The following is a 144,179-nucleotide window of genomic DNA, read 5'->3' as shown; positions in this document are numbered from 1 at the left end:
TACTCAGATGTTTACTGTTGTGACCTGTATGATCTCATGTATGTGCCTAAATAGAAAAACCTATTCAATTTTACTTTTGAGGGTCCTTAAAAGGATATAAATCTTTTCTATTTAACTCATATATCTTATAAAATGTTAGCAAAATAAAACACAGAGCAAATTTTTAATTTTTTTCTGTATACATAATACTTATTATGAAAGTTACAAACCTGAGATAGGGACTATTGCTTTTATAAATAGATGATTTAAATATGACATGCTGCCAAAATCTTAATCACAACACTGGTCACAGTGACTTGTCTCTTGATTACTCCAAGGCATATTGGACTTTTGACCATTCTAGTAATTTTTCATAAGAATCATATTTGATTTTTCAGTTAAATGCCTGTTTAGGCTGTATCTCTTGTGATTTTATCACAGATGGCTGTGATATCCTGGCTGATTGCTTCATGTTCTTGACATAATAGGAGCTGCTTAGATATTTTCTGTATCTGTGGCTTCCTTGTGGGTCCTTGGAGACATGGGCGGTAAAGAAAATTTCTCACCTTGGAGGTCTTTCTCTTCATGGAGAGTGTAATTCTATCTTCTCAAGTAACAGTTTTACTGAAAGTGACAGGCTTCTTCTTTGTTTCTTGTTACTTACTTGTCTTTTCAAATTTCTAGGAAGTGTAATTTCTAAAGCATGGTCACTGACTAGGTCACTATTGTTCTTGAAGTGGAAATTACTTCAGTGAAACGGAAAGTTAGGGTTTTCTTATAGTTCCTACTTCTTAATTAATTTAGTTTCAAAGAACATTTAACAAATGCCAAGTTATGTGCCATATATAGGTCCAGGTCTTCAAATCCTAGAGATGAGCAAGATCATCTCAGTCTCAAAGTCATATCCCTAGTCCAGCAGAAGTCCCAGAAGCTGGAGGCTGATGATTCAACTCTTCATAATTGACTTCACACACTGATCAACATCCTCTTAAAAAATTAAGTGCTGCTGATGTATATTTTGCTTAATAAAGATTCAACTACGTAGAATTAATTATGTAAATTCTTTAGGCAGTTGGTCAAATGAAAGAAAAGGCAAAATCGAAAAGATTTTTTTAAAAGAATAATCTGCTAATAATATACTTAACTTTTATTTGTTACTCAGTTTTGGGGTTTTGAACATAGTTAGGTTTGCAAAATGCATTTCTTTTATTATTCAGTTCATAGGCTTAAAAATCAAAGCCATAAATGGTAGTGACTAAAATATTTTTCTTATTTAAAAAAATAAAATCCTGACAATGGACAGAAAGTGTGGTATAGTTAAAAAAAATATATGGGGTGCCTGGGTGGCTCAGTGGTTGAGTGTCTGCCTTTGGCTCAGGTGGTGATCCCAGCATCCTGGGATCTAGTCCCTCATCCGGCTCCCCATAGGGAATCTGCTTCTCTCTTTGCCTATGTCTCTGCCTCTCTCTCCATGTCTCTCATGAATAAAGAAACAAAATCTTTAAAAAAAAAAAAAATATATATATCCACTGAAAGTGGAATATGGTTATGTAGTATATTGCAAATTATTATTTATGATATACTGAGGCTGCACACCATTTCAAACTAAAGGTCCTGAACTGGTTAATGTTGGAGGTTAAATGTTGAGTCCATACTTCCTTCTCCTTCCTGCTTCATTATTTCCTGTTTGCTATTCTCTGTAGACTTGTGTTTAAATATACTTCACATCTTTCTAAAAAAGAGAATACATTCTATGATGGTTAATTTTATGTATCAGTTTGACTGAACCACAAGGTGCCCAGATATTTGATAAAACATTGTTTTAGGTGTGTCTGTAAGGATAATTCTGGATGGGTAGATTGGATAAAGCAGTCTGGATAAAGCAGATTGCCTACTCCTGAATAGAACAAAAAGGCTGAGTTAGAGTGAATTTACTCTCTCTGCCTGTCTTTCAGCTGGCACCATCAGTCTTCACCTGCCTTTGGATTTAGGATCATACTAGAAATTATACCATTGAATCTCCTGGTTCTTAGGCCTTCAGATTCAGACTGGAATTATATCATTGTTTTTTTGAGTTTCCAGCTTGCCAATTGCAATTTCTGGTATTTCTCGGCTTCCATAACCACATGAGCCAACTCTTTTTAATAATGTATATATTGTTGATATATTAATATATATTTGAAATATATAAAATATATCATGCATGTATATATAAATATATAATGTATAATATTTTATTTGTATTTTTATATATGTGTATAACATATGCACATATATAAAAACATATGTATATGTTTTTCTCCTATTGGCTCTGTTTCTCTTGAGAACCTGGACTAATAAGGTTCCTAAGGAATTAGTCAGAGTACAACTGGGTAAACCCAAATCTAAAGACTTCCTTTTCCCTTCATCCATCCACATATCTTTTATCTCCAGGTTTCTCTCAGTATAAAACAGTCAAAAGTCAATACAAGGTTTAAAGACACACAACATCCTCATGCTGAGTCCTGATCCTTCATCTGTGCTTCAAATGATCACTGAACATTGCTGCTAACTTTTAGAGTGTACACAACTGAATGTATTTTTGCCCTTTTTATACCTCTCTCTAAATTTACTGCTTAACATGGATATAGAAACATCTTTAGAAGATATGAAATGGTAATATACAGGTGATCCTCATTATTTATGGATTTTATATTTGAAAATTGCCTACTTACTAAAATTTGTTTATAACCCAAAATCGATACTTGAGGTACTTTCTCAGTTATTTGCAGAAAATGACAGACTGCAGAGAGTGGCAGCTAATTTGAGTCATGCAATGCACATGTTCCCAGCTGAGGTTGAACAAACTGACCCTCTGCTGTCTTCTTTCTGCTCTTTTATTACAAACAAGTGTTCTTTTATGATCTATTTATTGCCGTATTTTTACATTTTTGTGCTTTTCTTTGATTCAACTTATAAAATGGTCCCCAAGCATAGTTCTGAAGTGCTCTCTAGTGTTTCTAGGTACAAGAAGGCTGTGATAGGCCTTCTAGGGAATATAAGTGTGTTATCTGAGTTTCATTCAAGCAGAGTTATGGCTCATGCTGGCCATGAGCTCAGTGTTACTCAATAATATATATTAAATAAGTGTTTTAAACAGAAATGCATGAAATAATGTTATGTATGGATTGATGAAAATATTGTGACCAGAGACTCATAGCAACCTAACTGTGTATCTTCCCTAAAAGCAATGGTTCAGAGTTCATCAATTCAGTGTTCATGGCAATTGTATGGAACCAATTACCAAGAATAACGAGAAGTCGCTGTATGTGGTCAAGAACAATAAGAAAAAATAGTTAATTTCCCCCCAGATTCTCATTGCAGTCCTTAGGCTTGTTATCTTGGATTTAACTTCTAGGCTACAGTTTCTCTATTTGTTTAATAAAAATGATAATTCCTTGAACTACTGTCTGAAAAGTGTTGCTTTAAAGATTAAATGAAGTAATATGTATAAGATTGCTTTGTACACTGAAATGCTAAATCAGGAGCAGTAAGCACAATTTATTAAAGAAGAGGAAACTAGGCTAGAGATTTCATAATTACTACTGTTTACAAATGTTTAATAAGAAGTTCAATTCTTTCTTGATTTAATAAGACCAGAAATTGCATTGTTCAGCTGTTAAAACAGTTTACATCTGAAATTCAAATTTCATTTTAACTAGAAGGATTGTCTCTTCTCTATGTTTTTCAACTTGTTAAAATATATTACATTGTACAGGAGTAAAACTGAATATTAAAGTAGACTATGGGCTTGCATGTATTTGTATCTTTTGTTTTCTCTGGGCCATCTCTGCTTAATTTACTAACACATAAATCTTTCCTATTCTCAGTGCTGCAAAGCCAATTTAGCAGAGGAAGAATGAAGCTGAATTCTGTTCTGCCTCATGCATCACTAACAAAATTGCTAGGCCAGTTAAGTTTTGATTGCAGAATATTTATTTTTGGTGACAGATGTTGCTGATGTAAGAACCTAGGCGATCACAGCTTGAATTGGTCCTTGGTTGAGTTTGGAAAAAAACTGAAATGGAAAGTTTTAACAGAAGAAAATATGTAACATCAGGATGGCATTTTTAGCATTACATTTCTGATAATATTTGTGGTGACTAGGATGTGACTACATGTACATGTAAACAGTGACTTTTTGGTAGAAGATGGATACAGCCTTTTATGAAATCACATTCTTAAAATTCTTAAAAGTGAGGCTATGACACCTAAAAGAAGTAAATTTGCTACATTCTAAGCACTTATTTGGCTCAAAGCAGGGGCTAGAGTGGAGACTAGTGACTAGAAATCATGTGGTTTCTGAGCAGAAGGGACAGTTTTATGTGCCCCTATGCTTATATCTATCAAAAACACTTATCACATCATATTATAATAATTGTTTTCCTTATCTTTGTGTCCCAGTCATCCACAGGTGACCGTGAGCATGTTTGTATGTAATAGATTTTCAATAAATGTTAGATGAAAAAATCTGCATGAGATATAATTCCCCATATCTGTACTGAATGCCGTCACACGAGAGGAAAAGAGGCATTGGGATTCTTGTCTCCTTGGCAAGATGTTCCACATTTGTTTTCAGAGAGGTTTTTGTGGCCTCCAAATGAATTACTGAGGAAGATATGTCAGAGGGAATCATTGAGAAGACCATGGCATTATTTTTTCTGCTACAATCTCACCTTCTCTCTTTAAAAATAGTGAAATGTAAAGTTGTCCAAACCCATAGAATGCACAACACTGAGAGTAAATGGTGATGTAAACTATAGAGTCTGGGTGATTATGGTGTGTTAACATAGATCCATCAGTTGTAACAAATGTATTACCCTGGTGAGGATATAAATAAAAACAGCTTTGTGGGTGTGTGGGGAGAGGTTTATGGGAACCGTGTGTATTTTCCACTCAGTATTGCTGTGAACCTAAAACTGCTCTAAAAAATAAAGCTTATGAAAAAAATAGCAAAAAGTTGTTGACCAAAATGGATCTCCCATTCTTAGTCTGCAGTCCTTGACATATGAAAAGGTCACTGGAAATCCTGTTTCTGATTCATTCCAAGGGTAAATCAAAGGATGGACTCCTGTGAAGCAAATAAGTGAAGGAGAAAACTCAGTAAGTTAGATTGATTGCTTAATCTGTCCCACAGTACGTTAGCTTTTTATGCACCAAAGGGAAGACTCAGTTTTAATATGAATTGCTCATGTTTAAACATAAATAAAAATTCAATTCTTGGGCAGCCCGGGTGGCTCAGCGGTTTAGCACTGCCTTCAGCTCAGGATGTGATCCTGGAGACCTGGGATAGAGTCCCACGTCAGGCTCCCTGCATGGAGCCTGCTTCTCCCTCTGCCTGTGTCTCTGCCTCTCTCTCTGTGTACATCTCTCATGAATAAATAAATAAAATCTTAAAAAAATCAATTCTTATTTTTTGAGATATATTAGCAGAAAGCATGATATAAAATATTCAGTAAACCATACTTTAATTTTACAAAGTGTACTTTGAATAGTTGTTCATGCTTCTGCATTTCATGACTCTATGGCATGTGGGCTTGCCAACACCTTTTATCTCTTTCTCTTGGTAGAGGGCACTCACCTATTTGTTCCTGGAAATCCAAGTAAATGATTAGTGAATCATGAACAAAAAAGCATGAGTTGTTTCTCTGCCAAAGACAATTTTCTGCTGGGCACAGCATTTTTTCAATAAATATTTTCCCCTTGCTGAGATATGGGACAAATTTCTTGTGAATTTTACTTGGAAGTGAACTTTTAAACATAGGGGAATAAAAATACACACACACACACACACACACACACACACACACACAGACTCCTGAGTGCAGGTAATGGTCACAGTGATGAAACCTGACTTTCAGGTTAAACAGGTAGAGAAGTGATGGCTGTCATGCTTCTTGGTGATTGCTGAGGCTCTAGGTCATTTCAGGCAGGCAAAAATCTCTGATTTGATGTTACACTTCTTACCTAATGAGTGGTGAGTCCCAAATGTCTGACAACGCCACATCTCTCTCATTTCCTTCTGAGGGTGAGAGAGGAATAATGTGTAATTTAGTAATGTGAAAAGCTGACATATAGCTGTCAGATGTTGTGGCTCAGCCTCTTTTCCACAGGAAGCACAATGTTGAGTTGGTTCTAACTTTCCCATGAGATCATTGATTTTATGTTGCTGGAGAGACTGGTGACCTCAGCTCAGGAAGGCAGACTCTTCCTGTGGAGGTAGAATGGCAACTCCTATTATCCAAGTATAATTACTCAGGAACCAAATGTTTTATACACATTTCTTGTTTCTATTGCGGGATGCTACTGATATAAATCCCAAGTCAAGCTTCATTTTCTGGGGCCTGATTAAAAGCTGGCATTTAGATTCACAGTTAATTCCAGGTTCATATGCTGTGGTTCCCTAATAGTTTTTATAATGTCAATAAAGGTCGCTGTGTACTGGAGAACCCAAATCTATTTATGAAAGGTGCAGCTAATAGCAACTATCTAATTGAATTGAACTAATATGGAAGAGTATTGGAAACAGAGCATTGAGACAGTGTACTTTGCATATTTAAATAGATGGACAAGCCAATAACAAATATTGTATTACAATAAAGTGTATAATTTATTTTGTTATTTTCAATTACAAAAAGTCCCCTTTTCACTCACAAAATGCTCCGCCTTTGCTAGCTTTGTGTACACACTCGTGTGTATGCAGCCTATTAGCCTATTCAGCTTCTTTTGTCTATCCATTCACTTGTGAAAGCTGCTAATTCATCAACAGAAAGTGGATACAATCTACGTACCACATGAGTCAGAGACAAGAAAGCAGTGGATGACGTCCAGTAACTTATGAACAATGTTTGACATAGCTTTGTTCTTTAATGGATTGTGTAGGTTCATTCTTTATTGTATTGACACTTGAGAAACTAAGAAGTGAATGATTGTTAAATACTTAGTATAAACAGCAACAGCAAAATGGGGGTGAGTATTCAAAAAGTAACTCGGATCAATGACAGGTAGTTGTGGTGTAAGCACACTTGGTTGCTATCAGGAGAAGAGAAATGTCAAACACTTAGCATTTCTTTTCGGGATTTCCAGTTGATCTTATCTCCCTCTCTCTCTGAGAGAGCGAATTTGACTAGAAGTGCTTTAGTTAACTGACAATTCAAGAAATCCAGAAATAAATATTTTAAAATTGTTGTCCAGATGGAGAAGACATAGAATTGATTATGAACCCCTGTAGGAAAATGTAATTAAAAACAAAACTGTCTCCCAATCCCGAAAAACTACCCACAAAGGTGGAAGAGAACAGAAACATTTTTATTATGGATGAAGTATTAAACCAGACTGTGATATGCATCACAGGAAATCTGCAAAGAGTTTATAGACAGAAAGAAACTTCACCTTTTTATATAGCCAAGCAGATACAAGCCGTTGCATATGTATTATCAAGATACACAATAACTAGTTCTCAAGTAAAAGGACTTGACAGTACCATTTGTCATACGTAGTTCATCCTAGATTCACCTTGCAATTGGGGTGAGCATCTGGGTTAGCTAATTGGCTTTATTCAAATGAAAAATAAATCTCCTATCTTTACAACAAAGGGAAGTTTTGGAGCTTGATCACGTGCCCACTGAGTAAGGCTTCTATACCCAGAGTAACTGGGGGGACTCTCTCTTGATGTTTACATTTCCAGGTCCTTGAGAAATGCAGTCCTGGTTCTTTTTTTTTTTTTTTTTTTTTTTTTTTTTTTTTTTTTAGTTTTTATTTATGATAGTCACAGAGAGAGAGAGAGAGAGAGAGGCAGAGACACAGGCAGAGGGAGAAGCAGGCTCCATGCACCGGGAGCCCGATGTGGGATTCGATCCCGGGTCTCCAGGATCGCGCCCTGGGCCAAAGGCAGGCGCCAAACCGCTGCGCCACCCAGGGATCCCCAGTCCTGGTTCTTAAAGCTGGCAAGAGTCTTATGTAGCCTTTAAAGAGATTGATATATATCTCAAAAAGACACAGAAAGAAAATTACAGATTTTCTAAGGAAAATGCTTTAAGAAAAGTGGGGAGGGGCGAGTCTCCTCCTTTAACCAGGGAGAATTAAGCCTCTTATTTAGTTAGTATTTGCCCTTATAAACATTTATTACTAATAAAAGTAATATTATACTTATCTAATGATCTCCATTACTCTTTCTACCTTTCTCTGGGCAAGTTGCAGCTATCTACATATCCACCAAGTTGATAATAAAACACCACTGGTGGTCATCAAGTAGTATCAAAGTCTCATTATTAAGCACTCAATGAAAGGTAATATAGGGGAGGAAAACTTTTCTCTTCCTTCCTTCTAGGTTCTCTGGCTGGCCTAATACTTTAACTGAAATAGGATAGATTAACAGGAGAAAAAATAAATTTAATCTTATATGTAAAGGAGCCCCCAAAGATATAAAGCTCAAAGAAGTGACCAAAGCAGGCAGATTTTTAATTTTTTTTTTTTTTGACCAGAAAACAATAGATCTGTGGGAAATTAACAGGACAAAGGGATTTGGGCTTGGGATAGTAAGTTAGTGAACAAATAACAAGGTTTGTTTATAAAGGCTTCTCAGCCCTAGATTCCCTGTCTCTGGTTATTAGAATGCCTTCTACTCCCCTGGTATAGGGAAGTGCCTTTCACATGGGAGATTTATTTCCTGCCTTGCCTGGGTGGTATAAAGGAGGGTTAGAGTGTCCTTACTCTGGCTGTTTCCCAGGTTACTTTGATTCATTAAATAATTAAATTGCCAAGTGGCACATTCTGGGGTGGCATATTCTGTTCCCCCTTAGTACAGATCAAACATCCAGTGTTTAATGCGTGTAGCTCTAACTCTTTTAAGTGTTGAGGACAAACTCATCCTTTGGGCATTTCTTTTTGCATTGGATCTAAATCAATAGTTATACTATTGTAATAGTCAATTACCTCTCTATGCAGTCACTTTTATTTATACTGAAATTAGAGAGAGCTTGTCATTCTAAACTTAATAGAGTAATAGACTGTCTTTTGCAGTCACTATTTGTAAATCCAGATTTCTTTTAATTAGATGTTTTTTCTTTTCTAGATTATCTTTCCAAACTAGTTAGCAACATATTTTTGCTTGAAATTTAGGGCTTCGGTACCTGGATGCATATTAATTACTTTTACTTTGTTATTGTCAAAAGTTGCTAATGAATATGGTCTCAGGTTTACTGAGTATATATTATGTGATTGAGTCCAACAATTGTTAATTGTCATTAACAATCAGATTGTTGGACTTTTTAGTCCAGATCCTGTTTATACTGGGTATATGATTTACAGCTGATTAGAAATGAGACTGTGGGGGAACCATTACTGGGTGTACAGAAAGAAAAAGAAATGCAAAAAATAACATGTTTGTTTTCTAGTAAAATGTGATTCTTTAAGTAATTGAAATAACCCTACATAGCTGATGTGTTACCTTGAAGAAACTATTAATCTCTATTAACCCCAGTTTTATTACCTGTAAAATGGGAATCATATTTCCTGTGTTATAAGATTATAATGTTAAATTGAGATAATGTATAGAGGGGCTAAGGACAGATTCTGGCAGATGAATGGTGACTAAATAGGCTACTAGCATAGGGCTATCCCCTCTACTTTGAGCCTTCCCATCAACTCTAGGACCATGCTCCATCAATTTTCCCTCCTTTTGCTCAAATCAACATATTTCCCAGTAGGATCTTGTCTTTAGTCTTCACATGTATTTATATCTCTCCTGTCAAAAATAAATTATACATGTATATATATCTATATATATAGCTATCTATATATATAGCTATATATATATCACCACATTCAAGACTTACCACAAAAATTCTCTCATGCCTATCTACAGTCGATACCCATCTCAACTCCTGCCAGAGGAAATACTAAACATCTCCTTTCTGTATTTGTAGATTAGCCATGCAGTTTTAATATTTCATATATTTATATTTATCATATAAATGGAATCACATAATATATTAGTATAATAGTTTTGAGATGTACCCATGCTGTTTTGTGTTTAGTGTGTATATGGTCCCTTTTATTACTGTCTTCCGTATATTGTTATATCATATTTGTTCAATTGTCATTTGATATTTGGGTGTATTTGGATGTTTTTAGGTTGGGCTTTTATAAACAAAGCTGTTTAAATATTATACAAGTGTTTGTGTGAATTTACGTTTTATTTCTTTTGGGTAAATACTTAGGAATAGATTGTTAGATCATAAGATTATGTACGTTTAACTTATAAGAAACTGTCAAAATGTTTCCCACAGTTGTAACATTTATGTTTCTACCAGTGTATGAAAGTTCCAGTTTCCTCACCATCACTTGGTATTGTCAGTCTTGTAAATTTGAGTCATTCCAAATGATGTGGACTAAAAATACATTGTAGCTTTAATTTGCCCCCTACTTTTTTCCAGTTTTTCTGAGACTTGGAATTTGTTCCTTTTTTTTTTTTCTGGGGAATAAGCCATTCATTTTTCACTTAGTTTGGGTACTTGTTGTCTCCAGAGAATGAGAGGGGGGATCTAGGTGACCGAACTTCTTTTATAGACTTTGAGCTGAGGCTATCCCCATGCGTCCTGCCTCTCTGTGATTTCTGTGCCTCAAATTCTGGACCTCTTAGGGAGATCACTGAAGTCCAGATAGCTGCTTCATCTGGTCATTCTCCTCAACAGGCACATAGGTTGCAGCTTTCCCTGTGCTATGGCAGTTACTCTTCATCCACCTGCTTTCTGTGTCCAAAACTTTGTTGACAACTCTCAGCTGTGGCCATCTTCCCTCTAGTTCTCTTTGTTCTTATGAATTTGTTAATTAAAAAAAAAAAGTATTTTCTTGCTTCACTTTCCATACAGAAGTTGTCAATAACAATGCTAATAATCGCTTTAAGTTTAGTTTTAGTTGACTTAACCTGTCTTGACCAAACTTCTTTTCCTTCACCAAAACTCCTTTTGTCCTTCATATCTGTGTCCCATCTCTATCTGTTTTCCTCAAGCTTTCATTCCATTTTTGTCTTACTGCCAGGTTCCCCTCTCTCCAGCCCTTAAATTATATGAACAGGCCTGTATTGGGGAGACGTCAGCATATTTTTATTTCCAGTGGCTCTATGATGCAAGTTATTTCAGTAAAACTCCATGAGGATTTGGCATCGCTACTCTTCAATAGCAGCCTAATTCTCTAAGGGAAGAGAATTATTGCTCTATATGCGTTGTTGCCTGAGCTCTCTAAGATAAAATGTAGAAGGGAGCTTCATGATAATTCTTTCTAAGGTTCTCTGGTTTCTTTGATTCCAAGAAACTGTCTCATATATATAATGTGTTGACAGTGAGAAAATTGACCATTTCAAGCAAGATCTAAACCTGGGAATAAAAAAAAGGCAAAATGCGTTTTTTTTTTTTTTTCCCCATTTCTTTTCAGAATAGCGCAATTTTAAGACTCTCCTGAGCTAGAAAGAGAAGATTCAGGTCATGAAAATCTCACAAGATTCTGTTTAATTTTGCTGTGAACCTAAAACTGCTCTAAATTGCTCTAAAAACAGTTTATTAAAAAACAAAGAATCTCACAAGAATGGTACTATAACTGGAAAATATGCTTTAGGGAATAATGAAGCAATTAAATTCTCAGTCAACTTTAAAAATGTCTAGTGTGACAGGAAAAATTGTTGATTGTCTTAAAATTCATTTTCTGAATTCTCTTTAGTTAGTACATTGGGAGCTTTAGATGGATATAAGACAAATATAAAGTAATCTCAAATCTTCAGTTTTGTGTCTGGATTGCTTTGCAATGTGTTTGTATGATTTACTAACTTCAGAGAAATTTTTTTTTTACATTTTTAACTAAGACTAGTCCCTTTTTATTGGTGTGCTATTAAGACATGGAATCAGAAGATGCTCATTAGTTTGTATTTATAGTAAGCTTTTCTGACAGATACTAAGTATAAGTGCACTTGATATTTAATACCATAGATATCAAATAACCAAGTCATGTCAAGCTACCCTGTACTCAGGAAGAACAAATTATTCTACAGAGAATGAAGGGAGCTTAGAATGCTTGACAAGCTAGAGAACATATGTGGAAGTTTCACTTTTAGGTTTGATGTAAATCTTAGGTGATGGTGTGTTAAGTTTATTAGAAACCAAGTGATGGCTCTTACTTATGTTCTTTCCAAAAAGAGAGTTTAAAAACTATACTAAAAAAAACTATACTAAGATTATTTTAATAATAATATACCATACTTAGCATGAAAGCTCTGGTTATTGAATTTGCAGTAATGTTGTTTCCTATATGATATAGGAGTACTCCAATTTTTATGTAGCTGCACTTCTATATAAGGCATCCTTTTCTACAAAATATGAAACTTAAAAATTAAAGAGAATAATTTTATGCTTTGTCTAGCAGAACTGATTTTTTTTGATCAGAGATCACTTCCTGTGAGGATTTTTCTTTGTTGTGGGTTTTCCACTGAACACCTGTAGGGAGATTAAGAATAATGTCACGTTTAAAGAAAATGATCTCATCTAGAAAATATTTTCTTGTACTTATGTATATATTTTTTGACATGAATAAAAAATGAAGTGCTTTACATAAATTCATCTTTGAATTAACTTCTCATAAATATACCTGTTTTCCTAAGCATGGCCTACAGCTGCAGTGGCAGTCTGTACTTTATTACTACTATTTGTTTTTATTTAATTATTATTTTTTACAACAAATGAATCTGAGCTCAGTGAATAGTAATGATGAATAAACATTTGTTGGGAGAGAAATCCCCATTGATATAGAATGTGTCTAGAAGTACTGTTAGGTAGATTGAAGATCAATCTTGTTAGAATACCTATTATCGAAGGATAAATCAGGGGTAGAGGTGATGTGGTGTGGGGAAAAGGAGAGGATGTGAAAATCCTGCCCAGACTTCACTTCTCATAACCATCTTGCACCTACTTTGCATCTATCTTGTTTACTAATCTCTATTTCAGTTTCTTATCTCCTTCTCCTTAAGACAAATTGCCTCATCCTTACCTTTGAGTGTCCTCTTGAAAACTCTTCTAATTGGCCCTCCTATCCTAAGATACAGGAGCTGCTAACACCTGTTGCCTTTGTCCTTCATAGCCAACTAAAGCTATTAAATATGCTCTATGTCCCCACTCTGGGCCTTCTTTAGTATTTCCCTCTCTTTTTTTCTGGTTCTTTCAGCTTCTTTCTGTAGTATTTGACAGTTTTACTACTTTACTTTTAATCTGAAATGTCCCACAGTGCTATTCTTTCCTACTTCTCAACTTACTTCATTAAGGACTTCTTTTCGATCAACTGAGGCTTTTCTTTTTCTACACACCCTTTAAATGTAGGTGTTGAAATCGATACTGCTCTTGGTCCTCTTTTTTTCTTTGTTATTTTCTTATCCAATTAAGTAAAAAGTTTCTGAAAGCCTACACTGTATTACATACTGTGTTATAAGAAACAGAAGATACGGTCCTGTCTTCAAAGACTCACAATCCAGTGAGGGAAACAGACAAGACGTTCAAGCATTAAAATATAGTGCAATACTGTGCTATCTAGAAGAGGAATATTTAGGCATGGGAATCCAAGAGGAAACTTTATCCCTTTTGTTTCCAATGGATTTCTGTAAAGGTGACACCTTGTGATCATCCTGTTTCTGGCACAGAGCTCCTAAAATCTTTAGTACTTCTTGTGATGAGAACAAAACAGGTGTTTTGCTATGCTAATGAGGTGACTTTTGGACCACACCTAAGGTTAGAGGCTGGTTGCCTGCAAAGCCAACTATGATTGGTGTGTTGGAGCTTTTAGTCCCACCCCCTGACTTCCCGGAGGAGAGAAAGGCTGGAGCTTAATTAAGTTCAATCACCATTGGTGATGTCAATCTTTGCTATGTAATCAAAGCTTTATATAAACCCGAAAGGAGGGGTTTGGAAGAAATTCTGAGTTGGTGAACTCGTGGAGGTTTTGTGAGAGCCAGTGATGAATGCTCCGTGCTCCTTCTCGCCTACCTTGCGCTTGCACGTGGCCTTTCTTTCTTTCTTTTTTTTTTTTAAAAGATTTTATTAATTTATTCATGAGAGACACACAGAGAGGGGCAGAGACATAGGCAGAGGGAGAAGCAGGCTCCATGCAGGGAGCCTGATGTGGGACTTGGTCCCAGGACTCCAGGATCACACCCTGGGCCAAAGGCAGGCGCTAAGCCACTGCACCACCCAGGGATCCCCTGCACGTGGCCTTTCATTCGGCTATTTCCAAGTTATCTCCTACTAGTAATCTAGTCAGTACAATGTTTCTTGGAGTTCTGTGAGCTGCCCTAGCAAATTAATTGAACCAGAGGAGGGGGTCCTGGGAAACTTGATCTATAGCTCATTGGCACCTGAAGTGCAGGGGGTGGGATAAGGAATAGTCTTACAGAACTAAGCCCTTAACCTATGCATCTGATGACATCTCTGGGTGGATAGCATCAACATTAGTTAAATTATTGGATACCCAGCTGGTATTGGAGAATTGCTTGGTATGGGATACCTCCAACCAGCACAACTAGAATTTGGAGTAGAATCCTAATCGAGTGAGCCTACATTTTAATTGATTACTAGAATTATTTTACACCTGAAACTGGTTTTGAAGGCCCGAGAAGAGTTACCAGGTAGAAACGGGGGGGGGGGGGGGGGGGGGGGTGGAACCAGGTGAATGTTTCAGGCAGAGGAAACAGTTTCTGCACAGGCTCCATGGATTTGTAAAAAAAGTATGCATCTGTTGAACTATATAGTCAGTTAATATGATTGGAACATAGGATAAGTCTGGAGAAGAAAAGAAAAATGAGATTTGAGTTAGAAAGAAGGAAGTTTATCAAAATCCTTGTATGACATCCTAAAATTTATGTGCCAGGTTGCAACTGTTAACCCTTGACCTTGATCTGAAGAACATTCTTTTTTTTTTTTTTTTGGTGAAAACACACTCACCAATTTAATAAGAAAAGTCCCACTAAGTAAGTGGAATTTGCTGAACGTAGTGCTTTTCTGGAGGCCTACTTCATTAAATTGCTGAGCTTTTCTAATAACAACCAAATCATTACTAATTTAAGTCTATTGATCCACCCACCCCCTAACAACACATACATGTTCTGATAAAAAAAAAGTGTCAGTAATATCTCACATACCATTTGAACTACTTTGTGGAATCAGAATTATATGAAGAAAAGTAAAAGGATTTAAGTGTATATACACAGGAATGATAAATGTCCTGTTGAGTGTAGCAGCAAAAAATAGACTGAGAAACCTTATACGTCTATCAATAGCAGAATGCTCAAATGCGATGCATCTTTTTTATGGTCTACTGTACAACTGTTAAAAAAAATCCTATATTAGATCTACTAATTTAAGGGATTACCAGGGTGCTTCATTAAGTGAGAAGAGAATGAGCTGGTGATGGTCTTGTTATTATGATGCCTTCCTTCCTCAAGTTTTGGGGTGACACCCTTATTAAGGAAGGACGTGAACTATATTTCCATTCTTGCTTTGGTTGATATTTTCTTTTTTCCTCATGTTGGATCTCATTTCTTTTTGAATGATAGCCTTCTCCACATCAGTAACTTGTGCTGGTAACTTATTGTTTTTTGCTGATGTTAGGATGCCGAAACTCATTTCAAAAAGAGCATGGTTTCTTCACTTTTAATTTCTCTGCATTCATTTAGTTTGTAAAGTACACTTTTTCCCTTTCGATCTCATCAAATTTCAACCACCACATTCCTATTTCTCTAGATGATATATTATTTGCATCTGCACAGATCCATGTAATGCTAAAACCCTGGAGGTGTGATTATCCTGAAGCACAAATTAACATTTGCATCAGCTGTCTGCAGGAGTGGTGAAAAATGCTTTTTTAGTGTTGCTGCCCTGGAAGAAGTTTAATAAATTTTTCTAAATATAGATAGAGAAGAATAATTTCTGACTTAACTACCACCTGTAAGATTTTCCTATTATTCAGAGGTCTTTCCTTTTTGACTGTCTTCACTTTCTCATGACCATATGTTCCAGAATGAGAAATTAAAATTATTTTACTTTGTGTTTCTTGCTGTTTGTATCTTTAAGTGGGCATCGTTTAATATTTTATGGAAATTGTTCAAATTAAGTAGTAATTAAAAGAGCCTGTTTTCTAAAGTCATGCATAGTATTAATGATCTTTTAGATGTGATTTTCAAAATTCCAGGATTTTTCTTTCCTATAAATTTTTCTACAGAGCATTATATATGTGGCATTAAGCCTGTAAGCATTTAGATGGGAAAATGTCTTTAAGTTACAGTATTTAGACTGTGGCTCTGCCAGACTTCTGGATTTCTTCATCCTGCTTTCTTCTCACACTTTTGGTCATCTTATAGCTCCTGTCACCTAATCATACACTGAATAAGACCACAGGAAAGAGCTTAAACTCAAATGATCTGTTATTTTTTCATGCCTGTAAAAAGTATGTTAATGGTATAAGAAAGGTGGAAATAATGTGCTTAACTATTTTAGATTGTCTGCAATTTTAAATCATTCATGTTACTTTACTCTCTCCTTCCGCTGGCATGATTTACTCTACCAATTGAGTTAATTGTATTTTCTATTTTGTTAATTATTTTCCCCCTCAGAGGCCTAATTTCTTTATAGCCTTGGACCTGTTGATCTGCTGTAATGGGCTTAGTCTTTAGCCATTTCTGAGAAATGTGTAGCTAGAACAATCTTTGTTTATTCTATGCTCTATTTAATGAAGATTATGAAAAGGCTTGCAGTAACACGATCATTTGGGATTTCATTATTGTTTTTAAGTATTTGCCAATTTTTTTCATATGGCCACTGATAATTGGGGGGTTTAGCTATTTTATAATGAGAATAGAAATCTTTGAAAAATAGTCATCTTTGAGTCTAATTACAGAATGATATAACTATTGGTAATGGGTGAATCATTTTTTTTTTCAGTTTAATTTAAAATCTAGAGATTTTCTTTGCTTCCTCAAATAATTTTGTGGTTAAAAGCATAAGAAATTGAACATGGATTAATTGTGGAGAAAACTAAGTTTCATTCTCATCACTCTTTGTATTATTAATACTATAAAAGAGTCAGAGGAAGGAATCGATGTGGCATGGGTGAGGCTGTACATAGCTATTATTTGGTCAAATTTCTTTGTGATTTGTGCATACAGGGGTCCCTCTAAGTATCAAAATGAAATCTGTTAAATAGTATGTTTATGGGATCTGTTAATATGTATTAAGCATTTAATATGAATCAAGGTCTCATCATGGTAGAGGAAACAGATAAAGAGATAATTATTATGCCATGCGATATATGCCATGATAGCGGTGTTGCCTCAGGGTGACAGGGAAGCACAAAACCACATAAATCAGCCTAAGAAAATCAATAAAGGCCTCTTGGAGAAGACAAAGTCTGATTTGTCTTTAAAATAGGTGATGGGGTGCCTGGGTGGCTCAGTTGGTTAAGCGTCTGACTCTAAATTTCAGCTCAAGTCATGATCTCAGAGTTTTGAGATCAAGCCCCATGGGGCTCTGTGCTCAGTGGAGAGTCTGCTGGAGATTCCTCTCCCTTTCTGTGTTTCTTTCTGACCTCCCCCCTGCTTGTGCTCTCTCTCTCTTTCTCTTAAATAAATAAATAAATACATCTAAAAAAAAATTGGTTAGAAATTAGCCAGATGCAAAGTTAGGGGAAGGCAGAGGCAACACCAGCAAGTAATGGAGGCTAACGTAATAAAAAATAAGAAGAATTCCAACATTTATTTAATGTTTCCCATATGTCAGGTAATATTTTAAGTGATGCATTAAACCATTTCATCTTCCCAACAAATATATGAAGCAGCTATTACTATTCTGTGTGTGGGAAAGATGAAGTACTGAACGTTTAAATAATTTACCCAGTGTTACATAGCCAGTAAGTGAAAGAGCCATTTGTTTGACCCCACAGTCCATATTTTAAACACTCTACTATATAGTATCTTGCTATAGTTTACTGATGGTTGTGGTGAACTATAACTAAGTTAAAATTGCTGGATAAAAATCCTAATTTGGGAAATCCAAAGACATACCTGGAGCAACTGATAGATGGTTGATACTGACTTTATACACCTTATTAAGAAGACTAGGGCTTTTCATTATCTTCAGTGAGGGGCCAGTTAAAATTCCCAATATGATGTGAACTGATATGCTTATAAAATATAAAATCACATGCATGGATATCAAGGCAATCTTAAATTACTTTAAAGATTCTATATACTTATTCTCAATTTCTGGACTTCCCTCCTCATGAATTGGTAGCAGGCAATTGGTGGAACACCATTTTGGTTATCATTGGTGTTTACATTTTATTTTATACTTTGTGGTGGAATTAAAGATTTCTCTAACCATTCAGATGGTCAGGTTAGCATTTTAGATATTTGTGCCTCTGTGGAGAATGAATTTGAGGCTGGCAAGACTGATTACAATGAGCTCAATTATGTATCAGTGACAGTAGGCTGGGCAAGAGATCACTAGAACTTAGACTAAGACTGTGGATATAACCATGAAAAGTGAGATGGATGGTTTTGAGAAAAACTTAGGGAATACAACTGACATTGCCCCATGAACATGATTCTCCCATCCAAAGCTCTACTGAAATAGCTCTTTGTGATTGGTTGCTGTTTTCCTCCTAAAATTAATTTTTTAAGATATCCATCTTAGAAGCTACCATCTATGTACTTCTTAAATCAAAAACTTAAAAAAAACACACACAAAAAAACTGCAAAACTTTTTTTTTTCCTTCAAAATACACTAGGCATTTTGTTGAAGTGAGGCCATTTTAGACCCTGGGTTCATATGGGTAGCAAGACTAGCTGGGCTGAAGTAAGCAGGATGACCTGGAGGGCCGAAAGAAAGTATGGTGTCAGTCTCTCATTAAACAAGTATCTTCTACAGAAATGTGGGGGCAATGCTGAGTGATAGTGGCTTGAAGAATCAGCTTTTAGGGGAAAAGTCAGGTCACTCAAGAAGCTAAGGCTAGGATTCTTTAAGAAGTCCAAGAAATAAACAATGTGTCTATCTGAGCAGAGGGCCAAAAACAAGTAGAAACCTGCAGTGGGTATTGGGAAGAGGTTCAGGGTGGTGGATGGTCTATAGCAGGGAGGTAGGGGATGAGTGCTGACCTTTCATTAGATGGTCAGTGTTTCAGGCTTGGGTCTCGAGATTCTAAGCAAGGACTTATTTGTAGTAGAAAAGGCTAGGAACTCATTCTTGAGGACTTGGTTTTGAGGTCAAGGGAATCATCATTTTTGAAATGTGCCTAACACTTCACATATATAATCTCCTTTCATTCTCACAAGTCTGCCATGTGGGTAAATACCCTTATTTTTAGAAAATGGAGAGTAAGACATCTTATGAAATGTGCCTAAATGTGTGCAATTATGAAATGATGAAGCTTGTTATTTTGCACTCCCATGCTTTTTTTCCAGGACACCATGGTCCTTCCAGCTCTAATTGTCCTTACTGTCAAGGTGGTAAGGCATTGAATTTAAAGTTTCCTTATACAATGAAAGAGTACAGAGGTCAGTGTGCGTGACAGGGGAAAACATTCCTTGGACTTCATAAATCTCTAGAACTGGAGGAGGGGCAAGGTGGCGGAAGAGTAGGGTCCCCAAGTCACCTGTCCCCACCAAATTACCTAGAGAACCTTCAAATCATCCTGAAAATCTACGAATTCGGCCTGAGATTTAAAGAGAGAACAGCTGGAATGCTACAGTGAGAAGAGGTCGCGCTTCTATCAAGGTAGGAGGACGGGGAAAAAGAAAGACACAAAAGGCCTCCGAGGGGGAGGAGCCCCGCGAGGAGCCGGGCTGAGGCCGGGGCGAGTGTCCCCAGGACAGGAGAGCCCCGACCCGGAGGAGCAGGAGCTGCACCGACCTTCCTGGGCGGAAAGGGGCTCCAGGGAGGTGGAGCAGGACCCAGGAGGGCGGGGATGCCCTCGAGCTCCCGGGGACACTAACAGACACCTGCGCCCCGGGAGATGCGCCGAGCTCCCTAAGGGCTGCAGCGCGCACGGCGGGGCCCGGAGCAGCTCGTAGGGGCTCGGGGGCGGCTCCGCGGAGGGGGCTGCGGGGCGGGAGCAGCTCGGGGGGGCTCGGGGGCGGCTCCGCGGAGGGGGCTGCGGGGCGGGAGCAGCTCGGGGGGCTCGGGGGCGGCTCCGCGGAGGGGGCTGCGGCCCGGGAGCGCGAATCCAACAGCGCAGGCCGCGGGAGCCCAGGGCGCAGGGACACAGCCCAGGATCCGGCCTCCCCCGGGACAGGCAGAGGCCGGGAGGGCCCAGGACAGCGAGGACGCTCCTGCCCCAGCTGAGCACATCAGCGGCCCCGCCCCGGAGCCTCCAGGCCCTGCAGACGGAGAGCTCCGGAGCTACTGCGGGGGTTGACTCCAGGGCTCCAGAGCTGCCCCGCCACTGGGGTTATTCCTCCTGGGGCCTCACGGGGTAAACAGCCCCCACTGAGCCCTGCACCAGGCAGGGGCAGAGCAGCTCCCGCAACTGCTAACACCTGAAAATCAGCACAACAGGCCCCTCCCCCAGAAGACCAGCTGGACGGACAAGTTCCAGGGGAAGTCAAGGGACTTAAAGTACACAGAATCAGAAGATACTCCCCCGTGTTTTTTTTTTTTTTTTTTTTTTTTTTTTTTTTTTTTTTTTTATCCAGCAAGGCTCTCATTCAACATGGAAGGAGAGATAAAGAGCTTCCAAGACAGGCAGGAACTAAAAGAATATGTGACCTCCAAACCAGCTCTGCAAGAAATTTTAAGGGGGACTCTTAAAATTCCCCTTTAAGAAGAAGTTCAGTGGAACAATCCACAAAAACAAGGACTGAATAGATATCATGATGACACTAAACTCATATCTCTCAATAGTAACTCTGAACGTGAACGGGCTTAATGACCCCATCAAAAGGCGCAGGGTGTTAGACTGGATAAAAAAGCAGGACCCATCTATTTGCTGTCTACAAGAGACTCATTTTAGACAGAAGGACGCCTACAGCCTGAAAATAAAAGGTTGGAGAACCATTTCCCATTCAAATGGTCCTCAAAAGAAAGCAGGGGTAGCCATCCTTATGTCAGATAAACTAAAATTTACCCTGAAGACTGTAGTGAGAGATGAAGAGGGACACTATATCATACTTAAAGGATCTATCCAAAAAGAGGACTTAACAATCCTCAATATATATGCCCCGAATGTGGGAGCTGCCAAATATATAAATCAATTAATAACCAAAGTGAAGAAATACTTAGATAATAATACACTTATACTTGGTGACTTCAATCTAGCTCTTTCTATACTCGATGGGTCTTCTAGGCACAACATCTCCAAAGAAACGAGAGCTTTAAATGATACACTGGACCAGATGGATTTCACAGATATCTACAGAACTTTACATCCAAACTCAACTGAATACACATTCTTCTCAAGTGCACATGGAACTTTCTCCAGAATAGACCACATACTGGGTCACATATCAGGTCTGAACTGATACCAAAGATTGGGATCGTCCCCTGCATATTCTCAGACCATCATGCCTTGAAATTAGAACTAAATCACAACAAGAAGTTTGGAAGGACCTCAAACACATGGAGGTTAAGGACCATCCTGCTAAAAGATGAAAGGGTCAACCAGGAAATTAAGGAAGAATTAAAAAGATTCATGGAAACTAATGAGAATGAAGATACGACTGTTCAAAATCTTTGGGATGCAGCAAAAGCAGTCCTAAGGGGGAAATACATCGCAATACAAGCATCCATTCAAAAACTGGAAAGAACTCAAATACAGAAGCTAACCTTACACATAAAGGAGCTAGAGAAAAAACAGCAAATAGATCCTACACCCAAGAGAAGAAGGGAGTTAATAAAGATTCGAGCAGAACTCAACGAAATCGAGACCAGAAGAACTGTGGAACAGATCAACAAAACCAGGAGTTGGTTCTTTGAAAGAATTAATAAGATAGACCATTAGCCAGCCTTATTAAAAAGAAGAGAGAGAAGACTCAAATTAATAAAATCATGAATGAGAAAGGAGAGATCACTACCAACACCAAGGAAATACAAACGATTTTAAAAACATATTATGAACAGCTATACGCCAATAAATTAGGCAATCTAGAAGAAATGGACGCATTCCTGGAAAGCCACAAACTGCCAAAACTGGAACAGGAAGAAATAGAAAACCTTAACAGGCCAATAACCAGGGAGGAAATTGAAGCAGTCATCAAAAACCTCCCAAGACACAAGAGTCCAGGGCCAGATGGCTTCCCAGGGGAATTCTATCAAACGTTTAAAGAAGAAACCATACTTATTCTACTAAAGCTGTTTGGAAAGATAGAAAGAGATGGAGTACTTCCAAATTCGTTCTATGAGGCCAGCATCACCTTAATTCCAAAACCAGACAAAGACCCCACCAAAAAGGAGAATTACAGACCAATATCCCTGATGAACATGGATTCAAAAATTCTCAACAAGATACTAGCCAATAGGATCCAACAATACATTAAGAAAATTATTCACCATGACCAAGTAGGATTTGTCCCCGGGTCACAAGGCTGGTTCAACACTGGCAAAACAATCAATGTGATTCATCATATCAGCAAGAGACAAACCAAGAACCATATGATCCTCTCATTAGATGCAGAGAAAGCATTTGACAAAACACAGCATCCATTCCTGATCAAAACTCTTCAGAGTGTAGGCATAGAGGGAACATTCCTCCACCTCTAAAAGCCATCTACAAAAAGCCCACAGCAAATATCAATGGGGAAGCACTGGGAGCCTTTCCCCTAAGATCAGGAACAAGACAGGGATGTCCACTCTCACCACTGCTATTCAACATAGTACTGGAAGTCCTAGCCTCAGCAATCAGACAACAAAAAGACATTAAGGGCATTCAAATTGCCAAAGAAAAAGTCAAACTCTCCCTCTTCGCCAATGACATGATACTCTACGTAGAAAACCCAAAAGCCTCCACCCCAAGATTGCTAGAACTCATACAGCAACTTGGTAGCGTGGCAGGATACAAAATCAATGCCCAGAAATCAGTGGCATTTCTATACACTAACAATGAGACTGAAGAAAGAGAAATTAAGGAGTCAATCCCATTTACAATTGCACCCAAAAACCTAAGATACCTAGGAATAAACCTAACCAAAGAGGTAAAGGATCTATACCCTAAAAACTATAGAACACTTCTGAAAGAAATTGAGGGAGACACAAAGAGATGGAAAAATATTCCATGCTCATGGATTGGCAGAATTAATATTGTGAAAATGTCAATGTTACCCAGGCAATTACATGTTTAATGCAATCCCTATCAAAATACCATGGACTTTCTTCAGAGAGTTAGAACAAATTATTTTAAGATTTGTGTGGAATCAGAAAAGACCACGAATAGCCAGGGGAATTTTAAAAAAGAAAACCATATCTGGGGGCATCACAATGCCAGATTTCAGGTTGTACTACAAAGCTGTGGTCATCAAGACAGTGTGGTACTGGCACAAAAACAGACACATAGATCAATGGAACAGAATAGAGATTCCAGAAGTGGACCCACAACTTTATGGTCAACTAATATTCAACAAAGCAGGGAAGACTACCCACTGGAAAAAAGACAGTCTCTTCAATAAATGGTGCTGGGAAAATTGGACATCCTCATGCAGAAGAATGAAACTAGACCACTCTCTTGTACCATACACAAAGATAAACTCAAAATGGATGAAAGATCTAAATGTGAGACAAGATTCCAACAAAATCCTAGAGGAGAACACAGGCAACACCCTTTTTGAACTCGGCCATAGTAACTTCTTGCAAGATACATCCACGAAGGCAAAAGAAACAAAAGCAAAAATGAACTATTGGGACTTCATCAAGATAAGAAGCTTTTGCACAGCAAAGGATACAGTCAACAAAACTCAAAGACAACCTACAGAATGGGAGAAGATATTTGCAAATGACATATCAGATAAAGGGCTAGTTTCCAAGATCTATAAAGAACTTCTTAAACTCAACACCAAAGAAACAAACAATCCAATCATGAAATGGGCAAAAGACATGAAGGGAAATCTCACAGAGGAAGACATAGACATGGCCAACACGCACACGAGAAAATGCTCTGCATCATTTGCCATCAGGGAAATACAAATCAAAACCACAATGAGATACCACCTCACACCAGTGAGAATGGGGAACATTAACAAGGCAGGAAACAACAAATGTTGGAGAGGATGCGGAGAAAAGGGAACCCTCTTCCACTGTTGGTGGGAATGTGAACTGGTGCAGCCACTCTGGAAATTGTCTGGAGGTTCCTCAAAGAGTTAAAAATAGACCTGCCCTAGACCCAGCAATTGCACTGTTGGGGATTTACCCCAAAGATACAGATGCAACGAAACGCCGGGACACCTGCACCCCGATGTTTATAGCAGCAATGTCCACAATAGCTAAAATGTGGAAGGAGCCTCGGTGTCCACCGAAAGATGAATGGATAAAGAAGATGTGGTTTATGTATACAATGGAATATTACTCAGCTATTAGAAATGACAAATACCCACCATTTGCTTCAACGTGGATGGAACTGGAGGGTATTATGCTGAGTGAAGTAAGTCAATCGGAGAAGGACAAACATTATATGTTCTCATTCATTTGGGGAATATAAATAATAGTGAAAGGGAATATAAGGGAAGGGAGAAGAAATGTGTGGGAAATATCAGAAAGGGAGACAGAACATAGAGACTCCTAACTCTGGGAAATGAACTAGGGGTGGTGGAAGGGGAGGAGGGAGGAGGGCGGAGGGTGGGGGTGAATGGGTGATGGGCACTTGAAGGGATGAGCACTGGGTGTTATTCTGTATGTTGGTAAATTGAACACCAATAAAAAATAAATTTATTATAAAAAAATAAATCTCTAGAACTTTTTTCACTACAGTTCGCTTCCTAAAGGAGAAATTCCAAGGGAAATTCTTGGAAACTTAAGTTTTATTCTCTTAACAAATCTGTATTGATCTTGATCAATATTGATTGTCATATATAAAGATACAGTAGTAAACGAAACCCCAAATTTCACAATTCTAGTGGAGAAAAAAGCTGGATAAGAAAGTAATACATACATAGTATAGCATGAGGTAAGAAGATAATGATAAAAATCTGGATATGAAGCATCAGTATTATAATTTTTAAATAGGGGTTTTCACAGTAAGCATCCCTGAGCAACACTGAGTTAAAAAAGGTCATCCCAGTCTTCAAAGACTATCTGCTACCCCGGAAAGCTGTGATCAAAGTCTTATTGCACTTTTTTTAAAGAAGGCCAAATGTTTGGGGGTTTTTCTTTCAGCTGATGCTACCTCTGCCTATTTTAGCCATGTCCAGCATCAACACAAATGACCAGACATGTACAGTCCCAGTCCTGCCGTTGGGGTTGAATTGATGGGACAAGATCGTATAATCTTTTGGGAACTCTTTTCCACTGGTGAGTCAGTTCTGAAAATAACGAGTGCTTAACTGGGCAAAATGGAATTTTAGGAGATGATGTGAAAATTATGCTACATTTTTCCTAATTAAATCCATCCTGCTTGGCCTGGCCACATGATTTGGCTTCCATTCAATGCCCTAAGGGATGGATTTACCTAATTTATATTTTGTCACCCATATGATGTAAAGAACCACACTAGCTGAGAAGCACCTGCCACTATTTATAACCATGGTCTTTTGGTATTTGTTTGATTCCTTTAAGAGTAAACAAACATTTTGTGAGTTTAATGTTGTATACAGACTTGGAAAGATTTTTTTCCCCTTATACCATAATGTTGTCAGCTGTATTTATGAATTCTGATGACCTTGGAGAGTATATTTTTCCCCTTTGGCACCCATCAGGAATGAAAGACTCTAAGAAAATATTGTATTCATGAGGGACGGTTTGAATGTAACCAAACAGACAGATGTTTCAAAAACATGCTTTTCTTAATCAAATATGGTCTGTGATGCACAGAATATCACGGGGTTTGATAAAAGCCCCAACTACAGAAGCCTCATTGAGCTGAAATACAAGTGTGCCATGGCTTGTTAACAGAGCTTAGCAGCTTGTATACTCTTTCACCCTGTTACATGCTTAATAGAGTAATAAAAATGTATGAGGGATGAAAAAATATTCTGATTTGTGAAACACAATCTCCGCTGTGAATTAGAATAGTTTTTGGAGTTACTACATTTTTGTATGTAATTTAAAGTGTAACTAACTAGCAATTTGTAAGGAGCTACTGTACATGCATTCAAGTTTTAAGTATGTGTGTCTATTTACCTTTTACCATCATTAGTACATATGCACACATTTTAAAAATCAAGAATAAGTTTTCATTTCTAAATTAATTTTTTAGTAAAATGACTCTTTTGTTAATAGGTCTCTGCACATTCACATATACCACTCCCCCACGGAAACAACCAAAAACATTTAAAGAGTTTTAAGTAAACGAAATCTTTTATTAACATGCCTCATTATTTCATCACTGCTTGAATGAAGTCATGCGTATTATTAAGGATGAAAACACTTTCCAAATGTTGGCACTATTATCAAACTCTTAAAAATAAATGCAGCTCATAAAAATACGTATCATGGTCTTTGGATAGTTATTGCTTTTCCACAAATGTTTCCTATGCATTAGGTTTGTCAGAGTAATAAAGAACAGAAAATTATTGCTTAATTCTTTTTCCTAAAGTGGGATGAATGGATTTTAGAGGCTGAGTAACTTCCTGCTGTGGAGTGATCCATTATAACTATACAGATCAAAATTGATTTTTATAATCATTGAAGAGTCACAAATAAAAGAGTAGATAAATATCCACAAAATAAAATACCTTTCCCTCCCTTATTTTCATTTTATTTCTAGTATTTACAAACCTAGGAGGAATCTTATAGGTAATTCATATTTGTTCCAAATTACAATTTCATTTCATAATTTATTCAAATAATGTGTGTAATAACCTTTTCTTCTAAATAACAGGGTTTTAGAAATTATTACAGGTTTATGTATTCAGATCTTGACAGAATCAGAGAGATCTATGTTAAAAATATATTTTTTGGTTGAGGTGCCTGCCAGGGTCAGTTGGTGGAACACAGAACTCTTGACCTTGTAATTTCGAGCCCCATGTTTTGGATGTATATACTACTTAAAAATAAAATCTTCCATATATATAAAAATATGTAGATATGTATATACACATACATATATATCTTTTGGTGCCTTTTACTTCCCTGACTACTATCCATCTACAATTTTCTTATAGATACTACTGTAAATTTCATGGTGAACTATGATTATTTCACTACTATATAAATTTAAAATTTTAGAAATGAATATTTTCATGAGCTTCTTGTTTTCCATGGAAAACAGAGGAGGATCCATTACTCAAATAAAACTAAATCCTATCTACTTAGGAATAACAACTGTTAAGGATATTTATATATACATCTAGACTTTTTCTAATATCTCTGTTAGATATATATTATTATCAATATAATTCTATTTATTGATATAGTAAATGACATGTATTTATTATATATGTATTTACATATAAACATATGTACCTCTATAATCCAAAAAGTTTTTATAGCTTAAGATAATTTTATAACCAATCTTTTCTTTGACTATGAATTAGGAATAAGTGCTAGTACTTGAGTATGGGTGGGTAGAGAAGACATTAATTTAAACTTTTACTTTATCCCTTTCCAAAAAGTTCTTTCCCTATATATACAGTAAGACAAAAAAATTATATTTAAATAAATTGTAATAAGTCTGTGCTCCCATTTTTACCCATTCTTCAATTCATACACTATCTCCATATTAAAACCTTTATTTCTTCCTTTTTCTTGAAATATAACAGGGCCATATCTTCTTTTTCATTATATCACGTCAATATTTATGATGGTTGAGGAGATAGTAGATAGGTGCTTAATTGTTTGATACCTTTCTAGGATAGGGCATCTGTATTCATATAAACATGAAGTCTTCTTCAGAAGCAATAACATTTCCTTTATTGTGAATCCCATGAGCATTTAATGAATGAAATCTATATTTCAATCCTTTTATGACCTTGAAGGATATTTCAGAATATCTTCTGAAAGTGTATAGAAGAAAAAAAAATTTTTTTTGGAAAATTCTGCTTTTTAGGGTGTGAAGAGAGGTGAGACCTATAAATCTCTTTAGTCTCTTTAATATTTTTATTTTAACTTATCTTTTTAAATTACAGACATCCAAAAATAATAAATTATGCATACTCTTATGTAAATCAGAAAGAATGCTTTTAAAAATTATTAAACTGTTATTCTACAGAATAACATATATACACTGAAAATTAACTAATTGAAAATATAAAACTAAAAATTTCTATTATATTAATCCAGATGTTTTACATCCATCTGTAGCAAGCATTGAAGTCTTTTCTTTAAAAAAATTTTTATTTTAATAGACTTTATTTTTTAGAATAATTTTGGGTTCACAGAAAAAAATGAATGGAAAGTGCTGAGATTTCTTTTTCTTTTTTTAAAGATTTTATTCAATCATTCATAAGAGAGAGAGAGAGAGAGAGAGAGAGGCAGAGACACAGGCATAGGGAGAAGCAGGCTCCATGCAGGGAGCCCAATGCGGCCCAAATGCTGAGATTTCTTATATTCTCCATACCTCCACATACACACAACCTCCCCTACTATCAAAGTCTCACACCAGAGCGATGCATTTGTTACAATCAATGAACTACATTTATACATCATTATCACTCAGTCTGTAGTTGACATTAGTGTTCACTCTTGGTGGTGTATGGTCTGTGGGTTTAGACAAATGTATAAGTACAAATATCTACCATTATAATATCAGAGTAGTTTTACTGTCTTCAAATTATCTGTGTGCTACCTATTCTTTCCTCTCTTCCCTGTCCCCTGGCAACCACTAATCTTTTTTTACTGTCTCCATAGTTTTGCCTTTTCCAGAAGGTTCTAGAGTTGAAATCATAGAGTTTGTAGCCTTTTCAGCTTGCCTTCTTTTACTTAGTGATGTGCATTTAAGGTTTCTCCATTTCTTTTTATGGCTTGATACCTCATTTCTTTTTGGAAACTAAATAATATTCCTATTCCATTGTCTGGATGTACGAGTTTATCCATTCATTGACTGAGAGACATCTTGGTTGCTTTTAAGTTTTGGCAATTGTGAATAAAGCTGCTGTGGACATCTGTGCACAGGTTTTTGTGTGGACATAACTGTTCAACTTGCTTAGGTAAATACCAAGTAGCATGGCTGCTGGATGACATGACATATTTCATTTTATAAGAAACCACCAAGCTGTCTTCCAAAGTGGCTATTTTTGCAATCCCACCAGCAGTGACTGAGAGTTCCTATTGCTCCACATCTTGGCAGTATATTATTGTCAGTGCTCTGGATTTCAGCTGTTCCAATAGATGTTTACTGGCATGTAGTTTTAATTTGTATTTCCCTAATGATGTATGATGCTGTCATCTTTCAGGAAAGTGATTGCTGAAGGCTGGGAAAGCTGCATTAATTTCTTAAAATAAGAAGACATGAAGTTTGCTTCATCAACTGTGACTCTTCCTTTCACAAATGGTTTCTCTGTTGCATGTGATGCTGTTTGATAGCATTATTTCAAAATAGGAGCCAATCCTCTCAAATCATGCTCTGCTTTATCAAATTAGTTTATGTAATAATCTAAATCCTTTGTTATCATTCAAAAACTTTTCATAATGTCTTCATCAGGAGTAGATTCCATCTCAAGAAACCACTTTCTTTGCTGAGAAGCAACTCTTCATCTGCTCAAGTTTTATCATAATTGCAGAAATTCAGTGTTATCTTCAGACTGTACTTGTAATTCTGGTTCTTTTGCCATATCCACCATACCTGTAATTACTTTCTCCACTATAGTCTTTAGTGCCTTAAAGTCATCCATGAAGGTTGGAAGCAACTTCTTCCAAACTCCCATTCATGTTGATATTTTGACCTCTTCCCATAAACCAGAGATGTTCTCAATGGCAACTAGAATGGTGAATCCTTTGCAAGGCTTTCAATTGACTTTGCCCAGATCCATCAGAGGATTTCTATGTATGGCAGCTATAACCTTACGAAATGTATTTTTTGAATAATAAGATCTGGAAGTCCAAATGACTCCTTGATCCATGGACTACAGAATGGATATTGTATTAGCAGACATGAAAACAACATTCATCTCATTGTACACATCAGTCAGAACCCTTGGGTGACTCAGTGCATTTCATTGTTAAGGGGTATTAATCTTTTGAAAAGAATCTTTTTTTTTTTCCTCCTGAGCAATAGATCTCAACAGTGGGATTAAAATATTTGGTAAACTGGGTTTTTGACAGATGTGCTATCATCCAGCCTTTGTTTTTCCATTGGTAGAGAACAGAGTAAGGTTAGCATAATTCTTAGGGGCCCTAGGATTTTTGGAGCAGTACATGAGCATTAGCTTCAGCTTAAAGTCACAAGCTGCATTAATCCCTCACAAGAGATTCAGTCTGTCTTTGAAGCTAGATGTTGGCTTCTCCGCTCTTGCTATGAAAATTCGAGATGTAATATTCTTCCAATAGAAAGCTGTTTCATCTACATGGAAAATCTGTTGTTCACTATAGCCACTTTCATAAATTATCTTAACTAGTTCAAGATAACTTGCAACATTTTTTACATCAGCCCTTACTTCTTTACCTTGCACTTTGTTATGAACAACCTTTGTTACCTTCCAACTTTTCTTCTGTAGCTTTCTCACCTCTCTCATCTTCTCACAGAATTAAAAAGAGTTAGGGCCTTTCTCTGGGATATGCTTTGTCTTAAGAGAATGCTGTGCTGGTTTGGTCTTCTATCCTGACTGCTAAAACTTTCTCCATATCAGCAACATGTCTGTTTCATTTTCTTATTTGTGTGTCCACTGGAGCAGTCCTTTTAATCTCCTTCAAGAACTTTTCCTTTGCATTCACAACTTGGCTGTTTGGTACCAGGGACCTGATTTCAGTTTATCTCAACATGTCTTCCTCACTAAGCTTAATCATTTCCAGGTTGAGATTTAAAGGGAGACACCTGTGACTCTTTTTTTTCACTTGAACACTTAGAGGCCATTCTAGGGTTATTAATTGGCCTAACTTTAATATCGTTGTGTCTCAGGGAATAGAGAGACCCAAGGAGAGGGAGAGAGACAGAAATGACTGATCAGTGCAGCAATCAGAACACACACAACCTTGATTAAAGTTGCTATTCATATGAATGTGGTTCCTGCTGCCTCAAAACAGTTACAGTAGTAATATCAAAGATTGCTGATCACTGTAACAGATATAATAATAATGAAAAATTTTGAAATATTGTGAAAATTGCCAAATTTGACACCGACATGAAGTGAGCAAATGCTATTGGAAAAGGGGCATCACTAGATTTCCTTAATGCAGAGTTGCCACAAAACTTTCAATTTGTAAAAACAAACCCACAACTTCTATGAAGTGCATTTAATAAGGCATACTTGTATTCACCTCTTTCTTTCTCTAATTTTGGGAGAAGGTGTTCACTCTGGAACCTCACTTTCTGAAGGATCCAAGAAGAGCAGTTGATTTTTCCATTAGTTTGGCTTTTTATTTGTTAGGATAGAGTCATGACTTCTAAGTTCCTTACATGCCAGATTGGACAGTGGAAGTCCCAACCTTACATTTAAAATATTTGATATAAAAATAGATGACCTATTTATGAAACAACAAATTTCTGGTAAGCATGATTTTTAATTCCTAAAATTAAATTTAAAATAAGTAGTTCTAAATGTTGGCTGTCTTGAATTTAAAAACACAACACTGGAAGCCAATATGTCTCGCTTTCCAAGATCTCTAGTTACAGAAAAGAAAATAAGAAAAAAATACTAAAAACACAACAATAAACCTTTGGATGCTTGGTTACCTTTTTAACATTTTTAGAATAAAAGTTTTATTTGCTTGCCTTAGAGAAAAAAATCAACCTCTCGACAGAGTTAGATGACAAGATTTATTTTTATCTTTCTAGATATATAACAAGACAAAATATAATTTATAATTACAAAAAATATAATTTTATTGATCCATGTATATAGGAAACTATTTTGCTAATACCTCTAGGTTATTTATATTTCCTTAAAGCTTCTTATAGACAATGGTCCTTAAGAAGATAATTCTTTTCACATCAATCTAACTTTTTATATGGGCTGTTGTAAATTTCATTTTTCTTTGCAGCCCAGAAGTATCAAAAAGTAGCATACATTAAAGAAAGAAACATTATGATTTTAAGAAAATTTTATTTTGCATAGTAGCTGTGGATCCTTCATTGGGCAAAAACAAGTCATTTCAAGAGCTCTTTGTACTATAGTAATATTTTGGACATATGATTTGCATCTGTTTTTATTTTGTGAATTCTGTTCTCTGATGAAGCAGGATGTGCTTTTTTTAAAAAATCATATTGGGCTGGCCACTTTTTCAGAATATAAGAAGAGAAAGATAAAAAAATCATTGCATTTGCTTAAATTTTCTGTGGCTGAAGGATTTTTATTAATGATATTTTCCACTGATTGTTTCAAGATGCCTGTCAGTAGAGCTCTAAGCAATTCAACAAATATTTCCTGAATGAAGCAAGCTCTCAGCATGAAATTTTTTTTAAATGAGAAAAGAAATCTCTAAATAGTGTTTAATGATATGCTTTTGCAGGCATCATTTCCCCTCCCAAAAAAGAGCCATGTGAAATACAATTTTCCATTTATAGAAAAAAAACAGTGCTGAGACGCTAAGTTCACTAAAACTCTCACTCTTCTGTATTAAAGACCTTTCTAATGAATATTTTTCAATTAATATTGTTAGGGAAAACAGTTCCTCTCTTTGAAGACTAGGCATATTTTTTTCATTTCTGAATCTAGGATTATCTTGTTATCCCTTTCCTATCCCCCTCCACCATGGACTTGATTGCCAGGAAGTTAAGAGTAAAATTTGAAGATTAAGTACTGTCATAGGCAGAATAATAGTTCCTTACATGGATCTATGTTCTAATCACTGAAACCTATGAATATGTTAGGTACACAGTTAAAGGAAAATAAAGCTACTGATGGAATTAAGTTTGCAAATCAGCTGACTTTAGGATGGTTGTATTAATCTGCATTATCCAAGTTGGCCTATATAATCACAAGGGCATTTGAAAATGAAAAAGGGGATAGGAAGAGAAAACCAGAAAGATGGCAGCTTGAGGAGGATTTGGCCTGAATTACTGCCTTGAATGTGGAAGAAAACAAATAGCCTCTAGGAGATAAAAAATGCAAGGAAACAGTTTCTCCAGGAATCTCCATTATAGCAAATTATCAAACTTGAGGAGGTGGTTGTAGAACCCCTGATTTATAGCCAAGTCAGACAGAAATATGGGTAACCTGGAGACCCACTACTTATGGTTGACATCTGAAGTGGAGGGGGCAGTCTTATAATTTGCTATAATGGCTCACAGATATCAGGGAAATCCTTATGTTTACTGGTTTATAATAAAAGCTACAGACGAATAGCCAGATGAAAATATACATAGGGCAAGGTCCAGGAGGGTCCTGAGCACAGGAGCTTCTGTCCCTGTGGAGTTAGAGAGCATACCTTTCTAGAAGGGTGAACCTGGAAGTTCTCAAACCCCGTAGTTTTTTGTAGAGTCTTTATTACAGAGACATGACTGATTACTAACTCAATCCCCAGCCTCTCTCCCCTTCTTGGAGGATGGAATAGGGAGCTGAAAGTTTTAAGCTTCTAATTATGACTTGGTCTTTCTGGTGACTGGCCTCCATCCCAAAACTACTTGGGGCCCCAAGTCAACCCTTTAGCATACACAAATGACACTCTGGAGATCCCAAGAATCTTAGAAGCTCTTTTGCGAGGAACCAAAGTTAAAAACCAAATATTGGAACAAAAGATGCTCCGTACCCCCTAGCATTCAGGCAATTACAAGGATGTTAGGAGCTTTGTGTTAGGAACTGGGGAAAGACATATACATACCTATAGATAGATATGTATGTGTGTGCGTGCACACACACACACACATATATATATAATTATATATATATTTATATAAAATTTCATACACATTTTTCTATTTATGTGATCAGTAGTCTATGGCTAACATCCTATATAAAGGATATTGAGAAATGGCTAGCATTTTACACAAGTTGATTTAAGGGGAAATAATTAAATACCATTACTAAAATGCTCTTATTTTAATGGAAAAATCATTCCAACAAACAGTTTATATATTCTGCCCACAAATATTGGTGAAAACATAATATTGATTTTTTGGTGATATTATTTATAACCATATAAAGTAGCGTATGATTAGGGACTGGAGGATATTGTAAAAAAGATATTTCCATGTTTGTTTAAAGATGTTAAGACTTCAGTCTCAGACCACATTTAATTCACATCACAGAGATTGGAGATGTAGTAAGTAATGAAAGGCTAATTCATCTTGTAATGTCTTGATCTTTGCCATCAAGAACAATATCGACCAGTAGCATCCTTATTTCATATTTTTAAAGAGCAGTAAAAATGATATACTCAAAACTCCTCACTATTTTTTACTAAAACAATGTTTTTGGTTTTTTTTTTATCTGATAGTACTTCAAGATAATATATTTTCTGAGGTTTTGGTTTATATAATGAAAATCTTAATAATCAAAGAGAACATAAAGGGAAGTAACAGGACATGAAGTTAGAGAGATGAGGACTCAATCATTAGAGAATTATGAGAAATTATAAGAACTTTGATGTTTATCCTGAAAGCAACATGAAGTCATTGGGGAGTTTGAGCAGAACAGTGACAGAACCTTATTTAGGTTTCACAAAGATCAATCTGCCTGCTGTGTTGGAACAGGCTGTACGAGGGCAAGATGAAACAGGGTGAGGTGACCGTGGTTTGGGAAGAGATGATAAGAAATTATCTTATTTTAGATGTATTCTTAAGGTAAAACTTGTGTTTTGGGAGCTTAGCTCCCAAGGTATGAGAGAGGAGTCAGGGATGATTCTGAAGTGTCTGGACTAAACAGTTGGGTAGATCAGAAGTGGTCATTGACTAACAGAAGCAGTTTTTTTTTTTTTCCTTCCTCAGGGTAGTAGAGATATAAGGAGGTTAGGTTTAAGATGTCTATAAGACATCCAATGGATATGGAGATAGATGTATGAATTTGGAGTTTAGGAGATCGACCGGAATTAAAAGTATATGTTTTTGAGCCATCACACTATCTATATATTTTAAGCCATGATACTGAATGAAGTCACCAAGGGAGTTGTAAATGCAAGTGCAGAAGGGAGGCAGTTACCAAAGATGGATTTAAGATTAAGATAATTTATTTTTGGTTTGCAGTCTGATTAGTATAATCCAGTAGGAAATGAAAAAAAACCACATTATGATGTAATAGCGGCAACTGCTGGAATAATGGGAAAAAGTGGAATCCAGATTTTAGAAAGAAATATTAACATTATATAGGAGCAAGATATTTTGCTTGTTGTGCATTGTAACAGTTGGTATTTTATGTCCTTTTAAATTATAACCATTCTGATGGTGTACAGAGGCATCTAATTTTGCATGTCTCTGATGTTTAATGAATTGAGAGCACTTTTCCCTATGTTAGTTGTTTGTGTTTTCTTTTTTGTAATGAAAAAATTCATTAAATTCATAAAAACTTGAAGGCAAATGAATAAAGGGATAAACAGAACACCAGGGGGTAAAGGACAACACCAGAGGATCTAATATAGGTGTAATTGAAGTTCAGAAGGAGAAGTGAGAGAGAACCAGACCATTTGACCACATAGTAGTTAAAAGTTTTCTAAAATTTTTAAAAGGTATCAACCTACCTATCCAAGAAACTTAGTGAACCAGAAGAAAGATAAATACAAATTGAACCACACTTAGACATATCATTGTCAAACATGTTGAAGTTGAAATCTAGAGAAAGCAGAGAAGAGAAAATGAGATTCAGCTGAGAAGCAGACCTTACCGTAATCACAAAAGCAGTATGTACATACTTCTCATCAGAAACAACACCAATAGTAGTATACAACACACTCCAGAGGGATTATTACTTGAGGTTTCAGGGGAATCCTCTGTTCACAAGGAAACGTGACAATAGAGCTTTGACCAATGATTTCTATGGGAGCCAGTCTAGAAAGCCAAGCCACAACCTCTGAAACAATTGGCTCAGGACTTGGTCAGTGACTGCCAGCCTCACTATTTTACCCTGGTTCCAATTCAGGACCAACTAGGGCACCAAATAGCTACCTAACCAATCACTGATTATGCCTTGCTTCATGTCATCCTACCTCCATCTTTCCCATGCCAACAGTTTTCAACCAAAGTATAAAGCCTTCCTTTTTGTTCTTTAATACTTCCCAACTCCCCTGCCTGCCTTTGTGTTTGTGCCAAATGCAAGTTATATAGTTTCCTATTGCCACTGTAATAAATTTCCACAAATTTAGCAACTCAACACAAATTTATTATTTTATAGCTCTGGAAGTTAGAAGTGTGAAATGAGACTCATGGGGTTAAAGTAAAGGTGTTGGTAGAGCAGTGGTTCTTCTAGAGGTTCTAGGGGAAAATCTGTTCCCTGTCTTTTCTGGCTGTCTACATTTCTTGACTTGTGGTTACATCATTCTGACTTTTGCTTCTGTTGTCACATTTCTTCTCTCTTGCCTTTCTTTTATAAGAACCCTTGTGATTATATTTGGCCTACCAATATTATCCAAGGTAATTTCCCCATCTCAATATCCTTAAGTTAATCATATCTGCATAGTCCCTTTTATAAGGGACTTTTTTGGTAAAGTAGCATATTTCAAAAGGTAGCATATCCACAGATTCCAGGGATTAAAACATAGACATCTGTGATGAGTAACTGTATATGTCAACTTGACTGGGCCATGGGGTATCCTGACATGTGGCCAAGGCCAAACATTATTGTGTCTGTGAGAAGTTTTGGATGAGATTAACATTTAATCAGCAGATTGAGTACAGCAGATTGTCATTCTCATCATCCAAGCAATTGAAGATCTGAAGAGAACAAAATGGCTGAGTAAAAGGGAATTTCTCAGGCCTGTTTGCTGACTGGAAAATCAGTCTTCTGTCCTCAAACTAGAACTTATACCATCAGCTGTCCTGAGTCTCCAGCTTGCCAACTCCAGATCTTGGAACTTTTTAGCCAATTCCTTATAACAATATTTTGATTACTGAGAAAGCCAATTGCTTATGATTATCTCTTTATGTATACTATGATGAATATTTAAATCTCTAGATATCTATCTCCTATTGGTTTTGTTTCTCTTGGAGAATTTTAACTAATACAAGATCTTTGGGCAGGGGGCATTATTTGGGCGACCACATGAGTGATGGTGGCTGACTCCCTTGCTATGCAAATAAGCTCGGCAAATAACCTCTTCTTGTTACCATTTGGTAGTCTTTATTTCTACACTGCAAATAGAATTTCTATATCATGTTGAGAGTCTCTTGAAAAGGGTGTTAAAACAGGTTTGGCAGCATCAAAAGTGCTTTATACAGATTTAGACATAAAATATAGAAAGTACACTAAGCCAACTTTATAAGTTCTCTCTGAGCAGCTATATCAACACACTTGGAAGGGGCAAGCCTGCCCCATTAGCCATGAACATTCCCCACAGAAGCCAAGGAGACACAAAAGGGGAACAGATTTTGATATCTGGAAAGCTGCATATGACTGCCAGCGCCAAAGAATTACTGATCAAAACAAGAACCACACACAGATGAGTTCCTTTTTGTTTTTCTTTGACATAGTGAATTGCTATAAAATTGTTTATATAGTTTAAATATCCAATTCTATCGGTATGTATTATATAAACACTATGTAATGTATATAGTATCATTGTATGTACTTGTACATGTATAGATATATATCTACACATATACATAATTCTTGTTCTTGGTGGTTATGTTCTATAAAGTTGCAATGAACACTGAGTTCATATGAAACCATTGCTTCTAGGAGAAATAGAGGGTTATGTTCCTGTGAGAATCTGGTCACATTTTCATTAACCAAACAAGATATAACCTTGTTTTACATGTTTTGTGTATATATATATATATATATATATATATATACACACACACATACACATATATGAACATAAGCCTTATTTTATAGGTAAATATATATAAAACACACACACATACACATATATGAACATAAGCCTTATTTTACAGGTAAATATATATAAAACATAAGCCTTGTTTAATGTATATTTCTTATGAATAATTAATTGCATGGGCTTTAAATTATTTGAAACTTAGGTCCTTGTAAAACAAGCCATTCTTATCAGCATTGAAAAATCTGTTGTTCCACATAACTTTTTCTATATAACACTTAGAAAATACTTAAAAAAAATCTTCCAAAGCCTTCTGATCTGCAGAACCGGCCTTGTCTGTAAGTTTAACATTTTTTACACCATATCACCTTTTGAAATGTGTGAGATAGCCCTCACTAGCTGAGGATTTAACATGTTCCTGGATAACATGAGACTCTAATTTTCTTTAGTTTTGAGCCTCACAGCAATACTACCCACTATGTTTTACTATTATTATTTTTATTATTATTCTGTTGTCATATCATGAATCCACAATGTAGCTGCTTTTCCATAGTCCTACCACATACTATAGATGTTACTTTAGTACTTTCTGGAACGTTTTACATATTGATGGGCACATTTTTTCTACCTTGTCCTGAATGTAGCGCATTGTTGCTTCATTAACATTGAACTCATGGTTAACAGTACTATAATTCATCTCATAATAACACTTATTTAACACTGTTCACTGTTAAATAACACTTATTTAACATTTTTTTTTTCTGTAAGGCATCACAATCTTGCTCTTAGGAACACTAAAAAGTACCTCGTCATAATGCTGGTGGACATTTTTAAAAATCACCAAGAAAAAGCACAAAAACCGTAAAAAAAGTAGCAATCAAGAGACCACCAAAAAAAAAAAAAAAAAGACACTTATTTACATGTGATACCTGAAACAATATGATATAGTGTTGTTCGATCTCAGCAGGGAACATGCAGGTCAGGTGAATCAAATTTTTTGCAGCTCTGTATATATCTATGAAAATGCCCTGAATACTGGTTTTACAGATACATTTTATTGAGTAGACAAATGCACAAACAGAATCCATAAGTAATGAGGATTAGCTCTGTATGTGTGTGTATTTCTAAATTACTCTTGATTTGTATGTTAATGTACTTATGATGTCATTGAGTTCAAATCATGATTTCTGAATTCCTAAAAAATAACCACTCTCTTTCCATCCTAGCAAGTAAAATAGATGCAAACTCTTGATTTCATGGAGCTTGCATTTGTGGCATATTAAGGACTGGCATATTATATGGAACTTATGCCTGAATATGATTATATTAATTTTAATAGTACAAATTTCTGTAATATTTTACATCTCATTTTTCATACCTTCCTAAATTTCAACATATGCTTTCTTAACATGCCTCAGTAAAGACTGAATCTCAGACAGAAGACATATAGTTGAAGATCTAATCAGTGTTGGACTTCTTGCTAGGAGAGGATAGGTCCCAATACTTGATATATTGCTGAGAAGTGGCATGCTATTTCTTTTCCTTGGGACACTTCAGCTTTTCTTTAATACTATGCAAAGCCAATTACCTAGAATGAAGAGTTATAAGAATTGATACGAGGCACTGATTGCTACCTTAAAAAATATTTAAAATTAACTGAGGAATGTCGTCTTATCAATAGTCTGGGAGTTAGCTTACATACGTCAGCCAGTGTTCTCAGTTGTGATTTGCTATTTATGTTATTATAGCAACTATTACATATAATTTTTTTTCTTTGGGCAAATACAAAGATTAGAATTATACATGGACATTTGTAGTTTTAAAATTTTTCTTTTATGGTCATAATCTGTACATGGTATATAGGGATGGAAAAAGCAAAACAACTCCAGTGGTCAACCAGGTATTTCTAGTCAAGTAATTGGAACTAGTGAAAATAATATGTTTTATATTGTGTAAAGCAAATTTCATGGTAGAGAGGGTATGTGTACAATATTAGATCTTCAATGAAATATTTGTATGCTTAGTGAATCCACTCAATTGAAATATTTTTTACTTAGATATCTTCCTAGAATGAAACCTAAATCTGATATTTAACAGAAACTAAGGTTTTGTTGTACAGTGACAAGATTTCAAGATTTCAATTTTATAGTTCCTTCAGATACTGGAAAGGGCTGTTGGAAACTTCTGACTATCTAAAGATATTTAGTAATTAGATAACAAGTATTTTCTGCTAAAATGCCTCAGAAAAATACTACATAACACCATTTTATTCTGCTTAATTTATCTATAATCCTATGTTTAAAAATAAAGACTATTTTCTGGTAAATACACTATATTCTTTAAAAAATTTCCTATAACGATTATTGTTTTCAGTATATAAGCTTTTCAAATTAATATTGATGAGTCTTGACAAAATACTTGTATCTATGTCAGTTATAATCTGTTCTTTTATTAATAGATACTAGATTGCTCTGATTTGGAGCAGTAGTGACTCAGAATAATGATGTAATATTTTTCAGAAGTCTTTTGTGGTCTGATAAATTATTAATATTTTTGTTGCCCCAAATAAAAACTAAGCAATCTTAACTTCAGTTGGCAGGAAATCAGCATAGTGTTGAAATATCCTACTATTAAATTCTTAAGTGTCAATATAATAATTTTCGTACCTATCATACTTTGGGATTTCAAAAGGTTTTGCATATATGATTTACCATATTGGAGCTTTCAGAAGAAATAGACTCTGATAAATGTATTCAAAGTATAACTATGATTAATCAATCATGTAAATAGCACAGCATAATCTAATAAGCACATTCAGTTGCATTTACAAGGGAACTGGCATTCTTGGGCAATTTCTTCCATTTCAGTATATGCTGGTGCTATTTCCTGCAGAAAAAGTTTTTTTTCTTTTTCTTTTACCAACATTTAATCATGTGAACACTATGAATTCCAGTCAAAACATTTATGTGAAGTATTTAGATTTCCTTTTATTTTTTTAAAGATTTTATTTATTTATTCATGAGAGACACAGAGAGAGAGGCAGAGACATAGGCAAGAGAGAGAAGCAGTTTCCCCAAGGGAAGCCCGATGCGGGACTTGATCCCAGGATCACGACTTGAGCCAAAGGCAGATGCTCAGCCACTGAGCCACCCAGGTGTCCTTAGATTTCCTTTTATAAAATATATAACCTATGCATTTTAATCAGGGCTAAATATTTTGATATGTCCCCAACTTTGCTAAAAATATGGTTAACTAAAAATATATCTAATTTACAGCAACATCTCAAATCTTGTTGATCTCAGTTCTCCTGCCTATTTGGTTGTCAGCAATTCTATATTTCTTTCAGGATCTCCTCCTTAAATATTTTTTTTCCTCCTAGAATATTTTTAAGCATTCCCATACACATTAAAGTGTTACTGTGATACCTTTTAGGCACTACCAGTCTTGGAGTAGAGGTAAGTCATTTTCCCTGTAAAGTTCCTTGGTGAATGGAGTGGTCTCACATGCAAGTTGTTGTTGCTGTAGTTCTTTATGATCTCAGTATCTGTATTGTGTGCCTCACTGCCCTTTTGCTTTCCCCAATGGATTCCTGATGGTGGGTCCTCTTCCTTCTTGTAGGCTGATGGGGAAATCCCCTCTACTTTTTGTCAGGGGTGTTTCCCATTGCAGAGCTGTTGTGCTAGTAGAACCTAAATGCCTCTAAGATTTGAGGGTGAGTGTACAAACGCGGGTCCACATACCATTGTCTGAATATTTCATTGTTAACATAAACAAATTAAAATTTGTTCTTCTTCCTCAATAGATACACCTTTTGACCAATAAGCAAATGGTGCAAACACTAAACTGTGGTCCTCAGTTTTTAAGTACAATGTTGGAAAGCGCTTGCTAATTTGAAAGTACCTCCAAACTGCAAAAAGGAAGAGATAGAAACAGAGAAATAGAGCCGTGGGACTACCAGGAATTATGCTTCACCATCTAAGAATCTGTTGCAATCATACTTTTTATTGTTATAAAATAATCATTTTTGTTTTTACCTTAAGCTCTTCTGCTGTTCAAAATCCTCCGTGCATTCTGAATTGGTGTTTCTATTGGTGTTGACCCAAGTATGCTCAGCTTTTGGGTATACTTGCTGTTATTTTGAGGTTATAGGATAAGAGGCGCTGGGTAGCAATTCCCTAAGGCCCAAGTGTTACCATTTTGATGACGGATATTTAGGGTTATAGTTGCCGAGTGCCAGCACTGAGTACCACACCCTGAGTAACCCAGGCATCTGTAGCTGTATAATCATTTTGTTGTTGGTAAGGCACAGGTCCCAGGCTGAGGCGTCTCTTGCAGTACTGCCTTCTCATCTTGGTTTCTTCCTTTGTGCCCCGCCCCCCACCTCTGCCAAGGATGTGGAGCACAATTTAGTGCCATGTTGTATATCCAGCAGGTGCTCCCTTTGAAAACAAAGTCTACATAATCTGTCAGGTCTTCTGTCTTCCTCTTTATCCCCTGGATGCTTTATAGGGAGCTTTGCTAACTCCTTTTATTCCAGCTCTCCAGATTTTGCTTTAGATGTCCCTGAAATATTTCATGACTTGTAGGCATTTCTCAAAACACTGTCAGCTGGTTGGGTGGTTGATCTGCCTAGGACCCAGCAAAGGCTTTTAGCACATTGTATTGCTTCCACTTGCATCCTGAGTGTTTTTGTTATCTAAGCCTACAAAAATGGTCTCATATTGTATGTGAGTTTCCATCAAATATGTAAAAATAATGTGCTCTACCATAAAATCATAGACTGTAGTCATTTCCTGAATCCAATGTTACTCCCCTCTCCACCTGGGCAATTCTGTATAGGTAAATATTTAGAGAGTGCAATGCCAATGTTAATAAGACCTACTTCATGGGTACCAAACATTTGGAGAAAACCTTCAGGTGTAGTTTGGCTTTAGGTCAATGGCCTTGATCTGAGTATACTGTGTTTGGTCTCAGACTCACTGCAACTCAATCAGTACATTTCTGGATGAAATTGCTTAAATTTTAGTACCTGTATTTTTCTTCAGCCACCTATTGGTATACATTCTTGAAAACAGAAATGCATATAATACGAGGGAAAGGAAAAAATGATATCAACTATGCTAAGAGCTACAGGGAGGCGATTTTAACAATTTATCATGATATTTTTCTATTTTAAATGACACTGAGTTAGAAAGCATTATATAGGAATTATATAGGAATTAACCTACAGAAACACACCTCATAAACCCAGTGGTTTCTTTATGAAACCACTCAGAAAAAGTGCTACAATCTTATCTGCTAATTGTCATCTTAAAAGTCAAAATAATCTGTTGGGTCTTAGAAATAGTAGGTACACTATCATTATTTTTTTAGTCATTTAATTTCTTGACCTCCTACCCACATTATAGAGGATGTTTCGGAATGGGGTGACGATTCAGAAGAGTAAAACAGAAAGTACTAAATCTACAGTCATTTCACTTTTTGGAGGACACAGGTAATTACAGCTGAACCCTCTCTGTTTCTTATTTTTAATAATTGGTAGGATGTTATGACTTTCTGCTCAGTATTTCTCAGAGCCAATAAGAAGCATATGATGAGGACATAACAGACAATACCAAGTAATTGCATGTTCTTTAAATAAATGACACAGCTTTGTGTGTCAGGTAAGGATGGGATATTTGGCTGCTAAGACATTTTTTCTATTTCTATTGCTAGATAATTCTTCCAAAAATGGCTCAGGTGATGGAATGACTATCTTTTACAGGCTGGTCATTATCTTCCCCCTTGGGATGCAAATAAGCTTGGGCAATATGATTAGAATTATGGTAATTTTCAACTTGAGTGACTTGTGACCAAAAATTGCAATTATAGAGCTCTTTCTTGAGAATTTGAATGTTTCCTTGTAAAACTTTGCTTTAGGCTGAATCTTGATTGGGAAAGTTTTATTTACTAAGTTTATTATTCATTCTTAGGACAAAATCTTTCCAGTTAGTCAGAATGTAGAAGGTATACTCCAATTAAAAACAAAAACTTTTCATTTCAAACATAGAGAAAGATTATACTACTTAAAATTATATTTTCCATAGTATGGAAATCTAGAATATAATTTTGATACTTAGTATTTTAAAGTTTTTGATGGCTTTATTGAGTAATGATCACTATGCACTAAGCTTCCCATAAAGCATACAACTTTAAATATTTGGAAATATATGTACACCTGTGTATAGATATTTCACGTAAAACAACTGAACATACCATTATCCCCAAATGTTTTCTTCTTTTCCTATGTAATCACTCTATCTCATCCTAGCCCTTCTCTTGTCACTATAGAGTTGTTCACATTTTCTAGAAATTTATATAAATAAAATTGTACAACATATACTTTTTTTTGTCTAGCTGCTTTCATTCAGCCTGGTTATTTTGAAATTCATCCATCCTGTTGAGTTTTATCTTCTTCCTCTTATTGTATGAATATGCAAAAAATTTGTATCTATTCATCATCTTATTTATGAGCATTCAAGTTGTTTCCAGTTTTTGATTGTTACTAATAAAACTTTAAACATGAAACTTTAAGCAGAAATATATCAGCAATAACATTAAAAATGGATTAAGTGTTTCAATTAGAAGATGAAAATTATCAGACAATATTAAAGAAATAACTTGAACTATATATAAAGACACATCTTAAATATAAAAGAACATAAAATTGACATGTTTTCATTTCTTTTGAGGAAATATCTAGGAATGGAATGGCTAGGTCATGTGGTAAGTAGTTGCGTACGTGAATTCTTAAGACACTGATGAATTATTCAACAATATGATTGTACCATTTTGCATTCCCATCACCAGTGTATGAGAGTCGCAGTTGATACACATCCTTGCCAATGTTTGGTGTGATCAGTCTTTTTAATTTCAGCTATTTTAATAGATGCATATCGGTACACCATTGTAATTTTAATTTGCATTTATCTAATGAACAATGATGTTGGATATCTTTTTATGTGCTTACTGGGTATCTTGGTATTGTTGCCCATCCCTTTTTTTATTGAGTTGACTGTTTTCTTATTATGGAGTCACTGAGTATTGCTTAAATATTGCCAATATAAGTTCTTTGGTCACTATGTGATTTGTAAATATTTTCTCCAGTCTGTGGCTTATCTTTTCATTCCCTTAACAGTATCTTTCAAAGAACAGAAGTGCTGAATTTTGAAGTATATAACTTTTAGAATATATTTTTGTTTTTCTTCAATAAATGTATAGTGGTAGGTTGCGCATCCAGGTCCATGATCCACTCTGAGTTTATTTTTTTACATGGTATGAGGTATGTATTAAAATTTATTTTATGTTTCTGCACATGGATGTGGTTTCTTTTTTCAGTATATTTGCTGAAAACACTATTCTTCCTCCATTAAATGGTCTCTGCCAGAAAATCAATGGTTCATATGTTTGAGTCAATTTTTAAAATCTCTTTTCTGTTCAAATCTTATTTGTTTAGCACTATTGTATTGGTTACTGTAGCCTTATAATGAGCCTTGAAATATGGTAGTGTGAATCCCCTGAATTTTTTGTTCTTTTCGAATGTTGTGTTCACTGCTCTTTGTCCTTGGCATTTACATATGAAATTTAGAATCAGCTTGTCATTTCTACAAAAAAGCCTGTGGGTATTATGATTGGGATTGCTTTAAATTTACAGTTCAATTTTGAGAAGAGTGACATCTTAACAAAATTTAGTCTTTTGAGTCATGGACATAATATATCGTTCAATTTATTTTGGTTTTTTAATTTCTTTCAGCTAAGTTTTGTAGTTTTCAGTGCACATATACAGCTTTTGTCAGAATTATCTAAGTATTTTGTTAATTTTGATGCTTTGTAAATAATCATTTTAAAATTTCAATTTCTGATTATTATTATATGGATATACAATAGATTTTTATATTGATCTTGTATTTCATTACTTTCTAAATTAACTTTTTTGTTCTAGTAACATTTTTGTAGATTCTATAACATTTTCTATATAGACAGTCATATTATCTGAGAGTAAAAAGCTATTTCTTTCTAAACTATTGGCCTTTTATTTCATTTTCTTGCCTCGTTGCACTGATTAGGATCTCTAGTACAATGCTGAATGGAAGTGGTGATAGTGGAGGCGATGCCTTGTTCCAGATCTTAAGGGGAAAACATTTAGTTTTTCAGCATTAAATATGCTGTTAATTGTAGGCTTTTTATCATTTATCAGGTTGGGAAGTTCCCTTCTATTATTAGAGTCTTTATAAGAAATAGATGTAGGAAAAGCATTTGACAAAAATCTGAGATCAATTGACATGATCACATAATTTTCCTTTTGTAGTGTGTTGATGAATTATATTGCTTGTTTTTTGTGTTAAACCAAACTTGTATTTCTGAAATAAAAGCTTTTATCTTTTAAGGTCTTGCTTTAAGCCTTGTTAGGATAGTCCAGAACAACATTTGGTTTAATTATCCCCCTACTGAGACAAAACCATTCTGAGTGCTCCTCCGTAAGTTCACCATTAAATAATTTACTCAGGCTGGTAAGAACAGGAAATATTTCTAGTTTATTACAATCTTCAAATAATGTTCTTTGTTCCTTCCTTTCCTTTCCAAAGGTTCTTTTCCATGCTATTTTTTTTTTTTTTTTTTTAATGCATGTGCTGAGCAGTACTTAGCTAAAGTCTTGGAGAGGGGCCTCTGCAGATGTCTGGAGTTTCCTCCTCTCTGACACTCTGTCCTAGGAACTCTACCTGCTTTGACTCCCCCAGATATCCATCTTTATCTTTTCCATGGCTGGTTCCTCCTCCTTGTACCATAAGTGTAAATTTTCTCGAGGCAGTAAATTCAATCTTAGCGTTCGCTTCTATTGTTTCCCTTCTCTCAGGGATCTTTGTCCTTATAGCCTGATGTCCATTGCTTGAAGTTTGTTTTTTCATGTATTTTGTCTGTTTTTTTTTTTTAATTGGTTTTAGGTAGGAGAGTAAATCTAGTTCCATCCTGACCCTAAGAAAAAGTCTCTTTTAATATTTTAAAGTATACCTTTTCTCCATCCTCAAAATCTATTACTCAGTGAATTAAAGTCTATATACTTTTTTGGTAAGATTGGTTAATTTTTCATTTAATTTGCCTCAATTTTTAACTTTCAAAGTTCTGGACTTTTTTTTTTTTTTTTTGAAGTTCACAGAGACTGAATTCTCCTTTCCTAACAATTGAGCATTTATATGATTTCAAACCAGCAAATACTGATTTTGAAACCTGTGACTCCATGCATTTCATATGGTTGTTGTCTTCATAGCATTAATTGCTCCATTTCCCTTGAAGAGTTTTATTATGCCCATTTACTCATTCACCAAATATGTGATGAGCTTGAGGAATAAAGTGATAAATCAGTCACCAGATTTTGTCCTATAGTAGAAGGTGGCATGCTATTAACAAGTGACTGTAGTAAAATGCTAATTTTCAAGTAGTTAAACACATCTTCTCTGCTAGTCATTGCAGTGTTTTGATGTTCAAATATAAAATGCAATGACATCCAATGAAACCTAAGCCCTGGTAAGGTCATATTCTATAGGGATGCTGGTCACTCATTTTATCTTCACTGAGCTCCACTATGGTAACTGAAATAACTGCCTATATCTAACATTATTTTGTATATTTTCTCCCTTTTGTTTATGTATAATTCTATAATCAATGAGGGACAAAATCAGGAGATGGATGTAATTATATTCTTATTTATATCAAATAATATATGGGGACTTTTAAAGTATGGAACTTTAAGAAGATAAGATTTTTAAAGAGCAAGCTGAGAATAATTGAATGCATACTCTGAGATATTAAAGATACCCATTTTATGGCAAACTGGTATATTTAATAACTGAGAGGATATTTAGTAGTATTTTGATATCAACTTTCAGTTTACATTAAAAAGGAACTTGTTTTACTCTTAATTAGAATGGTTAATGGAGGGACCCCTGGGTGGCTCAGCAGTTGAGCCTCTGCCTTTGACTCAGGGCCTGCTTTCAGGTCCAGGAATCGAGTCCCACATGGGGCTTCCTTCAAGAAGCCTGCTTCTCCCTCTGCCTTGGTCTCTGCCTCTCTCTTTATGTCTCTCATGAATAAATAAATAAAATCTTTTTAAAAAATGGTTAATGGATTAGTCTCTAATCTGATGTGATCTCTACTTATCCAATTTTTTGTGATTCTCTTTTGTCATCTGTGTCCCATGAATTAGGTTTCTTTAGAATCCTAACTGAAAAATCACAGAAAATCATCAGTCTTTTCTTAAGTACTTATTTTCAAATTAAATATTTAATTGCCCAATGTTTATCAATTGCTCTCTGTGAAAGTTTATTTTTTTATCCTCCTAGGCTCTGCAAACTGATGGCCATCGAATCTTTCTTATATAGCACCTTTATGATGTTTTCACTGTTTTTTTTTTTTTTTTTTTTTTTTTTTACCTTTCAGTTATTTCTTTCACTTGAGCATCTATACCACGCTCCTGGCTAAAATACCTATTCTTTCCAGCACATGGGACCAAAGATAACTTTGTCCCTTTTGTGGGGTAAGAATTACCTATTTGGTATAATAAATGCTAGAAACAGATCCTCCATTTTGCTTTCCTTGATTCATCTTGTTTAATGCAAATTAGTAGAGATGACTTATTAATAATTTCAGGGCCTCCAAAATGTAATCTACATGGCCACTCAGGGCAGAGAAGAAAAGGGTAGGACTGCGTATTGCACAGTTAAAGTCTTGTGCTTTGACTATGCAATATGGGTCTTTGACTCTAGTCTTGTTAGGTCATTTGCTGGGTTATTTTAGAAAGTCAAACTCGATGTTTCCTCATCTGTAAAATAGAGGACATAATAAATTCACTTTAAGATACATTAGGCCTGAGAGCTGGAAAGAAAGGTGGACTGCAATGAAATAACATGTACATTTAAGGTAAACAATTTCATAAAATTCAGTTGTAATTGGGCTGGTCAAAGATTAAAATTTCAGACACCTAAAATGTAAATCATATGAAAACAAAACTTTCTCACTGTTATACATGATCTGTACTTGTGACACATGCTCTATGGATGAAATTGCAATTTTACAAAGAATCTCTAAATTATAATTAACCAAAAGTAAATACTAATGAAAGGCCGCAATAGAATCTTGTGGAGTTCTACTCAAAAGCAAGCACAGTGATGGTTTTCTAATATGTGCAAATGACTTAAATAAAATTATGTATAGACCTTTCTTTATTCTTGCCTTGTCAGAAGCAATCGTTTTTTTTCTATGTGTTCCATTTCTTTGAGAGATGTTCTATTTCAATGTATTAATATCTCCAACAGTTAACACTGTACATTGTACCTAGAAGATGCCTATAAATATCTGTTGGACAGATTCAGAAATTAGCACATTTCTAATGGAGATTTCTCTTCAAAATATTTCTAACTAGTTATTATGTAACAGAATGAAAAATGCTTCTGGAAGAGGGTGCTCTGGACCACAAATTTCCTCAAAGGTGAAGGTATGTGAGGGCCATCTTTCATCAATCATCGAATAATCAGTGAAGTGTTAACTTACCTCCATAAGTGTAATCACCTAAGATTTCCTATATCATTTTCTGTGAAATATATTTAATATTGTTTGGATACCACCTATTACATTTTGACTCACCCTAGGAAAGAAAAGATGGTTCTCTAATTATAGGCCCTAAGTGAATTGTATTATTTGATAGCCACCTTTGAATCAAAAATTAAAGCATCAAGGAGGTTTATTTAGCATTTAATTTTTTTGAGAAAAGCCTAAAATTGTTTTGTTCTACCTATGAGAGGAGGAATGGCAGAAGAAAAGATGGCAGAGGAAAGAGAATTTCAGAAAATGCTTTTTGATTTTTGTCTGTATTTTATAAAGGGGGACAAATAGTCTGGATAATTATTATTAAATATAAGCATAATCGAGAGGAGATTTAGCGTGGGAACTCTGGGGGCAATCAGCTGCTGTTGACATTCTGGTGAGCAAGTTATTCATTTATTTGTTCCTCAGTTTTCTCATATGTAAAGTGGGGGAGATGGAAGTAATAATACCTACCTCATAGGACATTTCTTTTTTTTTTAATTTATTTTTTATTGGTGTTCAATTTACTAACATACAGAATAACCCCCAGTGCCCGTCACCCATTCACTCCCACCCCCCGCCCTTCTCCCCTTCCACCACCTCTAGTTCGTTTCCCAGAGTTAGCAGTCTTTACGTTCTGTCTCCCTTTCTGATATTTCCCACACATTTCTTCTCCCTTCCCTTATATTCCCTTTCACTATTATTTATATTCCCCAAATGAATGAGAACATATAATGTTTGTCCTTCACCGACTGACTTACTTCACTCAGCATAATACCCTCCAGTTCCATCCACGTTGAAGCAAATGGTGGGTATTTGTCATTTCTAATAGCTGAGTAATATTCCATTGTATACATAAACCACATCTTCTTTATCCATTCATCTTTCGTTGGACACCGAGGCTCCTTCCACAGTTTGGCTATCGTGGCCATTGCTGCTATAAACATCGGGGTGCAGGTGTCCCGGCGTTTCATTGCATCTGTATCTTTGGGGTAAATCCCCAACAGTGCAATTGCTGGGTCGTAGGGCAGGTATATTTTTAACTGTTTGAGGAACCTCCACACAGTTTTCCAGAGTGGCTGCACCAGTTCACATTCCCACCAACAGTGTAAGAGGGTTCCCTTTTCTCCGCATCCTCTCCAACATTTGTTGTTTCCTGCCTTGTTAATTTTCCCCATTCTCACTGGTGTGAGGTGGTATCTCATTGTGGTTTTGATTTGTATTTCCCTGATGGCAAATGATGCAGAGCATTTTCTCATATGCATGTTGGCCATGTCTATGTCTTCCTCTGTGAGATTTCTCTTCATGTCTTTTGCCCATTTCATGATTGGATTGTTTGTTTCTTTGGTGTTGAGTTTAATAAGTTCTTTATAGATCTTGGAAACTAGCCCTTTATCTGATATGTCATTTGCAAATATCTTCTCCCATTCTGTAGGTTGTCTTTGAGTTTTGTTGACTGTATCCTTTGCTGTGCAAAAGCTTCTTATCTTGATGAAGTCCCAATAGTTCATTTTTGCTTTTGTTTCTTTTGCCTTCGTGGATGTATCTTGCAAGAAGTTACTATGGCCGAGTTCAAAAAGGGTGTTGCCTGTGTTCTCCTCTAGGATTTTGATGGAATCTTGTCTCACATTTAGATCTTTCATCCATTTTGAGTTTATCTTTGTGTATGGTGAAAGAGAGTGTTCTAGTTTCATTCTTCTGCATGTGGATGTCCAATTTTCCCAGCACCATTTATTGAAGAGACTGTCTTTCTTCCAATGGATAGTCTTTCCTCCTTTATCGAATATTAGTTGACCATAAAGTTGTGGGTCCACTTCTGGGTTCTCTATTCTGTTCCATTGATCTATGTGTCTGTTTTTGTGCCAGTACCACACTGTCTTGATGACCACAGCTTTGTAGTACAACCTGAAATCTGGCATTGTGATGCCCCCAGATATGGTTTTCTTTTTTAAAATTCCCCTGGCTATTCGGAGTCTTTTCTGATTCCACACAAATCTTAAAATAATTTGTTCTAACTCTCTGAAGAAAGTCCATGGTATTTTGATAGGGATTGCATTAAACGTGTATATTGCCCTGGGTAACATTGACATTTTCTTTTTTTTTTTTTTTTAAAGATTTTATTTATTTATTCATGATAGTCGCAGAGAGAGAGAGAGGGGCAGAGACACAGGCAGAGAGAGAAGCAGGCTCCATGCATCGGAAGCCCGACGTGGGATTCGATCCCGGGTCTCCAGGATCGCGCCCTGGGCCAAAGGCAGGTGCCAAACCGCTGCGCCACCCAGGGATCCCAACATTGACATTTTCATAAGATTAATTCTGCCAATCCATGAGCATGGAATATTTTTCCATCTCTTTGTGTCTTCCTCAATTTCTTTCAGAAGTGTTCTATAGTTTTGCCCCGAATATGGGAGCTGCCAAATATATAAATCAATTATTAACCAAAGTGAAGAAATACTTAGATAATAATACACTTATACTTGGTGACTTCAATCTAGCTCTTTCTATACTCGATAGGTCTTCTAAGCACAACATCTCCAAAGAAACGAGAGCTTTAAATGATACACTGGACCAGATGGATTTCACAGATATCTACAGAACTTTACATCCAAACTCAACTGAATACACATTCTTCTCAAGTGCACATGGAACTTTCTCCAGAATAGACCACATATTGGGTCACAAATCGGGTCTGAACCGATACCAAAAGATTGGGATCGTCCCCTGCATATTCTCAGACCATAATGCCTTGAAATTAGGACATTTCTTTACTTAGGAAATGCTTGACACAGACAGGTAGACAGTAAGTCAGATATTAGCTATTATTATTTTCCAAATGAAAATCCATTAGTGTTTAGTTGAATTTCTCTCCAAATTGGATTTGAATATGAAATCTTCACTTTTTGGATTATGGACTTCATATCACTGGTTCTCAGAAACTGGGTTGCTTCCTGGATGGAAATTCCTGGGCAATTGAAAATAATGTATTTATGCCTGGATCCCACCCCTAGGGATTCTGATTTAACTGGAAAGGGGAATGGCCTACACCCTGTGAGTAATCAAAACTCCCCAGGTGATTGTAATGTGCATCAAAGGTGAGAATGGTTCTATAGAATGCCTTTCTTCAGTTACAGGAAACGTATACCAAGCCAGGGACTTAAAAAATAAAAACAAAAAAGCATTGTTATTAGTGTCTGGAATAACACCAGAGAAAAAGCCAACATCAGGATCTCAATTATATCTTGCTTCTATATTGTCTTATTTATATCATCTGCTCCTCAACTGCCAAATTGAAATATCATGTTTGCAGAAGATTTAACTCCTAATAAGCTATTGCTTTTACTCCTGAAGTATAATGCCAGCCTGAGTGGGTTTTCTATTCTTTATGGTTGTTTCTTAATGTCAGCACCGCCACTTTCCCAACGGTATTAGCTTCTATTGCTATGTAAGAAATTATCACAAATGTAGCAGCTTAGAACAACACCCATTTAATGTATTAGCTGTCAGTTCTGTAAGTCAAAAGTCTGGACACAGAGTTGCTGGGTTATCTGCCTATATTCTCACACTGCTAAAGTCAAGTTCTCATACCACAAAGTTTTAATTCTGGGCTCTGGAGATAAATTCGTTTCCAAGCTCACTCTTGCTGTTGGCAGAGTTTGGTTCCTTATGGTTGTAGAACTTCTCATGCTGGCTGTCAGCTGAAGTGCTCTCTTCACTCCTAGAGACTACACTGTGGCTGTTTTCTTTCCTCTAGGCCAGCAGGAATAACATTTTTCTGACTTCCAATCATAATTCTCTGTGACCAGACAAAAAAATCTTTGGATTTAAAAGACTCACTTCAGCTTTTCCAGATGTCTGTTGTCTAAGTCTTGCCTTGTGATTCTCTTAGTTGCCCGAGGGTCATACTCTTGTCTTGGATCCCCACCTCCCAACCTTCAACCCATACTCTATGGTTCCAATTACATTTTCCCAAGGCAACAATGAGATAATTTGATAAAAGAATCTGCTTGGTCCACTGATGGATTGAGAAAGAAGAAAATCTCAATAGACTTTCTTTGTACCCTCTGCATGGGACAAGTTTCCTTATTTCAAATGTCTGCTCACAGCCTACTTTGATGGTTGGACTATAGTGGGCCCTCTGAGAAAATGCTTTATTACCAGAGGAAGACTATTTCTTGTTACAGGAAATATGTTGGGAAAAAAAACTCATTTTTTTAAAAGAGCATTTTGAAAGCATTCCAAGTGAAACAGATCATGGACATTCTGCTCCCCAAGGTAGAAGCTGTAAATAAAGATGAAGATTTCTTATGCTAGAAAATGACACTGATTAAATATGGGATGAGGGCATTTATGTGAGTATTTTGGCCCAGTTATAAGCATTTTTCTTTTCCCTAGCATAGATGCAGCTATTAGTTTTCCCTATGGGCTGATAGTCTTACTGTTGTTGTGTTAACAATACAGGTGAAAAATAGAGTTTGTGAGTGTACTACTGTGGGCCTAGTGGTCACTTATTTCAAACTTGATTTCTGATATGACTTTGCTATTTGGCCCATATATATTTGCAACTAAAGACTATATTAAATGCTTTTGATTCTCTAAAACCTCTAGCTCTTTTGTAGAAATTTGCTATGATACCACATCTTACTGTAAAAAATACATCTCCTATGACATAGATAAGTAGAATAAGTAGTTTTCTTCTTCATACAGACAATACCCATAAGGTGCCAAATGCTGGTGTCTGTTGTGCTATACACCCCTAGATATATATCTTTGGTCTTTGGGATCATTGAATTCTTAGAATCAATTTTAGGTCAGTGAGCCATGATGTCTTACCTTTTATTTTCTTCCTGGGCACTAAAGCAGAATCTTAAGCAATACACACATCTCTAATATCTCCATAAAAAATCAACCAATCATGCTTCTTTGTTTGGTTTGCCACAGGATATACAATCTTTAGAACATCCAAGCTCAGGATGTAGGTACTAAAGGAAGAGCTTGCTCCCCTGCAGGGAGCCTGCTTCTCCCTCTGTCTATGTCTCTGCCCATCTTTCTATCTGTGTCTTTCATGACTAAATAAATCTTAAAAAAAAAAAAAGCAATTGCTTTTTATCTGTCTTTAAATCTTAATAAATATTTTAACTTATAACCCCTTTGGTTTTACTATTTAAATTACTTGGATTAATGATTTCTATGGAAAACTTATTCATAGCAAATAAAAGTAAGAGATTGTTAAGGCCCCCATATCCATTTAATTTTTATCTATTCGTATTTATAATGATTTATACCTTTTCCTAGAAAAGCTCTTCCTATAGAAAGGGAAATGTTCTTATAACCAGAATTACGTGAGATTTGGGGGATCCTTGGGTGGCTCAGCGGTTTAGCGCTTGCCTTTGGGCCTGGGCGTAGTTCTGGAGTCCCGCGATCGAGTGCCACGTCGGGCTTCTGGCATGGAGCCTGCTTGTGTCTCTGCCTCTCTCTCCCTCTCTCTCTGTATCTCTCTCTCTGTCTATCATGAATATATAAATAAAAAAAAAGAAAATTCTTGGTTTATCTTGTTGATTTATTATAACAATTTAAAAAAGAAAGAAAGAAAATTCTTCAAGGCCAGTAATGTAGTACTAGGGTTGTCTGCTTCAATCATTTGAATATTTTCAAGAAGATAATATATAAAACTGGGAGAGAGCTGAGTATGAAGATCTAAATATAGAAACAATGGCTATGACAAGTGGAGGGTCATATTCAGAAGACAAAAATAAAATTCTGTGAGATTTAATAAAAGAAAATCATGATTGCAAGCAATTATAGAACTCTTAACCAAACTACCAGTTATTTTCATTTAAGACACTAACTTGAAGTTTGAAGACCTGAATTAAGTTTCTTAGTTTTAGTTTTCCTTATTTAAGAAAAATGCGAATCATTTGGTTTGTTTTTATGAAATACTATCATGATACTTCTCACTTTAAAAGCATTTGCCTTGTGACCACAGTTGGAATTGTTGGAAACATGGGGCACTGGTCTAGTGAGGAAATGGTGGTATTGGTGGTGGGGAAATGTCTGAGGATTTCCTGGAAATGTAAAAGGATTCACAAACACAGGATCTGTTGAACAAAGCTGATGTTCAAATATTAGAGTGACTGAGTCTAAAGTGTGAAAAGTCAGAGGTCATAGGCAGGAATAGCCATCTGGGAGAATTTGGGCAGGGATGGGGCCAGAATCAGAGCTTACAGCAAAGCAAAAAGGGAGAAAATTTAGACAGAGGGTCTACAGAGGGAGACCTGGAACCCGAATGCCTAGGTTGAAATCCTGGCTATCCTATTTACTGTATCTGTGATATTGGTCAGGTTAATTAAGACTTTTAAGTATTTGATTCCTCATATATAAAATGGGAAATTATAGTAATAATCATCTAGAAAAATAATCTAGAAGTATTGTGAAAATTAAATGAATCAATACATGTACAGTGCATAAAACATTAGTGTGTACCTAATAAATGTTATTATATCATTGTTTTTATTAAAGTAAATGAAATTAAATAGTTAATGTTGTAGGCACTATGCCTCTTTAAATATTTCTAACATTCTTGCGATATGTTTGTTACACTTTTCTGAAAGGAAGAAATTAAATTTTAGACAGGAAAAAATGACCTCTCCAGGGTTTCACAGTTAAGAAAAAAGATACAGAATGAGAACTAAGATACCTCTGACTTCCCAGATGACGTATGCTATTATTTTCACCACTTTACAACTATGTGTAACATGAAAAGTCTCACTAAAGGCTATGTAATTTTAGATGAAAAGTAAAGTGATTCTTCTGAATATAGAGGAAAGAGATAAGCAGGTTTTGCTTTGACAGAATTTGGTGTATTTTAATTGGGTTTTGACTATACATGTGTGTTAGCTAGGACTAGAAGAAAGCTAGGTAAAAAAGAAAGTAACATTTTAAAAGCAAAGAATAGGTTAAAAAATCACATTATGTTTCTTGCATGTAGCCATGGAAGTGTGATGATCACTGAGTTACTTTTTATGACTAGAACATAGAATGAAGGCACCACTTAGAAGAGTATCTAGGTAGATGTTTGGGACTACAGTACAAATGGTCTTGAATTCTATAGTGAGGATTTTCACTTACATACTGTAAATGATAGGGAAATGTGTACAAATTCTTTCAATGGACGATGAAAATAATAAAATATGTACTGAAAGAACTCTGGTAGCAAGGCAAATGGTATTTTTGTTGTGCCGGAAAGTAGGTAGGCAAAGGATATCATCAGACTCTAAAACTAGTCATGATAATGAGTTTTTTCATTAGGATAATGGAAATAGGATGGAATCCTTAGAGAAGTAATTACAAAAATAAGACTCAAAAGCTTTATTTAATATTAGAACCTTAGAGACAGTTGTGAATGGTAGGTCTTTTGGCGGTGGCGACTGAGTAAAAGATGATTCATTATTATATGGGAAGACAGATGGAAAAGCAGGCTCTAGAGGGAAAGTGAGGGACTCAGTTTTGAATAGGTAAGTTGGAGGCACAGTAAGAGAAGTTTGACAAGACAGTCTTTGAAAATGTGTCTCTGATACTCAGAAGATTGTCCAAGACTAATGATGTAGACTTGATTTCTGACTGTGTAATTAATAAATTCTTATGAATCATAAGATTACTCTGCCTATAAATACAGACAGAAGAGAATACGGATAGCAATAGAACCTTGAGAAGAACCAGTATTTAAGTAGCAAAAAAAAAAAAAAAAAAAAAAAAAAAGGGAACTTGCTGTGAAAGAAGATGAAACACAAAGATTTAGGGAAGCTATGAAAACAGATGCAATAGAAGATCAATGATCAGAAAATTTTAAATTTAGGATGGTCAGTTTTAGAAAACCAGGACCTTGGGGGCAAGAAGGATAAGGACTTTTAAAAAATCATTGAATTTGACAACTATGAGACAATATGAGATTTTTAAAATAAGATTTTATTAGAGAGAGAGAGAGAGAGAGAGAGAATGAGTTGGGGGAGGGGCAGGGGAGAGGGAGAAGCAGGCTCTCCACTGGACCGGGAGCTCAGAGTGGGTCTCATAGAGACCTGAGCCAAAGTCAGATGCCTAAAGGACTAAGACACCCAGGCGCCCCAATAGGAGATTTTTTCCCCCCAAGAACATTTTTAGTGAAGTAATGGCAGGAAAGGTAGATTATACTGAATGAAAGAATGAGTGCAAGTGAGAAGGAGAATTGAATAAGCAGATGATAATTGATAGAGAATTAATTACTGGGGAAAAAATCGTGGTTTTCTTTGAGAAAAGAGCAAATAGAATTGATATAAGTGATTTTTTTTTTTTTAGTACATTTTGAGGTGGAGAGGAGGTTGAAAATATTTGCTCCTGATGGTTTCTATTTCCTGATAGTATGAAATAAGGGCATTTGCTGGGCTTCAGAACTTGTTCTTGAAATCTTCTACTAGTGGTTGATTACGGAATTGAGATAATAAGTGGATTAGTGTCAAACATATTTTTAAAAACAGAGAGAAAGTTGCATAGTGATATTGATTTCATTGCAATATATTCTTAGCAGCTTGGGAAAAGAACAAAGGAAATGGGCAGATGGGCTGTCCCACAGTTGGAAATTGGCAAGGCAGATGTATAAAGTCAAAGAGTAAAAGGATATTGATCCAGCAAGATTCAGATAAGGAAAACTGGGTTCAGAGAACAAGCTATATTCAGTATCCTTGCCAACGATCTGATGTTTTCAGAGAGAAAGTAGGACTAAGAATAGGGATAAAAGTTTATCTGTTATCTCTTACCCTTCATATTTTGCATGTATGTTGTGATTAAGAGGGATGAAATTTTAAAATATAATTACCGGGGCAGCCCCGGTGGCTCAGTGGTTTAGCGCCGCCTTCAGCCCAGGGTGTGATCCTGGAGACCCGGGATTGAGTCCCACATTGGGCTCCCTACATGGAGCCTGCTTCTCCCTCTGCCTGTGTCTCTGCCTCTCCCTCTCTCTGTGTGTCTCTCATGAATAAATAAAACCTTTAAATTTATATATATGTGTGTGTGTGTGTGTGTGTATACACACACATATATATATATCCAAGTTGCTGACATATGACTAAATTTTTTTGTGTGTAAACGTGTGATAAAATTGGCATAGTCCAAGTGAATAAAATAGCATCTTAGACTGATATAGGTACTTCCTGAGACCTTGAAAGTGAAATATGTAGATTTTTGCCAAATTGCCTGCCCAGTGACCTTAGGTGAGTCTCACTTTTCTGAGCTTTAGTTTCCTCTTTGTAATATATGTGGCATTCCAACCTCAAAAAGTTCTTTGAATTGTTAAGTTTACTTAAAGCTAGTGTGATTTCCTCTTAAAGTGTACCAGAATTCTTTGGACGTATTTGAGAAATCTTTTATTACATATATTCTCTTTGATTTATTAGGGTCACAAGAACTGTGAGGAAAGCTACATTGGGAAATAGGCCAAAATATTAACCATTTTTGCTCAAGTTTTGAGAGTCTCTAGTACTTAATCTATAAAAGTAAACCATCATATTATACTTGAAACATATTTTGGATTGGGATCAGCCATAATTTTTAAAAATATTATTCATATTTCCCTAGTGGTCCTCAATTTCTCAGGCACAGAAAATTCTCAGTATTAAGTATAAAATTTTAATTCATTTTATATGACTGGCTTGATACTGTATCAAGTTTATGCTGACTCCATAAAATGATATGAGAATTATTTTTTCTGGGAGACTTCGTGTAGGATTTTACTTAAATAGTGACACCTAGGTGGCACAGTGGTTGGGCAGCTGCCTTCAGCTCAGGTTGTGATCTCGAGATCCAAGGTAGAGTTCTGCATTGGGCTTCTCCCTCTGCCTATGTCTCTGCCTCTCATGAATAGATAAATAAATATTGTTTTAAAAATAATTTTACTTAAATATTTGGAAAAATTTACTGCTTAGTTAATTTGGGGCTGGAGATTTCCTAATAAAAAAATGACAAATAAAGATATAACAGGGGCACTTGGGTGGCTCAGTTGATTAAGCGTCTGCCTTCATCTCAGGTCATAATCTTAGGATCCTGAGATGGAGTCTGGTGCTAGCCTCCTTATTCAGTTTCTCTCTCTCTTTCTCTGCCCCTTCCCCCCTCTGTGTGGGCAAATGCATTTGTGTGTTCTCTCTCACTAGTTCTCTCTCAAATAAATAAATAAATATTTTTAAAAATTAAAAAAAATGTAACAGTTATAGAAATACTTTATTTTTAAAATTTTTCTTTTGCAGGTTTTGATAAATTGTTTTTCTAGAAATTTTTCCAGATAATGTAATTTTAAAGATTTATTGGTATATAGTTGTATATATATTTTCTTCTTATATTTTTAAAGACTTTGTAATTATGTCCTCTCTTTTATTCCTAATGTTGGTTAAGTTGTGCCTTCTCTCCATTTTTTTTCCTTGCTCAGTCTTGCTATATGTTTGTCAACATTTTTTTCTTTTTAAAAAATAAATCTGTGATAAGACTTCTATCTATTGTAAATTTACCTTTTATTTTTTCTGCCTTTAAGTATTTTTTCTTTTAGTTTAATTTGCTATTTATTTTCTAATTTCTAGAGATGGATACATACATCATTGATTTTCTTTATTTTATTTTATTTTGTTGTGCAATATAAATTTTTAAGATTATACCTCCCACAGCGGGTTTAGCTGTACTCATCAGGTTTTGACCTGACATATGTTTTTTATTATTATTTAGTTAAAAATATTTTATACTTTTCATTCTTATTTCTTTGTTTTTTTTAGAAGTTAGGGATTTTTTTAATATTTCTGCTTTGGTCAGAGATCCTACTGTGCTTAATTTCAGTCTTTGTTTAGCCTTCCTTTATGATTCAACATATGGTTCATTTTAATAAATGTTTACTTGAAAAGATATATTGTCTTATTGTGGTATGTGGTATTCTATACCAATCAGTTGGGTCAGATTTGTTTATTATTGTTCTTTCATGTGCTCACTGATTTTTTGTATCAGCGTATTTGGTTAGTGAGAAAAACATTAGCTCTCACCATAACTGAGGATTAATCAATTTTTCCTTTTAGTTCTGTTAATCTTTGCTGAATATATTTTGAAGCTGAACCATTAGATAAATAAAGATTTTGAATTTTTATATTTTTCAAGTGGATTTACCAACCTATAAACATTTTGAAGTGCCATTTATTCTCTAATAATATGTATTGCCTTAAAGTCTATTAAGACATCTATAAAACCTTTAGTTTGGATTTTTAGTTTTTCAAATTTTATGTAGCTTTATATTTAAAAATGCCTCTTATAGGTAGTTTATTTTTCTTTAATGTCTTATGTTCTTTCTTTTGGAATATTTAGTCCATTTTTTATTAATATAACTACTGACATCTAGAACTTTAAATAGAAATATAACTGTTTTCCTACTTGTCCCACATGTTATCTATTATTCTTTTACCATCTTTCTTGTTATCTCTGAAGTAACCAAATGCAAGTGTTTTATTATTTAGTCTTGTTCTCCTTTTTCCCTCCCTTTCCAAATTTGCTTAATCATAAATTTATTACTATTCATTTAGTAGTTATTTTAGAGATTACAATAAGCATTCTTGACTTAATTCTATCTACTATAAATTATTATTATCATCTCTTTCCTGATAGTACTAGGACCTTAAAACACTCTAATTTCCCTTCTTGCTTTACTAGTGAGTGCAGTAACAGTACAGAATTGCCTACTTTCTTACTGATTTTCCACCTGTCCTTTACAGTAGATCTGTAATTCTGGACGGGTGCCTGGGTGGCACATTTGGTTAAACTCAGGGTTTTGGCTCAGGTCGTGTTCTCAGGATCATGAGATAGAGCTCTGTGTTGGGCTCTGAGCTCAGTGCAGTGTCTGCTTAAGACTCTCTCTCCCTTTGCCCCTCTCCTTGTGCACGTGCAAGCATTCTCTCTCTCTTTCAAATAAATAATAAATAAATAAATAAATCTTTTTAAAAATCTGTAATTTGAGTCATTTGGATTAGATGAACAGAAACAAAGACAAGTAGAAATTCAATTTGTATACAAGTGTAAACTCTTTAAGCACACATTAATGCTGCTCATATTTTACTGTATTTTTCTATACTTCAGTGAGATTTATTGGAGCATCACATGTTTGTGAAAAGTAGAATATCTGTAGAAAAACACAATGGGAAAATTCAAAAAGTAGACCATTATTTTGCAATAATATTTTGCTGTGTATGCTTAGGCCAAAGAGAGAATGATTATGTTACTTTTATTTTTAAAAATTTTTAAAGATTTTATTTATTTACTCGTGAGAGACACAGAGAAAAAGGCAGAAACATAGGCAGAGGGAGAAACAGGCTCCCTGTGGGAAACCCAATTCGGGACTCCATTCTGGGACCCTGGGACCACGCTCTGGGCTAAAGGCAGACACTAAACCACTGACCCACCCAGGCGTCCTGACTATATTACTTTTAGAAAAGGTTTAAAAAGTTTTGATTTCTCATTCACATAAGGAAAAAGTTTAAACCATGACACCATACTAGTTAGTCCCAGAATGAAAGCTTTGAGAATACATAACAGTTTATATTTTCAAGTGAACTTTAGGAAACCCTAAATTTCACATACCATTATTCACTAAAAGTCGTGAATACATTTGAAAATAAACATTAAGTTTCTAATTGTAAGAATATTTATTTATAATGAAAATTCCCAGTTTTTTTTTTTTTTTTTTTTTTTTTTTTTTATTGTGAATGGGAAGAAAAGTATTGTAAACTTTTCCAAAGACCTTGTGTGTGTTTTTCTCAGTGATAGCAAAAAATATCTGGGTAGTTTGGACAGAATCACAAAAGAAAATACAGGGCTTTTAGAATTTGTATTGCTGTTTGTGTAGCCAGTGTGTACTATCTGCTTTCCCTTATATCTCTACAGACTTCTCACTGATCTGGCTAACTCCATAAAGTGGCCTTTTCTATTCACTTCCCCTACCACACCTGACATTTTTTCCCTTCTGCATAAACCACTTGCCTGGCTCAGTCACATACACATACACACTTGCTGAGACACTGATTGCTTTAATTTCAAGTCATCAGGCTTGACAATTTTAGTTTCTTTTCTAAATATTTTGGGCTTATTATATTTGTTTAATTATATTTCATATTTCAATTTATTTAAAGCACATTCTTTATCATATCACAGTTAACATAACTAATATTATGTTGTGGCTAGGACACATTCCAGGCCTGGCTCTCAAAGGGTGACTGTCAGATGGATAGGATAAAGTCAGTGAGACAAAATGCCTCACTGAGTCCCAGGAGGCTCTTGTGTTTCAGATGTGTTAATGGAACTGTCCAGGTGGAAACCAGAGGTGTCATATCTGGGTCTCCTCCCTCAGGTTCCATAAATTCTCTTTCCTGGGATCCTGAATTGCTTTTTGAAGTTGCCTTTAAAAAATTGAGTGTATTTCAAGTGTTTTCCTTTAAGTTTCTCTTTTTAAAAGTAAACTGTCTCTATGCTTCTGGGCTATATCTAAACTTGTTTTAAATAATCATTTATAGTAATATCTGTTGCTCTACTTGGACGTTACACAAAAGCAATTTAATACAGAAGCAGTTATGTGATTAAAATCCTAAAAATGTTCATTTTGTATCAAATTTCTGACACATTTTTTTCCTAATAATCAAGGCAGTTATATCAGGCAGAAAGACTATTCTTTTGGATTATGGAAAGAATAATTTCTGACCCAAAGAGAGCCTTTTGACTCTGCTTACATTTTACTAAAAATCAAAGACAGCATTTTTTGGTAACTTTTTTTGGTAATCTTTCTGGAGGGACAAAAAATGACCTATTCAAGTCTGAAATGACAATAGGTTATGCGAAATCTCATGTTTTATTTGCATCTAGACAGCTGCAAGGCTGAAGAGAATTATTTTTATATCTCCTATTTAAGATTGCAGTAATATATATTCATTTCACATGGTGACAGAGGTGTCCTTAAATTGTAGATAATTGTCATTAACATATTTATGCATGTCAAATGGGTCACTAGTTTGGCTAAAAATAAGTATAAACAAAGTGAATAGAGTGAGCAAGAGGAGCTCTTTTATATTGTTAGGTTATGTACATACATTGATGATTTTTCCATTTGTTGAGCCTATAATATAATTGAATCCATGGCTATTAAAATATTTAAAATTTGGTGACAGGCGTATGATCAGAGATTTCAAACAAGAAACACCCTTAGTGAAAGGTTTGCTTTGCTTTTTTAAAATACATTTTTAAAATGCCACAGACCCTCTCAAAGTTTCAATATAAAATACACATTTATATCTTATTATTAATTCCATTTTACAATTCACACTCAGAAGGCATCAATAAGTCGACTGCATAGACAAATCTATGCAGTATAATGAATGAACCAGGATTCTTAATTGCCACACAACACCTGCTCAACAATGTAAATGTTATTATTTTTTTTTTTTTTGGAATGAGGAAACATGCTCAGATAGATTAAGATTTGTAGATCAAAAAGCTAATAATGATCAGAAATGGGGTTTTGAATTATTTCTATCTGAATCTAGAGTTTTCCCCCATAACTCTTATCAGTCTTTCAGTATCTTCAATCCATATCTCTATTTCTTATATAAGTAAGAAAATAGAATATAGCAAAATAACAATTGTAGTTATCTCTTAGTTGGCTGGATCAATTAAGAGAATCTGTATTTTCTCCTTAAGCATTTAAATCATTTGTTATAAATATTTTTATTGAAACAAAAATACCAACTCGCGAGTAGTCCTACATTGACAGATGATTGGGATTGATCTAGAAAAATAAATTATTAAACACTGTGCATAAAATATTTATAACTTTTTAAGTAATAATTAAGAATGATCATCAAATAGCACATTATTGTTCTCTCTAATAGTGACAGGACATAGTTTCAGCCTAAATATATTTGATTCCAACTGTGTAGCAATATAGTCAAATTACCAGAGTAGAATTGGCCATTCTTGGATTAGGATGAATGGGCTTCCGAAGTGTGAAATGAGGAAATGGGAAAATAATGAATGTTAACAATACAAGAAGTAGAGTACAAAGTTTGAAGACCTAACAGATATGGTAGATATTACAAAAAGGATATTGAAAGAAAAAAAAATATATGTCTTGTTTCAGTTCTGATTTAAACAAGCCAGTTATTAAAAGCAATTGTGAGACAAATGGGTACATTTGAAACTTGTTAGATACGTATTATATGATATTAAGAAATGATTTTTATTTTCTTTATGTGTGATAATGTTTTGAGGGTACTTAGAGTGGAATGCTATGGTGTCTGGGATTTACTTTAAAAAATTCAGGGGAGAGAGAGAAAGAGGTTGGTGATGGTTGTAGATATGTATCTCTCTATGTTCTTGTGTATTTTGTTTAATAATTCTAATAATAGTTAAGAAAAAAAGAACAAGGGCAAAGATAGTGACTTAACAGGTCATGAACTTGCGTGATGGCGAGGACTTTACATTAATGGTATGAACAGAGATATACTGAAGGTGTGTCCTGGATCATTTGGGTGAATCTTTACTGCTAAGTAACTACTCCTTCATACCGGTACAGTTGAAAGTATTAAATGAGAGGTTGCATTGAATCTTATAGAACAATGCCTGCATATAACAGATTCCAGACTTAATAGCTATTCTTTTTATTTGTATAAAGGTTGGGCTAAAATCAATACTGCCTATAACCAAAAAAAAAAAATACTGCCTATAACCGTATATTATTATATGTATATTTAAGAAATCCTAGGAGTTTGGTACAAATTCTTATTTACCTATGAGTTAGGTTAGGTCGAAAGAATTTGAATTGAACTTTTGCTACATTTTTAAGCCACAGAGAAAACTAAGGAAAATAAGATACAGTGCCAGTGTCCCTTATATCTACAAATTTATGCAAAGGCAGAGCTATGAAGAAGAACACATGACAAGCAAATAAGGAAACAAGGACACAAAGTTTAAGTGAGTCTCCTAAATTATAACTGCTAAATAGTGTCAAGGATGAGAGTCCAAATTTCCTAAATCCAGGTTTCCCATATTTCAGGCCTATACCCTTCTCATAGATTACATCTTTGTTTCAAAAGAATAAGTTGGAATAGACAAACAAAATATAGGTTAACTACTTGCAGAACTTATGTATATTCATCAGGTTGACTCAGATCTGTGGCTATAGTTGTATTTTGTCATTTACTATTAGCGTTTCCAGGTTAGCGCAGGACCAGACTTTAGCTAGGTGTGCAACAAATATTTGTTAAATAAACATGCATCTGTTTTTGATTACCTTTTATATGGTTGATTTATTATTATACATAAAATCCTCTGTGCTTTTATAGTTTCGTTTGCAAGATAAACGTAATAAGCCCTGAGAGGTAAATGATAATAGAAGATGATAAAAATAATGAGTAGTAACTGATAAGTTTTGTTTTCTCTTTTCCTTTCTTTCTTTCTTTCTTTCTTCTTCTTTCTTTCTTTCTTTCTTTCTTTCTTTCTTTCTTTCTTTCTTTCTTTCTTTCTTCTTTCTTTCTCTTTCTTTTTCTTTTCTTTTTCTTTTCTTTTCTTTTCTTTTCTTTTCTTCTTTTCTTTTCTTTTTTCTTTTCTTTTCTTTTTTTCTTTTCCTTTTTTCCTTTTCTTTTCTTTCTTTTCTTTGTAAGCTCCACACCCAATGTGGGGCTTTAACTCAGTCCTGAGATCAAGAGTTGCAGGCTCTACAGACTAAGCCAGCCAGGCACCCCAGTAATAGAGAAGTTTCTAATATTTTTTTGAAACTAGTAAAGTAGTCAAGTCCAAGGAGAGGAATTCAAAACCACCTAGTTTAAAATCAAAATTATGTATAAGTTTTAAATCATGTATATGTATAAGACTTTTTTGCTTCTTTTTTTAAAATAAATTTATTTTTTATTGGTGTTCGATTTACCAACATACAGAATAACACCCAGTGCTCATCTGGTCAAGTGCCCCCCCTCAGTGCCCATCACCCATTCATCCCCACCCCCCGCCCTCCTCCCCTTCACCACCCCTAGTTCCTTTCAGAGAGTTAGGAGTCTTTATGTTCTGTCTCCCTTTCTGATATTTCCCACACATTTCTTCTCCCTTCCCTTATATTCCCTTTCACTATTATTTATATTCCCCAAATGAATGAGAACATATAATGTTTGTCCTTCTCCGATTGACTTACTTCACTCAGCATAATACCCTCCAGTTCCATCCACGTTGAAACAAATGGTGGGTATTTGTCGTTTCTAATGGCTGAGTAATATTCCCTTGTATACATAAACCACATCTTCTTTATCCATTCATCTTTCGATGGACACCGAGGCTCCTTCCACATTTTAGCTATTGTGGACGTTGCTGCTATAAACATCGGGGTGCAGGTGTCCCGGCATTTCATTGCATCTGTATCTTTGGGGTAAATCCCCAACAGTGCAATTGCTGGATCGTAGGTATTTTGCTTCTTTTATTAACAAATATTTTCATTCTTGCCAGAGAGAATGAGGGAAATAATTATAATAGTTATTATTTAAGAATTCAATGCAATGATTTTTTTAATATTAATTCCAAAGGAGGGTTGTCAATTCTTTATAATTACTGAAATCCTTACACAAATATTTTTTAATATTTAATTTTGATTTAAAATTAAATGTGACTCTGTGTTTTTGCATAAGATGGGAAATAATGGGTGCATAGGGTTCTGAAATGGTGGTGTATTAACTTAGATCAGAAATTAACAGTTGTTAATTAGATCCATCCATGATTTTTGAAAGATTTTTGGATTTTACCACTTTATTATTCCTTTTAACTCATACAAATAGTGAACCTTTCTTATACTTATGTATTTTTTATGGTTTTCTCTGAGCCGTGCTTCTAATTGAGCTCCCTCTGAAGGACTATGTCAAACCAATATGATTCTTGCTCACAAGAATGCACAGATTCCTTAGAAAACAAGACTGTAGAACTACAAAGCTTGACATGTGCTTATTGTGAGAAGTGGGAAAGTGACAGATGTGGAACATTGCTGAGGAGTCCAACTGGTCCACAGGCGAGCACAACCGTATCTGATTAGGCCGACAGCTCTGTCTAATTTGTACAAGAGCCTGGAGGACTCATTGTTTTTCAGCTCCCTCAGCAATTAATGATGCCATTGTTTTGGGCCAGGCCATTTGCAGAGATATCTTTGCTGGCAGAATCAAAGCTTAAGAAAATATAATGAGAATAACCCAAGTGACTCTTAATATATAAAACCCATGAGCAATGATTGTGAGCTTCTTCTACAAATAAGTACCACTTATAATTTTTTCAAAAGGCTGTCAAGGAAACCTGAACTATAATTAAAATGAGCTCTTTGAAAAGTCATTTTTCTTCAATTATAATTATTAAATATATTTCTTTGTCTTTTTGTATTCTATTTGTTCAAACTATATTATGAGAATTACTATTTTTGAAACCTTTCACCATTTCCTTCATGCCATCAAAATAATAATATCTTTAAACTTTTCACATAAGCAACATATTTTCCACTTCATTTGAAGTTATAATAGTAAACCACTGAAAATCAGGTAACTCCCCACCTCTAACCCCCTCCATAACTTTGCTCATTCATTGAAAATGTGCTTTGGGTTAGATCTTGATTTTAAATAATGAAATCAGGTTCTAAATTAAGTAAAAAAATTCAATGTCCCTGACTACTTTTAGGTTTTATCAGTGCAAACATGATTTAAAAAAATCTATGGGTGAGGAGCTCCTAGTAGACTTATACCAGAAAAATATTAAAACCAATGGTTTATTAAAATATAGTGGCTTTAGAAAACTTGAATATCAAAAGAAGGGGGGAAAAGTACTTTAAATACTTATATCATTATCCTGTAATAATATTTAAGTTTATAATAATTAAGGTAAGGAATATTATCTATTGCTCCATAAGAAGGCAAGCCCTTTGTATGATTTTTATATGGATCTGGACTGAGCACATGGAAGTGATTCAGCTATGACCCCACCACAAAACAAAACTCCTCAATAGCATCTTCATCATCTAATGTAGACATCCAATTAATTTTTATAAAAATAAAGCCAGTTAACTCTGTTGTCTATACATTTCATATAATTTATTGCAAAGCTAGATTAAGTTTATTAAGTAGAACATAGACAATCATCAATGCAGTTATCTTCTTTATTCTTTTTATACAGCTTATCTTTCACTTTTGATCTTCATTTTCCCAAAATAACTTTTCCATTGGTAGTTAGATACAGAAAAAGTAATAGGCTGTAGAGCCAGATGGACTAAGTCTTGAAAATTTTCCAATGTTACCATGCTATTTCTCTAAAGACATAGTATATGTTGGTGTGCTTTTTTTTTTTTAAATGTCAGTTTGGTTCAGAGATACTTACTAAGCAGTGATATGTTAGAATTTATGTTTAGCACTTGAAATAGCATTATTATGAAATGGAAATATTTTTTAAACTGGTATTTAACCACTTTTAAAATTTGATGATTCACTATATAAGGTAGTAGTATCTCAAAATTATGATATATTCAGTAGAAGCATGTTAGGTATAAGGGACTCTTATCTGAAAATATTACGTTGAAGTAGAGCCCCTTTTTCTTTTTTAGTATTTATATAAAAATTATCCTCAGCTTTCCCTTTTCTTTCTATACTTGCCTTGTAAACCACCAGTGGCTTTACCATCTACTCATTCATGGATAATTTTTAAACATATAATCCTATTTTCAACCTCTCTTTTGTGGTTACTGTGCACCATGCCATCTCCAATTTCCTATGGACATATTTTCACTTAATATGTCCTCATACTTCATAATTGACATTTATAAACTGAATGTGTGGTCTGTCTTCTCCTGACTGATTTGCCTTCTGACTACCCTAAATCTTACTGCATGCAACAACTTCCAGCATATTAATTACCAGGTTTGATTTGGATGTTTTGCCTCTCCAGCCCAGGTGCCATTCCTCCCACTGATGCGTATGCATTCCTTCCAAGGTTATGTGCAAAAACATATATAAGAATAAAGTGTGTTATAGCTGAATAAATTGGTAAAGGATAGCAGGTTTGTTATGCTTCCCTTTTATTTCCTCCCAAAACACTTTTTTTTTTCTTTTGTAATATCACTAAAATTCTTCATACTTTTTTCCCTGGTATGCTTAGTGCCAGGGCCTATGTGACTTGCTACTAGGGACAGAACATAACACCTTACAAGTGACAGGTGTTTAATAAATGCTTGATGATTAATGAAACAATCTGAAAATGCTGTTTAGAAACTAAAACGGTTTTTATTTTTCTTGAAAATTTTTATTTCCCTATACTGGCATGAATGGCTTATTTTAAAAATTGAGCATAAACTGTGTAGCTAAACTCAAGCTCTTTATCTTCTTTGCTAATTGATAATTCCAGTGTTTTTCTTTTAAATGCACCAATGACATTTATGTAGTGTCTTCAATTTTCCCTTTTTTTAGCCAAGACAGTTGTACAGTTTAAAAATATTTTAATTCCAAACAGAATCATGTGATATTTTCACATGATTTTGAGTTTGGGCTTTGTCATTAGCTGCTAAATAATGACTGAGCTTTGGATTCTGGAAGTGTGATACAAGTGTCTGGAACCAGGTCATCAAGGAGCAAATGTCCTTCTGTCATATTTTTCATGTTGGCCAAAGTTCTCAAACTCCTGGTTCTCTTAGGACCTTACTTTCAACAAAAACCATTTAATACTTAGAAAAAGTTGAACTTCTGAGAGGAATGTGACATGAAATGTACAACAGTGCCACATGTTCAATTTAAGGCAATACAGGTTAGTAGCTAATAGGAAATCATGTGACAGTAACAAGATGGTCCAATTTTTCACTTGAATGATTTCTCTACAAAAGTCTAAATAGCAAACTTCATAGGATGTTTGCTTCACACAATGTACTTTAAAAATTTTTAACTTCAAACATCTAAATAGCATAGAGTATAACATAGTAAAGCCTGGTATTTGTAAGAAGAGGTGACTGTGATTTATCAATTTATAACCTTACTCATCTGTTTATTAACTTGGTGAATTTATCAAGACTGCATAAGTTTCCTTGTTGATGTTGACAAAGAGTGATCTAACAAAATGCAGTGAAACATGTGGTTCCAACTCACCTCATTTAGGAAGTCTAATCCTAAATGCCTGAGTTACAGGATAGTGGGAGGAGTATTAGCATCAAGCCAGTAGGAAAATGCAGAAACTTTCTGGTTTCTCAAAACCATTTATAGTTTATGACAAAATACAAATATGTTTTATAATGGTTTCTGTCCTTTAAAGTGTTGTATGAAATACATAAAATTCTTGGAATTATACATGAATATTTTATTGAAATACTAAATTCATAGGAACTTTGAAAAAGATATATATTTAGATTATTTTACAATCTCTGCCTCTTAGCAAAATTTACTCATTTTTATCATCAACTTAAACATTTGACTTGATGTTTAAAAGTTTTGGATTGAATTATGTAGCTATAAAATAATATGTATAGAAGTACATGAAGAACCAAAGTGTACTGATATTTGGCAGTGTCAACATTTTATTTACCTTTCACTGAAAAAAACCCCTCAGGTTTAATAACTAATAAATTTATTAGAACCTCAAACATTAGTCTTTATTGTGTGGAATTTGAATATTTTCTTCTAGCTTAATAAATACACTCAGAAAAAGCAAGATTTTGGTAGACCTAGATTAATGCATTATTAATTCTATCACTCTAAAGCATTAAACACCTACATGCCTAGGGGCCTAACTTTGAACATTTTCAAATCAAATACTATAGAATAAAATATTTATAAATATGGAGCTACTTGCAAAAATTTCAAATAATAATCAAGAATAAAGTGTGTGCCATGGAGGCAACAAAGACCTGTGTAACCTTCATTAAATATTCCAGTTAAGTGACAAACCTGAAGCATTCAGAGAAAAAAATGAAGTACCAAGTGTATGAATGTCATTTTAAGTACAATAGAAATGAAAGTTCTATGTCTTTTATACAAAATGAATTTTATGTACTATTTTATTAATTTTAATCCTGACAGTGATCTTGTAGGATATGAAGATAGCGAGTCTCAGAAACATAAAAAGATTGCCTATAGCCACAGAAATAGTGATTGGCAGGACTAAATTTAACACGTGCCTGCTGTTCTCTAAAGCTAAGGCTATTTCCATTGTATTTGTGTGTGTATGTGTGTAATCATTTATTAGTAAGAATTGAGAGGAAGAAATAATGTAGGATTTGGTAAGCAGCTTAAATTTAATGGAATAAGTAAGCTTTAAGCCTCTTTCTAGAATTGGAATAATTTAGATAGGGGAAGGCCTCTCCAGATAAAGGTAATGGCATAAACTTCAAGATAATCATGTCATTCCTTTCTTCTAAATAATGGTTCTTCAGTTAACTTTTGTTCTAGTCCTCTACTCTATTATAGAGCCTCATTTTAAATGATTGCCAGAGGCTTCAAACTAAATCAGAATCTCCAACAGTGTCATCTTCATCTAATGTAGACATCAGACCAATCTTTATAAAATGTGCATTCATTCATTCCTTCATTATCCATTTATTGAATGCTCACCTACCATGTGACAGGTACTAGGTTAAGTGTTGGAGATATTATAGTAAGCCATGTAGTCTATGCCTTTTTGGATGTCTTCATAACCATTGAGGAAATCATTTGATATATGATTTTAAAGCTTAGGTAGGAAGTCTAGGTTACCAATAAAAATTTAAGGATCATCTTCAAATTGGTGATTGTTGAAATTGTAAGTAATTTCTAGGAGATAGAAGTAGACGGGGAAAAAAAAGAAACCAGGAAGAAGGCCAAAATCTTTTAAGGATGATGAATTTAAGAGAGCTAGTAGGGGATAGAGGAGAAAGTATCAAGGAAGTTAAAGAGAACAGAATAGACAATGGAAGGAGTGCTGTTCAGTTGTCAGCTAGCTTTTGCCTTTACCGACCACACCAATAGCACAATGTAATATACATGACACAGTCTGAGGTGGAGAGTTAACACTTAGCCAACTGGTACAGCATGTCATGCTATACTTATTTTTTCCCTTGGGAAATTGACAAGGTGTTTTGCTGATGTTAACTTACAATGCATCTAAAGACTGACAAAAGGGAGAAGTTGAATCTAACATAGACATTTCATTCCTGCACTTTAGTTTGATCAGACTGATCAGTGACTCATAACTGATGCATAAGTGAGTACATTTTGATATTTAAGAAATGAAGTAGTATACATATTACTAAATATGATAATGCTAGTAATTTTCTCACTCAATTCCTGTTTAAGGATATGTCACAACAGTGGTATTCAACTTCATTTGAAATTCAAAACACTGAAATTAATTTTTAAACATTTTTATTGAGTTGAAGCAAGAGAGCTAAAGAACAATTAAGTTAATTCACATTTGACCATATACACATGTAATGGATACATTTTATACTAATGTGATCTAAGTGCTTAGCTCAGTATTAACCTAGCAAGCCTGTAATTTTAAGTGTTGGTCTAGTTATTTTGAACCTATAGCTTTAAAAATGCATGAAGCTCATTTCACATAATGTGTGTAATTTTAAAATTAGATTAATTGCCCCCTGCACTGTACTCTTTTCTGTCACCTCTTTCAGTTACAGTTATTTGTATATTTCTTGAATCTTATGTCATATGATCATATATATGTATCAGGATACAGATATGTACATACATGTACAATAATAATGGATGTTTAAATTTCTGAAACATTGGATACATTGTATAGTGAGATTCAAATTTCCATATCTTTATTCTATGTGTATTTTATTTTTATTTTACAGATGTGGAAATGGGGGCTCAAATAATTCAATAAACTTGTTGGTTACATAATTATTTAATGGAACTATAGATCTTGAAGTCAGATCTTCTGATTTTCAAAGTTCATATATTCCCAGGTAAATTAAGCTTACATGTTTCTTTTCTTTCCTTTGTTTCTCACATGCCATGCAGTAAGGTATAGATTTATAATCTTTTACATTTTAATAAATATTTAAGGTGTACATGTATCTGTCCTATATCTATGCAACACATCAAACAAATTATCCATTTAAAAAAAGACAATTTACATACCATTAAATAAACTAAATATTTTTACTCCCTGATATAAGCTAGTTTAGTTAAACTATTAAGATTATGTAAGAATACAGCCACATGAAACTTTTAGAAATGTCTGTATACAGTTATGCAATATATTTTAACATTCTACTCAATTTTATTGAAACATTTTGTTCCCTAAGAAGATTAAAAGATGTACAGAATGACCCAAAATGTCATATTTAGGCATCATTTCCAGTACATTTTTAAGGATAGAAAGAGTAAATTAAACGTAGATATGTAAAAAGTAGAGTATGTTGGTGGCCTTAGGAAAGAAATGATTGCAGGGTAAACTAAAATGAAACTCCTCTCTGGGAAAAAAGTAATTTAACTTCATGAACAGCTGTACCTCAGAGGGTCAGGCATATGAGCAATTAAAATGAAACAAGTTGATTTTAATATGCCTTAGTAACTGTGATTGATCTTACAGAGCTGTTGTTGACTATACATCAAGAAACAATTTAGGATCCAGTTTAAAACAAAGTTTATAATCCTTGTTTAATGGATTTTGGTACCTCAGGCTATACAGTGCTGTAAAAATGATTAAAATGTGCCCTGTCTCTGTGTAATCAATAAAACCTCTCTCTAAAATTAGGTTCCAAAGACTCCTCAGCAGGCTTGGCAGTGCCACGTCTGTAGAATTCCAAATGAGCCATCTATCATTATTTCCATACACAAGGTTCATTAGACACCTCATTCTTTATCTTATTAGCACCAAAGTCAGCTAAACAATCAAATCAAAAGGTCACCTTTAACAATACCTAGTTAAACCAAAACATACATCAAGACATTATTAATACATCAAATGCAGTGGTAAGAATTCCTACAAGGCCAATAAAGGGTTATTGTTAAAAGAACTGAAAATATACACATTAGTAAGTTGAAGAAAAAATTCTAAAGTGGCATCTTAAAGAGATGGGTTTATTCTATTACTGAAATCAGTAAACACAAAAAACTCCTTTAGATTATATTATTTTAAACCGTTTTTATTCTGTATATCATGAAATTGAATTTGTTGTTTTTATGAAACATATGGACAAGATCAGTAGCTTTGGAGTTACTTTAAATTATTTTTAAGATTATGCATCAGCCATAAGCACATGTTTACTGAATGTATTTGGTTTTTTAAATTACATTTTCATCACTAATATTTTATGATAGAGTTCTTTATTTTAAAGAAGTTGATGCATTTCAATTTTATAATTTATATAGCTAAAGAAATTTGAAGTTTAACTTTCATATACATTAAAGTTCAGTTCCCCTAGTAGTGAATGTTTTGCTTTTAAGTGAATCTAGTGAGAAATACATATCAACTCTGGAAATGTGTTCAGTTTATCATCCAATGTATCACATGAATAAAATGATACATAAACTTATTGCCTCTTTATAAATTCATCAATTATAATTTAATCAACTTTTATTTTGCTCTAATTTTAGATACTTAGATAAACTTAGTGGTCAATAGGATTAATTTCTACATCCATAGCTCATATATATGTATGTAGATTGCATGCTTTCCTTAATCTAATGTCCTTTGATTCTTTATCCAATTGCAAAATAAATGAATACGTATTTGTGTTTCTATTGGGTCAGCTTGGGTCCATAAGAAAATATTTTAATGATTATTAGCCAGGAATGAAGAAAAATAGCTCTTGCTGAATATTTATAATAACTCACTCAATGTTTTGTCATTGCTATATGTGTGGTGAGTCTGAAATATTTGTTAATGGCACTAGGTGCCAGATTATTTTGTGAATATTTCGGCTCTTTTAATCCCTCCCAAGTCAGCACTGTGCTTTAACTGCCATCATTATGTTTATTTCTGCTTGGTACTTTCAGATACAAAATGTTTCTCCCTGCCCTTCCCAAATACCCAGCCCTCACTGCCACTGGGATATATCACTTAATAAGAAATGTAAATCATTACGTTATCATGTAAACTGTAAAAAAACGGTTTGTTTTTCATTCTTTCATCACCCTAAAACAACACAGTGGAAGATGCAGGAGGGGAAATGTGACTTTCTATGCTGATATAAAGGAGATTTTATTTTATTTTATTTTTAAAGATTGTATTTATTTATTCATGAGAGACACAGAGAGAGAGAGAGGCAGAGACATAGGTAGAGGGAGAAGCAGGCTCCATGCAGGGAGCCTGATGTGGAACTCGATCCTAGGACTCCAAGATCACGCCCTGGGCGGTAGGCAGGCACTAAACCTCTGAGCCACCCAGGGATCCCCAAAAGGAGGTTTTAAAAGAATTTAAGGAATGGTCAGGAAAGATGTTAAAATAAAGAAGAGGCAGGAGGAATTTAAAGAGAAGATATTGACTTGAAAAGTAATGAAGAGCTTAGGAGGAGGATGAGTGGCTTAGTATTTTTCAAATTGATTCAGAACGTCTTAGAGAATCATAGAAGAAGAGCATTATAGACATCAATAAGGTTGATATTCATATTAATCTGAATCAGTTAAAAATATAAAAAGCATGATACACTTCTTTCAGTTTTTGTTTTGTTTCTCTTTTTAGGATTTAAGATTTGCTTTAAAGAACAGACCATGTTAAGATTATAATAGTATGGCACTGGGACTAATAAACTACTGGAAGATACTGGAATATTCCTAGTTAAGTATCTTCGTTGTTCAAGGGTGTAAAATTCAGGAAGTGAAAGGATTTTTGAATTTAGTGCTAATCTTAATGATCAATAAAGTAATTATGACTGATAACACAGAGGATATTATCCTATACAAGGAAATGGCTGGTATTATTAGTAATAAATATGGGAAGTAACTGCATATTGTAAAGAACAGTGTTAGACTCCTTTCAGCTGCTTGCATGGGTTGGGTTTTTTAAGGGACATTACTATGCTGGGTTCCAAGGCTTCTAGCTACTTCCCAGCCCCCCACTTTAGAACAACTCCACTGGTGTAGAAATATTTAACTGGGAATCCATGTCCCTCCATCAGTTCATCTTGTGCATGTCTTAGGATCAAAAGGATGCCATAGTTTCTCTGTATTTGGGCAAACCAGAGTCTCTTTTCCATGATTATTTTTTTATGCCTCCAGCTGCATGTTTAAGTGAATGTATTTTGATGTCAGATAAACCTATTTTGAATGCTATGTGACTGCTTCCTCATCTGTAAAAGGCAATAATGCCTATCTGAAAAAAAATTGCTAGAGGGTTAAGTGTAAACTGCCTAGTAAAATATCTGGCACATATTAAGTGCTCAATAAATGTTAATTATTACTATTATGGTTAGCTCTCAAATTGCTATCTCATGGAGTTTATAGCTTTTCAGGATGTTTATTACTTTTTGAATGCTGCCTCAAGTTCTGTTTGCTTCGCAAACAGTTTTATTGATAGGCAGCAATATTCAACTTCATTTCAAAGTAAACAACTTTCCTTTTTAAGGTAGATGGAAAAGAATAGGAGATAAGGAATATAATGAAAGAAAACTGACAATAACAGAAGAGCAGCTGCACTCAGGGCAGGGTAAAGGGGAGATTTTAGGAAAGAAGTATGTCTACCTCCCATACACACTTCTATTTCCACCTTTTTACATGAGTCCTGCTCACAGGTCCTACCCTGGCTGGCAAAAGAAGAGAAGAGCAGTGTTTGAGGATAGGTCTCAGACATGGTGTGCTCTGCAGCTATCCAAGCTAGGAGCGAATACTAAGCCCTCTAGATGTTTCTATGAGCCATTTGTTTAAGGTATCCACTTGCAGTCATTCATTTCCCCTTATGTATTTAAAATATTTATCATGGATAATATTAATATTGTGGATAGTGTAGATAATGAAAAAACAAGGCTTACTCATCTTTAAGTGACTTATACTCTAACACTGCTGACAAATAACTAAAAAAAACCAAAACAGGGTGTGGTGGAAGCACATAGTGAGGCTATGATGGAGACAAAATAAGGAGGAAGACTTAGATTAGAAGGACTTAAGTTAGTGACACTTTCTACTTCAGAAATGCAAGCCAAGTCATAAAACATACAGTGGTGTAAACTGTAAAGGAGTTGTAGTAATACTTCCTTCCTAGTCTCTTCAATCAGAATCATGGCTTTTGGCAAATGAAGCAAGACAAGTAAAAGCTTAAATATTAAAGGGCATATTTAAGGATTGTGGATATCTGTCAGCAGCTGGCTAAGGGCAGTTATATAGCATGATTTTAGGGCAAGCGAAGCATTCAAACATCCCCTTCTTGGGGCATGGAACCAAAAGAAAAAAAAAACTTCCCATTTTGAAAATTTCAGATGATTTTTCCTTTTAAGTAGTAAGTTTCAAGATATTAAATTTTTCTCAATGTTTAAGTTCTAAGTAGTACACCTGATGTTTACAAAATTAAAGCAAAGTCAAAGGTTTTGCTTAATTTCAGGGTGGAGGTCTGTTGTTTATTTTCTTGACAGATGTGCTTGCCCAATGTTTGGTGTTGATATTTACATTTCCATCAAGGGAATAAAACTCAGAAAGTCCATCTATCTGTGCTTCTAAAATCAGGTGCCTATCATAAAGAAGTGAAGTTACTAATTTTTAAAAAAGAGAACTGCAGAGCAGAATGCTTTTTAACGCTTGGGTAACAGTGGGTGAATAGAAAACATATTCTCAGGGTAGCAAATGCTGTATTCCTAAGGGTGGATATGCTCAATCCCATACCCTTGGTGGAGTAATACCTGCTGGTCTCTAGAGATTCTTGAAAGTGAAAAAATGGTGAAAACTTCTTTTTCAATTGAGTTATTCTCCGTCCACTCTACATTGAAAACAGTTAAACTCTGATTAGATATCAAAGTACACACCTTCTGGGCAGCCTGGGTGGCTCAGCGGTTTAGCACCTGCCTTTGGCCCAGGGTGTGATCCTGGAGTCCCCGGATCGAGTCCCACATCAGGTTCCCTGTGTGGAGTCTGCTTCTCCCTCTGCCTGTGTCTCTGCCTCTCTCTCTCTCTCTCTCTCTGTGTATTCTCATGAATAAATAAAATCTTAAAAAAAAAAAAAGTACGCATCTTCCAGTTGTTTGTTTTCTATTTGAAACCTAAGGAAGGAAAAGTGGGTAACCAGTCATCACTCCTTTGTTTGAAACTGTAGATCTAATCTTACGTAAATATAAGAAAAATTCCAGAGTGAACAAAATTGTTGTATGTGATTTTTTTTTAGCTTCCTAGGTTTTAAATTTTTTAGCATGAATAATGTTGACAAAATTTAATGAAACAAGAATAGTATGGAAATAGATTTAAAGATAATTCAGGTTTTTCCACTCTTGCTTTATCCAGTTGTTATTATTTGCTCATTTTATTATTAAGGTATCTTAAAGGTCTTTGCTTGTGTTCAATGTATCTAGGTAACAACTATTTATCAGTTTATAGAAATATTTTTCATCCTTTTTCTCACTCTAGAATAGGTAGTCTTTCATGTATATATATTGTAATTTATTCATCTTCTATGGTTGGGCAATTTACATGTTTTTAATATTTTGATATCATAATTTAATTTCTATACTTGAAGTATTGTATTTTTGGAGGCAGGTATATATTCTAGGTGAATTTTTAGAAAGATTCCTAGAAGGACCCTAGAAGTTGAATTGCTGGTTCAAATGCAAATGTCATTTATTGAGTATTGCCAAATTCCCCTCTAGTGTTTGAGAAGACTGTTTACCTTGCCAACAAAATGAGTTGCCACTCTGATAGGCAAGCAAGGACACTGCAATGCCATTTTCATTCTTGATATGAGTGAAACATTGCATATATCATGTTTAAGGGTCATTTAGATATTTTTTTCTGAAGGATGGTTAGTCATGTCTTTTTTTGCTATTTTTCTAAATTTTAAGAACATTTTTCTTAGATACAAATTGCAAACATTGTCTCCTAGTTTGTCATTTGTATTTTGACTTTACTAGTGATGTTTCTTGCAATAACTTTATATTTATTATGCTTTATTTTAATTTTTGCATAGATATTTCTTTTTCACTTAATCTCTTATTCATTTGGAATTTATTTTGGTCATAATATGAGTTATGAATCCATTTAAAAAAATTTTTTTATTGGAGTTCAATTTGCCAACATATAGCATAACACCCAGTGCTCATCCTGCCAAGTGCCCCTCTCAGTGCCCATCATCCAGTCACCCCAATCCCCCGCCCACCTCCCTTTCCACTACCCCTTGTTAGTTTCCTAGAGTTAGGTGTCTCTCATGTTTTGTCACCCTCACTGATATTTTCATTCATTTTTCTCTCCTTTCCCTTTATTCTCTTTCAGTAATTTTTATATTCTCCAAATGAATTAGACCATATAATGTTTGTCCTTTTCTGATTAACTTATTTCACTCAGCATAATACCCTCCAGGTCCATCCACATTTTTTAAACAAATGTGACCCATAGGGTTTGTAGATGCCTTTTACCAGATTGAGAAATTTCCTTTTATTTTTAGTTTCCTGAGAGTTATCATGAATGGGTGTAAATTTTATGAAATGTTTTTCTTCATCATTTTATATAATCATGCGGTTGATCTTTATTTTGTTAATATAGTAGACTATATGAATTGATTTTTTAATATATAACCAGCCTCTCATTCCTGGAAGGAAATCCATTTTATTGGTAGATTTTTCTTGATTTTATTTTTTTGAGCAGTTTAATGTCTATGTTTATGAAGGATATTTTTCTGTAGTTTTCTTTTGCTTTCCTGTTTTTTTCTTTATGGTACTGTATTTTGTCTGTTTTGGTACCAGGGAAATACTCATCTCATAGAATAAATTGGAAAGTGTTCCTTTGTCTCTTATTTTTAGGTCAAGATGTTTTAGAATTAGTCACAGTTCTTCTTTAATGTTTGGTGAAATTCTCCACTGAAAGTGTCATAGCCTGGAGATTTCTGGGGGAAGTTTTTAACTATTCTTTAATAGTTTTAGCTGTTCAGGTTATGTATTTCATCTTGGTGAGATCTGGAAGATGATGATTTTAAAGGAATTTCTTTAGTACATTAAATTGTCAAATTTATGTGAATAGAACTTCTTCAAACATTTTTTATAATCAGGCAGCATTATATTAAATATTTCCTAATTTTGGTAACTAATTAATAATCACCCTCACAATTTCAATTGTACTAGTGTGTCGAGGCATTGTAAGAAGGCAAGAAAAAAAAGTCTAGTTGAAATGACAAGGTTGCTTAGCACATCTCAGTGCTAGCATAAATTTATAAAATAATCTATTTCTAAATTCTAAAATAAGTGGAAATTGACAGAAAAAAACTTACAATAGCATCAAAAGTGTGAAATACTTAAACAGCAGATATGCCAGACTTGTATATCCAAACCTGTAAAATCTTGCTAAGATAAATTTAAGAACTAATGAAGGAAGAAATATATAATGTTTATGGACTAGAAGAAACAATATTATTAACTTTTTTTTTTTTTTTGCAAATTTATATGTAGAGTTACAGCAACCCAAGTCAAAATCCCAGCAGACATTTTGTAGGAATTGATAATCTGATTTGACTGATTGATTGATTGGATTCCCCCTTGCCCCCACTTAACCTGCCATGTTTCATTCCATCAAATTCTCCGCCCACATAAGATCATTTAGATAGCACTTCATTAGGAATAGGAAGGCCATTGAGAGAATCCAGGATTCTTTCAAGCAAATTTCCTATCATCTGTCATCTGACTAAATGAGTAGCACTTCCAGTATAAGGTGTCAGAGTGATGTTATTCAATTCAACAAAGGATGATCTCTGGGCAGTGGCTATAGAAATGATCATAAGAAATGACCTAAAACTAAAACCTAGGACTCTAAATTTCCAGAAGAAAATTGAAGGAATTTCTTGGCTTACACAAAATTTTCTTAGGACACAAAAGGAGTGAATCATAAAACAAACTGACAAGTTTTGTTGCATCCGAATTAAAAACTTCTCTTCAAAAGACATTTAATAAAATGAAAAGACTACCTAAAGGCTGGGAGGAAATACTTGTCAATCTATTTATCATAAGGACTTATATTTAGTGTATAGCAAGAATGCCCAAACTCAAAAATTAGAAAACAATCCATTACAAAATGCCAAAGGACTTGTACAGACATTAAACCAAAGAGGAAAAGTGACTGGCAAATAAGCACATGAAAAGATGCTCCTCAAGGAGCTACACATTAAACTCCAATGATATACCCTTCCTACAGTTTAGAATAGTAAAACAAACAAGCAAGCAACAACAGAAAACTCAAGCAACAACAACTAAGAATACCAAAAGCTGAAAAGTTGCAGGACCATGGATCTTTCATGTTGCCTGTGGAAGTGCAACATTGTACAGCCATATATATAAATCATACAATCCAGAGATCTCACTCACTTCCCCAGGCACAGGGAGGGAAATGAACAATATGTCCATACAAAGACTAAGTTTTATAGCAGCTTTTTCATAATCAACAAAATTTGTTGTATTGATTATCTATTGATGTATAATCAACTACTTTAAAAATTGATTTAGAACAAAACTGTTTACCATCTCACTTTTTTGTTGGCCAGGAATTCAGGAGTCACTTACCCAAGTCTTTTTAGTTTAGGATCTCTTTAGTGGTTTCAGCTAGGATATTGGTCAGGATATAATCACTTGAAATATTAACTGGGAATGGTGGAAATACCTCCATTTTGGCTTTCTCACATAACTGTTTAGCTGGTATTGGCTGTTAGCAAAAGGCCTCAGTTCCTTGCCATGAGCCCTTCTCTAAAGAGCTGCTTGAGTATCCTTATGGTGTGTGACCTGGGGAAGATGGACCAGTGTGTGATCAAAAAAGGAAAAACAAAAAGTAGACAATACTTATCTTCCCTGCATCCTAATTCATCTATTACCTCATGTTTTCTTTGATTTAGAAACATGCATGAGGCACCTACCATGTACCACAATCTATGCTAGGTAGTAGAAATGGCAAAATAAATAAGACAAAGCTCTTGCCTTTATTTTTATTTTAAAAAGATTTTATTTATTTACACATGAGAGAGAGAGAGAGAATGAGAGAGAGAGAGAGGCAGACACATAGGCAGAGGGAGAAGCAGGCTTCATACAGGAAGCCTGATGTGGGCTCAGTCCCGGGACTCTGGAATCATACCCTGAGCCAAAGGCAGCCGCTCAATTGCTGAACCACTCAGTCATCCTATTGCCTCTAAATACTTTCTAACGTGTTCATACAAATGGACACAAAGCAGAGTTCTTGAAATATACCTTTGCAAGTTTTCATATATACCTCTTTTTGAAAAGTCATTTTCATTGAAGTAAGCCTATGATGTACTTTTTTAAAGAATACAGATCAAATTTTTTAATTAGCATAAAAAGTTTTTTCTATAGATATTTCAAAATCATTTCAAGTACATTTACATTCTTAGAGGTAAACTGTAGAATCCAATATGAAATACAAATCCATGTTTTAGTATTAGAAATTGCAGTAAAATATCCATCTCCATGAAAACTAGGACTATCTTTAGTTACACTCTCTAAATATAATGAACAATAATCTGAAATTTTGATAGATCCTTTTTATATCCCTGTAATTAAAAAGAAAAACTTTTACTAAACTATAATATGCACATTGAAAAGAGCACTTATTGCAAGTGTGCTGTTTGAGGAATTTTCCCAAACTGAATAATCTGTGTCACCAGCAACAGAAGTCAGAACAGTAGCCCCTTGTGCCCTTTTTTGAGGACTTCCTCTCCCCAGTAGTAACAGTTATCCTGAAATCTGTTGATTTGGATTAGTTTTGCTTGGTTTTGATTTTTATGTAAGTTGAGCTATACTGGGTGTAATCTTGTTTCTAGTCACTGTCTTTAATGTCATGTCTTAAAATTCATCCTGTGCTGCATATGACTTTAGATAATTCTCATTTCTGTGCATTCCTTGTGAACAACCATAATTTATCAGTTCCACTCTTGCAGGCATTTTGAATAGTCTCAAGTTTGGAGATATAGCAAGATATTGCTGTAAACATTTGATTGCTGCATGGTTTTTGGTGCACATATGTATACATTTCTGCTAGGCATACACCCAGGAATGGAATAGCTGGGTTTAGGATAGGCATATGCTCGGATTTAGAAGATCCTGCTAAAGAGTTTTGAAAGTGGTTATATATATTTTATCTTAAAATTTTCTCTTGCTTGTTCCTCACACTAAATCCCAGCATGACAGAACAAATATTAGAACAGACATTGTCCAAAGTAATTTGTAAGAAGAATTTATTTGCAATCTCAAGAATTTACACCAGCTTTATTTTTTATTTTCTCACATGTCTGAGTTTATTTTAACAATCACTTAAATTATTTAATATCCATCCAAAAATGAGTAAAATTGAAGTACCCAGAGGGTCATTGTCACCTGTATATCAGCTAGTATGCCATCCTTCTACTCACAGGGATAACCCAATTTAAGAAGTATGGGGGTAAACTAATACCAAGGTATATCTACTGTATGATACTCACTGTCTGGGATGAGCATGTACATAATAATCTCATTATCCTTCATACTGTAAATCCTCCTGAGGGAGACATTGTTATCCTTACTTATATAAATTAAAAATAAAAGAAGTAGAGGATATGTAGAATGTGTCTAGTCTATTTCATCGAGTTTGTGTTTTATCAGTTTTTAGAAATGTAACTTTTTATTATATTTTGCAAGTTTGTATGGGAAGGATAGAGAATGGGGTAGAGGACAGAAGATGTGCTTGAAAATGCTCTACACTAGATGTAAAAGACCAGGATTTAAATCATGTTCTGCAGCTCCTGGTGATGTTCTGCAAGGCAAGAGTATTAATTCTTCTGAGTTTCAGTTATCCTTACATGTAAATATGATATAATATTCTTCTCTTCCTACTTGCATGGATTTTTGTGAGAATGACACATGAAAAAAAAGATAACAAAATGATAATGCCGTGTTACACAAATTACTTAGTCTCCTCATTGTTTCTGTGCATAATTTTTCCTAATGTTCTTCCCCAATATATGTATGCCTGAAACACAGTGCTCATTCTTTTGGAAGTTTTCATTAAATAACATTTGCATATTTTAAGCACTTTTTAAAGAATTTCACATTATTTTGGGTAAATTTCCTAGAAGTGACAGTGCTTCATCACCGATGATGTGCTATATACATTTATATTTAAACTTCACATTATTAAAGAATAATGTGTAGTATAAATACTAATCTCCAGTAATTTTTTTCCAGTAATTTTTACCCAAGTTGAACATACTTTTACAAATACCAATGTTAAAACAAAATGCAGCCCTTTATTGTGCACCAAAAGGCTATGAATGAAGTTTTCTTTTTGATATGACTGAAGACAGTAGATTTGTTAGGTGATAGCTTGGCAGTTATTACCAATTTCTGGTTCAACTGTTTGATTGTTTTACTTTAACAATTAGCAAGAGCTAATGTGGACTTAACTGAATTGAAGACATTCAGTGTGATCATGAATGTCTTGAAGTTTAATATACAATGTTAGTTTTGTGCTTTAGGAAAGAGAAAAAAGGGAGTGATTATGAAAAATCTATTTTAAAGGGTAAAAAAATATTTAGAAAAATAACTCTTTTCAACCCTTTAATTCTTGATGTAATGTAATCTTACTTAATCTATTCTTGCTCTCAAATAGTTCAACTTATTCACACATACTACTGAAAAAAATCAAATATTTAAGTACAGTACTATCAATATCTGAAAGCATTTGTGGAAGACATGTTTCCAGTTATTAAGAAAGGTGATATTTAAACATTATGTTACAGTTTGATAATGCCTTTGCCAAGGAACCAAAACAATAAACACAGGCTCTATAAATTTTAATACGTATTTATATCAACCTGACCCATTGTTTTCAATACCTATGACAAATTTCTCCAAAGTACTATTTTCAAAGAATTTACATAGGAAATAATAGATGTTCAACGGATCAAAGTTTTATCATGATAAATATTTTTGTATCTCCTGTTCTTGTTTTCCATGCATAATTACAAACTAATCTCCCCCAGAACTCTTTAAGAGACTTTGTAAAATGTTGACATGGAGAAAAGAAAAATATGCATTTTGATATGTTTACAATGTGCTCAGAAACTTGTCTTAGATTCTTAACCAGGGAATATGCTTGTTGATTGAAGCATAACCAGGGAATATGCTTGTGGATTGAAGTTATGTTTGTTAGTTCTGATGAGAATTGAAATTTTAGTCAGCAATTTACAAATTATTTCAGGTTTTAGAAGGAGGCGAGGCTAAGTAAGTTTGAAGAACAGAAAGTACATGTAGGTGCTGAGCATATTCATGATTAAGAGGTTGCTCCTGGAGAAGGGAGAACAGAGAGCAAAATATATATATCCCGTTTTGGAAAGTTAATAACAGGGATTTTTCAATTCCTATTTTAAAATTATTATGTTATACAGACACAGCCCTATCCCTCCTGGGTATAAATCTGATAATTATAATGCAGATAATTATAATGGGAGTAGTGACTGAAGTCTTAGATATAATATTTTAACCTTTAGCAAAGTAAAGAAGTATATGCACATGTAAAGCATCAGATATTTCAGGAAGGCTTATTGTGAAATGAGAAACATCTCTTTCCTCCCTACCTTCATAATAACCTGACTCCCTGGAGGTATCTGCAAGCATTTTTTCCATAATTAATTATTTTATTATTAACCTTTATATCTCTAAGTATTATGTTTAATTAGTGATTTGTTGATCATCTATAAATCATGACAGTTATTGTTGTTTTTATGATTTTTTTCCAGCACTCTCCTGCTTTATTTTTGTCTTTTTGACTTGTTCATTTCTTTGCTTGGAATATCTTTCTCTAAAGCATTCTATGTTTACTTCACTCCGATCTCCTCAAATGTCATCTCCGTTGAACAGCTGTGTGTCTAAATAGCTCTTCTCCCTTCCCCCAATATATTTTTCCTGATTGTATTTACCATTGCCTGATATTATAAATTTGTTGCATAACTTATTTACTTCCTCTCTCCCATATCTGTGTGTAAGTTCTGTAGTGAGAGTATCTTTTTTGCTTATTGGTGTGTGTCTAGTGTCTAGAACAGTGTTAGGCACATTTTATGCATTTTTATCAAATATTTGTTAAATCAATGAATGAAGGGGGATCCCTGGGTGGCGCAGCAGTTTGGCGCCTGCCTTTGGCCCAGGGCGTGATCCTGTAGACCCGGGATCGAGTCCCACGTCGGGCTCCCGGTGTATGGAGCCTGCATCTCCCTCTGTCTGTGTCTCTGCCTCTCTCTCTCTCTGTGACTAAAAAAAAAATCAGTGAATGAAGTGGTTAGCAGATATAAATTTTATTGTTTTAAAATTTAAAAGTCTTACAAACTTGAGGAATATTTATCTTGTTTACAACATTGTTAATGAGAGCTTATCAGTTTCAGTGAAATTTAGGATGGACTTAAGATAACCAAATCTACTATTCCTGTGCACAAATGTTATTTATTTTTGATATTCAATAGATGTGATATGTGTGTTTATGTATGTATTATGTCTTTGTAACCCCCCTAATAGTGTTTATAGAGAAAACAGAATGAAAAATATGTCTTAATCCTTATGAAGCAAGGCAGTATTATCCAGTCCTAAAAGAAATATCCCTGAGAAGACAGTGTTAGTTTATGATAAGAGTAGAATGTCTGTATTTATCGTGTGGTTCCCAGTTTCATGCATTCTACCAACTGGGGACACAGCAACATACAATGTGTGTTGATATAGGGGTCCTGGAGGGTGGGCCCCAAGCTCTAGGGGTGTCTTTTCCAAACTAGTCCCTCATTTGCACCTTCAAAAATATGTCACAAAGAAAGCCACTTAATGTTTGCTGTGCTATATGTATTTCATAAATTATTTTGGAAAAATATTTGACCTTCCTGTAGGAAGTTGGAAGGGTAGTCTGGAGTGTTCCTGTACACACTTCACCTAGCTTTTCCGAATGATGGTATTTTACATACTCATTTGTCAAAACTAAGAAGTTAACATCGCTGCAATGCTGTTAATGTTACAGATTTTTCCAGTTAGGATATTTTTCTGTTCCAAGATCTAATCCAGGATATTACATTGTATTTAATCATAATGTCTCCTCCTTGCCTCCTCCAGTCTAGGATGGTTTTTCAGCCTTCTTTATTTCTCATGACCTTGACAGTTTTGAAGAGTACTGGGTTAGGTATTTTTTGAGAATTTGTGCCTGACATTTTCTCGTGGTTAATCTGGGGTTATAGATTTCTAGGGGTAAAATACTTAATGCAGAACATGTCAAAGAAGTTACTTAGATAGAAGTCCTGGTATAATTGTAAGCTTACTAGAAGACCAATTACATTTTTTAAAATTCTCATTTCTCAAGAGTCTGTGGGCTCTTTTCATGCACACCAGAATTGAGATTGTATTTTTATTTAAAATATGGATTTTTTAGATGTCTGAAATTTAAAAAAAAAAAAAAAGATGTCTGAAATTTTGCTTGTGTCAAGGGATAAGCAATGGGTAATGTTTTCAAATTGGCACTGATACTTGCCAGTGGTCCCTTGAAACAAAAAGTTGCTATTCTTGATGCTGCTGTTCTTTTGCTGTTTCTTTTCTTCTTCCTCTTCATCTTCCTCACTTCCACCTCCTCTTTATATTAAGCAATCGCTGTAATTTTTATAAACTCTATACAGCCTTTAGATTTAGTGAGACATTTTCCTTTATAACCTCCCACATATTTTCTATTTTTGAACAAAGCTTTCACTGTAATAATCAGCATTGATAAAGATAAAGATAATTCTTATGGCAATTTATTTGTTCATTTCCACTCTGGGTGGGTTTTTGAGATTCTATTTTTTAGCATGTCATGTTGTTGAAAATGTGTCTCCTTATTCAAGTTATATATTTAGAGCTTCTCCTATTCTCCAGTAGAGACAGACAACAATAGCTATTTGAACTATGCAATCTATTTCAATATATATATTGTCTTTAACTCCTGATGGTATTGGTATGGCTGATAAGAGTGCTTGTATCTGTGCAACTACAATTGCTTGCCAAATTACCATTGCTAATTCCATAATAAATTATAATTCACAAACAAAATGTGTTTTAGATGGTAAGAGTATTGTTCTGTTGACTGGAATTCTAAAAAAAATCAAGATAAAGTCTTGAAAAATAATTTAGGTGATTTTTAAGAGATTAGGGCTAGAAATTCTTATTTAGAGAGACAAGAAAAATGTTCAAGACAAAGCAGAGGATAAAAATGGACCTTTTGTGAACTGCTTGGTCAGTAACTAAAAGACATACATCTGTATATTCTATTTTTGAACGTTACATGTTATTATGTACATTTTATGATATTATGGGGTTTGGATACAGACCTTTTATTCAAGAGCATTTTCTTGCCTATGATGAAAAACAGCTCATCTGCATTTGTCTTCATACAGTATCAAACAATAACTTACTATTCACATAAAACAAAAATAACAGTGGACACTTACATAGCACATACCATGTATAGGGACTAAAGTTGATGGGAGAAGGACAGATTTCCCCAAGAAGACAATGTGAGTTTATGATAAGAATGAATGTCTGTATCTATCCCATGGTTCCGAGTTCCATGCATTCTACCTGCTGGGGATGCAGCAACATAAAATGTGTGTTGATGTAGGGTCCTGGAGGGTAGGCCCAAGCTCTCAGGGTATCCTTTCCACACTGGACTTTTGTCTGCTCTATCAGGCTGGCAACTCCTGAGCGGTGCAGTCTGTGTGTGATAAGGGCAGTGAATCCAATGGGAACATGCCCACTGTCATAACTCCTTTGCCTTGTTCCTATGTAGACTTCTCTATGGATCAAATACTCCACACTTTTGGAGAGTGGTGCTGGCTGAGGCTGTGCTGGCAGCTATGTGCATAATGTAATCAGATATTGCATCCAAAATTTCTAAAGCAGTAGCTTTTCCAGCATCTAGTACACCATATTACTAGAAATGGGCAGTGTCTGCATCTTTGAAAAAAGGAATAAAATAGATCATCAGTTAGCTTATCCTAAACATGATATGAAGCATAAATTATGTATATTTATATGTAAATTAAGAAAAGATAGTGGGGAAGTATCAAAGAAAACTAAAAATTCATGTCATGATTCCTCTCAGATCCAGTCCCTGGATTTCCTAGTTCTCCAGTGGGAAATATATCTTCCCAGCTCCCAGGCTCTCTGTTATCTGAGAATAGGCTAGGAAAAGCACCAAGGAAAGCCCAGAATATTTTCTGACTCCCACATTTAGATAATGCCTTAGAAGCATCTATATCTTGTCTGTGATTCGAGCTCTCACTAAGCAGTCAGTCCCTTTCATAGTCTCAGGTTCCCCGAGGCCTCAGCTACTGAATTCTTGTTCTCACTTGACAGCCCTGATTTCTGGGCTCTGGTTACAGTACCTGTTTCCTCTGTCCATCTAGGATAGCAGCTTCTTGCTATTGCTCCTTTGGAGTTCCTTACTGTTTTCTGTGTAGCCATTCAGCTTTTCCATCACTTGCATAACCAATTCCCTGCATTAAATGTTCTCTATTTGAATACCTAGAGTGGTTTCTGTTTTCTTGACCAGAGACTATCATGAATAATTTGCTCCTCTCTATTGAAACTTGAAATCTGGATGAAAGAAATAGGTTCAAAGAAATATAACTTAATCAAACTAACTTCAGGAGAGATGAACTCAATATAGCAATCTAGAAATCAGATTCATTAAAGATTTGGCATCACCTCCTGTCTCCAGCAAAACAAATTCAAGAACAAGGCCCAAAGTTCTATTTATGCTGTAGTCTAGATAATTCCAATGTGTTTTAAGCTTATCAACATGTCTCAGAAACAAAATTTGCAAATTACTTTTATGGAAAATGTTTTACGCTGATACCAAACCTGGCAATGAAACCATCAAAAGGAAAAATACAGGCCAGTCCCATTTGTGTCATGAGTAAATATCAATAAAAACACTCTAAATATCAACTAAAAATCACAGCATTGGGCAGCCCGGATGGCTTAGCGGTTTAGTGCCGCCTTCAGTCCAGGGCCTGATCCTGGAGACCTGGGATCGAGTCCCATGTCGGGCTCCCCGCATGGAGCCTGTGTCTCTGCCTCTCTCTCTCTCTCACTCTCTGTGTCTCTCATGAATAAATAAATAAAAAAAAAATCACAGCATTACATTTAAATTAAAATTTATAACTGTGAATGGGAAATGCTCTTACAGACATTTCATTAATGTGAGGAATCCAGCAGAACCTCATTTATTCCCCTTTACACACAGAAGGAAACCAGACAAATAAAATCCTTAAGATTCACTTACAAAAAAAAAAAAAAAAAGCACTCAATATTCATGTCTTCATCAATCAGATTCCAGTTTGAACACTTACATAAGATAACCAATTGACAAGCAAAGCCATTTGATATTAAAGATTATGTTCTACAAGCTCTAAAAATCAGCATTAAATGACAGAGTATTCGGAATATTTATTTATTTTGCAAATAAGTTGCAAATACATTTGTTATGATTACAGAAAATAGACAAAGATGGTTAAAGTTCCCATTTTTATTCTATTCTGTGTCTGGGACCACAAAATAATACATTGATATTTTTATCACTATTTGTAATTTGGTATCTCATCAATGCAGATTCTCTGGCCTCAATATATAATCCCAAGTGGCATTGGCATCCATTGATGTGGATGGAGCTAGAGGGTATTATGCTGAGTAAATAAGTCAGTTGGAGAAAGACAATTATCATATGATTTCATTCATATGTGGAATTAAGAAATAGTGAAAGAGATCATAAGGGAAGGGGGAAAACTGAGTGAGGAAAAATTAGAGAGGAAGATAAACTATGAGAGACTCCTGACTCTGGGAAACAAGCAAAGGGGAGGAGGGTTAGGAGGTGGAAAAACTGGGTGATGGGTACTAAGGAGGGCGCTTGATGGGAGGAGCACTGGGTGTTATACTATATGTTGTCAAATTGAATTTAAATAAAATATTTTTAAAATATAGTGAAAAAATTGTGCCACAAAATCTAAAAAGAAATAAAAAAAGAAAGTAACTTTTCTGAATTTTCAAAAATAAAAACCAAATTTTAATCACCTATGCTAGGATTTTTCTCCACCAAAAAGTTATCACAAAATTGTCATAAAGAAACTAGCAAAAAAGTGTATAGCTAATAGTTATAATCAAAGTATAATAAAATTGATTCAGACAATAAAATATTTTTTTTCTGTTTATTGTGATGTTAGTGGGATTTATCAGCTTTAAAAGTATGCCCTGTTGGTTGTGCCTCCTTCTTTCCCCTCAGGTGAATATGAATATTAATTTTTATTCTTTATTATGTATTTGTACCTTTGCAAATGCATAAAAAGACTTTTTCTTAGAAACTGCTTATAAAATTAAATAAGCTTCAGGACTTTAAAAGTTTTCCTTTCTACAAGCCATCTCAGATCCTTCAGGTTGTTTGCAAAATTCGGTAGTAGGCAAAAGACTCAAAATCCAAAGAATGTGAATTCAAAGTTTGTGGCAATCACCTAGGAACTGAAGGGCAAGAGGGCTCTAGCAGATGTAAGAGTTAAACTAACATATTGGAACAATCACAATCAGTAATGCCCTTCTGGAAACCCATGTTGCTCATTAGCATACCAGTATGTCTGAAGATCCCTATGCCAAAGACATGAGCTTAGTGTGTTCATTCTGGCATTAGTCACAGGTATTTAATCACAAAACCTTTAGTCTTGGCATATATGTAGACATTTTGAAACATGTTTGGTAAATATTAGAATAAAATGGTCGTCAACAACAAATACTGAATACAAGGAAGAGACTTTCTGCAGCTAGATTGCATAAGACTTCCAAATACCAGAACATTTCCATTGATTTATATTTTACTGCATACATAGTCAGTATGATATTTCATGCTATTTTCCTCTAGGAAAAAATGGATCCAGCACATGCCAAGCCTTTTCCACAGGTGGTCTTTAGCTAAATAACTGCCAAAAAGACATTCCTTGGGGGAGTTAGTAGGGGAGATTAAAAATCAGCTTTTGCTGTTGCTTTTTCAAACCCAAAAATACTGAACATTACTTGTAACTTTCTTGGGCTATTGTGGAATCTTATCATTCATGGATAAAGAGTAATTTTAGATTATAAAGAAGAGACAATTGAAAAATCATCTTTCAATTTAGTCGAATGATGCTTTTCTTAATTCCTGCCTACTTTGTTTTATGAGTATTTTACGGGAATGTTTTGATTGCCTGTTCATATGACAATTGAGGAAACTTGTTTTCACAGGCAAGCTAGAGCTCGATTTAACCACATTATTTCTAGTACTTATCTAATATGCACGTGTATCCAAAAGCATGTGGAGAGAAGGGCTTTAAAAATTTAAGGCACGCATTTTGAAAACCAAACATGGCAAGGGAACCAAGATTGTGTGTCTGTGGATAGTTATATTGACTTTCAAACTGCAAATGTTATTGGAAACTACTTTAGAAATCTTCCTTTCCTTTACTAAGGGTGTTGTTCGAGACTCTTGGCTCATGTACTTGGCATGAATACAAACAACATAAGGACAACCAAAAGGAAATTAATCCATCACAGTTCTAATTTCAATTTGTCTATTTTTATCATTCACATTTTTACCATCTGGAAATTTTTCTATCACTAGCTAAAAATATGATAATCCTTTTCAAATACTTTAGAACTTTAAAGATACACACAATGCAATTTTATTCTCATCTTGTATGGCATTATTTAATATCCTTAAAAAATCTGTCATTTCAAAGATTTTATGTATTTATTTGAGAGAGAAAGAGAGCTAAAGTGAGAGGAAAGGCAGAGGGAAAAGCAGATCCCTACTGAGTGGGAAGCCAGACATGGGGCTCAATCCCAGGATCTTGAGCCAAAGGCAGATGCTTAACTGCCTGAGCCACCCAGGCACCCCCCAAAATCTGTTACTTTAATGATGCTTTACATGAATGGATAAAACATGCACATATAGGTATGTGTAAATATTGATATTTGTATTTATGTGATGTCAAAAAAATCAGGAAAATTATATCTAAAATATCAAGATACTGGCTTGAGATATATTCATTTTTCATGACTGTCTGCAAACTTAAGTCAATTTCATATATCATTTTAGTATTATGACAAAAATATAGCTGTGAATATTTATGTAGTTTTAAAACCTGACCTAAGGTAATCAAATAAGTAGATATTTACAAAATAGAAAAATTCTAATACCACAATAAATTTTAACTATGTTAAAATGCTAGAGTTTAATATTTTTATTTGAAACAAATTTAAGCTAATAACCAGAGAATTTGGGCTTTCTCTATGCTCCTATGAACAATGTATATTGTTGTGAGTGCATATTTGTGTTTTTGGTTTGTATGTATATATAAAGTATGTAATTTATACATAATTGCATAGATAATGCATTTTATCGAGATATTAACTTATATTGACTTTAGGACTATTAAAATCTTGGATTTGAGGGAGAATCTCTTTTTTATCACGATATTTCCAATATTACACTGCATAATAAAGAATTTTTTAGGCAATGAGTTGCTTTTATACACCAGAAAATCAAATGGTGTGCATTTTTACTAGCATATCTATGGAGATGTGCCCATGTCATTCATTGATGAGGCTAAGAGTAATTTCTGAAGTTCGAGGGCATTTCCTTCTTTCTCTCTCTCTCTCTCTCTCTCATATCATGTACATGTATTTAAGATATTTGTTTCTCGGTTTCAGTGTATATGCTAAATGCTTTAGGAAAATAAAGAGTTGTCATTTTACAGAATAGTTTTTCTTCACTGCCTTCCTTTCTTTTCTCATTCTTCTTAAACATATTTTCTTTGCTGATATTTGCCTAAATATTTTTGATACCATAGAATCAAACCTCCCTTGTGTGAGCATGATGGGTTATTATCCTGATTCCACAGATTTTTTTTTTCCATTCAATTCCATTACTGCGTCTATCATTTTAATTTCCACATGTTTCTTGGTATTTTGGTGGATTTTTCTTTTTCTTTTTTTTTTTGACTGTATTGATTTGAGAGAGAGAGAACATGAATAGGGAGAGAGACAGAGGCAGAAGGAGAGGGAGAAGCAGAAGCAGTTCCCCTGAGCACAGAGACCCCCTCTACCTTAATCCCAGGACCCCAGGATCATGACCTGAGCCAAAGTCAGCTGCTTAACTGTCTGAGCCACCTAGGTGTCCTTTTGGTGTTTTTTTTCCTTACCGTATGTTCTAACCTGTTGGAAAACATTATGTTTGTTATATATTTATATTTTTATAATAAGCCTTCAATAGATTGAATAAGGATAATTATATAATTCCAATTAAAGTAAAAATCACAAATTTTAATAAGGAACAAAGTATAAACGTTATCTTTGTAAGTAAGTAATGTTTATTTTTGATCAAAATGACACATCATAATTATATACAAACTTGTGGAAAATGAGTATCAACTTCATGATGATAATAAATTAGCTTTGAAAAGCAAGACATTTTTTCTTTATTTGCAAAATGTAACCCATATAAAGTATGTACATATATGTGTACTGATGTATATAAGTAGATATCTTATGTATGGCCTATATATGTGGATATAAATGTTCTAATTGCCTTAAATTTTACTTCTTTCATAAAAGTCAAATCAGTTTTTTAAGAAAACTACTTTTATAAATATTTCACACCATATCTTTTGTTTAATAAGTATATCTCAATCTTGAACACATTAAAATAAATTTATTGGTCCATAAAACTTTCACGTTAAATTTCTAGTAATGTATTTTTTTGGAAGTGCTTTTCTACATCAGAATTCTGTAAACAGGAATGGGCTTACCATGTAGTTCTTTACAATAATTCTTTAAAAGTCCTACAATATATTGTCTGTTTTCATAAAGCTCATAATACGAGTGAAATGCCTGAGGCAAAACATGTCTGCTTTGCCTTCAAAAATGATACATCAAAGAAACACTATTTGCATATAAATATATGAAAATGTTCATAAATAAAATCTTTGTGCATTGAAATAAAGTGAAAAAGCATTCTTAAAGGTTTCTTTCAAAAGTTTCTTGAAATCACAATATAGGAACTATGGATCTAAAATAGTTGACAATGAAATCTTGTGATCTTCTCTCAAAAATCCATGAAGTGTATTTGGTGCCTAGTAGACAAAGACAAAACTTCTGGGAAATGATATTGCATATTTTACATTTTAGGTATGATCAAAGGTAGCACTTTTTTTTTTTTTTGGTTAAAGGTTAAAATTAGAGGCATCAATTTGGTGAATTTACAAAAAATAGTATGCTTTCTATAAAATATATATTACAGGGGATAAAAAATTATAGATGGGATAACATAAACCAAAGAATGTTACTAGAGAGTAGCAAATCAAAAGACTCTGAATGATGACATATCTAGTAACTGCCCTGGGGGATGCAGACTTGTAGAATGAAATAGATCACCTCACCAACCTGCATAACTGTGAGTGGCAAGTATTATTTGAAATCATTGAGTTTTGGGTTAGTTTGGTATGAGGTACTACTGTGGCCAGTTAGCTGAAACAGATACGTTGGGACATAGGAATGAAAAAATGGGTAACACTCTCTACCCAGCATGTTTTAATAAACAATATACCTATGTATAATAAGTAGCTTCATTAGATGGCATCAAAGAGAAAAGCTAAGCAGAAAAGAGGAATGGGAAATGTCGGAGGTATAATTTTAAATAAGGTAGTCAGGAAAGCCTCACTGAGAAGGGAGTGGTAGCAGGTCAGTTTCCCTAAAAAGCAAACTCTGAGAAAAAGATTTGAAGTATCAATTATCCTTCATGATGGCAACAGGGTGGCAGCTGTAGTTTAAAATATAATAATATATTTTCCTGTCATCTGGTAGAAGTATTCTCCCTTTTCTGAGATCTAAGACTTTTAAACCTACAGAATTAAGAGTCACAGCAAGAAGTGCAAATTCACCAAAATGGTAATTTAGGGTGATAAGAGATGAGACCACTCCTACAACCTCCTCTTGGATCCCAGACATTGCACTATACTAATTAGTAACATAGTGTTGGATCAAACATGAACTCTGCTGGGTGAGATCCTGTGAATGGAAAAGGGAAAAATATATGCCAATTCCAATGAATGTTAATTACTGCCCCTTCCAAGGTTGAAGAGGTCTGATCTAGTCATTTTCCACAGAGCTTAGGAAATTTGTAAGGTTTTTGGTGTCATATTGGAGGCTCAGCTTTGATCTTTCTTGCTGGCATTTGGTATCATCAGTAGCTGGATCAGCCTTGGTGACTGAGAGACCATACTGACAGACCCATGCCTACTCAGTTGATGCACCCATTTGCCAGTACTCTGGTGACTGATGACAGTGGTTGACTAAAGTCAATTAGCAAGTTATTCTCTACTTGATTGATGAATTGGGTCTATTCTGTGTTCAAACTTTCCTGGGGGATGTTAACACGTAAGTCAAAGATCTTCCTCATTGGGGTCCACTCCCATATATCCATCCATATGCCTTTTGCCCAGAATTTTTTAGCCTCATTATTCAAATATTCCAGGTCTTTGTCCAACCAGCTGGGTCTTTTGCCATTACTGTGGCTGTATATATTCTAATGTTGGGATTCTTCTCTTTCCACACCAAGTAGATGAGCAGATATAGTGCACATTGAGAAGATTTCTCTTAATATTTTTCAGGACATTAGCAATACGGCTGTAGTGTAGCTGCATTTTCAGTAGGTGCACACAACCCAAGTTGACTTACTTATTCACAGAGCAAACTCTGATTTTTCTGCCTTTGTCAGCTAGTCATAAAGGATCCCAACTCACAAGGCTGTAAGTGTAATATCTGATGGAGCACTGCTGGTACAACTTGCTAGAATAAATGGACCATGAAATAATGAGGTTTACTCCTACGCTTTATCTTGGGCTCAATAATAGATATACCATTTCCAATTTATAATGAGTTACTTCTGGACATGCCCAAATCTCTGAGTTGGTGAGTCTGTCAGATTCCAGCCCATATTGGACACTTCATATGCAGCATTACATGGAACCCATGTTTGAATGTTCTGCAGGTTCCAGTAGCATGTTAGGAGCTGTTTTTTTAAAAGGTACATAATTGTCGCTTGCAGAAGATATAGTATTGCTCCAGAAACCAAGAGCTTGACATATACCTCACACTCTTTTTTTCACCATCGACACCTCCAACAACTTACAGTCCTGGGACAATGAGTCAAGCAGCTGTTCTATTTGTTTTATAGTCTCAATGAGCTGCACATCCTTTCCTACTCTGGGCCTACTCAAAGCTGGCATCATTCTGTGTGATTGATTTAGTCTAAGGGCCAGATCATTATTCCCAAATGTAGAATGCATGGTCTTCAGATCCCAAAGAAGCTGATCACCTATTGGGCCTCCTTTTCTGGATTCTTCTTTGGGATCCAAAACTTTGCCTTTTATTTCATGGTGGAGTTGTGACATGTCTCTGACCACAAGAACCTTAAAAGTTTTACCTAAGTGGCAGCAACTTGAGTCTTCATAGAGTTTATCTTCCATTCTTTAGGTAGCATGTGTTTTACCAAAGCCTCCAATATGTTTGTTGCTCCTTTCTTAATTGGTCCAGTTAATAGGATATTATTAGTATCATGGGCATTGTGATATTTTATGGCATATTTGACTGCCTCAGTCCCCTTTGGACAATATTATGACAGAGGGTGGAAGAGTTAGCATTATCTGGGAGAAAGACTGTCAAAATATACTCTTGTCTATTGTTGCAACTATTTCTGATCTTTTCTGTGAGAAAGCAAAGGAATATTTTCCAGATCAATGGCCACATATCAAGTACCTGAAACAATTATCTTTTCTAGCAAAGAGAACTCATCTGGCACAGTACTACAACTGGGCCACCTGCAGTGAGTTTATAGAAGCCCATCATCATCCTCCAGGATCTGGCAATATGGGACCCGTGCCTTGTGGGTGACACAGATACCACAGAAGGCAATTGCCTGCAACTCGTTTCAATTTTCAGTTGGGAGGTAATGTCTGTATTTTCCTACCTTCCAATGCTCTCTTACTGCTGAAAACCACAGCACAGGCTGTGTGAGCAACAAATAGTTTTTCTTAGATGTCCTTTTACAAGCAGAGGAGACCCAGGGAAAACCGCAGTTCTAAGCAGAGCACCAAGATTTACTTCCCAGTTGGAATGCAGACGGCTTCAATTTCCTCACCCCCATGGCAGCCAAAATTGCAAAGTGTTGCCGTCTTGCTCTAAGCTTGTTACTTCCATGGGCCTTTGTCTTCAGCCTATCGTTGCTTTGGTTTCTCTTGTTTCTTCCTCGAGGAGTTACCTTATTTTTAAGAAGCTATGTTTTGTTTTATTTTTTAAAATCTTCTATCAATGGGAAATATTTGGAGAGGGCGTGTTCAATTGTAAACATATAGGATCATTTGAAGTAGATATCTCCAGATACTATTTTCATGTTCATGCCATTATTCTTACTTTCTAAGATTGACAAATATTAAAGGAGTGACTTTACGTAATTCTTTGCCCCCCTCCCCATAAATATGTTCCCTGGAGTTCTTGTTCACAAGTTGTTTATTTCGCCATCTAAAACCAATATTAGTATCTTGGCTATATGGAGCCAAAACATTTATAATGAATGAATTTATTTGGTATAAAAGTTTTTACGCTATTTTTGTTGATTCTAACCTAATTAAAATCTAAAACTATTTATCTGTATATTCTTTAGATATTATCTACCTTTTTAACTGCTGATAAAGAGAAACATGAAAAATTTTAAGGATCATAATATCTAGAGAAACTGAAATCTGTGTATATATTTGTGTAGCGTGTTTCCCTAATTATGTGTATGAGGATCTCTGTTTTTTTCTTTCCTTTTTTTCCTCTAATTTATGCTCCCTCTTTCAAATTTTCGTCTTTTTTAAAAGATACTCAGTTAAAGTTACTTCTTCAAATGAAAGCTAAGTTGAGCCAAATACATTTTAGTGTTGACCCAACAAGTTAAGTCAGGAGATACTAAAAATAAATTTTTGTATACAAGAACAATAATCATTTATCAAATGTTCTGAGATGTGTGGTTTCTTGTGGGTGCTTAGTGTATACAGCTGAAGATTGCCATTCAAAAATTATTTGAAACCTTTATATTTAGATTGTAGAACACTTGCAAGACCTGTGATGAGGATATCTCCAAAGTGTGCAAGGAGCACCAAGTAGCAGTAGGTTAGGATGCATAATTGTACTGAAATACATGCATTCATTAAAAATACGCAAACAATTTATGCAAACACTCTTATTTTCCCAGAATTTGAAAATGATTTCATCTTCGATTCTGATATAACACTTAAAAAATATTTCCCCCTTAGGAAGATGAACAGCAACATATACATGGACAGTTGATGGGGCTATTTGCTTGTTTCCTTCTTGTGAGCTCTAATGGTTTCCCGAAGGACAATTTTCAGTGTTCCCATCTTTTTGTTTTTTTGCTTTTTTGTTTTTTAAAGACAAATACATTCTCCAAGGATTGTGTTTCTCAGAAAGCAAATTTATAAGGCAATTTATAATCAAGAGAGTACCAATAAATGCCAATTATAAATGTACAATTTATAAATGTACAATTATAAAATGTAACCTTAAATAAAGAGATGACCTTGATGGTTTCTTTGTTGTTGTTTACTTAACAAGGAAGAGTAATCGATCATTTCCTATTATTTTATCTCTTGCCTAGTCTCAACCTCTCAATTTCATGCAATTTACCTCCATGTTTTCTAAAACAGATGGAGATTTTTTTTTATATGGTTTGGAAAGAAACACTCAGCTGAGTGCCTGGCCTCTATTAAAAGTTCAGTGGTCATTCTATGCTTATTTTTCCCTTTTCTTTTACTCAACAGCAACTTTTAGTCATTCCTTCTCTGTGGTTGCAGTGGACTCAGAAATAGGTTTGCAGGAAATATTTGAAGGGAAAAAATTCTTATAGTAATTGAATAGAAGACTATAACAAATTTAAGTCTGAGTTAACTATAAAGGAAGGAGACTAAAACTTTTTTTAAAGCACATTTTTATCATAAGAAATCAAAAGCCTTTTCTTGACATTTTCTTTTCTCTAAGATCATAGTTGATTTCTCCTTATCCATAGTTGAATTATGCTCAGCAGAGAATGTTGAACTGAATTGCCTAAAGTCAGTCTTGCTGACCTTGATAGTAGGAATAGAATAAATTCTGAAGCAATAAGTTGATATAGATTTTTACTCAGATTATAATAGAGTTTATTCTTGAAAAGAAAAAGATAGGAAGATAGTGGTCATAAGTTCCTAAAATTAACTAACGTATTTTTGATGGAAATTAAAGATTTTATGTCTGAACATAAATCTCAAAATGGGAAGTAATTTTTATTATGGGATTTTCATTTCATTCTATTTTTTAATTTAAATAGTAAAAAATAAGTTAGTGGAAAGTAATCATGATAAGTCAATAAAAAGTTATAGTTAAGTCTACCTGGAAGCAAAGCAAATAAGTTGACTGTGACATATTTCTGCCATCCTAAGATATTCATCAAAAATTTTACATAATTTAGATTTACTAACAGTCACTTAAATGACAAATTGTTACCAAAAACAAATCAGTAGGTTAGTATATATCTTGCTTTGATCCTTATTAACTGCTATTAGCTGCTATTATAAACATTCTTAAGGTTCATAATTTTAAAATCTTATCAATATTGTTAGTAATTCCTGCTGTGTCTCTGCGTACATTCCAATATTTTGGCTATAGGAAAATCTTTCAAAAGATATAGATGAGTTATTTGAAGTGACCTATATCCTTCAAATGATTATTTTGGGATTTTCATAGCCATGTCACATGGTTCACCTTTTTTTTGAGGGAGAGAAGGAAAGAGTGATAATTGTATTTTCTATGTTCCTGAGAGTTAGAGACATTTAATGAGTCCTTGTAATAATTTGACTCCTGAAGCTGTTCTTTGAACGGAAGCTGCACTTCAGGTATGAATGTGCCACTACCACCATCATGTTGGTCTGATTGTAGTAGTGAGGATATGCTACATGGATACGTGTGCAAAGCACAGAGGAGTCCTCCTTGTGAAGCATCCTCCTGCCCATCTGCTCTTCCTGACAAACCTTCGGTCAGATCCCTGCCAGACACTGCCTTCCCCAGAGACATGCAGTGGCTTAGCCGGGGGTTTTGCTGTCACTGAAGAAAAATCACTATCTGGACATCTGACGAGTCTCTGAGGATTTGGTTCTTATGGATAGCTTGTTACCAAGTGTTGCTTTTGCGCCTTATACCGTATTTAAATGCTGCAAAATTTTCTTAAAAACCTGAAAAATACATGAAAATGGGCTTAAATGATTGATACATAAGAGATACTATAAGTGCAGCTTTAAAGTGTGAGCTAATAGGTAGATTCTTTCCCACATATAAAGAAAGTCAAGGTTGTAAAATGTCAAATGATAAGCTGAGGATCAGATGGGAAATTGGTTAGAAGTGAAATAATTATGATGAAACTGGCTAGAATCTTCTATCATTATGCCATATATTTTAATGCTTTTGTCTTAATACACATTTCTCACAAGTTCACTGTGACTGATTTAACTCATTCTATTTGTTTCTTTACTGTTTCCTTTCAGTATCCTAATGTAAATATTTAATTTTTACCTAAGTATTGATATCCCATTTTAGAGATGAGGGAAGTGTGGCATAGCAAGATAAAATTACTTGCCTGGGATCATACAGCTGGTAAATGGAGGAGTCAGGATTTTAATCCTAACTGCAACTCCGGATACCATGTTGTTAACCACTGTGATACTCTGTCTTCCCTTGGCCTGATGTTTTATAGAACACGTTATTTGGATTGATTTCTTCATTGATTTCTTCATTAGCTAACAGTAATTGTGTGTTACTCTGTGTAATAGTCTATAGTAGGTGGTAAAGTTGCCAATAAAAAGAAACAGGTCCTTAAGAGACTATTTCCACATATGACTACATAGTAAGTGTTATCTCTTGATGAAGAGATTCTCAATATTGTCTAGAAGCCACAGCCAAAAGAAAGAAATCATTGAGATAAAGAGATCCAGCTGTAACTTATAAAGAGAAGCCTCTGCTAAAGCCTATGAAGAGAGTTTCATACTTCTCCCAGCCCAAACCCCTCAATAGTTATGTTTCCTACTTAAATTGTTCATGCTACATTTTGAGCCCACTTCATTTAGTCTTTTTCTTTGGTAGAGATGGGTATAGTGGTCTAATCTTCCTGTGTTTAGACATTTTGCATATTTGGAAATTATTAAATTATATATTTGAAATGACTAATTTGCTGGTTAATTAAACTCAGTTCCTTTCCCATTTCCCATACATTTTACTTCCCAGTTCCTAAAATACATTTTAACAAAGGATTACTGGTTAATATTTATGTTGAAATATAATTTCAGCCTGCCATAACATTTCTATTGTAAAATCAATTGCTTATATTAGGAGAAATACATAAAATACATTTATTTTCCATCTTAATGTTGGATTTGTTCTATATTAAAAATGTTTAGTATAGAGGAGAATAGAAATATTGGGATTATTTTGTAAACAGTAAAATGAATGAGTAATTAGACAGCTATTGGACTGTGATTTTAAAGCAGCAGAACAATGCTATATGGTACACTGAAGCATCTGTTTTATTCTTGTTCAATGTCAGGGGAAGTCATTGGTGGTTGTAACTGTCAAGGTCTCTGTTGTAGCTCTGATGTCTTGCTAAGATGTTTAAAAAGAAGATCATACTTATTTAAATGCCCAACCCCAGGACCTAGTGTTACCTATCTATTCATATAAAAATGATAGCAAATAAAAATAAAGGATATCTCACAAATAAAATTAATATTCTTTTATAAATTTATCAGAATCCTTTACTTTAGGAACAGAACACATTTTATTCTTTGGCATGAATATGCCAATTATATTATATCCTATATATTCATCAAATAGCTGATTTTAAAGTAACACAAAGCCAAGGTAACAAAAACCAAAGTGTTATCTTAAAATAAATATTATTGACATTCTAAGAATCCACTGGGAAATGAAATAAAGAAATCCTTGCCTTCTAGCTTCCCAGCATCACTGCCCTTATAGTATCTAAAGCGCTCTAAAAGAAAAGAAGTGATTAGAGATTTGATGGATGAGCCCCTCAATTTATTTCTTAAAAAGTTATTTTACAGCTAAAGCCACATGAATTGCTCAAAGTCAGACAGCTAGATGAATTCTTTATTGAGATGACAATGAAAATAATTACATTGTTAGATTGTCAGCTTTTTAAAAAACTCTTTTGGCAATCCAGACACACTGACATTAGTAACAAAGAGAGTGAACATTTTTTAAAACAATGTCCTTTAAAATTTTCCAAATACTATATCATTGAATTGCCACTTTGGTGTGATTACTCAAAATAAAGAATGAATTTTTTGAGACATATCAGGTAGTGGAAGAAAAGACCTTTAGTATTAATGAATTTAAAAGAAACATTTCAATTGTCTAGAGGGCTTTCTCCCTCATTTTCAATATTCCCTATTTATCTAATAAAAAGCATACTCGAATATGGTTAGCTAATTTAATGTGCATACACTAGGAAATAATGAAATTTATCATTATCACCTGTTCTGACATACTTGGCAATAATGAAATTTTAATCAGAATATAAGTAAGATTCTATGGAAAGAATAATTAAGATATGCTAAGAAAGAGACTTAACAAAAGAACACTTATTTTGTACAATCTTCCCCCTTTTTACTCTTTTCACTTTTATTTCAAATATTCAAAAAGAAATGAAAAATAGTATGAAATTACAAACTATTCCTTTTATTTGATACATCTGTCACTCTTTAATGTTTAATACACATTTTCTTTTGTTTAATGTAAGCCTATAGCATATGTTAGCCACAGAATATAAGAGAAACATTTTCTAGTGAAGAAATCTCAGTTTCTTATTGGAAATTCAGATTTCCCATTTGAAATTATGCCTTTTGTTTCTACATCTTGATTTGGTACATATACCTAACACTTAAAATGTAATTCCTTATGACCAAATTCTGGACTGCATTTGCCCTGATGGATTTCTAAAGTTGGAACATAGGTAATTTTAATTTACTTTAAATAGAAAAATCTTATTTTCAGAGAAAAAATGTAAAGGAAATGCTGCTTTTATGGAATGAAAGAAAGTATAAACTAGTTACTCTCATATCGAAAACCTAAGTTTTGCTGCAACTTATACTGTTTTTTATTATTGGTTAAATAGGGCACTTGGGTGGCTCAGTCAGTTGAGCATCTGGCTCTTGGTTTCAGCTTAGGTCATGATCTCATGGGTCATGAAGTCAAGCCCCACATGTGTTCTGCACTCAGCAGGGATTCTGCTTCAATATTCTCTCCTTTTGCCGCTCGCTTCCCCAATAAAGAAATAAATCTTAAAAAAAAAAACCTTAAATATAGAATTTTCCTCTATGTAATCTTCACATCAAAGATAAAAAACTGGATGAAACACTACCTTTATTTAATTTCTCCATGTTACAGAAAGTTAGGGGACTGATATATATATATATATAGATAGATATAGATATAGATATAGATATAGATAGATATATACACACATATAAACATATATATACATATATATTTTTTTTTAGGTTTTTATTTTTTTTTATTTGAGAGAGAAAGAGAGAGAGAGCATGAACAGGGGGAGGGGCAGAGAGAGAGAGAGGAAGCTTCCCCACTAAGCAGGAAGCCCGATATAGGGCTTGATCCCAGGATCCTGAGATCACAACCTAAGACAAGGGCAGATGCTTAACCAAGCCAACCCAGGTGTCCCTAAAGAGAGAATCTTAAGCAAGCTCCATGCTAAATGCAAATCCTGACTCGACAACGTGTCATGATCTGAGCTAAAGTCAGCAGTCTTAACTGCTGCTTAACTGAGCCACCAAGACACCTCTAGATACCCTTTTCTTAATATCTATGTTGATAGTTATAATTTTTATTCATATTTTTCCTTCTTGATCAGTTAGAAGTTATTCTGTATAATATTTTTCAAATCCCTCTGCTTTCTTAAAACGGATTTTTCTTCTTTCTTTCTTTCTTTCTTTCTTTCTTTCTTTCTTTCTTTCTTTTTTTTTTTTTTTTATGAGAGAGTGTGTGTATGAGCAGGGGAGAGGGGCAGCAGGAGGAGAGAGAGAATCTTAAGCAGACTCTGTGCTTAGCACAGAGTTCCACATGGGGCTCAACCTCATGACCAGGAATCATGACCTGAGCCAAAATCAAGAGTCAGATATTTAATTGACTGAACCACCCAGGCACTCCAGGCAGATATTTTTTAAATATACATTTTTATGGGAACTATGTTTCAAACTTTTTATTGACTCATTCTATGAAAACTATGTAACTCATATTGTAATCTAATAAAATTAATGTTGATGAACTATTTGAGTTAATAATATACTTATTGAATAGTTCAGTGGCTGATAGAAACCTCTTGCTACCCTAAAGTGCATCAATACTAGGGCTGGGATTGAACTAAGCAGGGAGTCCCTTCTGCTCTTTCCTCACACATCCCATGTATTATGTGGTTGGGAAGGCTTCTCTGGGCAAAGGTAAGTTTGCTTTTGCTCTTGAAAGTGCTTATTTTTTCTAGCAATGTCTCTGAGCTCCTCTATTTTATTGATACCTAAGAGGAAAGAACAATGGATTGGGAACTGAGCAACCTGGTTTCTTTTATTTGTCACCTCTATTACTAGGACTTTGGGCATATCCTTGATCTCTCTGCTTAAATGTCTGTGTTTATGAAACAGGACTATGAGGCTCCTAAAGTGTTTTCCAGATTGAAAATGCAATGTTTATGACTCTGTCAAAGTCTCATCTGTAACTCTCCTGACCATCTTAAAAATAAGAGTCTGCAAGCTGCTATGAACTTACTCTGACTGGATAAACCTAAAGATTCATCTTTTGGATAATCCAACAATTATAGTGTACTTAGCCTAATTAGGTGGTCAACTTCATTTCTTCCTTCCTTCCCTCCTTTCTCCCTCTCTTTCTCCCTCTTTCCCTTTCTTCCTTCCTATTTTTATAGGAGTATAGTTGGCACAATGTAACATTAGTTTCAAGCATACAAGATAGCAATTCAACATCTCCATCCACTATGCTATGCTCACCACAGTGTAGCTACTATCTGTCACCACAATGCCATCGTATTGTTAACTATATTCCCCATGCTGTGCTCCCCACTCTTGAGACCTACCCATTCCATAACTGGAAGCTGATATCTCCCCCTCCTCTGTATCCATTCTGCCCATTTTCCTACCTATCTTCCTTCCAACAGCCTAGGTAGTCAGCTTCTAAGGTGACAAATTCCAATGTAAACTTCAATGGTAGCGAGTATTTGTGATTTGAAAAATATCATTCTGTTTTCCTTGAAACATCAGAACTTTGTTTTATTAATCCAGTTCTATAACTTCATCTAATAATAGACTCAAACTTGCTTTAAAATAATGCTAATTGAACATTTACTAAAGTGTATTATTGAATTTAATTTCTGTAAAGAAGCAAAACCTATATTCTTACATCTGATTTTCTAAGTGTATTCTTTTTTTTTTTTTTTTTTTTATTCATAGAGACACAGAGAGAGAGAGAGAGGCAGAGACACAGGCAGAGGGAGAAGCAGGCTCCACGCAACAAGCCTGATGTGGGACTTGATCCTGGGTCTCCAGGATCACACCCCGGGCTGCAGGCGGCGCTAAACCGCTGCGCCACCGGGGCTGCCCTGATTTTCTTAAATTATATTTGACATCCTAGTCAGGAATCATTATAGCTCAACTGATAATTTTTGAAATAATACCTTGGTAGCATAATGGAGGATGAAATAGAAGATCATATACCAGATAATCTCTGCTATACAAAAGAGTAGTATTAAGACTGAAAGAGGGCATTGGTGATGGGATTTACAAGATAGCGATATATGGGAAAGTTATGTTGCCTTTTTTTTTAAGTAGGCTCCATGCCCAACATGGGGCTTGAATTCATGACCCTGAAATCAAGAGTGTGTGGTCTACCAACCCAGGCAGGCACTGCAAGAAAGGGATATATGGGGAAGTTAAAGCAGATTGCCCAAAGTGGTTTTAACAGGAGAGAAGCATGACATCTGCAATGACTTTCTGATGTTTGGAAAATTGATGAATTCTTGTGTCCCAAACAGATTTAAAGTAAGAAGTAGATATTTTGACTTAAAAGCTATACTTGGAAGATATAGTATATGCTAATATCCAAGTAAATGTTTCATAAAAGATAAATCAGTTATCACTTTTATCTTTTTTACTAGAAAATAAAATGCAGATGCAGAAAAACACACGAAGCAAATGTATGGTTCAATGAGATATTTTAAGATGGACACTTTTGTAACTACAATTTAAGTCAATATATAGAACTCAGAGACCTCTCCATGATGCCTATACCAGTTCTAATCCCCTCCTTTCTTCCCCAACTGATCATTATCCTGGTTACCACATCCTTGCACTCCTTTATAATGTTATGTCCATGTGAGAATCCCTAGCTAACATAATTTAGTAATTTTGCTATCTTTTAAGTCATCCATAGTCTGTTGAAGAATGCTGGGTATTTGCTCTGTAGAGTATCTGATGATTTAGATTTTGGAGTTAGTATACCTGTGTCTGCATGTGTCTTTTTTGTGATGTCATCAGAAGTTATCCTTAATGTGCAGGTCCATTAATTCATTGGAGGTTGCAAAATAAAGTCATATTCTCAGTCTGTTTATTTATTAATTAAGTGCTTTTAGAAAAAGACACTATTTGGTTATCCTTGGAATATTCAAACTGGAAAGCCATGATAAATGCTTGAGTTCATCCTTTTATTTGCAAGATAGTTGGTTCCCTATAATCCTTCAACATTAACCAATTACTTTTTTTTTCAGTAGTTTAACAAAAGTTATTTTTCATTCTCATGAAGTCCATCCCAGGACTGTGGGACTCTCCAGAAGAGCTGCTGTCTATGTAGGGGGCTCAGCACTGCAAACTACTTTGAGTTTCTGGTCCTTTTTTCTGTATGGGCTTCCACACCTGAGACAGGAAAAACACTGGAGTCTTGTACCAACAAATAAAGGCTTCAGCCCAGAACCAATGACGTTTTTAATATATTATGAATAAATGTATGCTATCATTGCCAATGAGAACCTCTTCAAATTGGCTCTTGAATCATTTTGACATGACTGTAATAGTCTTTGAAGGCTTCCTTGATGTCTGATATGGAGGTATTTTACTTTCATTCTGTTCATTTCCTGCTCCAGGCTTGGAATCAGCTATTTCTCCATGAAACCCTGATTTTGTTCAGTGCTAAAGGGAAATTAAAAACTCCAATCTGGGAATTAGGAATGCTCATTGTAACTGGATTGCATTCCAGAACTATGCAGTCAGCAAAGCACAATAGAAATGAATATCATAATAACAAGAGTTCATATATATATTTCTAATTCAAATGTAGTTCTACAGGATTTTTTTTAACTTAACTCTTCTATATTATGTTTATATCTCCTTTCTTCCAATCAAAAAATATTCATTCAGTATCCAAATGATGATATAGTTTGAATAACTCATAATTACCTATTTGCTTTATACATTAGATATCCAATAATCTGAATATTAATGCTACCACCTCCAATATAATTAATGAGAATAGTTAAAAATTTTTTTTCATAAAAACTCTCCTCATTTATTTCATGATTTTAAGAAATCTGAATATATAATAGCGTTCAAACAATACTCCCTCCATTTCAGAAAATTTTTAAAGAGGTTTTTAATTTATTTGGCAGGGGGAAGGACAAAATGACAGGGAAAGAGAGAATTTCCAGCAGACTTCCTGCTGAACACAGAGCCCAACCTGGGTTTGATCTCACAACCCTGAGAGATAATGACCTGAGCTGAAATCAAGACTCTGACACTTAACCAACTGAGCCACCCAGGTGCCCCCTCCCTCCATTTTAACAATTATTTAGTCTTACCCAGATCTACAGATATCCACAGGCTTACTATTGGCGAAGCCAAGTTTTTCTTGGCATTGTTTACTTTGGGACCATACTCCCATGTATGTGGTAATGTTTCAATATATAATTTTAATGCTTCTTTATGTAAGGAATTTTCCCAAATTGGTATTTTTAGTGTTTTTCCCTCCTCCTCTTCCTCCATTCTTTGTGCTGCTATTAATGTTTGTTGGGCCTTCCTTCTTGGATTTTCTTTGCTTATCTTCAATATTTGTCACTTTCTCTCTCTTCTTAACCTTTCATTTACTTCTGAATTTTTAAAATTTTCACTTCTTTATCTTCTATGTCTCCTTCTAAGTGTAAACTGCTATGTTTATTTTTGCTTATGTTTCTCTAATTCATTCTTTATTTCTGAAAAGATGGTTTCTTCTATTTTTTTTCTTGAATTCTATCAATATATTTGAGATTTTCTTTCATGTTTATTTTGATGTGTTTTTCATGGTTTAGGTAATTTTTAATGTACATTAGCTCATCTTAAACTAGAATATAATAGTTCATCTGCACAAATCTTTTGGCATGCTTTCATATAAGAATTTTGTATGGAATTTTACCTCAATACTTATTTCCTAATGTGATGTGAAATTATTTTTTTCTGAACTTTTAGCAGGAGGTTTGGAAGAGTTCCTAAACTTCTCTCAATCCCTTCTTCCCTATTTTTATCTAACACCAAAACTATAGAAGCTTGTTTTCTAAGATTTCCTGGTTCTGTTTCCTTCTTTACTTTTCTCTGAAAGTTTTCTTTCTTTCATCTCTATTATAATTGTCTTGCTCAATTTTGATTTCACCTCCAGGCAGTTTCTCCTTAGCTTAGGAGACCTAACTGTCACTTTTGAGATTTCCCAGGGGCCAAACTGCTTTTGCCTTTTTAGATGATTTTTACTATGACCCCCTCAACCCATCTCATATTGGTTTTGGTGAGAACATAATTAGTTTCAGCTACCTTTTTAAAATGGCACTACCACTGTCTGGCGGTGTTACATATTTTGGGCTTCTCCTTTTCTTACTTCTGTCTGACATCATGTTGCTTTTCTCTGCTTCCTTGCACAGAAGCTGATATAATATGGGTCTTGTGGTCATTGGTGGTTATCCTCAAGCAACTGTATTTTGAAGTTTACAGGGATACCTTGTCACCTTGCTTTGCTGTAAATATTGCTTATGAATTTTTGGATATACTTAGCTGTTTTATATGTCTTACTATCTATTGCTCCATGTTTATGAGAATCAAAAAAATATTACCATAACCATCCTCTTACAAAATCCCCTTCCTCTGCTCTCTTTTATTTTATTATTTTTTTGACAACATAGCACAGTGTTTAAGAGACTCTGCAACCAGACGTTATGGGTTCAAATCCCTATTTTATCATTTTAATCAGTGTTACCTTGGCACACTGTCTCCTGAACTCTAAAATTATGATAATAACAATGTATCTTAAAAGATTGTTATGGGATGAAGTGAATTAATTTTTAAAGCATTTATAATTATGCCTATACATGATAATTGCAATGTATGTTTGTCAAATAAATTTTAGCCTTAATACAGAATGTATTAGTCATTTAAATATGCAATTAATATATCATTCAAAACAGAAAATACTATCACTGCCATTCCTTTATTATTAAAAACTATAATTCATATTCTGATTCTCCATCTGTCATCCTATTAAAGAATAGGATAGTTATTTTAGGATACACTGAGATGGTTCTTTGATACTGGCCATTAATTGAGAAAATAATGATAATATTAATAACAAAAACAGCAGTATCAGGGGCTATTATCCACTAATATGATGGTGATTATTAATGATTACAATAGTTCAAAAGTTAAATAATTATGAAGAAGTAGGTAGAAACATAGGGATTCCATAAGAGTTCATAGAAGACTATAAAAGTGACATTTGCAAAAGAAAATGTAAAATATCTTTAAAAAGAGACTAGCTCTATAAGCGTATGAATCTAGAAGAAAGCATGCAAGTCAGTTACCTTAACAAGAACCATAAATGCCTTGTTAGAGAAAAGCACGGTGAATCAATCAGAGTTAGTGTACTGGCTAATGTGTTGTCTTTTGATTGGTTTCTCCATTATTGGCCTATCAAGGTTAATTTTGTGTGTGTTTCAACTTACCACAGGTTATTGGTTTGTCTTCTCATCCACAGCAGAATTCAAAATGAGCACAGCTTCCCCACAGAGCAAGTGCTATGAGCAGTGTAGCAGATCATCTGCTTCAAGGTCTTCTTCCTGCTACCAGGTGTGTTGCTCAACATGAGGCCAAGAGTGTGAACTATTTGCACTGAGAAAAAACAGCAGTGAAATCGAAAATAGTAGCATGTGGCATGAATATAAGTCAATTCTCACTGTGGTTGCATCCGGTTCTCTTCTGCATGATATGCTTTCTTCAACCTCAGAAAAAAAGGGGTCATTTCTTTTTTTCTCTCCTTTAAATCCCTCTTGCTTATTAAGTATTCTAAATTCCAAATTTACAACAGTGGCCCAAAATGAGCCTGCTAAACTTATGTGGCTTGGAATTCCAGAACAGGTCCCATGGCATGAATGTGTAAAGAGTAATTAGCATATGTGGTGAAAATTGGCAAGTAATTCTAATTCCCAGAAATTGTTAACTTAAAATATTTGTTTTGAATTTGCCATGAAGTTCTGAAGAATGTGACACTCCAGCACCAGGCTGTGTCTACAAACATTTCACAATAACTTGCTATCAATATATTATGTGATTATGTGCTTTTAAACAGGTAACATCAATGAAATTGTGGCATGAGCCATACACATTTGAGCGAATAATAAAAAATTGAATTGATTATCTGTCAAATTTCAAGATATTTTTGCCAATCAATATTTTGAAACATTCCTTATTTTTAGATGTGTTCAACAATTTATATTTCAAAATTTATGGTTAATTTTGGTCACATTTCACATATAGCTTAATTGTATAAGATGCAGTGGACTCATAGGCATTTCTTATGTCACTGTAAAGCCAGTCTAATTAAATTTTACTTTCCTCGTTATTAGTGTTTGTGACCACTTCTTAGTTTCTTGTTAGAAAATTAAGAACATTTTGATACTAATATTGTGACAAGTGATTTTTTTTGGACTGTTCTAATTCTAGAAAATATGGCACTGTTTTTCTTGTTGTTAAAAATATCCATGATCTGAATTAAAAAGAACCTTTATATATCCTATTGAGCACAAGAAAGTGAATAATACTTAGTCTTCAATTGAAGGTACTTATATAATTGCTTTCCTAGCCTTTTCTTCATATAATGAATTATCAAAAAGCTGTCATATCACTTTTAAAACATGTTTTGGCAAGAAATATATGACAGAAAATTACTTGCTTAGAACATATCTATGTGAGTGTATATATCTTTATATCCTCTCATATGGAATATACCTATTTACACACAAAATAATAATATATTTTATAGAAAGTTATAATTTGCTTCATTGAATAATAATTTGAAAAGTAAATTTAAGCTGTTAGATATTCAATTACATTTCTTTTGTGTAGCAAAATAACTTTAGGAATATTTTGATATAAAGCTAAGATATGATTTTTAGAAAGTTGGTAGATAGGGAGCTGGATTCAGGGGCTCAATGATATTGGTACCACATTTTAATTTTTATTCTATCTTTGTTTGGGTTTCATTTTACAAGGAGTCTCTTTTTACATGTGTAGGAACATGAATGCCTACATCCACAGATTCAGATCATCCCAGTAGCTACATGTAAATAATATAATTATAAATATAAATATGAATGTACAACATACCTTATGATATATCTTAATTCTTTTGATATCCATAGCAATCCTGTGAGATAGTTACTATATTTTAATATCAATTTTAGACATGAGGAAACTATAACACAGAAACGTTTAAGTGACTTACACAAGGTCATACAAGGTCACACAACCCTATTGTGGCAGGTCCAGGTTGCCAACCCAAAGGAGTCTCACCTTAGAATCTAAGTTCTTTACCACTCCACTTGTTTTAATCCACTCCATTAGACATGTGTCTAAATAGATGCACAAAAGTCCATGATTACTTAGCATTATTTATGCACCTACTCTCAAACTGATCTTTTTATGTCTTGAGATGGAGCAATAATTCACCAGAAAACACAGATGATGGATACGAAAAATTAAGAGGTTTTATGACAATATTGTCCAGTGACCTCTGGGTCACATATTTTCACTTTGGGTTGGGGAGGGAATGAAGGGCTTGCTGTTGGCTGATAATCCCAACATATATAGCTAATGAGTAAAGGATAATTTCTTAAAAGCAAAATATGTTTTTGTTTCTTTTACAAAAAAAATACCTTGAATTCTGCATGACTAAAATGATATTCATTACTTTCAGCTGTTTAACCACCCACATATCTGTGGTCTTTAAACTTGTCCATAAATTCTTTGACATTCCTCCTTCAGAAGATTCTCTTCACCTAAAGTGTGGATTTTGTGACTTACATCTAATCACTAGAATGTGCTAAAAGTAAAGGTATATATGACTTTTGGAGGAAGTCGTAAAGGGCATTACAGCTTCCTCTTCTCACTCTCAGCTCACTGTCTCTGAGGGAAACCAGCTGCTATGTCGTGAGGACACTCAAGCAATCGCACAGAGAAATCCATGTGGCAAGGTACCGAGGACTCCCACCAATTACTAATATGACTTGATAGTTCTCTTTAAAAAGAGTAAGACAAGGAAAACTTTTATATTTACCAACATGTTTATCATTTTTAATTCCAATTTCAGTGTAATTAATACACAGTGTTATATTAGTTTCATAGTGATTCAGTAGTTCTATGTATCATTACTTAGTGCTCATCATGATAAGTGTACTTTTAATCCCCTTCACTTATTTCAAACATGCCCCCATCCACCTCCCCTCTGATATGCTGTATTTTAAATGAGTACCCTCAGTTAATTTTCAACAAGAACATTTTTTATATGAAGCATACTTCAGGATACATGGTCCTAAAAGATATACATAAAACATTCCATCTAAGAAAAATAGAATATATTTTTTCTTCAAGTATACACAGAAGAATCCCCTAGTTAAAGCACATAAAAAATGTTACAAACTTAAGAAGACTGTGTCAGGTCTCATTTCATAAACAGACCAGAGCACAACTCCTTAAAACTCACCACATTCAGGCCAAGGAGCAAACACTGCACACAGCAGGCAAGGAGAACCTCTGCAGATGACTGGCTTGAAGGACAGAACAGCCACAACACAATAGCAGAGTACACACAGCACGCTTACCTAAAGTGCCAGGCCCTGGGCACTAAGTGACCTCTTCTTTCTCAGGCCATTGCTTTCAGAAGCAGGAGCCATAACTGGCTTTTCTAACACAGAAAAAGGCAAAAACTCAGACAAAATGCCAAGATGGAGGAATTTATCCCCAAAAGAGAAAAAGATAAGGCCATGTCCAGAAATCTAAGTGAAACAAATATAAGTAACATGCCTGATAGAGGATGTAATGCAACAATCATCAGGATTCTCACTGGGCTTGAGAAAAGAATATAAGACAACAGTAAGACCCTTTATAACAGAGATAAAAGAGCTAAAAAAAGAATCAGAGATGAAGAATGCAATAGATGAAATTAGAAACAGGCTTGATGCAATGAACAGCAGGCTGGAAAAAGAAGAGGAATGAATTAGTCACCTAGGAGACAAAATAATGGAAAATAATGTAGCTGAATAAAAGAGAAAAAGAATTATGCATCATGAGAATAGACTTACATACCTTAGTGACTCCATCAAATATAATAACATTCACATTATAGGAGTCCCAGAAAAGGAAGAGAGAGAAAAGGGGGCAGAAAATGTATTGTAAGAAATAATAGCTGAAAACTATCCTAATGGGGAAGGAAATGGACATCCAGATCCAGGAGGCACAGAACACTCCCATCAAAATCAACAAAAGCAGGCCAACACCAAGACATATTGTAATTAAATTTGCAAAATAGTGTAATAAAGAAAATAATCTTAAAAACAGGAAGACAAAAGAAGTCATTAATTTACAAGGGAAAAACCATAATGCTACCTAGAGATTTCTCAACAGAAACTTGGCAAGCCAAAAAGGAGTAGTATGATATAGTCAAAGTAATGAATGGGATTTGTGCATTTTTAGGAATTATCTGTTTGTTTGTTTGTTTTTTAAGTCATCTGACTTGTTAGCATATAATTGTTTATAATAATCTGTTATCACAATATGTATTTCTGTGGTTATCTGTTGTATTGTTTTCCATTTCTCATTTGGTTTTTAAGTCCTCTCTCTTTTTCTTCTTATTTAATGAGGTTAAAGCATTTCCAACCAATTTTGTTTTATGTGTTTGGAAAAACTGGTCATTATTTTCAATGTTATTGTTTATTCTGGTCTCAATTTTATTTATTTCTGATTTTTTTGTTACTCCCCTACTAAATTTCAGCTAAGTTTCCTCTTTTTCCTCGTTCTTGTAGTAAAATGTTGCTTATTTGAACTTTTTTCCTTAATACAAACTTTTATAGCATAAGTTTCACTCTAACATCTGCTTCTGCTGCAGATGTTGGGTTTTAGAATATTGCATTTTCCTTTTCTTTTGTTTTGAAACTTAATTTGATTTGCCATTTGATTTCTTATTTGGTCTATTGCTTGTGCAGTAGTGCGTTGTTTAATATTTACAATGTCAAATATTAATATTTACATTGTACATTTTCCAGCTTTGTATTATTATTGATTTTTAGTTATGTACCATTGTAGTTGGAAAATATACATATTTATCATTTCTGGTGCTCTTCATTCCTATGTGTAGATCCAAATTTTCATCTGATATCCTTTTCCTTCTGCTCAAGGAATAAAACACAATCTATAAGAGAAAAAAATAATAAACTGGGCTTTATCCAAATTAAAACAATTTTTCTTTGAAAGATATCATTAAAGAAGTAAAAAGGCAAGCCACAGACTGGAGAAAGATGTTCACAACTCATTTAAAATTTTTTTTTAAATTTTTTAAAGATTTTATTTATTTATTTATGAGACACACACACACACAGAGAGAGAGAGAGAGAGAGAGAGAGAGAGGGAGAGGGAGAGGCAGAGGGAGAAGCAGGCTCCATGCAGGGAGCCTGATGTGGGACTCGATCCTGGGACTCCAGTATTATGCCCTGGGCCAAAGGCAGGCACTAAACCACTGAGCCACCCAGGGATTCCTGTTCATAATACTTATATTAGACAAAGAACTTTTGTCTACAATGTATGAAGAGTGTTTACAACTCAATCATAAGAAAATAAACTCAAAGATGAGCAAAGGTTTTGAGAAGATACTTCAAGAAGATTTATGAATGGCCAATATTCTCAAATCCTTAATCATCATGGAAATTCAATATAAACCACAATTAGATACATACCCATTAGATGGTGAAAATTAAAGAGATTGATAATACCCAGAGATGGTAAGGATGTAGAAACATGAAACTTTCATATACTGTGGATTAGGTTGTAAATGGTACAACTATTTTGAAAAACAGGTTGGCAGTTTCTAGTGAAATTAAACATAAACCTACCATAGAACTCATCCATTCTACTACAAAGCATTTATCCGAAAGGGAGAAAAATTATTTATTTATTTACTATCTATTTATTTATTTAATTATATCTATTTAAAGATTTATACACCAATATTTATAGCAGCTTTATTTATAATATCCCAAACTGGGAACAATCCAAATGCTTATCAGCTGGTACATATATAAAGACATGGTAAATCTTTATAACAATGTACTACTCAGATATAAAATGGAACCAACTGCTAATATATACAACAATATGAATGGATCTTAAAATCACATAAGTGAAAGACATCAGGTAAAAAGAGTTTATATAGCATAAACTTTACATAAAATTTTAGAAAATGCTAATTGATCTAGATTTACAAGTTAGATCAGTAGTTGTCTGAGGCCAGGTGGCATGAGAAATGGATAGCAAAGGGGAACAAAAAATTTGGGAGAGAAATTTCTATATCTTGAAATTAGTGGTAATTAAAAAAGTATATCTGTCAGGGCACCTGAATGACATAGTTAGTTAAGCATCCCATTCTTTGTTTCTGCTTAGGTCCTGATCTTGGGATTGCATGCTCAGCATGTGGAGCCTGTTTGGCATAGTTTCTCCTTCTCTCTTTGCCCCTCTTGCTTATTCTCCCTCTCTTTCTCAAAATAAATAAATCTTTAAAAGAAGTATATCTGTCACATTTATCAAAACTTAATATTTAAATGTATGTAGTGTATTGTGTATAAATTATATCTCAGTACATTTGTTAAAAAATATATATATGTATGTAAGAAATCAACAAAGTTACAAGCAGTAGAAAATTGGGAAGAATAATGGTGAGAAAAAACAATAACAAAAAGAAAAAAGGCATTAACCATTAAAAACAAAATAAACAAATAATTGAAAACAATTTGGAAATGGAAAACATTTTGCTCAATACATCATACAGATTTGTAAAATTTATACAGGAATCTTTCACTGTCAATAATTTATAGGCATCTTTTTTCTTCTACATTAGCTTAAATATTAATTCCCTTTTTTTGACAAAATAATAAAACAATTTGAAAAATTTCTTACTTACCATTCAAGGCACCAACATGGTAATGGGTTATTAGAGTTATTCCATAATATATAGCTATACTCCTTTGGTCTAGTGTAATCATTCTTGAGTTCATATTGAAAATAATAAATATGTACCATAGATAAGACCATGAATCCAGCAGAGAACAGAGTGTATCTGGTTTATAAATTTGTACACACAGAAGACAGTATTATAGTTGTAAAATATGTATAGTGGATCCACCTTTTCTCAGATCATGACATATTTACAAATTGTAATTTCCTCCAGAGACGTACTGTGACTAAATTACTGTCTGCTTTTGCTCCAGTGCCTAGAGAGAAAAAAAAAATGCATCTAATTCACCTTGGTTTAGATTGTACTAGTGAAATATATAAACTTAGTTCTTTTCCTGTGAATTTTATTCTCTGAACATCCAAGCAAATGTGGGGAATGCATAATCTGCAAACTTAAAAGTAATATTAAATAAAAAAACTGAATATTTTAGGAGACTCTTTGCAGTGAGGTCACATTATACACACATCAACTAACAAGACATAACAAAAACTCCTGTGAATTGGTGGATATTGAAATTGCCACAACAGGAAATTGTGAATATGTAATTACAGTTGTGAGTATCTTTATTTACTGAGGCCTATGGTAGTTTGGATATTTAGCTACTCAATTAATTGCACATTAGACACAGATTCAATACATATGGAATGGAAGTTTACGGAAAAAGAACATATTTGGTTTGGGAGAGAACTTCCATATGATTGATTCCCTATGTTGCAGTTTTACAAAGGAACTCAGGAGATTGCTTATTCAAATTCCTACTCTTTCCCAATCCCTGCATTTTTAGAATGTCTTCTACAATGTGATAAATACATTAGTTCATTATCTGAATTAACAGTTCTGATATTAGAAAACTAATGCAGTTAACATTTATTGAGTGCTTTTCATGTGCCAGACAATAATAGATTTTTAGCATCATTAACACTGATAAAGCTTTTACAACAAAATACTTCACAGCATACCAACTCATTTATTCCTCCAAATATCCTGTAGGATACACCATTTCACAAATGATGAAACAGCTAGAAATTAGGGTGGCAGGGGTTTAAGTTGAGGCAATCTGAGTCCAATATCTCTGTTTTTATCCACTATACTGTGTCATATTATGCTATGTGCTTTTATGTATCTCATTTAACTCACACAATAGTATCACACTCACTAGAGACTACCATGTCTAATGGTAGAGTACAAGACTTAGAATGAGAATATCAATACTTGAGACATGGCTCTCCCACTTTTGTGTGATCTTGTACAAACCACTTAATCCTTAGCTTGGGTTCCTTACCTACAATATGGGAACAACTTCTGCTTTGTCTCTCTCTTAGGAGAGTTGTGGAAGTTAAAGGTAACAACTGGTGTTAAAACACATTGGATCTTAGAGCTACGCTAATTTAATGTCTTTTAATTAATTAATTAATTGCTTGTTTACAACATAGTCCATGCAAATAACTAATTGTTCAAATATTTATATGAACAGAAACTTTTCCCCAGGGACCATGATGAAGCTCTCTTATTTCTTTTCAAGGATTAAGAGCTCTGGAACCATCAAAGTTTTATTCTGAGGATTTCATCCTCCTCTTTAATATTCTCTGATCTGAAAAGCTGTCCAGTATTAAGTATAATACTCTAGATATGGCATGACCAGTACAGAGCATTATTGATTCATTCATTATTTATGTTGTATCATATTATATACATCTGTCAGTTGTTCTGGATAACATGTTTCTGTTAATAAATAAAGCCTAAGTTCTTAAAATTTTTGGCAGTCTCACCTCAGGGATGATGGACTTTGGACTTGTTGCCAACTGAAAAATAAAGGTTTTTTTTTTCATATGAACTGCTTATTTAAAAGCTAGGCATAGTTTTATCCTCACAGATAATGGTTTGGTTGGTAGAAAAGTGTAATTATGAGAAGGATCTGTGCAGACTCTCAATTTTATTTTGGATACAGGTTTCTCTTTGCTTTCTTTTTTTGTTCCCCCATAAGCTCAAGTTTGGTCTCAGCAATGTGAATTATAGAAATCTAAATAACCCCAAATATTCTTTGCATAAACAGTAAGTAGAATGACTACTTCTTATCTCCCTAAAAGAGGCAGTGATACTTATATACAGGATCTTCTACTGCCTTCCAACCAGTGAACCATAGAAAGCAATAAAACATCCTAATTTTATAGGTTGTCTTTTGTGTATTGTCTTCCATGCATAATGCTTGAACTAGAGTCAAGGGAGGAAGAGAGGAGGCGCATTCATTTCTTACAAGGACAGCGATAAAATTCGCACTATTTTTTAAATGGCTTGGCTACAAAGACTGTGCTTAGTGATAAACCATTTCACTTTCTTTTCCCTCCTTCTGCAATAATAAACTGTTTTCTTTAATATTTTATTCTTTCCAGTCCTAGTGAGAAAATGTTCATTGTGCTATCATGTAACTGTGTTGAGAAAAACATCTCTAGACCCTTCATTTAATTTTTTTGGTGACGTTTACAATAATCACTACTCAATGTACAGAATTGCTCACTAAAGCAACCTGAATTTTTTGTGAGGTCTTAATAATTAACACTAATACCTGATTTCATTCATGCCATTAAAAACATGGCTCATGTGACAAGAAGAGGGTATCTGAACTGGGGGCTAAGTTTGGCATCAAAAGATGAGGAAAAGTCTCAGCTGAACTATTAAAGGCTTATTCTCCTGGGAAGGATAATGGTTCACAAGAAAAAGTTACACTGTTAGAAAAACATAATGAAAATGGTGCACAGAAACAGTTAAGAACATTTTAAAAGTCCTATATCAGTTCAAAATAGCTATTAGCTCCACTATCAGTTGGATGATACTATTCACCTTATATTAACTGAAATGATCAGAAGACAATAGAACTATTTGTGAAAAATATATAGTATCAAAATAGAGCAGAAATTAACTTGAAATATGACAGTATAATTAAAAGGGCTAAGCCTTTTTTTTAAAAAAACTGATGTGCCGGTAAAAATGAAAATACAACTCACTTTTGTGTATGTGGCGAGCAGAATAATGCTTCATGCCCCAGTCCCTGAAATCTGGGTGTATGTTACTTTACATGGCAAAAGCAATTTGTAGATATGATTAGATTAAGCATTTTGAGATGGAGAGATAATTCTGGATTATCTGAGTGGGTCTGATGTAATCACAAGAGTCCTTCTAAGGGAAAGAGGGAGGTGGGAAAGTGAGAGAAGGTCTGAAAACAGGCTGGAGTGATGAAATTGCTGGCTTTGAAGGTGGAAAGTGCTAGGAAGGAGCCAAGGAAGCTGGAAGAGTAAGGAACAGAATCTCCACCAGAGTCTCCAGCAGGAACCAGACTGCTAACACCTCAATGGGAGCCCTGTAAGACTCATTTTGGACATCTGACCTCCAGAAGTGTAAGAGAAAAAATTTGTGTTAAGTCACTATGTTTCTAATAATTTTTATAGCAACGGTAGGAAACACAATGCAACATGTGAATTTTATTTTAACTGTATAATATAAAGTCATTGAATACTAAAATAATCTCAGTATTAATTCTTCTACAAGTCAATAATTTTAAATTTTAAAAGCAAATGATTTTATATTCAGGCATGAGCTATAAGTTTTATGTCTCTTGGAACGTTAGGAACTATTTTATTAAAACTCTTAATTACCGGGATCCCTGGGTGACTCAGCAGTTTAGCGCCTGCCTTCAGTTCAGGGCATGATCTGGAGTCCTGGGATCAAGTCCCACCTCGGGCTTCTTGCATGGAGCCTGCTTCTCCCTCTGCCTGTGTCTCCGCCCCTCTGTGTGTGTGTGTGTCTCTCATGAATAAATAAATAAAATCTTTTAAAAAATTCGTAATTACTAAATTAGATGTTGGCTTTGAATATGACAGCCTCTAACTCCACTTCTTTAGTAGTAATGATGTGAATTAGCCTTTCTAATGATAAACAATTGTATTAGCGATTCTGTAGTCAGGAATTTGGAGTCATAATATAATGTCAGGAATTCTAGATCTGTAAATTGCTTCTCCTTTAAAAAAATTTTTCTTCCCCTGGAAGCTCCTGGGTGGCTCAGTTGGTTAAGCATCAGACTCCAGGTTTCAGCTCAGGTTGTGAACTCGAGTCTCCAGTCTGCCTTTGCACTTAGTGGAATCGGTTTGGGACCCTTTGTCCCTCTCCCTCTGCCCCTTTCCCCTGTTCTCTCTCTCTCTGAAATAAATAAATCTTTAAAAAATTTCTTTACCCATTAAACTATGGTCAGAAGCCAGAAGAAACCAGACATAATAAGTTTAAAGTATTAGAACTTTGAAGAGTCTGTGAGATTTTACTATAATTGCAAGTATTTTACTTTATGTTTTGTAGACCCACCACTTTGAAACATTTTAAAGCTATGTTATAGTCTAGTACTGCCAAGAGGCTTATGAGATATTTAATAAACATCTTGAAACCCATTTACACTAGCACATTTCAATGAAACTGTTGCCAGTAAAATAGAATGTGATAGAATTGATTGCACTGCTGAATGTAAATAGCATTTCAGGTTGGAGTTAAACCTCCCATGAAAGATTAAAAACAAGCACCTTGTCAAACTTTGCTATTAGGAATCATATTTAAAAATGTGTTGTGCATGATTTATTTTACAGGAAAGTGAATGTTAGCGTATTGTAGGACTGTAAACGGTATTTGTTTGTGTACACAGTAAAAAAAAATCCTTGCCTATAAAGCCTCCTGGATTATTAGATATGCATCAAAAACATTTTCTTGTCAATAAATTCTGACATGTAAGATGTTGGTATTAACTTGACGTCTTGTTCATTGATTTATTTTTCAGTTTTTACAGGAATAAGAAATTTGCTACATATAATTTTGTAATTCTTAGTTGACCATGGCTACATTTTTAAACAAAATAATTGCCTTAAATATAATTATGTATAGGTTTTTTTACGAACTAAGCATAGTTACATATATAGAATTTTTAGAAATACAATTATTTAACAGCCCAATTGTCTTCAAAACAATTTTGTTATTTGTTTTGTTTATCCATCATGCTTGGATAGAAACAAGTAAGTAAATGGATGGCACTTGACTTGTTATTACCTGATATTTTAAAATTTATAAAACTAGGCCATCAGAATTTTGAGATTTCGATTTCGGATCAAAGTCTATTTAATTCCCAAGGTATTCAAAAATGTTTTTTTTTTTTTTAAGATTTTATTTATTTATTCATGAGCGACACAGAGAGAGAGGTAGGGACACAAGCAGAGGGAGAAGCAGGCTCCATGCAGGAAGCCTGATATGGGACTCAATCCCATTACTCCAGGATCACTCCCTGAGCCAAAGGTGGACGCTCAGCTGCTGAGCCACCCAGGCATCCCTAAAAATATGTTCTGATGAACTGAAGAAAAAACATTTAAAGCAACATGAAAATCTGCAGGTGATGTGGAGAACACAGGCAAAAGAATTGTAGATAATATTAAATTTCCTTCTAACCTGCAGCCCATTGACAAATACTTGAGGCAAGCAGAGTATAATTTTCCTCCGGGAACTCCCAATCTTAATGTCCCTGTCTTGCTAGAGGTAAAAACAACCTTAGCCTGACAATAGCTAGATCTTCAGGATCTTGTGAGTCTTCTTTAGCATATGAAAATCCTTTCCAAAATTTCCCTGGTCTTTACCTCCCCCAATTCCACATAATCAATGGCTCCTCACCATCTCCTGGCAGCCCTTTCAGTCCATGGGTCCAGTCCCTGTGCTTTAATGAAAAACACCCTTTTTGGGGGGCACCTGGGTGGTTCAGTCGGTTAAGAGTCTTCCTTTTGGCTCAGGTCATGATCCCAGGGTCCTGGCATGGAGCCCCACATCGAGGTCCTTGCTTGGCGTGGAGCCTGCTTCTCCCTTTGCCACTCAGGCTGCTTGTGCTCTCTCTCTTTCTATCAAATAAATAAAATGGTTTTGTTTTGTTTTGTTTTTGTTTTTGTTTTTTAAAACCCACCAAAAACATCTCAAGAATTCTTTCTTGGCCATTGGGTCCAGAACCTCAATATTTCCACATCAATAGGTATGCATAGTGATAAAGTGGCCTTTTCTTGCTATACCTATGAATAATAATACCTGCACAAGTTTAGCTCCATTGCGGGTGTGGAGGCTGACTTCAAACCCTTAGGAAAGATGCACATCGTTTCATCCATCATTTTGTCAGATTCACATTTGGCTTCCCAGGATGTATGAAAGATCCACAATGAGGAGTATTGGTTGTTATGTGACAGATATCTCAATAAATCTGTTGCCATGAGTTTTATTTGTTATTTACTCTTAAAATTTCTAGGGAGCACAACACAAATACTACTTGATGACAAAATGAGGATAAATGCCAGAAGGAGCAATTTGGATTATTAATTTAACTGTGTAAGAAACATTGAATCAGAAGGTAACTAGAGAGATTCTTTACATCCCGTGAGAACTTCTCCCAGGTCATGATCTAGATGTACCTAGAAAGCTCTTTAGATTACCTCAGACGAAAAAAAAAAAAAAAAAAAAAAAAAGATTACCTCAGACATTCTTTTAAATATTCCTTCAACAAATATTTATAAAGCAGGCGCTGCCTGAGAAGCTAGGAATGCCACAGTGAAGAATACAGATGTGAAAACCTGACCTTTAGGATGACCCTCTAAGAAGAGCAGTGATTAGCAACATAAATAGGTCAAGTATTATGTTAAATGTGATAGGTGCTACAGCGGATGATGTTGGCTGACACCAGGCTCCTAACAATGCCTGACTTTAATTGCCTGAGTCAATATTTAAGTTTCTTATGAGGTGACGATTGAGAAGAAGAGGCACAACAATCAGTGTAATCTACTTATTTGTGAAAATAATCCTACAAGTATGTATGAATTTAATAAAACTCAAAATATTTATTTTTACGCAGCAGAGCAAAACTTTTCTAGAGGAAAAGAAACACCTTTATTAAATAGTGTTTACATTTCAAATTAACTGTGTTTTTGTTTTCTCAAAATGTAGGGAAAAAAACTAGTCCTTCGCTTGTAAACACCATGGTCATGTCATATCAAAAGATAATTTACTTAGGAATTGGTAAATATGTACTTGTTTATACATCATTTTATACCAAGCAGTAAACATGCTGTGTAGTGTAAGGCCAAGGGCAGGCCACTCCAAGAGCCACTTTAGCCTGAAGATTATTGTGACCTTCCCCCACCAACTGCCTAAAAGAATTTAGAGGACCAGATAAGTACATTTTAGGGGCCATAGATAAGAAAGAATTTTCAGTCTGTTTGTTAAAATTCCTCTCTAGTCCATTGATTCTGTGCAGCCCCGCAAACATCCACTAAACATTTACTTTTTATCTTCCTGAATTGTGCTCCTTCCCTTTGAAGTCCCAGACCCCAACCCACTTCTCCTTAGTTTTTTTTTTTATTATTATTGGAGTTCAATTTGCCAACAGATAGCATAACACGAATGCTCATCCCGCCAAGTGCCCCCCTCAGTGCCCATCACCAGTTACCCCAACTCCCCACCCACCTCCCTTTCCACTACCCCTTGTTCCTTTCCCAGAGTTAAGTGTCTCTCATGTTTTGTCACCCTCACTGATATTTTCACTCATTTTCTCTCCTTTCCCTTTATTCCCTTTCATTAATTTTTATATTCCCCAAATGAATGAGGCCATATAATGTTTGTCCTTCTCCCACTGACTTATTTCACTCAGCATAACACCCTCCAGTTACATCCATGTCAAAGAAAATGGTGGGTATTTGTCGTTTCTAATGGCTGAGGAATATTCCATTGTATACATAAACGACATCTTCTTTATCCATTCATCTTTCTATGGACATCAAAGCTCCTTCCACAGTTTGGTTATTGTGGACATTGCTGCTAGAAACATCGGGGTGCTAGAAACATCTGGCATTTCACTGCTTCTGTATCTTAGGGGTAAATACCCAGCTGGGGTATTAAGGCAGGTCTATTTTTAACTCTTTGAGGAACCTCCACAGTTTTCCAGAGTGGCTGCACCAGCTCACATTCCCACCAACAGTGTAAGAGGGTTCCCCTTTCTCCGCATCCTCTCCAACATTTGTTGTTTCCTGTCTTGTTAATTTTCACTGCTGTGAGACGGTATCTCATTGTGGTTTTGACTTGTATTTCCCTGATGGCCAGTGATGTGGAGCATTTTCTCATGTGCTTCTTGGCCATGTCTATGTCTTCCTCTGTGAGATTTCTCTTCATGTCTTTTGCCCATTTCATGATTGGATTGTTTGTTTCTTTGGTGTTGAGTTTAAGAAGTTCTTTATAGATTTTGAATACTAGCCCTTTATCTGATACATCATTTGCAAATATCTTCTCCCATTCTGTAGGTTGTCTTTTAGTTTTGCTGACTGTTTCTTTTGCTGTGCAGAAGCTTTTTATCTTGATGAAGTCCCAATAATTCATTTTTGCTTTTCTTTCCATGCCTCCATCGATGTATCTTGAAGAAGTTACTGTGGCCAAGTTCAAAAAGGGTGTTGCCTGTGTTCTCCTCTAGGATTTTGATGGAATCTTGTCTCACATTTAGATCTTTCATCCATTTTGAGTTTATCTTTGTGTCTGGTGTAAGAGAATGGTCCAGTTTCGTTCTTCTGCATGTGGATGTCCAATTTTCCCAGCACCATTTATTTTTTTATTTTTTATTTTTTTTTAATTTTTATTTATTTGTGATAGTCACAGAGAGAGAGAGAGAATGAGGCAGAGACACAGGCAGAGGGAGAAGCAGGCTCCATGCACCGGGAGCCCGACGTGGGATTCGATCCCAGGACTCCAGGATCGCGCCCTGGGCCAAAGGCAGGCGCCAAACCGCTGCGCCACCCAGGGATCCCCAGCACCATTTATTGAAGAGACTGTCTTTCTTCCAGTGGATAGTCTTTCCTCCTTTATCGAATATTAGTTGACCATAAAGTTGAGGGTCCAGTTCTGGATTCTCTATTCTGTTCCATTGATCTGTGTGTCTGTTTTTGTGCCAGTACCACACTGTCTTGATGACCAGAGCTTTGTAGTACAACCTGAAATCTGGCATTGTGATGCCCCCAGCTATGGTTTTCTTTTTTAATATACCCCTGGCTAATCTTTTCTGATTCCACACAAATCTTAAGATGATTTGTTCCAACTCTCTGAAGAAAGTCCATGGTATTTTGATAGGGATTGCATTAAACGTGTAACTGCCCTGGGTAACATTGACATTTTCACAATATTAATTCTGCCAATCCATGAGCATGGAATATTTTTCCATCTCTTTGTGTCTTCCTCAATTTCTTTCAGAAATGTTCTGTAGTTTTTAGGGTATAGATCCTTTACGTCTTTGGTTAGGTTTATTCCTAGGTTTCTTATGCTTTTGGGTGCAATTGTAAATGGGATTGACTCCTTAATTTCTCTTTCATCAGTCTCATTGTTAGTGTATAGAAACACCACTGATTTCTGGGCATTGATTTCGTATCCTGCCACACTGCCAAATTGCTGTATGAGTTCTAGCAATCTTGGGGTGGAGTCTTTTGGGTTTTCTATGTACAGTTTCATGTCATCTGCGAAGAGGGAGAGTTTGACTTCTTTGTCAGTTTGAATGCCTTTTCTTTCTTTTTGTTGCCTGATTGCGGAGGCTAGGACTTCTAGTACTATGTTGAATAGCGGGGGTGAGAGTGGACATCCCTATCTCGTTCCTGGTCTTAGGGGAAAGGCTCCCAGTGTTTCCCCATTGAGAATGATATTTGCTGTGGGCTCTTCATAGGTGGCTTTCAAGATGCTGAGGAATGTTCCCTCTATCCCTACACTCTGAAGAGTTTTGATCACGAACGGATGCTGCATTTTATCAAATCCTTTCTTTGCATCTATTGAGAGGATCATATGGTTCTTGTTTTTTCTCTTATGGATATGATCTATCACATTGATTGCTTTACGAGTGTTGAACTAGCCTTGCATCCCGGGGATAAATCCCACTTGGTCATGGTGAATAATCTTCTTAATGTACTGTTGGATACTATTGGCTAGTAACTTGTTGAGAATTTTTGCATCTGTGTTCATCAGGGATATTGGTCTATAATTCTCCTTTTTGGTGGGGGCTTTGTCTGGTTTTGGAATTAAGGCGATGCTGGCCTCATAGAATGAGTTTGGAAGTATTCCATCTCCTTTTATCTTTCTGAACAGCTTTAGTAGAATAGGTATGGCTTCTTCTTTAAATGTTTGATAGAATTCCCCTGAGAAGCCATCTGGCCCTGGACTTTTGTGTCTTGGGAGGTTTTTGATGACTGCTTTAATTTCCTCGCTGGTTATTGGCCTGTTCAGGTTTTCTATTTCTTCCTGTTCCATTTCTGGTAGTTTGTGGTTTTCCAGAAATGCGTCCATTTCTTCTAGATTGCCTAATTTATTGGTGTATAGCTGCTCATAATATGTTCTTAAAATCATTTGTATTTCCTTGGTATCGGTGGTGATCTCTCCTTTCTCATTCATGATTTTATTAATTTGAGTCTTTTCTCTCTTCTTTTTAATAAGGCTGGCTAATGGTCTATCTTATTAATTCTTTCAAAGAACAAACTCCTGGTTTTGTTGATCTGTTCAACAGTTCTTCTGGTCTTGATTTCATTGAGTTCTGCTCGAATCTTTATTAATTCTCTTCTTCCACTGGGTGAAGGGTTTATTTGCTGTTCCTTCTCCAGCTCGTTTAGGTGCAAGGTTAGCTTTTGTATTTGAGTTCTTTCCAGTTTTTGAATGGATGCTTGTATTGCGATGTATTTCCCCCTCAGGACTGCTTTTGCTGTATCCCAAAGATTTTGAATGGTCATATCTTCATTCTCATTAGTTTTCTTGAATCTTTTTAATTTTTCTCTAGTTTCCTGGTTGATCCTTTCATTTTAAGCAGGATAGTCTTTTAACCTCCACATGTTTGAAATCCTTCCAAACTTCTTCTTGTGGTTTAGTTCGAGTTTCAAAGCATTATGGTCTGAAAATATTCAGGGGACAATCCCAATCTTTTGGCATCAGTTCAGACCTGATATGTGACCCAGTATGTGGTCTATTTTGGAGAAAGTTCCATGTGCACTTGAGAAGAATGTGTATTCAGTTCCATTTGGATGTAAAGTTCTGTAAGTATCTGTGAAATCCATCTGGTCCAGTGTATCATTTAAAGCTCTTGTTTCTTTGGCGATGTTGTGCTTAGAAGATCTATCAACTGTAGAAAGCACCGTGTTCCAGTCTCCAAGTATAAGTGTATTATTATCTAAGTATGTCTTAATTTTGGTTATTAATTGAGTGATATACTTGACAGCTCCTGCATTCGGGGCATAGATATTCATGATTGTTAGGTCCTCTTGTTGGATAGATCCTTTTAGTATGATATAGTGTCCCTCTTCATCTCTTACTACAGTCTTTGGGATAAACTTTAATTTATCTGGTATGAGGGATGGCTACCCCTGCTTTCTTTTGAGGACCATTTGAATGGTAAATTGTTCTCCAACCTTTTGTTTGCAGGCTGTATGTGTCCTTAGTATGAGTCTTTTATAGACAGCAAATAGAGGGGTCTTGCTTTTTTATCCAATCTGAAACCCTGTGCCTTTTGATGTGATCATTAAGCCCATTCATGTTCAGAGTTACCATTGATAGATATGAATTTAGTGTCATCATAATACCTATTCAGTCCCTGTTTTTGTGGATTGTTTCCTTGGACTTCCTCTTTCTTTTACAGAGTCCCCCTTAATATTTCTTGCAGAGCTGGTTTGGAGGTCACATATTCTTTCAGTTCCTGCCTATCTTGGAAGCTATTTATCTCTCCTTCTATTCTAAATGAAAGCCTGGCTGGGTAAAGTATTCTTGGCTGCAGATTCTTCTCACTTAGGACCCTGAATATATCCTGCCAGCCCTTTCTGCCCTGCCAGGTCTCTGTGGAGAGGTCTGCTGTTAACCTAATACTTCTCCCCATAAAGGTTAGGGATCTCTTGTCTCTTGCTGCTTTAAGGATCTTCTCTTTATCTTTGGAATTTGCAAGTTTCCCTATTAAATGTCAGGGTGTTGAATAGTTTTTATTCATTTTAGGGTGGGGGGGAATCTCTCTATCTCCTGGATTTGAATGCTTGTTTCCCTTCCCAAGTTAGGGAAGTTCTCAGCTATGATTTGTTCAAATACACTGTCTGGTCTTCTGTCCTTTCGGTGCCCTCTGGAACCCCAATTAAACGTAGATTTTTTCCTTCTGAGGCTGTCATTTATTTCCCTTAACCTTTCCTCATGATCATTTAATTGTTTTTTCCCTTTTTTCCTCAGCTTCGTTCCTTGCCATCAACTTGTCTTCTATGTCACTCTCTCGTTCTTCTACCTCGTTAACCCTTGTTGTTAGGACTTCCAGTTTGGATTGCATCTCATTTAATTGATTCTTAATTTCGGCCTGATTAGATCTAAACTCTGCAGTCATGAAGTCTCTTTAATCCTTTATGCTTTTTTCTAGAGCCACCGGTTGCTTTATAATTGTGCTTCTGAATTGACTTTCTGACATTGAATTGTAATCCAAACTCTGTAACTCTGTGGGAGAGAGGACTGTTTTATTTTTCTTTTGTGGTGAGTTATTCCTTCTAGTCATTTTGCTCAGTCCAGCGTGGCTAAAAACAAGTTGCACTGGAAAAAGGAGAAAAAGAGAAAAAAATGGGGAGAACAAACAAAAAACAAGGAGGGGTATCCTTTGATTCCAAATCCTGTAAGTCTCTAGACTTCCCGTGGAGCTTTTCAGTGTTGCCTGGCCAAGAACTTGCTCCTCCCCTGTCCTTTCAGCTGGTCTTCTGGGGGAGGGGCCTGCTGTGCTGAGTCTCAGGCGTGTGCACCTAGGGAGCTGCCCCACCCCTGCCAGGTGCACGGCTCCGTGGGAGCTGTTTATCCCATGAGGCCCCTGCTCCCTGGTGGCCCTTCTCAGTCCCAGGTATAAGGTGACATGGGGAGGAACAACAACAGTGGCAGCGGTAGTTCTCCAGCCCTGGATTCAGCTCCTGCAGTAACTACGAGCTCTCAGTCCGCAGGGACCTGGATGCTCCTGGGGCAGGGGGCACCGATCTGCACAGCTCAGGGCCGCCTGGTGGCAGGAGTGTCCTTGCTGTCCTGTGCCTTCCCGGCCTCTGCCTGTCCTGGGGGGAGCGCAGGATCCTGGGCTGTGTCCCCCAGTGCCCTGGGCTCTGAGGTCTGCACCACTGGAATCTGGCTCCCAGGGCCACGCAGCCCCCTCCATGTGGAGCCGCTGCTGGAGCCGCTCCAGGGCCCCGCCAGATGCACTCTGCAGCCCTTTAGGGAGCTCGCCCCGGGGGGTGTGGCACTCTCCCCCAGGGCGCAGGTCCTCCGTTAGTGCCCCTGGGAGTCTGAGGGCATCCCCGCCCTCCTGGGATCCTGCTCTAACTCCCTGAGAGCCCCTTTCCACCCGGGAAGGTTGGTGCAGCTCCTGCTTCTTCGGGACGGGGCTCTCCTGTCCTGGGGACACTCGCCCCGGCCTTAGCCCGGATCCTCGCGGGGCCCTTCCCCCTTGGATGCCTTTTGTTTCTTTATTTCCTTTTTCCCCGTCTTCCTACCTTGCTAGAAGTGTGAACTCTTCTCACTGTAGCATTCCAGCTGTTCTCTCTTTAAATTTCAGGCCAAATTCGTAGGTTTTCAGGATGATTTGAAAGTTACCTAGGTGAGTTGGTGGGGACAGGTGACTTGGGCTCTCCTCAGTTTAGAATGACATATATACACACCATTTTCCTGACTGTGGTTGTAATTTCATGTCTGTGCAGGTTTCCTATATGTAGGAAATTAAATTTGATTTTCTCTTGTTAGTCTTTCTCATATCAATTTGCTTTTTAGTCCAGCTAGAAAAATTCTAGACAGAGGAAAGCTTCTTCCTCCCCAACAGTATTTGTAATAGCAGCTTTCATTTACTACCAGGTGCTATCATCTCTGCATGAAGTTCACTTGCAACCTGAGGTTCTGTGGGAACTATTCTCACCTGGGGAGCTCACTTATCTTTGTTGATGAGGTTTCCCTCATGGCAGGGGTTCAGATCAGTGTCTTCTAGCTGGCACCCTGTCTTTGTCAACCAGAGGAAACAGATCTTTAGCAATACCCTCAAATCAAAGTTGGAAGACAGTGTATTTTCTGTCATTATTAGTATCCTGATTAGTAAGTATAGCTCATTTTATACATCTTACAACCAAAATAAAACCCCAAAACTCAAAGCCCAAACTAAAACAAACAACAACAAAAAACAATTTAAAAAAATATCAGATCAGGGAAATTCCCTCAGAAATAGGATTGTTCTAGATCCTTAAAGATTGAAACATCATGTCATTTTGGAAGTTAGCTGATTAAAAAAGCAAAATCTATAGTGAGAGAGTACAAATATATACTATGTGTATTCTAGGTAAGAGAAAAAGTTTTTTTTAAAAAGGTAACAGAACTTGGAAAGTGCCTAGTGAGAAAATAAACTAGAAAAAATATTTCCTGATAGAAAATTTCTATCTTCTGATCATCACTGACAGATCAATTATCTCTCTAAAGTTATTAGAAATGTCACAACTACTTGGAATGTGTCAATCTGGGTTCCTTTTTTATCATCTGTTTTGGGGTATATTTGTGGGTATACAGGGATCTCAATTTAAAGACTTTTTTTAAATATAGCATTCTTTTACTTGAAAGTCTTACTATTAATATAAATGTCTTACATTATGTAAAGTATTTTCTTCCAGATTATTTTGTAATATTTTTTCATAATTTTCTCAATTTCTTTAGACACATTTTACAGCTATAAACTTGACGGGTTTGAATCCACGGGTTTGAATGTGCCAGAAGCCGATTATCTTTAGTGTATGATTTTTCTTTTGTGGATTTAAGCCTTTGAAATATTTTCTTTTTCTTCTATTCTCTGTCCTACTCCTTTCTTCCATTTATGGAAATGAGTTTTAAAATGAATTGTATTCTTTTTCCAGGGTTGACAGTTGTGGATTTTAAATGAGTACCATATATTCAATTCTTAAAAGAGCAAGGCAAAGAGGGAAAAAATTTACAAGCATGAAGAATTACAAATTTTAAACTCTAGAAGAAATACTTTTCATAATTTAAAAAAGTTCTAGGTAGCAATTTGTATTGTTAAGGAGCAAGAACATCCTGTCCCCTTTAAGGTCCTTCTAGCTGGGGTAAGAATCAAACTGACAAGAGATAAATTGACAGGAAAAAAATAAAATTTAATTTCCTGCAAGGGGGCATCCACAGAGATAAGAAATTTCAAAGACTGGCAAAATGAGGTATACATTTTATTCCGAACTAAGGAGAAGGGGTAGGAGTCTAGGCCCTCAAAAGGAAGGAATGCAATTCACAGGAAGATGAAAAAAGGCTAAATGTTTGGTAAACAAATGTTTACTGGGCACTCAGAAACCAGGGGATAAAGAAGACTTTGATTGAACTTAGGCCTTGCCAGGTAGGTTCTTCCCTGCCTACCATATTAACATACCTAGCATACATTTCCTATAGATCTATAGTGATAGCTGTCTTCCCTGGAATAGCTCCTCTCTCTAAATTCTTTTTAGGTAGTTGTGGGGGAGGTAAAAGACCTTTCCCTAAATCTGCTGGGTTTTGATGGCCTTTAACTCAAAATAATCTTCATGTCAAAGTGGCCCTCTTAGGGATAGCCTGCCCTTGGCCCCAACGGTATTAATACTTTAAAATTAACATAAGACTAATTAGTGTTAAGAAAAATTAACATCTTAAAGGAGATGATAATAATGGAATTAAGGGGGAAAAATGGCAGAAATAAGGAATAATGAATTCCAAAAACACAATGGCAATCTTTGTCCTCTATGTATTGCAACATGCAGAGCTTTGGAATCTAAGTAGCAATCAGGTCTGTCTGCTTTTCTTTCTCGTGCTGACACACACACTGTGAAAGTCTATGGCAGGTAATTGGTGAGTCAGGGAGAATAAGCTCTAAGTTTGTATATACTCCAGGTCCCTCTCCACCGCATCAGACTAGGTGGCCAGTAAAGTCCCTGATTGTTCTTAACCTCTCAAGAGTTCCTTTACCTGTTGGCAGGCACAATTTCCCACCTATATTTAGGAATAACTCATGGAGGTTATTATTATCAGCTGCCAATTTTTGCTGATTTTCAGAGCCCCAATTAGTTTAGATTGTTTTACATACAGTGCTCTCAGATGCCTCAAATTATTTTTCTTGGTTTTACTATATCGTTTTCTACTTTTTATAACAGGACAAATGGCTTGCCAGGCTTTGTATAGCTAAACTAGAATCTGAACTCCAACCACGTATTTTTAATTATTGCCCAAATCATTTAAATTTTTTTTCAACTTCTTTCTCACATTTGCTGTTTCAATTATATCTCCTCCTTATTTGGAAAATATACCTATTATCACAATTATTCTAAGAAGTAAAACTAAGGACAAAAAGACAATTAACATGTTTTTTATTTTGAGGAAATCATTGAATAGAAGAAAAATAATTACTAACTATAAAATACAATGAGGGCGGCCCGGGTGGCTCAGCGGTTTAGCGCCGCCTTCAGTCCAGGTTGTGACTGGCTCCCTGCATGGAGCCTGCTTCTCCCTCTGCCTGTGTCTCTGCCTCTCTCTCTCTGTGTCTCTCATGAATGAATAAATAAAATCTTTAAAAATAATAACAAAATACAATGAGAATAAGTTGAATTTTAACTCCATTTGGATTCAATTTAACAACATTCCTTCCAGATTTGCTAATTTATCTCTAGGTACTACTAATAGTTAGAAATAATGTAGAAAAATAAATGTAATATCTGCTTTTATTTTGGTCAAAGGGATAGTTTTTGCTCAGAAAGAAAGCAGAAGCAAACTTAGTCCACAGCTCCATGACTGTGACCAAATCAGACAGAACTGAAATAATTGATTCAGTGTTTGCTGCACCAAGGCACCCATAAAGCACATGCATGCACTGCTAAAGGGATTTCTGGGCTGCAGGGTGATCAAAACCTTTAGGGCCAAACTAATTTTGTTGTGATTATATAGATCTTAACAGTAAGAAGGGGCTATTCAGCTTTGGGAAAGAATTTCAGATTTTAATCACTGTGTTGTTTTTCTCTGCAGAAATGTTATATTTATCATTCGGATGAGTCTCTTGCATTGATGAGTTTCTGATTTCTTGAGGCATGTGAATTGATTCAGAAAAATCCTAACCAGCATGCTACTGGCAGAAAATATACTTTGGTTATTTAAAAAGCATTTATTGAGCTCTGACTTCCAGAAGCACAGCATGTTACAATGGGGCAAATACAATAGAATTTTAAATCATGTTTTTGTTCTCTATGACCATATTAACATGTATTCTTGAAGTAATGTGCAAAATGTCATAAAGCCACACATCTAGAACTTGCAGCAATTTATTACAAAGTGAAGATCTGAGAATAAAGTGGTTGTCTTTGTGTTAGGTGAGGAGTCCTTTAGGAAACCAGAAGTTGAGTCAGGCTTGGTTTGGAAGGAGGCATTTTAGGGTAACAATGAAGTAGAGTGGGAGCTGGCCATAACGTAACACCAAAACATACACAACACAATAATGTCTTTTTAAAAAAAATTTATTTATGTATTCATGACAGACACAGAATGAGAGAGAGAGAGAGAGAGAGAGAGAGAGAGAGAGAGAGAGGCAGAGACACAGAGGGAGAAGCAGGCTCCATGCAAGGAGCCTGATGTGGGACTCGATCCTGGGCCTCCAGGATCACAGCCTGGGCCGAAGGTGGTGCTAAACCACTGAGCACCCGGGCTGCCCCAATAATGTATTCATAAAGATCAGTTCCTTCTTAAGTATTGACATTTTATTATAAATGTAGATACTAAATGGATAGACTAGTTATATAACTTTGTATGCCCTATTAAAATTATAAACACTAAAACTCAATCCATAATCCATTTATTTTTACCTCTTAATCATCCAGGATTTTATAGAAAGCAATACTGGTTAATAATTATATCCTACACAATTAGTTTCACAATTAACAGAGCAGATTTTCAGTTATAAGATTATTTATAATCACATAATTTTTAAAAATATTTGGACTTTGGGAGAAGATATGCTGAATGAAAACATGTTAAGAAATAACATATTAGGGAAAAAAAAATCAACCAAAGTGTGTCCTTAAGAAATAATGGAGAAACACGCTATATTGTCCTATTATAAACTAATAAAAATATAATAGCTTACCCATTTCATGTCAGAAATTCAACTTATTTCTTTTAGTAATAATATGAACACTTATGTTAGAGCATGCCGAGGTCAGCGCCTCAGAGAAACGGTATAACTTTTTTCCCAGTCCCTTTGTACTGTTATTCCCCGTGTCCAACCTCTGTGCTTCTCTGACTCCCATTACCGCCGAGGACACTGGTGGAGGAGAGTGCAGTGCCGCAAGCACTGAGTGTGGTCTTGAGACCAGGAGTGTGAAAGGAATATTTTAACGAGCTCATCCACTGTAAGCTGAGCTTCTGGATTCAACTTCAACAATTTCTGACAGTTTTGACAATGAAGGAATAGCTTGACATTTTCTTCTTGGGTACATAAGTGCCATCTATCATCCCAGTTGTCTAGTGATTTCAAGAGCTACAAAGGAGAAGGTGAAGTGCTCTGTCTATGGAACACATCTCAGGTAAGAAAACTGAAGTTCAAGTAGTGTCAAACAGAAAGGGGATTCTTCTGTGAAAGTCTGGAAAAGGAATAGAAGATAGGCTGAATAGGAATTTATAAAGATGAACCTCACCAAAATAAATAGCATTGGAATTTATAAAAATTCAAAGAAATTATTCAAAGGATTTCATCATCTGAGGGGAATTATGAAAGATTATCTCTAATTTTATGAATTTATTCATATAAACTTGAATAATTTTTGAGATTGAAATTGTAAACCTACAGGGTGGAATTTAAATCTATATAACTATTCACATTTCAAAGCACCTATGCCCAAAAATGGATCCTATTTCTAACCCCATACTGGTTATAGTAAATTTAACAAAAAACTTGACCCTTTTGTATCCCAAATGTAACATCTGTAGATCAGGGGTAATTATGGCACTAGCCTGAATAATTTGACATTATTTATGTAAAGTGCTTAGAAAGTGTCTGCTTTGTAAGTGCTCTATACGTGTTAGATACCAGTTTTATTATAAACCAAAGCATATTTTTCATAGTAAGCACAGTTTAAATAATTCATATGTGTGTTTGCAAATCAGTGATTAGCAGAAGCTCATATAGTTTTTTTTGTTTGTTTTGGTTTTGAACTTTTTTGATTATTTGAACAGGATTTTAGACCTAAGCTTACTAGGTACATAGTTGTTAAAACTCATAATTATGTTGTTAGGAGTTAGTTGGATGGTCAGGTAGTCAGAGCCAGGGTCCCCAACAAGAAAATATGGAGTTAGGATAGCTTAAATTAAACAGCACTGACATCCTGTTCTGTAATTTAGGACCGCACTAACATTCTGCTTTGCAGCCCTTGCAGAAATGACTCCTGCACAATGTCCTAAAATAAGACAATTAACCACACAGCATTTGTTACTATCACAAGTAAAGGACAGTTAAGACATCAGCTCCCAGATAACAGAAAAAAAAAAAAAAAAAAAGACCATAGGCACACAGACATTAATCTAATAGGTAGACAGATACGTGACCAAAACCCTGATTGGCATGACTCAGCACACTCTGATTGCTTCACCTAGTTCTGTAGAAGAGCACATAAAGACCCCTAAACTTAGAAACTCTGGGGGCAACCCACTCAGGCCCCTCTCCCTCTCCAGGAGCTTTATACTCTTGCTCAATCAACTTTGCTTTGCTGCCCACCACTCTTGGTCTGGTTTCCTTCTTCATTCTTCGATGCTGCGTGACCAAGCACCATGGCAACTAAGGACACAAAACTCCTGTAACAATATGAAGTAAAAGATACGAAAGGTGGGTAACGATAATTCCCCCAGTCCCTCCCCCCTTTTTTTTTTCTCCAGTCCATTTCTATCTGCATGTCACTTGAACTATTTTCTGTCCTAGTTTGTTGTTTGGCATGTGATGCGTTTTCAGGAATTTGAGAGGTATTAAAAGGAGATAAAATATATGCTAAGACCCAGGCATACCATTCTTCCTTTATTTCAAAGACAAGCGTGCGAGAGAAGGGAAATAGTCCCAACTCTCAATCGTGAATTTCATCATCTCAAAAGAGGCACAAAAATTAAAAATTAAAGTTTTCAAAAAACAAAACAAAAATGCCTGGAGGAACTCTCTTTGCTAAGAGAATACTCCTTTCCTAAACATGGTTATTAACAAGGATGGCGATTATTAAATTCTGCAAGACGAGAGGCTAAAACCTGCTAGTCTTGTATGGAAAATAAGTTTAAATACCATCAATAAAAGACCTATGGCTTTTGTTAACAGAAATCCTGCCTGAATAAAAGATTTACTCCAGCATAGATGTAACAGTAGAGGATGTAGAAGATCCTTTGGGTGCCACTTGAGAAAGCAGCTAGACTGTATTCTGGTTCTCTCTGAAGTTTGCTTTCAGGCAAGCACCAGATGGATTGCACATTACATAAGATTTTGTCTGGAACATTTTCTGATGTCATTGTACAGAGATTTTCTTATGAGCCTTTACTATAGCAATTTTGAACTGGAATTTTTGGTAGGAATAAATTTTATAATTTCTATATTGATGCTGGCAGCTGCCCCCCTCCTTTTTTAAAAATTGTAATTACCTCTTTCAATTACATTATTTTGGGAGTTGAATATAGAGTATCTAATAGGTTGGCATTGTGTTTAGAATGTATAAAAGAAATTAAAATAACAGTATCGGTTACAACAGCGTATTTATTGCTTGGAGAGTGATAGAGTCAAATGGCATTGATTTCTGGCATAATGTACTATGACCCTCAACCATCTGTTCAGGACCTGATGCAGAAATCAATATAATGTTTTCCTGGGAATGCCCAAGGCATTCTCTGCATTTAGACATGGGGCTTCCAGATTGCTAATGTGATTAAAAAATAATCAAGGTCTTCCAGAAGCTAAATTTTCCAACATACTCTAAAAAGTTTTCTCTTAGAAAGAGCTCTTTCTGATCAAATTTTTGTTACTCAGTTTATTTCTTTCATTCCTTGCAATACAATTATAGCATAGTTCTATTGATTATCTCTCTTAAGACTCCCAGCTGAGTTCAAGTAAAAGTCTGTTTGCAGAGTTGTTTAAAATCTACCACTAGTACAATATGACTACTCTTAAAGTATCAATAAATATTTATGGTAAAATATTTCAAGGTTGTTAGGAAACTGTCTGTCTTCAGCTTTGGGCAGCAGGAGGGATTTGTATTGTTTAAGAAATTGTCTCAACCTTTATAGCTTTTGCTATTGTTTCAGATGTACCTAAAATTGCTACTGTATTTTTTTGGACTGAAAACAAAAACTGTTAATTTACTAATATACTAAAAATGTCTGAAAAAGCTTGTGTTAAAATGACCTCAGATTTGCAAAAGCCTGAGAATCTGAAATGCAGCATTTGCTTCCGCAGTTAAAAAATCAAGACAAAATTTTTTCACATGATTCTGAAAGGACTGTGTGGCCTGAATCAAAGAAAACTTGAAGTCTCAGTGGGAGGAAGTGGTGCTCACTCCTTCATACAGTAAGGTCATAACAGATTTTATTTTCTTCTCTGACCTAAGTGGTTGTTAGGAACATGACTTTTATAAATGCTGTAGATAGTAATTCCCTCAGCACTTTTCCTATCTGTGCTTCAAGGCATTTTCTATCCTGGTGAAGCTTTCAGAATTAATATTATGGTTTCTAGAAAAGTTTTTATGCAAAAGTATAGGGATGAGGAAGTAATGTTGGTTCAAGAGCTGAATTCTTTGCAAATAGATTCACAATGAACTTTGTAAAATATTGATTATAGAAAACCTTGAAGAAAATAAATTCTGGCTATGTAATAATTTTTATAAATAAATAGCCCCTGTCAAATAAATGATAATCCAAGAAAAATACAGAGTTGCCCACGATACCTATAACCTATGTCATGAGTAGTTTGCCTATTTGAATTAGCCTTTATTCCATTTAGTGTGCATTACCATCACTATAGTCCCTGACATTAAAAAGGTTACGATATTCTTGGGGATGATGCCAGTTATCTGAAAATAAATATGGTAGGTTATTATTATTTGCAGTAGTTAAGCTTTATAAAATCGCTATGAACACTGAATTAATGAATATTAAATAATTGATCCTCGCAGAAATACAGAGTTGGGTTCCTGTGAGCCTCCACTCACAAAATTTTTATCAACTGATCAATACATAACCCTGCTTTATGTGTGTTTCTGTTTAAAGACACTTAATATATATTATTAATTCTTTGGGGATCCCTGGGTGGCTCAGCGGTTTGGCGCCTGCCTTCAGCCCAGGGCGGGATCCTGGAGACCCAGGATCGAGTCCCGCGTTGGGCTCCCTGCATGGAGCCTGCTTCTTCCTCCTCCTGTGTCTCTGCCTCTCTCTCTCTATGTCTATCATAAATAAATAAATAAATCTTAAAAAAAATTTCTTTAACAGTGCACTGTCAGGCAACAACACTCTACCGCATGTATTGAATGAAGCTTATCAATCACGTTTTGTCCATAAGGCACATCACAGCCTTCTTGAGCTTGGAAACACTAGACAGCACCTCAGTACTACACTTGGGAACATTTTAAATAGCAAAATCATCAACAAAACCCTCACAATTATGAAAAGACACGGCTCTAAGAGCCACCTAAAAAACACTTGTTTATAATGAGAGCTGAAACAACTCAGGTAGGGCCTTGCTTTTTTTGAACTCAATTACAGATGCCTACGGCTGGTGACTCAAATTTTTCGTCGTTCTCTGCACATCCATGAATGACATAAAAGAATTCTGAGTACTGATTTTGGGGCTACAAATAAATTTTAGCTAGGAAGTGATTTCAAATTCACAAATACAGAATTTGCAAATAATGAGGATTAACTGTAATTGGATATATTCTAATAGTTTTTTTTCCCCATTATGTATTTAAGTTCTGCATAGAATGCTATCTTAGTAGTTGCAATCTAAGTGTTACAAACAAGTTTCCAATGCAACATTTTTATCACAGAAATGAAAAGCAGAGATAACAAAGATCCTTATTTTATTATACTGTTTTTAATGACCCTAAATGTTCACACTAGGCAAATTAGTTTGGTGGTTAGAGAAAAACTACTTTCTTGCAGAAAATTCTTTTAATTCAACCAGAGCAAAAACTACTTTGCTGCAGAAAACTCTCAACTATACTTTAGATTACTACTCAAATATTTTAGTTTTATGGGAATGAATATACTTTTGGGTCAATGAAAAACTTAATGGAACATGAAAAGCTGGTTAAAACAAAATGAAAATTGTCAGAACTATGGATCTTCTACAAAAAAGAAAGAAGAAAAGAAAGAATTAAATTGATGCACATGAAGAATAAATAAGACAGAGGTGTTTCCATAGTTAAGCTGATATTAGAAATCTGATCAAATTGAGAATAACTAAAAATTGTTCCCATCTGTTTAGTAGCTGATGATTGATCTGTTAATGATATAATTTCACTTCCTAGTGGACAGGTGGTAGGGAGTTAAAAGATTATTTGTGAAAGGACCTCAACTGATGCTAACTGCCAGCTTTGAACAAGCCAAGAGTTGAACAAGAATAGGATTCATGTTAAGTTTTTTTCAGAGCAAGGTTAAAACACACTGGTGAGTAGAATATGAATTCTTTCCAATGTTATTATAAATTTAAAGCAGGTTATTATTAGACTAAAATTTTGTAAATGATTTAAAAGATAAAGTTTTTTTCTGAGGATTCAGGCATTGGATACTGCAGATATCACTGATTGTTACTAAGCCAAGAATTGTTTATAAGGAATCCTCTGTCTTGTAGTTTGGGTAAAGAGTGGGGTTTTCTACTTAATTACAAATACTTGCTTAATAGATTTAACTTGTACAATATAAACTGATGATCCAATTTCAAAATTTTGAATGCAAAATTTATATAATAAAAATTACAATAGAAACAACACATTTTTAAATGAAAATATTTTACAGTTGCTTTTAGATCTTGTAGCAATTTTGAGCTACAATAATCAGTTTCATGGATCTCACAAATTCTAGTCAAGTAGTTAAAGGATTTTGATTTTCCAGAATAATGAATAATTTAAAAGCAATTTAGACATGTCCTGTACATAGTAAATATATATCAAAGGCTCATCTAAGCTGTACTGTTAGAAACAAATAATCCTCATTTTAAAATGCTATAACAGCAAAACATTTGTAACATATTATGTGACAAAATATAAACTATCAAAAATCTAAGGCTATAATCTTTTGAGGAAAAAAATCAAATAGATAAAGCTTTTCTTTTTCACTGATATGGAATTGGCAATAGTAGTCTGTGTCTGAACACCAACTCTCCTCTGAGTCTAATTATGGTGAGATCAGCTATCACAAATAACCTGTCTCAGAATCTCATCCTTCTTACCTGTTCCAAATCAGAGCATTTGTCTATTTTTTTCCTGACTGATATCACTATCACCAATTGAAGAACTTAGATCTAAAGACCACAGGACTACTTTCAAAGTCCTGATAAAACACTAAGGTCATGATCAACAAAATGCTTATTAGCTTTAATTTATGACAATCACACTAAAATTCTGTATCTTCCTCTGGAGAACTTTAGGTATTTATGAATCAGTGCTTTGCACTCATCCATCTTACCAATGTACTCACTGTACTAACTAGGGGAGGGAAAACAACATTTTCCAAATACTCCCCAACTCATCCTCATAGTTTGATCAAATTGAGCACTTACAAAGACTCTTAGACAAATGGATGATAGATGTAGGGAGACAAAAATGAAGGATATGAGACTTCTAGTTCTGCTCTAACATATGAAAAAATTGGAAATCAGTACTCTTATCCTTACAGCAAGAAAAAGCAAGGCATACTGAGAGCAACTTTTCTTGGACTTATCATAGAGCTGATCTTTTGAGCAAATGACCACCCCAAACTCTGGAGAGCAGTCACATGAAGAGGAATACAGCTCCTCTTAGGAGATTTGTTTCCCTGAAGCAGAAGACTATGATCTTTTTAGGAAAAGTAGAATGGTTATTTTAATGAATTGCTGGTGCTGAGTGTGGGCTAGCATAAGAGTGAGAAACCCGCAGGTTTCTCATAGGTGGGTACACATTTACTTATGTTTACAGTCTAGGAACCACACCCGTTTTCCCCAGTGAGGATCCGAGAAAAATCTGCTTCTGGCCCTGACATGGGGGAAAAGGGAGACAATAGCATTCTGGAAACTTGCTCAGACGTTCCTCCCTACAAAACCTAACCAAGAGGAATGAATTTGCCAAAGACCAATTCTGAAAATTTAT

General features: G+C 35.0%; 1 long non-coding RNA gene across 2 annotated transcripts; it reads right to left on the bottom strand.

Moving 5' to 3' along the window:
* Positions 1-66,877: 66,877 nt before the first annotated feature.
* LOC112671709 (uncharacterized) lies at positions 66,878-115,451 on the bottom strand. Of its 2 annotated transcripts, none has more exons than XR_007407730.1 (3): positions 115,364-115,451; positions 112,211-112,376; positions 66,878-67,332 (listed from the first exon to the last, which is right to left on the bottom strand). It is a non-coding gene; the product is annotated as an uncharacterized LOC112671709 (long non-coding RNA). The 2 variants fall into 2 exon arrangements; XR_004811406.2 differs by lacking the exon at positions 66,878-67,332 and adding an exon at positions 82,979-87,246.
* Between the last annotated feature and the right edge of the window lie 28,728 nt (positions 115,452-144,179).

Source organism: Canis lupus, chromosome 32, assembly GCF_003254725.2.
Source record: "Canis lupus dingo isolate Sandy chromosome 32, ASM325472v2, whole genome shotgun sequence".
Classification (NCBI taxonomy): Eukaryota; Metazoa; Chordata; class Mammalia; order Carnivora; family Canidae; genus Canis; species Canis lupus.
The sequence above is the reverse complement of the archived record's forward strand: the minus strand, read 5'-3'. Positions and strand labels throughout refer to the sequence as shown.